Source organism: Leucopleurus acutus (genome assembly GCF_964270905.1).
Source record: "Leucopleurus acutus genome assembly, chromosome: X".
Lineage (NCBI taxonomy): Eukaryota > Metazoa > Chordata > Mammalia > Artiodactyla > Delphinidae > Leucopleurus > Leucopleurus acutus.
The window spans coordinates 55,249,062-55,393,240 of NC_139148.1; the positions used below are offsets into that span (position 1 = coordinate 55,249,062).

Below are 144,179 nucleotides of genomic sequence, written 5' to 3' on the forward strand. Positions count from 1 at the left end.
CTTCTCTAAATGTTTGATAGAATTCACCTGTGAAGCCATCTGGTCCTGGGCTTTTGTTTGTTGGAAGATTTTTAATCACAGTCTCAATTTCAGTGCTTGTGATTTGTCTGTTTATATTTTATCTTTCTTCCTGGTTCAGTCTCGGAAGGTTGTGCTTTTATAAGAATTTGTCCATTTCTTCCAGGTTGTCCATTTTATTGGCATATAGTTGCTTTTACTAATCTCTCATGATCCTTTGTATTTCTTCAGTGTCAGTTTTTACTTCTCCTTTTTCATTTCGAATTCTATTGATTTGAGTCCTCTCCCTTTTTTTCTTGATGAGTCTGGCTAATGGTTTATCAATTTTGTCTTTCTTCTCAAGTAACCAACTTTTAGTTTTATTGCTCTTTGCTATTGCTTCCTTAATTTCATTTTCATTTATTTCTGCTCTGATCATTATGATTTCTTTCCTTCTGTTAACTTTTGCTTTTTTTTTTTGTTCTTTCTCTAACTGCTTTAGTTACAAGGTTAAGTTTTTTATTTGAGATGTTTCTTGTTTATTGAGGTAGGATTGTATTGCTATAAACTTCCTTTTTTGAACTGCTTTTGTTGCATCCCATATGTTTTGGGTCATTGTGTTTACACAATGATTTGATTTCCTCTTTGATTTCTTCAGTGATCTGTTGGTTATTTAGCAGTGTATATTTTAGCCTCCATGTATTTTTAATTTTTATAGATATTTTCCTGTAATTGATATCCACTCTTGTAGTGTTGTGGTCAGAAAAGATACTTGATATGATTTCAATTTTCTTAAATTTACCAAGGCCTGATTTGTGACCCACGATATGACCCCTCCTGGAGAATGTTCCATGAGCACTTGAGAAGAAATTTATTCTGCTTTTTTTGGATGGAATGTCCTATAAATATCAATTGTCTATCTTGTTAAATGTATCATATAAAGCTTGTGTTTCCTTATTTATTTTCATTTTGGATGATCTGCCCTTTGGTTAAAGTGAGGTGTTAAAGTTCCCTACTATGATTGTGTTACTATCGAGTTCCCCTTTTATGGCTGTTATCATTTGCCTTTGTATTGTGGTGGTCCTATGTTGGGTGTATAAATATTTACAATTGTTCTATCTTCTTCTTGGTTTGATCCCTTGATCATTATGTAGTGTCCTTCTTTGTCTCTTTTAATAGTCTTTATTTTGAAGTCTATTTTGTCTGGTATGAGAATTGCTACTCCAGCTTTCTTTTGATTTCCATTTGCATGGAATATCTTTTTCCATCCCCTGACTTTCAGTCTGTATGTGTCCCTAGGTCTGATGTGGGTCTATTGTAAGCTGCATATATATACGGGTTTAGTTGTTGTATCCATTCAGCCAGTCTATGTCTTTTGGTTGGAGCAGTTAATCCATTTACATTTAAGGTAATTATCAATATGTATTTTCCTATTACCAGTCTTAGTTGTTTGGGGTTTGTTATTGTAGGTCTTTTCCTTCTCTTCTGTTTCCTGCCTAGAGAAGTTCCTTTAGCTTTTGTTGTAAAGCTTGTTTGGTGGTGCTGAATTCTCTTAGCTTTTCCTTGTCTGTATAGGTTTTAATTTCTCTGATGAATCTGAATGAGATCCTTGCTGGTTAGAGTAATCTTGTAGGGTTTTCCTTTTCATCACTTTAAATATGTCCTGCCACTCCCTTCTGGCTTTCAGAATTTCTGCTGAAAGATCAGCTGTTAACTTTATGGGGATTCCCTTGTATGCTATTTCTTGCTTTCCCCTTGCTGCTTTTAAATTTTTTTCTTTGTATTTAATGTTTGATAGTTTGATTAATATGTGTCTTTGTTTGTTTCTCCTTGTTTCTATCTTGTATGGGACTCTCTTCCTGCTTCCTGGACTTGACTGACTATTGTCTTGCCCATATTAAGGAAGTTTTCATCTTTAATCTTCAAATATTTTCTCAGACCCTTTCTTTTCTCTTCTCTTCTGGGACCTCTATAATTCGAATATTGGTTTGTTTAATTTTGTCCTAGAAGTCTCTGATACTGTCCTCAATTCTTTTCATTCTTTTTTTCTTTATTCTGCTCTGCAGTAGTTATTTCCTCTATTTTATCTTCCAGGTTACTTATCCGTTCTTCTACCTCAGTTATTCTGCTATTGATTCCTTCTAGAGAATTTTAAATTTCGTTTATTGTATTCTTCATCATTTTTTGTTTGCTCTTATTTCTTCTAGGTCCTTGTTGAACCTTTTTGTATTTTCTCCATTCTATTTCCAAGAGTTTGGATCATCTTTACTATCATTATTATGATTTTTTTTTCAGGTAGACTGCCTATTTCCTCTTCATTTGTTTGGTCTGGTGAGTTTTAGCCTTTCTCCTTAATCTGCTGTGTGTTTGTCTGTATTCTCATTTTGCTTAAGTTACTGTGTTTGGGTTCTCCATTTTTCAGTCTGCAGGTTCATAGTTCCAATTATTTTTGGTGTCTGCTCCCAGTGGCTATAGTTGGTTCAGTGGGTTGTCTAGCCTTCCTGGTGGCGGGCACTGCTGCCTCCTTTCTGGAGGATGAGGCTGGATCTTTTCTTTCTGGTGGTCAGGACCATGTCTGGTGGTGTGTTTTGGGGTGTCTGTGACCTTATAATGATTTTAGGCAGCCTCTCTGCTAATGGGTGTGTTTGCGTTCCTGTCTTGCTAGTTGTTTGGCATAGGGTTTCCAGCAGTGTAGCTTGATGGTTGTTGAATGGAGCTTTGTCCTAGCATTGAGATGCAGATCTCTGTGAGAGCTTTTGCCGTTTGATATTACTTGGAGCTGGGATTTCTCTGGTGGACCAATTTCCTGAACTTCACTCTCCCTCTTCAGAGGCACATGCCTGACACACAGCTGGAGCACCAGGACCCTGTCAGCCACATAGCTCAGAAGAAAAGGGAGAAAAAAAGAAAGAAAGGAAGAAGAAAAATAAAACTATTAAAATAAAAAATTTAAAAAAATTAAAAGTAATAAAAAAAGAAAGAAAGAAGAGAGCAATGAAACCTAAAAACAAATCCACCAATGATAACAAGCACTAAAACCTATACTAAAACCAACAAAACAAACAAAAAGAACGGATGGAGGGAACCGTAGGACAAATGGTAAAAGCAATACTATACAGACAAACTCACACAAAGAAGCATACACATATACACAAAAAGAGAAAAAGGAAAAATATATATGCATATCTATGTGTAAAAAAAAAGGAAGAGAGCAATGAAATCAATAAACAAATCTACCAATGACAATGAGCTCTAAATACTAAACTAAGATAAACTAAAACCAGAAAAAAATTAGAGGCAGAAAGCTAAGCCTACAGTAGCTCCCAAAATTGACCAAATCAATTTTGGGATGATTCATTTTCTTTCCAGGTATTCCAGAGATGCAGGATACATCAAGTTGACTGTGGAGACTTAATCCATTGCTCCTGAGGCTGCTGGGAGATATTTCCCTTTCTCTGTTTTGTTTGCACAGCTCCTGTGGTTCAGCTTTGGATTTGGCCCCACCTCTGCATGTAGGTTGCCTGAGACCATCTGTTCTTTGCTCAGACAGGACGGTGTTAAAGTAGCAGCTGATTAGGGGGCTCTGGCTCACTCAGGACGGGGGGAGGGAGGGGTACAGAAGGTAGGGCGAGCCTGCGGCGGCAGAGCCCATCAAGATGTTGCAACAACCTGAAGCGTGCCATGTGTTCTCCCAGGGAAATTGTCCTTGCATCCCAGGACCCTGGCAGTGGCTGACTGCACAGGCTCCTGGGCAGGGAAGTGTGGTTAGAGACCTGTGCTTGCACACAGGCTTCTTGGTGGCTGCAGCAGCAGCCTTAACATTTAATGTCTGTCTCTGTGTTCCTCACTGATAGCCGCAGCTCAAGCCAGTCTCTGGAGCTCGTTTAGGCGGTTCTCTGAATCCCCTCTCTTCATACACCCCCAAAACAATGATCTCTTGCCTCTTAGGAATCTCCAGGCATTTTCCTGGACAACCTCCTGGCTAGCTGTGGCACACTAGCCCCCTTCAGGCTGTGTTCATGCAGCCAACCCCAGTCCTCTCCTTGGGATCTGACCTCTGAAGCCTGAGCCTCAGCTTCCAGTCCCACCCGCCCTGGTGGGTGAGAGACAAGCGTCTCAGGCTGGTGAGTGCTGGTCGGCACAGATCCTCTGTGCGGGAATGTCTCCGCTTTTCCCTATGTACCCCTGCTCTTGTGCTCTCCTCTGTGGCTCTGAAGCTTCCCCACCCCCATCTCTGCCAGTGAAGGAGCTTCCTAGTGTGTGGAAACTTTTCCTCTTTCACAGCTCCCTCCATGAGGTGCAGGTCCTGTCCCTATTCTTATGTCTCTGTTTTTCCTTTTTTCTTCTTCCCTACCCAGGTATGTGGGGAGTTTTTTGCCTTTTGGGAAGTCTGAGGTTTTCTGCCAGCTTTCAGTATGTGTTCTGTAGGAGTTGTTCCACATGTAGATGTATTTCTGATATATTTGTCAGGAGGAAGATGATCTCCATGTCTTACTACTTCGCCATCTTGAAGGTCTCCTGAATGTGGCATTTCCTACCATAATTCTCTGGGAATGAAGAAAATATTGACATGAGAACAAAGAAAAGATGAGACCTGGGAGTCAGCACTGCATTGTACATGCCCAAGAGAGGAAATATTGTCCACAAGACAGCTAGTTTTTTGCTGTTAAAAAGAGGTCAGATGACATTGACTAGAATTTTTGCTCAGGAGTCCTAAATTCAGTAGAAAAATGAACCAATAAACAGAAGGTAGAGGAAGGCAAATATTTAGCTATTTAATATAAGGAAAATAACTGGGAAGTTGAATGAGTTGTCTTGGGAGATCGTGAGCTCTCAATTATTGGAGGCATCCAAACAGAGTTTGTATAGTCATAAGGAAAGATTGTTGTATTGGGAGTTTTCTGATTTATTTTGCTAAGAACAGTTTCTTTGAATGAAGGTCTACATGGCTGCTTAACCCAGAATATAAAACAGGTAAATGCAGCTCCTTTAAGAGCCCTGGGAAGCAACCTAATATGGAAGTAAACACCATCCATGCCTTCTGAGGCCTTTTTTGCTCACTATTCTTCTAACCCGAGGTACCCCAGGTGGATTTGGGGGTTAGGTGCTTAGAGGAACTGGGCCAGGCTCATTACAATGGGTCAATTCGAAAAGCATAGGGACTGGCAGTGACAGACACACAGGACGTTTTGGTAACAGACTTGTTGGTCAAATAGTGAAACTATCAAGTACAACTAAGCCAACCTTAAAACTGGAAAAGTCCCACCTAAGTCATCTTCCCAAATGAAGGTTATGAATGCAGCTGTTTTCTCTTAAGATTTTGCTGACCATGCCCAAAGAGTGTCTTATTGATTACTTTGTTCATCATTCATTCATCTAGCAAATGTTTATTGAGCACCAAGTCTATATGAAGTGTTGTGCTAGGCTCTGAGGCTACAATGGGAAGCAAGAAAGATGTGATCCCTGAACTCAGAGGGTTTCTATTATAAGCTGTGAAGACAGGCAGTTAAACAAGGAATTTCAATAAACTCTGGTTAAATACACATTGTGTTTTGGGAGCACATGGAAGGGCCACCTAACTGAGAAACACAGGAAGTCAGGGAAAACCACTTGGAGGAAGGGAATTCTAAACTGAGACCCAAAAGATGAGTGGTAAGAATAATAGAGTGAAGAGTGTTTGAGCCAGATAGAACAACATATAAAGTCTGGAGGTAAGAGAAAGCATGTAGTACCTTGGAAAACGGACAAACTGATAGAACTCCAGTATGGGTGGAACACAGAGTATGAGGTGAGGAACGACAAACAGTGAGCTAGAAAGATTAGGTAGGAGGAGCTAAATTACAAAGGGCCATATAAGCCATGCTAAAGAGTTTGATCTTTATCCCAGAGAAAATGAGAAGTCATTAATTTTCTCAATATAACAGTTATAATTTTCTTATACATAGGAATACAAAGAAAGAAACAAAAGTCAGTATATATTCACTTTCTAGATAATCTTTAAAAAAACAATTAATGTATGAGGTTTGAAAATTCAAACAGTTCAAAGTAAAAACTGAAATTCATGCTCCTCCCCAACTAGGTCACTCTCCCTGAAGGAAAACCACTGTTAAAAATATTTTTGTGATGATTTCCAGAAGAAAAATTCCTTATTCTCCTATATAAGTATATACATAGAAGTATGTGTGTGTGTGAATGAAGGAAACACAAAATGCTCATTGTTCTGTACCTTATCTTTTACCTAATGATATATCTTGGAGATATTTCCATATGTGCGCATACACACACACACACACACACGCGCGCGCGCGCGCGAGGAACATTTCACCAGTTTAAATGTTATCCTTACCCGAGAGCCCTGTTAATCTCCATATTACTCTAACTTCAATCAATAAGGCAAGCACTTTGGAGGATTTTAAGTAAGGGGAAAATACACATTTGTGTTTTGGACAAAATAGCTTTGGTTGTTATTTGAAGAGCAGATTTTGGGAGGCAAGAATGAAGACAAAAAGAACAATGAGGAGGTCATTACAGTGATTCAAGTAAGAGATGAGCATGGCTCAGATCACGGCTATGGCAGTGGAGATGGAGAAAAGTGGGTGGATTCAAAAGATATTTAAAATATAAATATGTCAAGATTTGTCAATGAAATGGGTGTGGATAGTGATGGAGAAGGCAGGAATCTTGGATGACATTCAGATTTCTGGCTTGAGAAATGGGAGTGGGAGGGAAAATGATATCATTCAGTCATTTATGAAGCTTATCCTGACACACACCTATTGAAAATGACTTCTTCCTGAGATTCCCTGGTGGCGCAGTGGTTGAGAGTCCACCTGCCGATGCAGGGGACACGGGTTTGTGTCCCGGTCCAGGAAGATCCCACATGCCGCTGAGTGGCTGGACCCATGAGCCATGGCCACTGAGCCTGCGTGTCCGGGGCCTGTGCTCCGCAACGGGAGAGGCCGCAACAGTGAGAGGTTCGTGTACCACAAAAAAAAAAAAGAAAAAAAAATGACTTCTTCCTTCTCTTAATTGTTGTAACACTTTGTATAGGCCCCCCTTCTCTCACTTACTATGTTATTTTATACTAATTAAAGGCTTTTTATTCCTTCATTGTTTTATCCTTCTTACTTGTTGCCAGCTCCTTAGTAGCAGAGGTGGGGGTAGGCTGGAGTGAGAAAAGTAGAGAAAGTAAGGAAAAAGAGACTAACATTTACTGATATCTTACTATGTGACAGGTGTTGCACTAGGCCTTTTTATAGACATTTTTACATTTTATTTTCACAGCCTGATTTTACAGATGACAAACTGAGGCTTGTGGAACTCAGGTACCTTCCCACGATCACATACTTCAGGGAGAGGCAGAGCCAAGATTCACAGATTCACTGTCTGTGCCCATAGCCCACAATCAGGAAGCCACATGAGAATATAGAGGAGAGGTGGAAGGAGAAGCTGAGGCCATTTATAGAGCTGTTCAAAGATGGCAGCCAGAAAACAAGACATATTAACTGAGTGTGGAGGAGAAAGGGAAGTTTACTCAGGCAGGCAAGAAGGGTCTGAGGTAAAGGGAGTGGGCAAATAGGTGTTGGAAGGACACTCAGGGAGACTGCAGATGAATGAGGTACCAGAAAGCTAAAGGAAATATACTTTTTGACCTAGAGCCAAATATTGGATACCTGAGTACCAAGGCTGTTGAGAGCTGTCGAAATCAGTCTACAAGTGCAAGTTAGCTGGCAGGGGGGTAAGCTTCAGAGCCAGAGTCCCTTAGCCCTGAGCAGTGGTTCTTAAAGTGTGGTCTTCAGATGAACAGCATCAGAATCACCTGGGAACTTGTTAGAAATGCAAATTATTGGTCCTCACCCCAGATTTACTGAAGCAGAAATTCAGTTTCTTAACAAACACTCCAAGGGATTCTGGTGCATGCCCAAGTGTGAGATTCACTGCCTTAGAAGACTTAAGAAAGCAACAAGTCGAATTCAAGAACCACAGCTCAAGAACTAGACAGTGTGCCCTGAGGGAGCCAAGGAAACACATCACAGCAGTGTAGATCAATCCTTTCAAAGCATGATAGAGCCTGCTGGTGAGAAGTGGTGGTGGGTAATGAAAAGGGAGAATGGTGTCTTCAGAGGTGTGGTCTCTAGAGGAAAACCCCTTCCTCTCTTCCTCCCTGCATCCCTCAGTCTTTTCCCAGAGTCCCTCTTTTTAAAAACTGCTAAGGGCAAGTTCATCAGAGTCCTGAGATAAAATGGTAGACTGGCTATGCCAGGGCACTGCTCAGGGCTTTTTATTTTCACAAGGCAACTAATGCTGCCACTAAATTTCACTGTGGGGAAGATGGGAAGAAAAGGAATATCTATTGACAGTCCCTAAGTTATTGAGCACTGTTCCAAGGGTTCATGCAAATTGCAGCTTATTTAATCCTCACAATGTTTCAGTCATGGAAGTGTTATTGTTCCAGTTTTACAGATGAGGTACCAGAGAGCCGGAAAGGTTAAGTGACTTGCCCAATGTCACACAACTCAGAAGGAGCCAGCCAGGATACCAATCCTGGTGTTTTTGACTCCAAACCCCATGCTTCTCACACTGGATAGCCTTTCCCTAGCATGAAGTTCCCTGTGATCTTCTCATCTTTGTAGACATCCCAGGGCCATGCCCTTGTGATTGTCCATACACAGATAACATGGAAATATTGACTGAGTAAATGAAAAAATGAAGGGATGGGTTAGTGACAGAATTTAAGAATTGAAGAATGCTTAAGCACATTCTGGTCTTGTGCTACTCAAACATGCTTTTAGTGTTAATGAAGGTCCTTACTTGTGCTCCAGGGTTAACCACATTGTCTGCATGGGCAGGCATACAAATGAGTAGGTCCCTGGGTATCCTCATCCCTGCCCATTTCCTTTCTCCCTCCTAACTTGCCTGTAGTGCTCCACAGGAAAGATGAGACTTCCATAGATAGTGGAGGTTTACTATAAGATTCTCTTTGGGGAAATAGTTTTGCCACCAAAAATAATTTTGAAAAATGACAAGTCAAGACTATCTTCTCCATTTTACAGGTGATGGAACTGAGTCCCATAAAGACAAAGTGACTTATCCAAGATCACTGTGTTTTCTTTTGTAGCATAACTAAAACTTAAAACTAGGATTCTTGAAACACTCTTCCTTTTCTCCCTGAATTAATACAACTTATTTTCTAAGAATCAGGACAGAAGAATTTAGATTTCTTTATTAAACATTTTAAAATGATAACTCATTTTTGAGCATTTACTATGTACCACTCACTCTGTTAAATAGTTCACATGTAAACTTTTATTTCAGTCCTTATAACAGCCCTATAAAATAGGTACTATTATCCCTATTTTACAGATGTAAAACTGAAGTTTAGAAGAATTAGATGACTTTTCCAAGGTCACAGAATCAGGAAGTGTCAGAATTGGGATTTCAATCTAGGATGTCTGATTCTAGTTTCCACACTCTTAATAATGTTGTCTTATTGTAAATGTCTATATTACAGTGGTTTTCAAACTACAACTCATGGGCCAAATCTGGTCTGCTGCTTGTTTTTGTAAATTAGCTTTTATTGGAATATAGATATACCCCGCATGCTACAATGGCCTATTTTAATAGTTATGACAGACAGAGACTGTATGTTCTGCACATAAGATATTTACTAACTGGCCTTTGACAGAAATAGTTTGCCATCCTAGTCTATAGTTATCAACTTAAACCATTTTTAGGTGATCCTTGAGGAAAGGCACTAGAAATATGCCCAGGATTTGCAGAAGTAGGTACTCTGTGCCCTTTCAGTGAATTGCTGAATGAATAATACAGGCTCAGAAACCTAGCCTAGCTGGCCTCCTGCAGTCTTCACTATGTTGACTCAAGTGTGTCCATAAGACCTGTTTATTGTTGTCTTTTGTGAGTCAGAACACAGGCCTTATCCCTACCCCTCCCTGTCATAAATGCCTTTAAGCCTGGACTTGGATCCCAGCTTAATGGGTTTGGTCTCCACATTCCCACTCTAGCTTCAAGGTCTACATCTGTGCTAAGTTGGGGGAGAGACAGATCGTCCCAGGGCTGCTGTGGCCTGATCCAGCTTCCCTTGATCACTGATAACTTCTGAAGGAGCTGAAGAAATGTGCTTCCTGCCTTCTTCCTATTGGTGCTTCTACTTGGGTTAGCCTGGGGTGCAGTCTGTGGGGGCAGCTCCTAAATGTCTAGGCACCTTTAAGCACCTTCATTGGTTTATGACCCAGACTTTGCCCCACTGGCTCAGTCTTTGAAACTCCTCCTCCCTGGACCCTGCTCCAGACACTTTAAATCCAGGAGAGAAAAATGTGTTGAGACTGCCTGGGGAACAACATCTGCTCCTAGCCAAGATTACCCCATCACAAAGTAAGGATACTAGGTGGTGGAACTGCCATCATACCTTTCTCCTTCCTATACCTGGTTCTGGTGGGTAGATGCAGTCCTTTCTAAAGAGGCATGGAGTTCTCTACCTTTTCTCCACGAATTACTCTGCACCCATTCTTTTCTTACACTTTGCATCTTTAAAATCTCTTTTTCTTCTACTCTTAATATCAAGAATGTGCCTTCTGGGCTTCCCTGGTGGCGCAGTGGCTGAGAGTCCGCCTGCCGATGCAGGGGACACGGGTTCATGCCCCGGTCCGGGAAGATCCCACGTGCCGCGGAGCGGCTGGGCCCGTGAGCCATGGCCGCTGAGCCTGCGCGTCCGGAGCCTGTGCTCCACAACGGGAGAGGCCACAACAGTGAGAGGCCCGCGTACCGCAAAAAAAAAAAAAAAAAAAATGTGCCTTCTTCATGGAATCCTAGATATGTAAATTTATAGAGCTGAGAGGGTCCTTACCTAGTTTAAGGTCCTCATTGTACAAATGGAAAGACTGAGGCCCAAAGAAGAGAACGGCCTGAGCCAATGCCACATATCTGATTACTGCAAGAGCAAGCGGGGGTTGGAACCTAGGTCACTTGACTCAGACCAGTGATTTTTCATTACTGTCTCTTTCTAACAGGAACAAAGATGGACTCTGGTTTTAAACAAATCCAGACTCCAGCTTCACCCAGAAATTTTGGGCCCCATTTTGCTATTTTTATTAGTTCCTTTTTTATTAAATTTAATATTTCCAATTCTTCTGGGTCTTCTTAGTTTTTAGGATGTTGACTTATGTTAATCCAGGCTATCTTGTAGCTACATCCGGTCTCCTCGATGGAAAATGTGAGTAATACAGCCCTGGGGTTTCACCCTAGCAGCTGATAAAAACGGCAGAGGCAGAGTTAATGTACATTTTAAAAAATCTAGCAGTGACTGGTGGACTGCAGGCACTCAATAACTGTGAAGTCACTTCCTTCCTTGCAAAAGGGCTCTCTGTGATTCTCCCTGAAGTAGCACAGTGTGGTCGTGTGGTGGCTAAGAGTCTAGACAGACCCAGTAAAATTCACCCCCCACCCCCCCACCCCCCATCCCCCACCCCACCCCACCCCGCCTTTTACTTCTTAATTGTTTGACTTTGAACTGTTACTTTCTCTCTCGGAGCCTGCTTTCCTTCAGCTGTAAAATAAGGAGAATTAGCATATTCATTTCACAGAATAATTGTGAAACTTAAATGAGAGAATGCATGAAAAGTGGTTAACATAGGGACTGGCATGTAGAAAGCTCTTTGTTTTATTACCAGTTTTATTTTTCTCTATTACCAAGCAACCATGGCCTCAGAATATTAGGAGGGCTGATAACTGTACTTCACAACAAGGGAAAATGTTGATGGGGATGGGGGCTCTTTTCACATCTTGTAACCCTTGCAGAGGGCCCTATTCCTTAAATGAGGCTGTTGGAATCCTGTGAGTTTTGACTGGCTACAGTGACAGTGCATTTCCTTCCCCCTCTCAGCAAATACCAACTAGCAAGCTGAGATAAGAGAAGTGCAGCCCACCCTCTTGTAATTCCTCTGGAGATCCTAACCGGGATTTGGAAAACACCGGATATGGTCAAAGAACCGTCCCGGGTTTTGTACCAAACCAGGCCCAGAACAAGACATTCCAGCAGTTTAGTTTCTGGAAAAGAGGTCACCTAGAACTGCCCCAGCCTCCATTCACCCCTCTCCAGTAATACCAGCCAAATTGGAGCCCCGGACTTTATTTATGAGAAAGGCTCTGTAACCCAGGATACAGACTGAGCAGGGCTGGCAGACTCATGCTGGGGTCTGCAGCTTAGCATCACTAGGCCACTGACATGAATATGGAAGTGTTTTCTGCAGCAAAGGTAAGCTTTTTTCCCCTCTCTTTCCAAACCCTACCTTACCTCCCTTTCTTTGAAGAAAACCTTTATTCAGCTTGGTTTAGGGGAATCCTGGGCCACTAGAAGAGAAAGTCAGTGGCTGAGAAGTTGGAGGAAGCATGGCTTGGTGTGCAGGAAAGTTAAAGTGGACAATACGCTCTCTTTGTTCCTCTCACCAAAATGGCCAGGACCACACTGGCTCAGCTGTTTCAGAGACGATCCTGGAGTTGTAGAGAGTAGTTAATTTTCCTGTTGAAATAGTGTGCTCATTTTCTGTCTCACAGTTTGTGGGGTTTATTGAAGTAATGGATCTGAGGACTACATAAATGGGAAGCTCAAGCACTTAAAAATGATCATTTAGTTTCATACTTTGAGATCCAGATTGGCACAAAGTAAGGCAGTAAATTATAGCTGAACTAAGCTATCAGCTTAAAATCTGAATTATTTCTCACACTTAGTGCCTAAGTAGAAGAAATATTTTAGAAAATATGGGTTCAAATTCTGGCTTTGCCAGTAACTGGCTGCTTGACTTTGAGCAAGCCCCTTCATCTCTCTGGTCTCAGTTTTCTATATGTCACATCAGGGATTGAAAAAATATAGTTTCTAAAGGTCTTTGTGGATGCATGTATCTAAAATACATTCAGTTTTTTACTGAGCATCTACTGTATTCTAAGCCCTTTGCTAGGGGCTCATATATCCATTATTTTGTTTGAGCCTCAAAACAATCTTGTGAAATAAATATTACCCCCAACTGGATGAGAAAACTGAGGCTCAAATAGGTGAAAGTGACTTGTTGAAAGGTCACATAGCTATTACAGGCAAGAAAGAGAATTTGAATCCAGCCTTTCTAGTTTCAAATCAGTATACTTTCTATTATACCACAACTGGGGTGTGAGGAAATAAAGAAACCTCCTTAATACAAATGCAAATATGTAGTGAAATCATATTGTCCCAGGAACAGTATGGTGATAATATACTGGACATGATTGCCAGGCTAGAGGATCTTAGGTTCTAGTACTAGCTCTCAGGATTTCAGGTGAGTCTCTTCCTCTGTGGGCCTCCATTTTCCCATCTCTGACATACTAAGATACAGTGACAATGATTAAAAAATAATATAAATTGTACTTGTACTACTCTTTTGAGACTTTAAACACTCTCCCCATTTTCCCTTCCAGTAAAGTCCCATACCCTCTGAAGGTGAGAAAATCCCCTATTTTGAGTCACAAGGTAAATAAAAAACCACACAGCATTAAGAAAGTGGAGGACCAAAGGTCAATCTTGATGGAGGGTTCTATTAGTAAGACTTCTGAAATTAGAGATGAAACCTCAAGGATAGCTCAGCATTTCTGTGTCCAGCTGAGTGATCCTTTGTCTAGGATGAGAGTGTCCAGACCAGTCTATTCAAACTCAGAGTGAAGAGCATTGTCTCATTAAAGGATCAACTTGCAAATTCTAGGGAAAACAGTGATGAAAACTATCATGGATGATGGAGACCAGGCCCAGGTAACATTGGGATGCCAGGAAAGGAAGTTTTGACTAGTCTCAGTGTACACTGACTAAACTATGTCTAATTAGAAGTATCCCAGAAATCCCTTCTCTCTCTCTCTCTCTCTCTTTCTCTCTCCTCCTTTGAGCACCTCCTTCTTTTGCCCTCTTTTTTCACTTTCCTCCAGGATTCTTGCTCACCTTATTTCATTTATCCTTTTACCTTTCCCTTTTATTTTTCCTCCTCAGTCTGGCCTTTCTATAAGACCTCCTCCTCTGGGCTCAGCTGAAAAAAAATAGCCCTGTCCAAGTGAAAAGTTTATATAGGGCTTTCAAATCCTTCATCTCATTTTATCTTCATAGCAAACTAATAGGGAGTCTGAAGCAGAGATTATTTCCATTTAAGAGATGACGAAATCAAGGCTCAAGAAACTAGGTGACTTTTTCCATGTCATACAACTAATAAATGATGAATTCATAACTAGAATCTATTTTCCTAGAGTCTAAAGACTTTCAATTTTACCATGAAATATCCAAGTGATTCTAAAAGAATGTTATGGGCTTTCCCTTTCTTCTGTTTTATAATGATAAACCAAGTTTAAAAAAACAACAATAAAAGTAGCAACAACAAATGCAGCTTTGGGAATAAAAAGGGAAGTTAGTGACTAGAAGAAGTGAAAACTTATACTTATCAGATACCTACTAAGTCCTTGGTGCTATTTCTTTCAAACGCAGCTGAAAACAGCACTCAAACCTAAGTTTATCTGACTCAAAAGTTCTGGTTCTTTTCATATATCATTTTCCTTCCAAAGAAATTAATCTCAGCCATATACATGTGCCTATATGCTTACAATGTGCTATTGTATATAGGAACTTATGAGTGTGTATGTGCTATGGCTATCCATAAAATGTTAAAGCTTTGTGAATCTGGCAATTTTCATTTCTAAAGCTATTTCCTTGTCTGTAATAATCATAGCCACTAATACTTTTTGATCTCTTGTGCACTTGAGTACTTATTTGTGTTCTATTCATTTACAGATCTTAATTCATTTAATCTTCACAACTACTCTGAGATGTAGCAAATAATATAAATTCTATTTCAAAGATCAAGACACTATGGCTTGAGAAGTGAAGCAGTTTATCAAGTCACAGAGCTAGGAAAAGCGAAGCCAGGATTTGTTTAGGCAATCTGATTCCAAAGCCTGTGTCCTCAATGCAAAATGGGGAAGAAAATCCTTATCTCACAAGAATGTGAGAATTAAATAATATGGAAGATATGAAAAACATACTGTACAGTGGAAAGTGCTAGGGAAATGCTAAGTTGCATTTTTTCCCAGGTTCTATTATCTAGTCCTTTTGGTCATTAGTCACCCTTTGAATGATTTTTCATTTATTGCTGAAGTTCTATACCAGTCTTTTCTGGGAATATTTCCAAGTTAACAATGTGCTTCTTCAATTGTGGAACTCTTACCTGGGACAGTTTTCTCTCTACGTTAGTTTAAGGCACAACAGCCTTGCTGACACCTCTTTGATAAGGAAGCTTGAAAGAGGTGCATGTTGCATTCAGATTCTCATTGAATCAAGGACACTCCCTCCTTGCTGAGGACATGATATTTGTGTATCCATATGTGGTACTATATGTTGGTGCATGTGAATGCACCTGTATTTCATCAGTGAATGTGAGAGCTAGAAAGACTCTTTGAGAGCTCTTTATATAAAACATTTTTGTAGTTCTGTGTTTTTGCATTTCATTATATTCCCGAAGATCCATGACCCCCCAAAAGTAAGTTATAGTCCAGCTCTATTATATTATAGATGAGAAAACTGGGGCTCACTAAGGTTACTCTTTGAACCAGTGGCGAACTTGACTAAAGTCAACTGGTGGGAAAATGTATGTCTATGTTGTTTTATGTCACTTTAGCAGTAGCTGTTTATGTTACACCTACAGGGCCCCCATCACCATATCTGCCAGTAGTTACACAAAGACCTCTAAGATGTGACATCCACGCTCAAGGAGTTTATAGTCCAATCTGGTAAATAAAGACAGTTCATGAGGCAGCTTATGAGACAAAGAAAATAATAATACAAAGTTTCACTTCATGTATTTGGGTGTTATAGAGAGTAAATAGTTCTTCAGAGAACAGTGATATGGAGAGGCTAGAGTGGGTCTTCTGGAGCAGTTAGGATTTAAGTTAGCCCTTAGAGTTGAAATATAGAACATAAGATGTGTGGGAGACAGTAAGGATAAATTAACAAACTGTCACCAGGATGGAGAAGGAAGAGGAAGAAAACCAACATTTACTGTCTGTTATGTTCTAAGCACTAATTGTACTGGGGAATTTACATGTAATTTTCTAATTTACTTCTCCAAGGCTTATATTATTAGATATATTTTATAGATAAGAAAACAGGTCCAGAGTGGCTAAATATCATCCAAGGCTACACAATTGGTCAGTAGGAAAGCCAGGTTTTAGGAAGAGGAATCCAAAAACAGGTCCTCCCACATATCAAGGGCTTTCTTCCAAATGTCATATGAAGACTGGGGATTACACACTTGGGCCACTACTTTGTGTGGAGGGGTCTGAGAATATGTAGGGAAATCTGTAGTTCTGTTTATCAATCAGGGTAAATATCTGGGGATTTCCTATCCACGTGTGAGTCTGTGCATATTTTTGATTTTCTATTTTTGATTAATTGTCCCTAATATCATGTGCTTAGGTTGAGGATTTAGTGAAATAATTTATATATAAAAAAGTGAGCATCACATTTAGTGTGTAGTAATTTCTGCATGAATGATAGTTACCATCATTATTATCATCATCATGAATTATATTGATTAGATGTATCTCTGCCCATATGAATATATGTGTCTGTTTCTGGAAGTGATCACAACTACATATGATTGCATGTTTCAGAATGTATGGGGTTTTCTCAGATATAACTATAGCTATAGGCATATACAAGCATATCTTGGAGATATTGTGGGTTTGGTTCCAAACTACAGCAATAAAGTTAATATCATAATAAATCTTCACACAATTATTTGGTTTCCTAGTGCATGTAAAAGTTATCTTTATATTATAATGTAGCCTATTAAGTGTGTAATAGTATTACATCTTTAAAAATGTACATACCTGAATTTTAAAATATTTTACTGCTAAAACATGCTAAACATCATCTGACAATACAGAATTGCCACAAACCTTCAATTTGTAAAAAACACAATGTCTGTGAAGTGAAATAAAGTGAAGCACAATAAAGCAAGATATGTCTGTACATGTTTTCTGTGTGTGCAAGTATATTTTGTGAAAAGTAGTATAGTATGGTAATTACGAACATGTATACCTGAAACTAACATAATATAGTAAGTCACCTATACTTCAATTAAAAAAAAAAGCATAGACACTGGACCTATACTTCCCTGAGCTCACAACCCAACTCTACTGATTGTTAACTAGGTAAACTTGGACAAATTATCTTATACTGCTGTTCTGCGGTTTCTCCTTCTATAATATGGGGATAATAATGGCATCTGCTTCATAGTGTTGCTGTGAAGATTGAATGATTTAATCTGTAAAGCACTTAGAACAATGTCTGACATGTCATGCACACACTATAAATATTTATTTTTATTATTTTTTAATTGAAGCATAGTTGATTTACAATGTTGTGTTTCTGGTGTACAGTAAAGAGATTCAGTTATATATATATATATATATATATATACGTTTTCAGATTCTTTTCCATTGTAGGTTATTATTATTTTGAAAGTGACTAAGGTTCTGTGTGACACTGTGGTTCTAGTGTGGATGAAAGTGTCTGCATCTCTGCTTTTAGATAAGACTGCATGTGTCTATGTATATGCATGCAAGTGTATGTATATTTGTGTTTATGTTATGTCGCCTGTGTTTCTGGGATTGACTGTGGCTGTGTATAGTATGACTGAGTGCTTCATATCAGCCCCCAAAAGTCTAACTGCCTGGCTGATGTATCAGAATGAAAGGTTAGAAGCTTAGTTCTAACTCTGATTCAAGATTGGACACATTAAATGGATTTGTGCATGGCAGAGAACCAGCAGAGAACATTTCTTCTGATAAATGTGCTAAGTTCACAGCTCAGTGTATTTTCACAAACTGAACGTACCCATGTAACCAGTAAGTAAATCAAGAAACAGAACATTTCCTAGAAGCCTTCCTCCTCTGCCTTACTAGTCACTGATCCCTACCTTAAGAGAAAACATTATCCTGGCTTCTAACAGCATAGATTAGTTTTGCCTGATTTTGTACTTTATATAAATGAAATCATACAATATGTACCCTTTGTGTCTCGTTTCTTTCTGCACCATTGTATTTGTGAGAGGCATCCATATTTTCATGTATAGTGTTAGTTTGCTCATTACCATTTATATAGAATTCCATTATATGAATAAAATATCATCTACTCATCCATTATTGTGTTCATGGACATATTGACTGTTTCCAGTTTGGGTCTATGAACATCCTAATAAATGTATTTTGGTGAATTCTCATTTGTTTTTAAACACAGTTCATAGAGGATGGAAAGTGACAATGGTGAAAACAGAGACACAGGGAGAATTAGTGACCTGATTTGGGTACCGAGTGAGTCAGTGGCTCATTCGGGCTACTGATGCCTGTTTCCTAATTTTTGGGCTAGAGTATATTCTTCTTTCTACATTGCTGAAGAAAATGGATCCAGATTTCTCTTCTGAAGAAAGTGATACACAATTGTCAGTACAAGTGATTTTTAACTTTGCCCTCCAAAGTCCAATGTGTAGAGATCCTTGAACACTTGTTGAAAGGAAAAAGGTAAGGCAGAGATTCTAGGCTAATCGGTTTTTGTTTTCTCAGTCACTCAGTCTGGCTCTTGCCTCTTTACTTTTCGAGACACATGCAAAGCCCCTTTGTTCTCTTTCTTCTATACCGACAGCTATTCATTTGCCTGTTTCCCAGAGTAATGTGGGCCATGGAGCCAGGCCATCTTCTATGGGCTCTGCTGTTCGTGCAACCCTTGTGGCCCCGACTGACTGATGGGGCCACTAGAGTCTACTATCTGGGCATCCAGGACGTGCAGTGGAACTATGCTCCTAAGGGAAGGAATGTCATCACGAACCAGCCTCTGGACAGTGACACGTAGGTTTAATCTCTTGTGGAATTAAAGATGGAGTTAGGGAGGGGCACTCTTGAGGTCAATAGGTAGCTCTTGAAGACCTTTCCCCAGGGTGTGGTTGCAGCCAGCTCCTGATCTCTCTGGGCCATAAGCCCAGTGATACATTTCCTGAGAAGACAACTAGTTGACTCAGGAGCCAGTATCCCATATGGAGTTCGCTTTTCCACAGTGAGATGCCTAAGTATTTTTAGGGTCCTAAAGGTCATTCCACATTGCCTTGATTCTAAGGTGATATCCACAATGCTCTTTTAATAATAGGTATTTAGCTTTTAAGCAAGAAAAAACATGATATATATACAGTGTTTGTAAGATGTGTGTAGTATATGTATGCTGCCATAGTTCAGTGGAACTATACTGATTTAAGATATGTAAAAATGAGAAAAAATAAGATCAGCCTTACAATCAAGGAAATAACAGCAATAGCTATCACTTATGTAACACTTTGTGACAGGTACTGTACTAGAAATTTATATACTTTGTCCCACCTAATTCTTACAGAAACTTTAGGAGGTGAGTATGAATATTCTCATCTTATAGATGAAAAAACTGAGGCTCAGGGAGATCAAATGACTTGCTCAAGTCCAAGAGCTAGTAAACGGACAGCTAGGATTTGAACCTGAGTAATGTGGATGCAAAGCTGGTACTCTTCTCACCATTCTGCCTCTCACAGATCCTACAGGATTACCCTTTCTTTTTTTTTTTTTTTTTTTTTTGCGGTACGCGGGCCTCTCACTGTTGTGGCCTCTCCCGTTGCAGAGCACAGGCTCTGGACGCGCAGGCTCAGCGGCCATGGCTCACGGGCCCAGCCGCTCCACAGCATGTGGGATCTTCCCGGACTGGGGCACGAACCGGTATCCCCTGCATCGGCAGGCAGACTCTCAACCACTGAGCCACCAGGGAAGCCCAGGATTAACCTTTCTTGATTTTAGAGCTTTGCAGGTGTTCCACAAATGCCCATTGAAAAAAATCGAATTTATGTATTAAAAAATCTTTTGTGATCATGAATTGATTTGTCTCTCCAAAGCCTCAAAGTTTTCCAAAGTTGACTGTAACATCTCAGAGCTCTCTAGGAAGAATTAGAGTAAGAAAAACAGCTCTCTTTTTTAACAAACCATTTTTCTACTCATCTAGTTTTGGCGTCACAGAGTCTGTATTAAAAGTATCTTTGAGGGATAACTTTGTTATCCCCTTCTCCAATACCTTGAAGTAATAGTTAACATTTATTAAGATTTTACTATTTTCCAGGTACTTTTCTAAATTCTTTATGTATTTTAATTATTTTAGTCACCAGTAATAAGTGGTACCATGGTTATCTCCTTTTACAGATGGAGAAAATATGCATAGAGAAGTTAAGTAACCTGCTCAAAGTCCTACAGATTTGGAAATGGCAATATTGGCATTTAATTGAAACTCCCTGGCTCCAGAGTTTGTGAACTTAACCACTATGTTATAAGACTTCCCATATACAGAAGGGCAGCACTAAGTTAGGCCACCTGGATAGGGAGTTGATCACTTAAAAAGAGTCTGTCCATAGTTGGTTGCCTCCACATTATTATATATTAGGATTTACTGAGTGAAATTGTCTATTTTGTAGGTTAAAATTGCTCAGATATCAGCAAATTCATATGGTTTAACTTAATACTTCTCATTGTCTAACAATTAGATTCTAACGTAAAGATTTCATGTTTTGATCAGTACAATCCCATTTCCTCTTGTTTTGCCCTAAACAAAGATGGACACATTTTGGTCAGCCACCTCTGGAAAAAGGCAAAATTGTGACTTTCCCTTTCCTTCCTTCCCAGAGTAGCTTCCAACTTCCTGAAGTCTGACAAGAACCGAATAGGGAGCAGCTACAAGAAGACCATCTACAAGGAATACAGGGATGGTTCATACATGGATGAAATGGTTCAGCCAGCCTGGCTGGGCTTCCTGGGGCCAGTGTTGAAGGCTGAGGTGGGAGATATTATTCTTATCCACCTGAAGAATTTTGCCACTCGTCCCTACACAATCCACCCTCATGGTGTTTTCTATGAGAAAGACTCAGAAGGTAAATCAGCCCATCCTTTTTCTCCTACCTACAACAAATATCGCTTTTTCTTTACTGCCATGGGAGAGGAGCTGGGAATGAAGATAGTGTTCCTTTTTGATCTGAAGTGGCAGGGACTCTCCTCAGAGAAAATATGGCTGGGTACTGTTATCAGTTCTGCTATTCACACACTGTCACTTTGGGCAAGTCACTGTCCCTCTCTGAACCTCAAATTCTTCATTAAGAATGTAGAGATTCAATTTACCTTTTATCACAAAGAATTACTTGAATGGCATTTCCGTAAAATATTTGACTGTGTTTTGAAAAGAGAGGGGTGTTCTGTGAATGTAAGGGAGCATTATTCTTGTGCCACAGTCTTCCAAAAGGCCCATTGTTTTTCTTAAGAGGGAGATCAGTTTACTCATCTGTATCTCCTACTATCCCAGGCCCAATGGCCTATAGTACTGACACAACGGTGAGTGAGGGGAATAGAGAGCAAACTCAGAAGGTCTTGACTTGACCATTAACTCCCTGTGGACAAGTTATTTTTCCTCTGTTTTCTCTTTCATAACATGGGAATAGATCAATTGATCACTAAGTTGCTTTTAAATGGAAATTCTGTGATTGTCTGCTTTCTGTTTTTCAAAGTGAGTGCTTGAAGGAAGGGAATATTTTCTTCTCTCTTGCCTCCATTGGCTTTGCACTAGAGCCTTACTAGGTTAGGCTGTATAACACTTTCTATGGTCATAGCTCCTTCCCCAAGGGCTGCTAGCATTCTACCCACTGTTGATTTGAGGTCTAGGTTTCTTGGCTAGATATTACCTGAATCTGTGCCTTCCTTAGGTTGTGAGGAACACTGTGCTGAACTTTAGAACTCTACCTTCCACAAGACTGGAACTAGGTATTCCATACATCCCTCTCCTGGCTTCTACATCTGCCAGGCTCCTTCTCACTCACCCTGGGACTAAACATATGCAATTTCATTTTCTAGGATCCTTATATCCAGATGGTTCCTCTGGTTGGCTGAAAGCTGATGACTCTGTTCCCCCGGGAGGCAGCCACATCTACAACTGGACCATTCCAGAAGGCCATGCACCCACTGATGCTGACCCAGCGTGCCTCACCTGGATCTATCATTCTCACGTAGATGCTCCACGAGACATTGCTACTGGCCTTATTGGACCCCTTATAACCTGTAAAAGAGGTATAAGCCCCAAATGTGAGCTGTGAGATACAGTTTGGGATATCTAGGGGAAGCAGTGATATTGTTGACTCACCTACATATTAAGCAGCAGGCTGGGGAGTGTTAATTTAGCACCCTAGTTTATTAACAGGAATAAATCCTGCCAAACTTCCTTTTTCACTGTTTTTTCTATTTCACTACTTTTTTTCTAAAAACAAACAAAAAACAGAAACAAAATACTTAAAAACACTTTGCTACTTTCTTTTTTTCTTATTTTACTTAAAAAACTCGAATTAGTAATGATGGATGTCAAGTTACATAAGACCAAGGTATGTGTTAATAGCCTGTTGGATAGGATTGAAAGTGTAGTCATCAGAATTTGGGGAGGATTGTGGGTTTCGTTTGAAATATGGTATGTTTAAGGTGTAGTCAGGCCTGAAGACCTGTGTGTTACAGGAGTGTGGTTAGATCAAGGCCCTGAGTTGAAGACATAGGCAGGGATGGTGGGAAGGAATTATTCTAGATCCTATGTACCTCATCTTCAAGTCACAGGCTCAACTGAATTGGTGGTTTCATGTGGAGAATTCAGAAATACAAATTAGCAGCAGAAGTCTCTACCTACTTTTCTGTTGCTGATAGACTCTTAAGGCCCCTCTCTTTCTATCCTTTACTTATGAGTACCCCTTACAGCTAACTGTTGCTAAATAAAGGTTTTTTTAACATCTTTATTCTAGTATAACTGCTTTACAGTGGTGTGTTAGTTTCTGCTTCATAACAAAGTTAATCAGTTATACATATATATATGTTCACATATCTCTTCCCTCTTGCAACTCCCTCCCTCCCACCCTCCCTATCCTACCCCTCTAGGTTGTCACAAACGACCGAGCTGATCTCCCTGAGCTATGTGGCGGCTTCCCACTAGCTATCTATTTTACGTCTGGTAGTGTATATATGTCCATGCCATTCTCTTACTTTGTCACAGCTTCCCCTTCCCCTTCCCCATATCCTCAAGTCCATTCTCTAGTAGGTCTGGGTCTTTATTCCCAACTTACACCTAGGTTCTTCATGACTTTTTTTTTCTTAGATTCCATATATATGTGTTAGCATATGATATTTGTTTTTCTCTTTCTGACTTACTTCACTTTGTATGAGAGACTCCAGGTCCATCCACCTCACTACAAATAACTCAATTTCGTTTCTTTTTATGGCAGAGTAATATTCCATTGTATATATGTGCCACATCTTCTTTTTTTTTTAACATATTTACTGGGGTATAATTGCTTTACAATGGTGTGTTACTTTCTGCTTTATAACAAAGTGAATCAGTTATACATATATATATGTTCACATATCTCTTCCCTCTTGCAACTCCCTCCCTCCCACCCTCCCTATCCTACCCCTCTAGGTTGTCACAAACGACCGAGCTGATCTCCCTGAGCTATGTGGCGGCTTCCCACTAGCTATCTATTTTATGTCCTGTAGTGTATATATGTCCATGCCATTCTCTTACTTTGTCACAGCTTACACTTCCCCTTCCCCATATCCTCAAGTCCATTCTCTAGTAGGTCTGGGTCTTTATTCCCAACTTACATCTAGGTTCTTCATGACTTTTTTTTTTCTTAGATTCCATATATATGTGTTAGCATACAGTATTTGTATTTCTCTTTCTGACTTACTTCACTCTGTATGACAGACTCTAGGTCTATCCACCTCATTACAAATAGCTCAATTTCATTTCTTTTTATGGCTGAGTAATATTCCATTGTATATATGTGACACATCTTCTTTATCCATTCATCTGTTGATGAGCACTTACGTTGTTTCCATCTCTGGGCTGTTGTAAATAGAGCTGCAATGAACATTTTGGTACATCACTCTTTTTGAATTTTGGTTTTCTCAAGGTATATGCCCAGTAGTGGGATTGCTGGGTCATATGGTAGTGCTATTTGTAGTTTTATAAGGAACCTCCATACTGTTCTCCATAGTGGCTAAACCAATTCACATTCCCACAAGCAGTGCAAGAGTGTTCCCTTTTCTCCACACCCTCTCCAGCATTTATTGTTTCTAGATTTTTTGATGATGGCCATTCTGACTGGTGTGAGATGATATCTCATTGTAGTTTTGATTTGCATTTCTCTAATGATTAATGATGTTGAGCATTCTTTCATGTGTTTGTTGGCAATCTGTATATCTTCTTTGAAGAAATGTCTATTTAGGTCTTCTGCCCATTTTTGTATTGGGTTTTTTTTTGTTGTTGTTATTGAGCTGCATGAGCTGCTTGTAAATTGTGGAGATTAGTCCTTTGTCAGTTGCTTCATTAGCAAATATTTTCTCCCATTCTGAGGGTTGTCTTTTGGTCTTGTTTACCGTTTCCTTTGCTGTGCAAAAGCTTGTAAGTTTCATTATATCCCATTTTTTTATTTTTGTTTTTATTTCCATTTCTCTAGGAGGTGGGTCAAAAAGGATCTTGCTGTGATTTATGTCATAGAGTGTTCTGTCTATGTTTTCCTCTAAGAGTTTGATAGTTTCTGGCCTTACATTTAGGTCTTGAATCCATTTTTAGTTAATTTTTGTGTATGGTGTTAGGGAGTGTTCTAATTTCATACTTTTACATGTACCTGTCCAGTTTTCCCAGCACCACTTATTGAAGAGGCTGTCTTTTTTTTTTTTTTTTTTTTTTGCTGTATGCGGGCCTCTCACCATTGTGGCCTCTCCTGCTGTGGAGCACAGGCTCTGGACGCGCAGGCTCAGCAGCCATGGCTCACGGGAAGAGGCTGTCTATTATCCACTGTATATTCTTGCTTCCTTTATCAAAGATAAGGTGACCATATGTGCATGGGTTTATCTCTGGGTTTTCTATCCTGTTCCATTGATCTGTATTTCTGTTTATGTGACAGTACCATACTGTCTTGATTACTGTAGCTTTGTAGTATAGTATGAAGTCAGGGAGCCTGATTCCAGCATTTTTCATTCTCAAGATTGCTTTGGCTATATGGGGTCTTTTCTGTTTCCCTACAAATTGTGAAATTTTTTGTTCTAGTTCTGTGACAAATGCCAGTGGTAGTTTGATACGGATTGCATTGAATCTGTAGATTGCTTTGGGTAGTAGAGTCATTTTCACAATGTTGATTCTTCCAATCCAAGAACATGGTATATCTCTCCATATCTTTGTATCATCTTTAATTTCTTTTATCAGTGTCTTATAATTTTCTGCATAAAGGTCTTTTGTCTCCTGACGTAGGTTTATTCCTAGATATTTTATTCTATTTGTTGCAGTGGAAAATAGGAGTGTTTTCTTAATTTCACTTTCAGATATATCATCATTAGTGTATAGGAATGCAAGAGATTTCTGTGCATTAATTTTTTATCCTGCTACTTTACCAAATTCATTGATTAGCTCTAGTAGTTTTCTGGTAGCATCTTTAGGATTCTCTATGTAGAGTATCATGTCAGCTGCAAACAGTGACAGCTTTACTTCTTCTATCCTGATTTGGATTCATTGTATTTCTTTTTCTTCTCTGATTGCTGTGGCTAAAATTTCCAAAACTATGTTGAATAAGAGTGGTGAGAGTGAGCAGTCTTGTCTTGTTCCTGATCTTAGTGGAAATGGTTTCAGTTTTTCAACATTGAGGACGAAGTTGGCTGTGGGTTTGTCATATTTGGCCTTTATTATGTTGAGGAAAGTTCTCTCTGTTCCTACTTTTGCAGGGTTTTTATCATAAATTGGTGTTGAATTTTCTCAAAAGCTTTCTCTGCATCTATTGAGATGATCATATGGTTGTTTTCCTTCACTTGTTAATATGGTGTATCACGTTGATTGTTATGTGTATGTTGAAAACTCCTTGCATTCCTGGAATAAATCCCACTTGATCATGGTGTATGATCATTTTAATGTGCTGTTGGATTCTGTTTGCTAGTATTTTGTTGAGGATTTTTGCATCTATGTTCATCAGTGATACTGGCCTGTAGATTTTTTTGTTTGTGACATCTTTGTCTGGTTTTGGTATCAGTGTGATGGTGGCCTCATAGAATGGGTTTGGGACTGTTCCTCCATCTGCAATATTTTAGAAGAATTTGAGAAGGATAGGTGTTAGCTCTTCTATAAATGTTTGATAGAATTCGTCTATGAAGCCATCTGGTACTGGGCTTTTGTTTGTTGGAAGATTTTTAATCACAGTTTCAATTTCAGTGCTTGTGATTGATATGTTCATATTGTATATTTCTTCCTGGTTCACTCTCAGTAGGTTGTGCGTTTCTAAGAATTTGTCCATTTCTTCCAGGTCGTCCAGTTCATTGGCATACAGTTGCTTGTAGTAATCTCTCATGATCCTTTGTATTTCTGCAGTGTCAGTTGTTACTACTCCTTTTTCATTTCTATTTCTCTGTGTCTTCTCCCTGTTTTTCTTGATGAGTCTGCTAATGGTTTATCAATTTTGTTTATCTTCTCAAAGACCCAGCTTTTAGTTTTATTGATCTTTGCTATCATTTCCTTCATTTCTTTTTCATTTATTTCTGATCTGATCTTTATGATTTCTTTCCCTCTGCTAATTTTTTTGTTGTTGTTGTTCTTCTTCTTTCTCTAATTTCTTTAGGTGTAAGGTTAGGTTGTTTCTTTGAGATGCTTCCTGTTTCTTAAGGTAGGAATGTATTGCTATAAACTTCCCTCTTAGAGCTGCTTTTGCTGCATCACATAGGTTTTGGGTCGTTGTGTCTGCATTGTCAATTGTTTTTGATTTCCTCTTTGATTTATTCAGTGATCTCTTGGTTATTAAGTAGTGTTTCATTTAGCCTCCATGTACTTGTATTTTTTACAGATCTTTTCCAGTAATTTATATCTAGTCTCATAGCATTGGGATCAGAAAAGATTCTTCATACGATTTCAAATTTCTTAAATTTACCAAGGCTTGATTTGTGACCCAAGATATGATCTCTCCTGGAGAATGTTCCATGAGCACTTGAGAAAAGTGTGTATTCGGTTGCTTTTTGAATGAATGTCCTATAAATATCGCTTAAGTCCATCTTTTTAATATATCATTTAAAGCTTGTGTTTCCTTATTTATTTTCAGTTTGGATGATCTATCCATTGGCGACAGTGGGGTGTTAAAGTCCCCTACTATGATTGTTAACTGTCGATTTCCTCTTTTATGGCTGTTAGTATTTGCATTATGTATTGAGGTCCACCCATGTTGGGTGCATAAATATTTACAATTGTTATATCTTCTTCTTGGATCAATCCCTTGATCATTATGTACTGTCTTTCTTTGTCTCTTATAATAGTCTTTATTTTAAACTCTAATTTGTCTGATATGAGAATTGCTACTCCAGCTTTCTTTTGATTTCCATTTGCATGGAATATCTTTTTCCATCCCCTCACTTTCAGTATGTATGTGTCCCTAGGTCTGAAGTGGGTCTCTTGTAGACAGCATATATATGGGTCATGTTTCTGTATCCATTCAGCCAGTCTGTGTCTTTTAGTGGGAGCATTTAGTCCATTTACTTAAGGTAATTATCAATATGTATGTTCCTATTCCCATTTTATTAATTGTTTTGGGTTTGTTATTGTATGTCTTTTTCTTGTCTTGTGTTTCTTGCCTAGAGAAGTTCCTTTAGCATTTGTTCTAAAGCTGGTTTGTTGGTGCTGCACTCTCTCAGCTTTTGCTTGCTTATAAAGCTTTTAATTTCTCCATCAAATCTGAATGAGATCCTTTCTTGGTAGAGTAATCTTGGTTGCAGGTTTTCTCCTTCATCACTGTAAATATGTCCTGCCATTCCCTTCTGGCTTGCAGTGTTTCTGCTGAAAGATCAGCTGTTAACCTTATGGGGATTCCCTTGTGTGTTATTTGTTGTTTTTCCCTTGCTGATTTTAGTATGTTTTCTGTGTATTTAATTTTTGATAGTTTGATTAATATGTGTGTTGGCGGGTTTCTCCTTGGATTTTTCCTGTATGGGACTCTCTGTGCTTCCTGGACTTGATTAACTATTTCCTTTCCCATGTTATGGAAATTTTCAACTATAATCTCTTCAAATATTTTCTCAGTCCCTTTCTTTTTCTCTTCTTCTTCTGAAACCCCTATAATTTGAATGTTGGTGCGTTTAGTGTTGTTCCAGCGGTCTCTGAGACTGTCCTCAGTTCTTTTCATTCTTTTTTCTTTATTCTGCTCTGCAGTAGTCATTTCCACTATTTTATCTTCCAGGTCACTTATCCGTTCTTCTGCCTCAGTTATTCTGCTATTGATCCCTTGTAGAGTATTTTTAATTTCATTTATTCCATTGTTCATCGTTGCTTTTTTCCTCTTTAGTTCTTCTAGGTCCTGTTAAATGTTTCTTGCATTTTGTCTATTCTATTTCCAAGATTTTGGATCATCTTTACTATCAATATTCTGAATTTTTTTCAGGTAGACTGCTTATTTCCTCTTCAATTTTTATGTCTGGTGGGCTTTTACCTTGCTCCTTCATCTGCTGTGTGTTTTTCTGTCTGCTCATTTTGCTTATCTTACTGTGTTTGGGGTCTCCTTTTCACAGGCTGAAGGTTCGTAGTTCCTGTTGTTTTTGGTGTCTGTCCCCCATGGCTAAGGTTGGTTCAGTGGGTTGTGTAGGCTTCCTGATGGAGGGGAATAGTGCCTGTGTTCTGGTGGATGAGGCTGGATCTTTTCTTTCTGTTGGGCATGTCCATGTCTGGTAGTGTGTTTGGGGATGTCTGTGGCCTTATTATGATTTTAGGCAGCCTCTCCGCTAATGGATGGGGTAGCGTTCCTGTCTTTCTAGTTGTTTGGCATAGGATGTCTAGCTCTGTAATTCGCTGGTCCTTGAGGGAAGCTTGGTCTTGGTGTTGAGATGGAGATCTCTGGGAGATTTTCGCCATTTGAGATTACATGGAGATGGGAGGTGTCTTGTGGACCAGTGTCCTGAAGCTGGCTCTCCCACCTCAGAGGCACAGCACTGACTCCTGGCTGGAGCACCAAGAGCCCTTCATCCACATGGCTCAGAATAAAAGTGAGAAAAAGTAGAAAGAAAGAAGGAGGATAAAATAAAATAAGATAAAATAAAGTAAATTTATTTAAAAAACTAATTATTAAGGGAAATATTTTTTTTAAAAAGTAAAAAAAATATCATATGGAAGGACGGAATCCTAGGATAAATGGTGAAAGCAAAACTATACAGACAAAATCTCACACTGAAGCATACGCATACACACTCACAAAAAGAGGAAAAGGGGAAAACATAATGTAACTTGCTCTGAAAGTCCACTTTCTCGATATGGGATGATTCGTTGTCTATTCACATATTCCTCAGATGCAGGGTACATGAAGTTGATTGTGGCAGTTTAATCCGCTGCTCCTGAGGCTGCTGGGAGGGATTTCCCTTTCTCTTCTTTGTTCGCACAGCTCCTGGGGTTCAGCTTTGGATTTGGTCCCGCCTCTGCGTGTAGGTCGCCTGAGGGCATCTGTTCTGTGCTTAGACAGGATGGGGTTAAGGGAGCAGCTGATACGGGGGCTCTGGCTCACTCAGGCCGGGACAAGGGAGGGGTACAGCTGTGGCGTGAGCCTGCGGCGGCAGAGGCCAGCATGACGTTGCAGCAGCCTGAGGCGCTCCGTGCATTCTCCTGGGGAACTTGTCCCTGGATCACCGGACCCTGGCAGTGACGGGCTTCACAGGCTCCCAGGAGGGGAGGTGTAGTTAGTGACCTGTGCTTGCACACAGGCTTCTCGGTGGTCGTAGCAGCAGCCCTAGCGTCTCATGCCCGTCTCTGGGGTCAGCGTTGATAGCCGCGGCTCACGCCTGTCTCTGGAGCTCCTTTAAGCAGCGTTCTTAATCCCCTCTCCTCGCGTACCAGGAAACAAAGAGGGAAGAGAAAGTCTCTTGCCTCTTCGGCAGATCCAGACTTTTTCCCGGACTCCCTCCCGGCTAGCCATTGTGCACTAACCCCTCCAGGCTGTGTTCACGCCGCCAACCCCAGTCCTGTCCCTGTGATCTGACCGAAGTCCGATCCTCAGCTCCCAGCCTCCGCCCTCCCCGGCGTGTGAGCAGACAAACCTCTGGGGCTGGTGAGTGCCGGTTGGCAATGATTCTCTCTGCGTGAATCTCTCCACTTTGCCCTTCACACCACTGTTGCTGTGCTCTCCTCCGTGGCTCCAAAGCTTTCCCCCTCAGCCACCCACAGTCTCTGCCCACGAAGGGGCTTCCTAGTGTGTGGAAACCTTTCCTCCTTCACAGCTCCCTCACACTGGTGCAGGTCCCGTCCCTATTCTTTTGTTTCTGTTTTTTCTTTTTTTTAAACCCACCTAGGTACATGGGGAGTTTCTTGCCATTTGGTAGGTCTGAGGTCTTCTGCCAGCGTTCAGTGGGTGGTCTATAGGAGCAGTTCCACGTGTAGATGTATTTCTGACTTATCTGTGGGGAGGAAGGTGATCTCCGCGTTTTACTCTTCTGCCATCTTCCTCTGCTTCCAAGAAAGAAGGTTCTTAAAGGCTCTTTTCTTACTTTCCCTAGGAACCCTGGATGGGAATTTCCCTCCTCAGCGGCAGGACGTGGACAATGATTTCTTCCTCCTCTTTAGTGTGATAGATGAGAACCTTAGCTGGCATATCAATGAGAACATTGCCACTTATTGCTCAGACCCTGCCTCAGTTGACATAGAAGATGAGACCTTTCAGGAGAGCAATAGGATGCATGGTAAGGTGGGAGTATGTGGCCACACTATGACAGTGAACATTGATGGAGGGTCTCCACTGGGCCTAGCATTTGGTGGATGTTTTCACATACCTTGTTCCTTTTAATTCTCACAAAGACCATGAGTAGTAGATGGTTTTCCCGTTTCACTCATGAGGAAACCGAGGCTCTAGGATTACACAGAAAATAAATGGCACAGCTAAAATTCCAACCCTGATATGTCTGACTGCGTAGGCTATGCTCTTGCCATTAGGTACCCTGCTTTCTAAAGTGGAATAGCCCAGGTTGTGGACTCCAAAGTCATATACTATATGCTCAGGTCACTTTGGTGAGGATTGCCTGCTGATATAATTAGTGAACATTTCTTTGTTCTAAAAAGGATGCAAACTGTTAAAATTACACATTTTGTAGAGAAAATAAATGATTTCCCATAAGGGAGTTGACCATCTTAATTAAATTTAAAACAAACTAAAGGCACGAAAGCCTGGGGCATGGACAGAGAACTGAGTTTAGAAATGAAAGTAAGTGATTTTGCTTTCATTTATTTTTGGGAGTGATTTACTTGGTGACAGAGGTGGGCGCAAAATGAGAGAGTCCCAAGGGGAGGTGAAAACTCAGAGGGAAGATGCAAAGTATGGCCTGGACAGCTCAAATTTCCCTTAGTTTTAAACCAATTGCTTGTAATAACTATGATAATTAGTTAGCTAACTTGACAGCTGTCCTGTGGAAATTTCAGAAGGAAATTGGTTTAGATGGACAGAAAGTTTGTAAAATAAACTCCATTTCTTAGAAAGCTTCCTCAGATTTCTGGGTTGGAATCCTGGCTCTACCACATAATAGATTTGTGGTCTTGGGAGAGAAGTAACTTTAGCTCTCTGAGCTTTGATTTTCACATTTTTTTACATAATAACAGTGAATTCTGCCTCTTTCCCAGGGATGTTTGTGAGATTTATATAAGATAATACATATGGTCAGCACAGTGTGCTCTTTGAATCCTCATCTAAATGTTATCTATTATTATTGTCTGATGGTAAGGCCTCTCTCATTGGGCTGTCCTTTCCTAACTCTGATATTTTCTTTTGCAGCAATCAATGGCTTTGTCTTTGGAAACTTACCAGATCTGAGCATGTGTGCACAGAAGCGTGTGGCCTGGCACTTGTTTGGCATGGGCAACGAGGTAGATGTCCACACAGCTTTCTTCCATGGACAGATGCTGACCATCCGAGGCCACCGTACTGATGTGGCTCATATCTTTCCAGCCACTTTTGTGACTGCTGAGATGGTACCCCGGGAACCTGGCACCTGGTTAATTAGCTGTCAAGTGAATAGTCACTTGCAAGGTGAGATCCAACATCTCTGATCTTTCAGATACAGGACATAGGTGGCAGTGATGATTATCAGGAGGCTGGGTTTCTGACCTGGAGACATAAAATTGGTCTTTCAGGTGAGATAGTTGGATATAAATGATGAAACATTAGACTAGAATTCTGGGATTCCAGGTTCTTTCCTGGCTCAGCCATTAAATTGCAAGTTGACCTGGGGCATTACTCTCTGAGTTTCATCTTCCCCATCTCTAACATAAGGTGGTATAAGAATGGATGAGTGAACTTTTAAGCTGCCTTTTTTTTGCTCAGAATTCTAAGGAATTAAGACCTGATAGTATTTGCTGCTGATTGAACAGGGAGTGAAGGAGTAATTAGTTAAAGAAGAGTAAGGCTTTTTCAGGAGATCATGGAGTATTGTGGGCAAGTAGTGACACTCTAGTTAGAATCCAACAGCAATAGGTTTAGAAGGTTTGGTTTTTAGAAGAAGAATGGTTGAGGTAATGGCCCTGTGCAGTGAGAAACATCAGAGGACCAGAGGAACCTATGAGACAATGGAAAGGGCATTAGGTAGGTGATTAGAAGGTCCAAGTTGTCTCAGCTCTGTGGAAAACTGAAGAAATCTCTATGTGATTTTGGAAAAATCCCTTCCCACTTCTATGCTTCATTTGCTATATATATATAAAATACGGGATTGGGTTTAAATAGTTTCTAAGATCTTCAGCTCTCACTTTCTAGAATTATTTGAAGTATGGTAAATCAAGTGAAAGTCATGAAAATGATATGTGAGTATGTGAAAGTTGATTTGAGTAGGTGAGGAATTATAGACTGGTGGGATATTGATTCTGAAATGGTAAGTTTGACCCAATAGGAGCCAGGTATTCATGTTCCATTGTCCAGGGTCTGCCCTCAGTACCAGATGTACCTGGATAAGAGAGTATGAATGTGGATGGAGGTTAGGGATGCAGTGCAATAGTGAAACAAACATAAGCCTTAGAGCCAGACAAGCCTGGATTCAAAACCTGGTTCCACCAGTTAGTTACCTTTGATAAGACATATCACTTTTTTGAGTCTATGTTTCCTCATGAGGATTGCAATAATGATTCCTACCATATAAAGTTGTAATGAGGTTTCAGAGAGATAATGGGATTTTGAATCTTAGAGATGGGGGAATGATGAGACCAAGATCCTGGATACAAGAGAAGAAAATGAGTACTCAAATTTGCAGTTAAAAGATAGGCACTTAAATCTCAACTGTACCTCTGACTAGCTATGTAATCTTGGGCAATTTACTTAACCTCTCTGATCCTTAATTTTCTTAATCTTCAAAAAGGGACATTAAAAGTCTGTTTCATAGGCTAGTTATGAGGACTGAAGGAGATAACATATGTAAATCACCTGACACAGGGCCTGGCATATAGTACACATTCAACAAAAATGAATATCCTTACCTCCTCCTTCTTCATACCTCTGATTTCTGATTTCAAATTTCAAATCTCCTTGGGATGTTGTGAGACTCAGATGAGATAATGTACCTGAATGACCTCTATAATTAGCCAAGCAAATATAACACAGCATCATCCATTACCATTATGCCTCAATGTAACATCTTCCACATTTGGAAACACTACTTAGAATCTGAATTTTCCTGACAGTCCCAAGTGTGAAGCTTCATCTTCATGTGTAGATGATGTTCCATTACTTTGGGAGCTTCCCACTTTACAAATAACTTACTCCTCTTTTAAAATTTGATGCTCCCATGGGCCTAGTGTGGTAGATTTCCCTATTCTCCCCATTTACAAATCAGGGGTTAAGCTCAGGTCTAGGAAGTGACTTGCCTAAGGTCCTATAGATAAGGATAAGTCTTGGACTTGAACTCAGGTATTTTGACTTCAAGCTCTGTGATGTTGCTACAATGTAAGCATTTTGCAGAGGCAAGAGCAAGGGTCTGGTAAATGAGTCAATGGTGGTGAGCAGGTGGAGATATTTGAATTCCCACATAGGCTTTCTCTCTCCCAGCTAGGCTCTTTAGGAGTGAGAGAAAGTAGCCCATTTGGAGGCAGGGGTAAAGAGCCTAGTGGAAGGTGGAAGGGGGAAACATTAGGAGAAGGAGAAAGCTGAGTCACCTGGGTAGAAGATGTTTTGGGTGGAATGGAGCTAGCCATGATGTTCTTCCTGCAGATGGCATGCAAGCACTCTACAAGATCAAGTCTTGCTCCATGGCACCTCCCATGAACCTACTCACAGGCAAAGTCCGGCAGTACTTCATTGAGGCCCATGAGATTCAATGGGACTACGGCCCAATGGGGCATGATGGGAGTACGGGGAAGAATTTGAGGGAGCCAGGCAGGTAAGAGGTAGTGTATTCCCTCTCCCTACTCCTGGGCCCAACAACACACACCTATTATTCCCTCTCAGAAATCTCTCACTTCACTTGGGGATCACAATCATTGTTTGTCTGAAGTTACATGGCACAACTGATAGCCAAATTCTTGTAGCCCCCAGAAGTGCTTGCTCTTGGGGAGCTATAAAACTTTTTGTATGGTTATGTCATATTCCCAGCAAAGAGTCCAAGCAAAGAGTCATATTCCCAGCAAAGAGTCCAAGCAGAAAAGAAGGTCCAGGTGGGACCGGATCATTTAAAATAATTTACTAATTATTTACGTCTTTGCTCCTTCCTTTCTTTACCATAGTCTGAAGGAGACATTTAAGCTGAAGTGTAAAATGCACTCTGAGAAGTGTAGGAAGAGGGGAAGCAACCTGCCTGTGGCCATTCCATGCTCATCCTTTTGAAGGAATTTCTCCAAATTCTCATGCCTCATCCATGACTCAGATGTGGGCAAGATAGAGTAGAAGGTTAGTGCCCTAATCAGTTGCTAAGCCTTAAGTTATACTTACTCACTGGTCTATCAGTGATTCAAGGTTTTTCAAAAGAGGCACTTGATAGATGACTAAGAGAGTTTATGGAGAAATATCCTAGGACACCCAATCATGTTTATTCTTCCAGTAGGACATAATGGAATGAATCTGCAGAAAACATAGGAAAGTAGGCACTTGGGTGTCAGCATGGCTTCTAAGAATCTGCAGCTCGTCTTGTTAAGTTAGTGGGTTTTCATTTTTGAAAGAAAGATATTATTGATTAAGGGAAGAAAGGATCTTGAGTACCTGAGGATGATTAAGGACAGATGTAAGACTACTTAACTCTGGAGAACAAAACTGATCCCAGTGTCTAGAACTTACAAGCAAGAAGATTTCAGCCTATTTCTATACAACAGTAAAAGGAATTGCTTTCTCTGAAAATAAGTTCCCTGATCTTGGAAAGGCTCTAGCAGAAGCTGTGTATTGTTAATTTGTGTTGTCACCAGAGGAAATACTTTCAGTGGGTAGAAGTTAACCTGGATGATCTCTGAGGTCCTTCCTAATCACAAAGATCCATAAGTTGATGAGAAAAAGGGTGAGATGGAAACCTATTTGACACATGGCTAAATAATTTGAAATTTGCCTCCTTATATGCCAGTGGCTCAGATAAATTCTTCCAGAAGAGCTCCAGCCGAATCGGGGGTACTTACTGGAAAGTTCGATATGAAGCCTTCCAAGATGAGACATTCCAGGAAAAGGTGCAGCTGGAGGAAGATAAGCATCTTGGAATCCTGGGTGAGGAATCCTTAACTTGTGAATTTAATTGACTAGAGCCAGAGAATTGGGAAGGGCTTAGAAACTGGAGGCTGATGACAGCTCAGAAACACACTCTAGACCAACATTTCCCAAAGTGAGTCCCAAGAGATGAGTGTTTTGTGAGAAAGTGTTATAGGTCTGAATTTGTCTGCAAAACACTAAGTTAAACAGTCAAATAGTGTTCTTTGATGCAGGGCTTCCCAGAGCCTTGGATTTATTTTTGTTCATCATGAATCTCCAAAATGGGAGTAGAGTATATAGCATTTCTATATTTGCTTTGCTACTGAAACCTTTTTTCATTGAACATCTTCTGATAGCAGTGTTGTACATATCACACTTTTTTATTTTTATTTTTTTTTATTTTGCGGTACGCGGGCCTCTCACTACTGTGGCCCCTCCCGTTGCGGAGCACAGGCTCCGGACGCGCAGGCTCAGCGGCCATGGCTCACGGGCCCAGCCACTCCGCGGCATGTGGGATCTTCCTGGACGGGGGCACGAACACGTGTCCCCTGCATTGGCAGGCAGACTCTCAACCACTGCGCCACCAGGGAAGCCCCATATCACACTTTTAAACGTTATTCTCTAGGTGTATTTCTGAAGGGCTATATAAGGCAGTAAGACTGTTCATGTTCTTGGCAATACGGGACCAGGAGCAGATTGGCATGACATGCAGACATGCTTGCTATGGTGAGGGATGTGGAACAAAGCTTAGGGCCTGACCTTAGAGAAGGTATCTAGAAGGCCTAAATCACAGTATAGCACTGAATTACTATAGGAAGGTTTGGTGTGGCTTAGTCACTTGGTAGAGCAGGAAATAAGATAGATCAGATGGGAAAAAACTTTGAAAATGAAATAAAGTAATGGACCATATTCTGGGGATAGGTTTGTGCCGGTTGATTTTAGGAGACCTGAACATGGACAATTGCTGTTTCATTAGCTGGATAGGGAGATATAAGGAGAAGAAACCCACCTGGGTTTGGGAAAGAGGGTGGGTGGCGAGTAGTAAGGAGCTATCATTAGCTGGTATTCAGTGTTGGTCCCCAGTCCTTGTTTTTCTTCAATATTTTATTGTGGTAAAATATGCATAACATAAAATTTACCATCTTAACCATTTTAAAGTACACTGTTCAATGGTAGTAAATGCATTCATAGCGTTGCACAGCCATCACCACCATCCATCTCCATAACTCTTTTCATCTTGTAAAACTGAATCACTATACTCATTAAAAAATAACTACCCATTCTTCCCTCCCCCCAGCGCTTGGCAACCACCATTCTACTTTCTGTCTCTATGATTTTGACTACCTTAAGCACCTCATATAAGTGGAATTTTACAATATTTGTCTTTTTGTGACTAACATTTCACTTAGAATAATGTCCTCAAGGTCCATCCATGTTGTAGTATATTGCAGAATTTCCATTGTAGTTTTGCTTATCCACTCATCTATTAATGGACACTTGGTTTGCTTCCACGTTTTAGCTGTTTAGAATAATGTTGCTATGAATATGGGTGTACAAATGTCTCTTTGAGACATGCTTTCAATTACTTTGGGTATATACACAGAAGTGGAATTTCTGGGTCTTATGGTAATTCTAGTTTTAATTTTTTGAGGAACCACCATGCTGTTTTCCACAGTGACTGCACCATTTTACAATCCCACCAACAGTGCATAAGTGTTCCAATTTCTACACATCCTTGGCAACACTTATTTTCTGAGTTTTTTCATAGTATCCATCCTAATGGGTGTGAGGAGTTGGCTTATTGTAGTTTTGATTTGCATTTCCCTGATGATTAGTGACGTTGAGCATCTTTCCATGTGCCCATTTGTATATCTGCTTTGGAAAAATGTCTATTCAAGTCATTTGCGCAACTTTAGTTGGATTATTTTTTTGTTGTTGAGTTTTAGGAGTTCTCTATATATTCTGGATATTAATCTCCTGTCAGATGTATGATTTGCAAATATTTTCTCCCATTCTGTGGGCTGCCTTTTCACTCTGCTGGTAGTGTCTTTTGATGCACACTTAAAATTTTTTTTCATGAAATACAATATGTTTATTTTTTTAGTTACCTGTGTCTTTGGTGTCATAGCCAAGAAATCATTGCCCAATCCAGTATCCTGAATATTTTGCCCTATGTTTACTGCCAAGAGTTTTATTGTTTTAGGTACATTTAGATCTTTGATCTACTTTTATTTAATTTTTGCATATGGTGTTAGGTAAGGGTTCAACTTCATTCTTTTGCATATCGAAATCCAGTTTTCCCAGCACCATTTGTTTAAAAGACTATCCTCATATGTGCAAGGGTTTATTTCTGGGCTCTCTATACTATTCCTTTGGTCTCTATGTCTGTCTTTATGCCAATATCACACTGTTTTGACTACCATAGCTCTGTAGTAAGTTTTAAAATCAGGAAATGTGATGTCTTCTAGTTTGTTCTTTTTTCCCCAAGATTATTTTGCTATTTGGAGTCCCTTGAGATTACATATGAATTTTAGAAAGGGTTTTTCCACTTCTTCAAAATCATCATTGAGATTTTGATAGAAATTTCACTGAATCTATAGGTAGTATTGACATTTTAACAATATTAAGTCTTTTGATCTATGAACATGCAATGTGTTTCCTTTTTTTGTGTGTGTGGTATGCGGGCCTCTCACTGTTGTGGCCTCTCCCGTTGCGGAGCACAGGCTCTGGATGCGCAGGCTTAGTGGCCATGGCTCACGGGCCTAGCCACTCCACGGCACGTGGGATCTTCCCAAACCAGTGCACGAACCCGCGTCCCCTGCATCGGCAGGCGGACTCTCAACCACTGTGCCACCAGGGAAGCCCTGTTTCCATTTTTTATATCTATTTTATTTCAGCAATGTTTTGTAGTTTTCATTCTACAAGTTTTTCACAACCTTGGTTAAATAAATTCTAAGTATTTTATTCTTTTCATGTTATTATAAATGGAATTCCTTTTGTAATTTCTTTTTCAGATTTTTCAATGTTAGTGCAACTGACTTTTGTGTGTTGATTTTGTATCTCACTACTTTGCCTAATTCATTGATTCTAACAGTTTTTTGTGGGCACTTTAGGATTTTCTAAATAAGTATGATAAAGATCTTATCATCTGCAAACAGATAATTTTACTTCTTCATTTCCAATTTAGATATCTTTTATTTCTTTTTCTTGACTAATTGATCTGGCTAGAGGCCCCAGTAATATGTTGAATACAAGTGGTAAAAGCAGGCATCCTTTTTCTTTCCTGATCTCAGAGGAAAACTTTTCAGTCTTTCAACATTGAGTATGATGTTTGCTGTGGGTTTTTCATATATGGCTTTTATTATATAGAAGTAGACTCCTTCTATTCCTAGTTTCTGGATTTTTTTTTAATTATTAAAAGGTGTTGAATTTTGTCAAGTGTTTTTTCTGCATCAATTAACATGATCATTATTTCCCTTCATTTTTAACATAATATATTACATTGATTAATTTTTGTAAGTTGAAACATTCCTGCATTCCAGGAATAAAACCGACTTAGTCATGGTGTGTAATGTTTTTGTTTTTTTTTTTTTTGCTTTTTTTAGAATTGAATGTATTTTTATTTTTTTAACATCTTTACTGCAGTATAATTGCTTTACAGTGTAATATTTTTAATATGTGGCTGAGTTTGTTTTGCTAGTATTTCATTGACGATTTTTGCATCAGTGTTCATAAGTAATATTGGTGCGTGGTGTTCTTGTAATATCTTTGCCTGGCTTTGATATCAGTGTAATGCTGACCTCATAGAATGATTTAGGAAGTATTCCCTCCTCTACAATTTTTTTGGGAATATTTGAGAATTGGTATTACTTCTTTAAATGTTTAGTAGAATTCACGAGTAAAGCCATCAGGTCCAGGGCTTTTCTTAATTCCCAGATTTTTGATGGCAGATTCAATCTCTTTATAGGTCTTTCAGATTTTCTATTACATTATGATTAATTCTTGGTTGGTTTTCTGTTTTAGGAATTGTCTATTTTATCTAGGTTTTCCAATTTGTTGGTTTACAAACAAATTATAATCTTTTTATAATCTTTTAAATAATATTTCTTATAATCTGTTTATATAATCTCTTATAAACATTTTTTTCTTTACTTCTGTAGAATCAGTAGTAATGTCCCCAATTTCATTTCTGATTTTAGTAATTTGAATCTCCTATACTTTTTTCTTACTCCATCTAACTAAAGATTTTTCAATTTTGTTGACCATTTTGAAGAACCACTTGTGGTTTCATTGATTTTTTTAAATATGTTTATTGGAGTATAATTGCTTTACAATGTTGTGTTAGTTGCTGCTGTATAACAAATTGAATCAGCTATATGTATACATACATCCCCATATCCATTCGCTATTGCATCTCCCTCCCACCCTCCCTATCCAACCGCTCTACAGTGACACAAAGCACAGAGCTGATATCCCTGTGCTCTGCAGCTGCTTCCCACTAGCTATATATTTTACATTTGATAGTGTATAGATGTCCATGCTACTCTCTCACTTCACCCAGCTTACCCATCCACCTCCCCATGTCTTCAAGCCAATTATCTAGGTCTGTGTCTTTATTCCTCTCCTGCCCCTAAGTTGTTCAGAACCATTTTCGTTAATTACATATATATTTGTTAGCATACGGTATTTGTTTTTCTCTTTCTGACTTATTTCACACTGTATGACAGTCTCTATGTCCATCCACCTCACTGCAAATATCTCAATTTCAATTATTTTTATGGCTGAGCATTATTCTATTGTATATATGTGCCACATCGTCTTTATCTATTTATCTATCAATGGATATTTAGGTTGATACCATGTCCTGGCTTTTGTAAATAGTGCTGCAATGAACATTGTGGTATATGACAATTTTTGAATTATGGTTTTCTCAGGGTATATGTTCAGTAGTGGGATGGCTGGGTCATATGATAGTTCTAGTTTTAGTTTCTTTAAGGAACCTCCATACTGTTCACCATAGTGGCTGTATCAACTTACATTCCCCCCAACAGTGCAAGAGGGTTCCCTTTTCTCCACACCCTCTTCAGCATTTATTGTTTGTAGATTTTTGATGATGGCCTTTCTGACTGTTGTGAGGTGATATCTCACTGTAGTTTTGATTTGCATTTCTCTAATGATTAGTGATGTTGAGCATCCTTTCATGTGTTTGTTGGCAATCTGTATCTCTTCTTTGGAGAAATGTCTATTTAGGTCTTCTACACATTTTTATATTGGATTGCTTTTTTTTTTTGCTGTTGAGCTGCATGAGTTGCTTGTATATTTTGGAGATTCATCCTTTGTCAGTTGCTTCATTTGCAAATATTTTCTCCCATTCTGAGGGTTGTCTTTTCATCTTGTTTATAGTTTCCTTTGCTGTGCAAAAGCTTTTAAGTTTCATTAGGTCCCATTTGTTTATATTTATTTTTATTTCCATTTCTCTAGGAAGTGGATCAAAAAGGATCTGCTGCAATGTATGTCACAGAGTGTTATGCCTGTGTTTTCCTCTGAGGCTTTTATAGTGTCTGGCCTTACATTGAGGTCTTTAATCCATTTTGAGTTTATTTTTGTGTATGGTGATAAGGAGTGTTCTAATTTGATTCTTTTACATGTAGCTGTCCAGTTTTCCCAGCACCACTTATTGAAGAGGCTGTCTTTTCTCCATTGTATATTCTTGCCTCCTTTGTCAAAGATAAGGTGACCATAGTCCATTGGTTTATCTCTGGGCTTTCTATCCTCTTCCATTTATCTATATTTCTGCTTTTATGCCCATACCATACTGTCTTGATTACTGTAGCTTTGTAATATAGTCTGAAGTCAGGGAGTCAGATTCCTCCAGCTTGGTTTTTCTTTCTCAATATTGCTTTGGCTATTCGTGGTCTTGTGTGTTTCCATACAAATTGTGAAAAAAAAGTTCTACTTCTGTGAAAAATGCCATTGGTAGTTTGATAGGGATTACATTGAATCTGTAGATTGCTTTGGGCAGTAGAGTCATTTTCACAGTGTTGATTCTTCCAATCCAAGAATGTGGTATATCTCTCCATTTTACATCCTACTACTTTACCAAATCATTGATCAGCTCTAGTAGTTTTCTGGCGGCATTTTTAGGATACTCTATGTACAGTATTATGTCATCTGCAAACAGTGACAGTTTTACCTCTTCTTTTCCGATTTGGATTCGTTTTATTTCTTTTTCCTCTCTGATTGCTGTAGCTAAAACTTTGAAAACTATGTTAAATAATAGTGGTGAGAGTGGGCAAACTTGTCTCGTTCCTGATCTTAGTCAAAATTGTTTCAGTTTTTCACCATTGTGAATAATGTTGGCTGTGCGTATGTCATATATGGCCTTTATTTTGGTGAGGTAAGTTCCCTGTATGCCTACTTTCCAGAGGGTTTTTATCATAAATGCATGTTGATCTTAGTCAAAGATTTTTCTGCATCTATGGTGATGATCATATGATTTTTATCCTTCAGTTTGTTAATATGGTGTATCTCATTGATTGATTTGCATATATTGAAGAATCCTGCATTTCCAGGATAAACCCCACTTGATCATGGTGTGTGATCCCTTTAATGTGCTGTTGGATTCTGTTTGCTAGTATTTTGTTGAGGATTTTTGCATCTATGTTCATCAGCAATATTGGCCTGTAGTTTTTGTTTGTGTGTGTGTGTGTGTGGCATCTTTGTCAGGTTTTGTATCAGGGTGATGGTGGCTTTGTAGAATTAGTTTGGGAGTGTTCCTCCCTCTGCTATATCTTGGAAGAATTTGAGAAGGATAGGTTAGTTCTTCTCTAAATATTTGATAGAATTCACCTTTGAAGCTATCTGGTCTTGGACTTTGTTGGAAGATTTTAAATCATGGTTTCAATTTCAGTGCTTGTGATTGGTCTGTTTATATTTTCTATTTCTTTCTGGTTTAGTCTCAGAAGGTTGTGCTTTTCTCAGAATTTCTCCATTTCTTCCAGATTGTCCATTTTATTGGCATATAGTTGCTTTTCGTAATATCTCATGATCCTTTGTATTTCTGCAGTGTCAGTTTTTTCTTGTCCTTTTTCTTTTCTACTTCTATTGATTTGAGTCCTCTCCCTTTTTTTCTTGATGAATCTGGCTAATGGTTTATCAATTTTGTTTATCTTCCCAAAGAACCAGCTTTTAGTTTTATTGATCTTTGCTATCGTTTCCTTCATTTATTTTTCATTTATTTCTGATCTGATCTTTATGATTTCTTTCCTTCTGCTAATTTTGGGGGTTTTTTTTTGTTCTCCTTTCTCTAATTGCTTTAGGTGTAAGGTTAGGTTGTTTATTTTTCTTGTTTCTTAAGGTAGCATTGTATTGCTATAAACTTCCCTCTTAGAACTGCTTGTGCTGCATACCATAGGTTTTGGGTCGGTTTGTTTTCATTGTCATTTGCTTCTAGGTATTTTTTGATTTCCTCTTTGATTTTTTCAGTGATCTCTTTGTTATTAAGTAGTGTATTGTTTAACCTCCATGTGTTTTTAATTTTTAGCCATTTTTCCTGTAATTTATATCTAGCCTCATAGAGTTGTGGTCATAAAAGATACTTAATATGTGTTCAGTTTTCTGAAATTTGACAAAGCTTGATTTGTGTCCCAAGATATGATCCATCCTGGAGAACGTTCAATGAGCAGTTGAGAAGAAAGTGTATTCTGTTGTTTTTGGATGAAATGTCCTATAAATATCAATGAAGTCCATCTTGTTAAATGTATCATTTAAAGCTTGTGATTCCTTATTTATTTTCATTTTGGTTGATCTGTCCATTGGTGAAAGTGGGGTGTTAAAGTCCCCTACTATTATTGGGTTACTGTCAATTTCCCCTTTTATGGTTATTAGCATTTCCCTTATGTATTGAGCTGTTCCTATGTTGGGTGTATAAATATTTCCAATTGTTATATCTTCTTCTTGGATTGATCCCTTGATCATTATATAGTGTCCTTCCTTGTCTCTTGTAGTAGTCTTTATTTTAGAGTGTATTTTGTCTGATATGACTATCAGTACTCCAACTTCCTTTTGATTTCCATTTTCATGTAATATATTTTTCCATCCCCTCGCTTTTAGTCTGTATGTGTGCCTAGGTCTGAAGTGGGTTTCTTGTAAACAGCATGTATATGGGTCTTGTTTTTGTATTCATGTAGCCAGTCTTTTGGTTGGAGCATTTAATCCATCTACATTTAATGTAATTATTGATATGTATGTCCCTATTATGATTTTCTTAATTGTGTTGGGTTTGTTTTTGCAAGTTTCTTCCTTTTCCTGTGTTTCCAGCCTAGAGAAGTTTCTTTAGCATTTGTTGTAAAGCTGGTAGGTTGTGCTGGATTCTCTTAACTTTTTATTGTCTGTAAAGCTTTTAATTTCTCCATCGAACCTGAATGAGATCCTTTCTGGGTAGGGGAATCTTGGTTGTAGTATTTTCCCTTTCATCACTTTTAATATATCCTGTCACTCCCTTCAGGCCTGCAGAGTTGTTGCTGAAAGATCAGTTGTTAACCTTATGGGGATTTTATTGTATGTTTTTTGTTGCTTTTCCCTTGCTGCTTTTAATATTTTTTCTGTGTATTTAATTTTCGATAGTTTGATTAATATATGTTTTGGCGTGTTTCTCCTTGGATTTATCCTGTATGGGACTCTCTGTACTTCCTGGAATTTATTGACTCTTTTCTTTTCCATATTAGGAAAGTTTTCAACTATAATTCTTCAAATATTTTCTCAGTGCCTTTCTTTTTCTCTTGTTCTTCTGGGACCCCTATCATTTGAATGTTGATGTGTTTAATATTGTCCCAGAAGTCTCTGAGACTGTCCTTAATTCTTTTTGTTCTTTTTTCTTTATTCTGCTCTATGGTAGTTATTTCCACTATTTTATCTTGCAGGCCACTTATCTATTCTTCTGTCTCAGTTATTCTGCTATTGATTCCTTCTACAGAACTTTTAATTTCATTTATTGTGCTGTTAATCATTGTTTGTTTGCTCTTTAGTATTCTAGGTCCTTGTTAAACGTTTGTTGTATTTTCTCCATTGTATTTCCAAGATTTTGGATCATCTACTGTCATTACTGTGAGTTATTTTTCAGGCTGAGTGCTTATTTCCTCTTCATTTGTTTGGTCTGATGATTGGTTTCTATCTTGCTCTTTCATGTGCTGTGTATTTCTCTGTCTTCTCATTTTGCTTAACTTACTGTGTTTGGGGTCTCCATTTCACTGGCTGCAGGTTCGTAGTTCCCATTGTTTTTGGTGTCTGCCTTCAGTGGGTAAGGTTGTTTCAGTGGGTTGTGTAGGATTCCTGGTGGAGGGCACTGGTGCCTATGTTCTGGTGGATGAGACAGGATCTTGTCTTTCTGCTGGGCAAGACCACGTCCAGTGGTGTGTTTTGGGGTGTCTGTGAACTTATTATGATTTTAGGTGACCTCTCTGCTAATGGGTGGGGTTGTGTTTCTGTCCTGTTAATTATTTGGCCTATGGTTTCCAGCACTGCAGCTTGTTTTTTTGAGTGGAGCTGGGTCTTAACATTGAGGTGGAGATCTATGTGAGAGCTTTCGCCTTTTGATATTAGGTGCGGCCGGGAAGTCTCTGGTAGACTCATATCCTGAACTCAGCTCTTCTGCCTCAGAGGCTCACGCTGGAACTCCAAGACCCTCTCAGCCAGTCAGCTCAAAAAAAGGGAGAAAAAAATAAAATAAAAAAAAATATTTAAAAGAAAAAAATATTAAAAATAAAAAGTAAAAAATATTTTTAAATAAGAGGGAAAGAAGAGAGCAACCAAACCCAAAAACTAATCCACCAATGATAACAACCGCTAAAAACTATACAAAAAGAAAAAGAGAAACGGACAGAGAGAAGAACCTTAGGACACATGGTAAAAGTAAAGCTATACAGACAAACACACACAAAAAAGCATACACATACACACTCACAGAAAGAGAAAAAGGAAAAAATATATATGTTAAAAAAAGGAAGAGAGCAACCAAATCAATAAACAAATCTACCAATGATAATAAGCTCTAAATACTAAACTAAAATAAGCATAAAACCAGAAAAAAAATTAGATGCAGAAAGCAAACCCCAAGTCTACAGTTGCTCCCAAAGTCCACTACCTCAGTTTTGGCATGATTAATTGTCTATTCAGGTATTCTGCAGATGCAGGGTACATTAAGGTGATTATGGAGATTTAATCCACTGCTCATGAAGCTGCTGGGAAAGATTTCCCTTTCTCTTATTTGTTCGCACAGCTCCAGCTTTCGTTTTGGCCTTGTCTCTGTATGTAGGTCTCCTGTGGCCATCTGTTCCCCACCCAGACAGAATGGGGTTAAAGGAGTGGCTGATTAGGGGGCTCTGGCTCACTCAGGCCAGGGGGAGGGAGGGGTCTGGAATGCAGGGTGAGCCTGAGGCGGCAGAGGTTGGTGTGATGTTGCAACAGCCTGAGACACACTGTTTGTTCTCCCAGGGAAGTTGTCCCTGGATCTCGGGACCCTGGAAGTGGCGGGCTGCACAGGCTCCTGGGGGGAGAGGTGTGTGTGTGTGGATAGTGACCTGTGCTTGCACACATGCTTCTTTTTTTTAACATTTTTATTGGGGTATAATTGCTTTACAATGGTGTGTTAGTTTCTGTTTTATAACAAAGTGAATCAGTTATACATATACATATGTTCCCATATCTCTTCCCTCTTGTGTCTCCCTCCCTCCCACCCTCCCTATCCCACCCCTCCAGGTGGTCACAAAGCACCGAGCTGATCTCCTGTAGCAGCAACCTTAGTGTTTCATACCCGCCTCTGCTGTCCACACTGATAGCTGCAGCTCGCGCCCATCTCTGGAGTTCGTCTAGGCAGTGCTCTGAATCTCCTATCCTCGCACACCCCGAATCAATGGTCTCTTGCCTCTTAGGCAGTTCCAGACTTTTTCCCAACTCCTTTCTGGCTATCTGTGGTGCACTAGCCTCCTTCAGGCTGTGTTCATGCAGCCAACCTCAGTCCTCTCCCTGGGATCTGATCTCCAAAGCCAGAGCCTCAGCTCCCAGCCCCCTCCTGCTCCAGTGGGTGAGCAGACAAGCCTCTCTGGCTGGTGAGTGCTGGTCAGCACTGATCCTTGTGTGGGAATTTCTCTGCTTTGCCCTCTGTGCCCCTGTTGTTGTGCTCTCCTCCATGGATCCAAATCTTCCCCACTGTCCACCCACCATCTCTGCCAGTGAAGGGGCTTCCTAGTGTGTGGAAGCTTTCCCTCCTTCACAGCTCCCTCCCAGAAGTGCAGGTCCCATCCCTATTCTTTTGTCTTTTTTTCCACTTTTCTCTTTTGCCCTACCCAGGCACATGGGTAGTTTCTTGCCTTTTGGGAGGTCTGAGGTCTTCTGCCAGCATTCAGTAGGTGTTCTGTAGGAGTTGTTCTACATGTAGATGTATTTTTGATGTTTTGTGGGAAGGAAGGTGATCTCCACGTCTTACTCCTTCACCATCTTGAATGTTCTCGATATTCATTTTCATTGACTTTTAAAATTGTTTTTCTATTCTCTATTTTATTTATTTCTGCTCTAATCTTTATAATTTCCTTTCTTCTGCTAGCTTTGGGTTTTGTTAGCTTTTATTTTCCTAGTTCCTTAAGTTGTAAAGTTGGGTTGTTGGTTTGTGAACTTTCTTGTTTCTTAAATGTGTTTATAGGTATAAGTTTCCAGCTTAGCACTGCTTTTACTACCTCTCATCTTTTGGTATGTTGTGTGGTCATTTTCATTTTCATTTTCCTCTACATATTTTGTAATTTCCCTTATGATCTCTTTTCTGATATAATGGTTGTTTAAAAGTGTGTTGCTTAATTTCCACAACTTTGTGAATTTTCCAGTTTTCCTTCTGTTATTGTTTTCTTACTTTATCCCATTGTGGATGGAGACAATACTTTGTATGATGTATTTTTAAGTCTATTGAGATTAATCTGTGGCCTAACTTATGGTTTATCTTGGAATGTGTCCTCTGTGCACTTGAGAAGAATGTGTATTCTGTTCTTGTTGGGTAGAGTGTTCTGTATATATTATATCTAGTTGGTCTATCGTGTGTTTTGTCTTCATTTCATTGCTTATCTTTTGTATAGTTGTTTTTTCCATTATTGTAAGTGGGGTATAGGTTCCTAGTCTTTGAACAGAAGTGCAACATTAGGAGTAGCAATTGAGTAAAAACTAAGCCAGAAACCCTGAACTAGGGTTAGAGCCACCATAAGTACTCAAGGTATTGTCTTGGTATTTCTTGTTGATCTCAAAGTTGTTCCAGGCTAGGTTAGATGTGGTAGGTAATGGAAGAAAGGTAAGTGTAGAAGTGATGGCTAGACTACCTAGTCCAGGACCTGACTAGAAGTTATAATAATTTCATCTGTTTCAATTCAGTTTAGGATTGAGGCAAGCTCAGATTTTTAGTTGAGTTCTACCAGGAAATGCAGTTGTGGGAACTGGGGAAATGGGATTGGACCTGATAGTGGAGTAGGAGAAAACCCTGACTTCAGGACCTGGTTCTCTTCCTAATCAGTCATTTGAATTTGGGCAGATCAGTTCCAACTCTCTGAGCTGCAGTTTCCTCATCTGAAAAATGATGATATCATCTGCCTTTTATACCTTTGAATGGTGATTGAAGATCAAAATGAGGTGGTGGACTTTAAAGTGCTTTTTATAACTGTAAATTGCAATATACTTGAAAAAGATTATTCTTCTTATTGCAGAGGAAAATCTTCTCTATCTTTTTCACTTCTTTTTTACTTTTCTTCCCTCTCCTACTTCCATCCTACCTGATCATCCTGTTTACATTACCATTGTCTCTCCTTCCCATTTTCCAGGGCCAGTGATCCGGGCTGAGGTGGGTGACACCATCCAGGTGATCTTCTACAACCGTGCCTCCCAGCCATTCAGCATACAGCCTCATGGGGTCTTTTATGAGAAAGACTCCGAGGGAACTGTGTACAATGATGGTGAGCAGGCAGGGTTTCAAGTAATGTGGGCTACAGATAATAACAGGTACCTATAGAGTACAAATAAATAAAGGAGTGAAAGAGAGAAAAGAAGGCAGAATTAACTGCCATGGACGGATGTTGTTGAATGAATGTATGATATTTTAGTGAGACAGAGCTGGGATCAATAAGAGACAACTACTTTTAAATATATTTAAATATATTCTGATTATGAAAGTACATGTATTATGGAATTTTGATAAACATGGAAAATTATAAAATAAATAAAGTTCATTCATAAGTAAATTGCCAATATATTTTATATACCTTTTAACATTTTTCTGTGTTTATACAAATTTATATATTTAAAAATTTGTGATGATATATTTTGTATAGTTTGGTGTCTTACTATTTTCACTTACCATTATATTGTGTCCATTTTCTATGTCATTATAATCTTACAAACATTTTAATGACTATATAATACTCTAACACATAGATTTTACCTTATCTTCTATTATTTGGACATGTAGGTTGCTTTCATTATTTTTTAATATTGTAAATCATGTTGCAATGAATGAATATATATATTTGGTTTGGACTACTAGCTTAGGAAAAAATCCAAGAAGTGGGATTATTGGGTAGTTAATTTCTTGTTTTCCCTGAGAATAATATTAACACCTGCTAACCTCAAGCCAAAAATACCAAAAAATACTGAAAGCATAAAGGGCAAACTTACAGACAAATCTGGAATAAAAGAACATTCTACAATGCATCTGGTCTAGTATCTTCAAGAAATCAATGCCATAGGGAAAAGAATTAAAGAGACAACACCAAGGGCAATGTGCAAACCTTGTCTGGATGTTAGATGATATTAGGGTATTTTCTTAGGTCTGGTAATGTTATTATGGTAATATAGCAGATACTTACTGATGTATTTAGAAGTAAAATGTCATTATGTTTGCATTTCACTTCCAAATGATTTAGAAAAAGTAAGCATACACATAGATTTAGATAAATTAAAGATGGCCAAGTCTGTGATAAAATAGATAACCAACAAGGACCTACTGTAAAAATAAATAAATAAATAAATAAATTTTAAAAAATACAAAGAGAAAAAAGGTGGCCAAATGTTAACAATCAACTCCAAGTGGTAGGGTAATTATCGCACTATCTTTTAAGGTTTTTTGTATGTTTAAAAATTTAAAGAGTTAGGAACAATGAATGAATAAGAAAAAATAAGTTAAAGCTATCCTAAATTATACCACCATATGATAAATTATACTACAAATATCCTTATGTATGCTTCTTTGCCTACTTTTATGATTATTTCATCAGAATATATATTTAAGATGTGGAATAATATCAGAGGGTGCACACATGAAAATTTCTGATACCTATGTCCAAATTGCTCTCTGGAAAAATTTGCAGTCACATCAATTTGGAATTCCATCAACAGTTACCAAGAGGGAGGACACATTTTCTTACAACCTCACCAGCAGAGGGCAGCCATTTTAATCATTGTCAAAATGTCAGTCTTGTAAGCAAACAACAAAACTCACTGTTATTTCTATTTGCATTAGGTTGAACATTCTTTTCAGTATTTATTTTGTATCTTACTTTTTTTGTGGACATAAACTTTTTAAGGCTTTTGATACATTCTGTCAACATTTTTTCTAAAATGGTTATTTTTATTTACACTTACCCTTTTAATAGGTGAGTGAGAGGAGTAAGTGCCATTTGAACCACTTATCACCAGAACTGATTATTATAATTTGTAAAATTTTGTTAATTTGACAGGCAAAAAAATTATATTTTCACTTGTACTAATTTGATTACTAATAGGTTTGAACATATAAAATAAAATTTCTGTGAATTGCCTGACCATGACTTGTGTCTATTTAAGGAATTACAGCCTTAGTATCATATATACACACACACGCACACACATACATACAAAACATATACACATCCATACATACATGAATACACATAGAGAGGAAAATATGTTCAACAGTTAGAACCATTCAAAGATTAAACAGGCTATGATGGTAGGTAGTGAGTCTTCTATCTCTGGATACTTTTAAGCAGAGGTAGGACTACAAGAGGAGATGAATGTATGTTTTTAAGTGAGGGATATTCCAAATAAGTTTTAAAAGTTCTTTCAATCCTTGGGTCCTATGAGTTTGGAAAACTGAAACCTAGGGAAATTTAAATTTCCCCAGTTCATATCACAAGTAGTGGCAGAACCAGAAACCAAACTCTAGTCTCTTGACTCCTACTCAGAACCTTTTTTAATATTCTATATTTTATGTTGCTGCTTCTCCTACTGCTACTCCAAAATGCATTTGTAGATTATGATCTTTACTTCACTGTTTGGAGATGATGATACTCACTCTAGCCAATGTGAGTAATGAATTCTATGTCTTTTCCTATAGGCTCATCCCACCCTGGCTTGGTGGCTAAGCCCTTTGAGAAAGTAACATACCGCTGGACAGTCCCTCCCAATGCTGGCCCCACTGCTCAGGATCCTGCCTGTCTCACCTGGATGTACTTCTCTGCTGCTGATCCCATAAGAGATACAAATTCTGGTCTGGTGGGCCCCCTGCTTGTGTGCAAGGCTGGTGCCTTGGGTGCAGATGGCAAGCAGGTATTGCCATGGTTTCTGGCTGGAAAGCCTGCTGGGAAGATGATGAGGTTGAGTTGCTGAATAGGAGTTAAGCATGGAACTGGGTTCTAGTAGTGAAGGAATAAAAACAAAAGTTATTGAATCAGAAATTAATAGTTGGTGACTTCATGCTATCTTGCATGCTATTCTTTTATTCACAAACACATATCTTCCTTAGTCTCTATTCCTTTCTATTTTATATTCTCCCAACATCTCCTCATTGTTTTAACCTCAGTGGCCCTTAAACCTTGCTCCTAATTCCTAACTCTGCCCTACTATTTTCTTGCCTTCTTTCATAACCAGCCCATAAATCTTAGCTGTTTAACCTTGAGCAAATTACTTAACCTCTCTTTGTCTCAGTTTCCTCATCTACAGTAAAGGGTTAACAATAGAAGAAGGTATCTTGAGTTTCTGTGAACACTAATTAAAATAATCCATATAAAGTGCTTGGCACAGTGTCTGATACCTAGTAAAAACTCAGTAAATGTTAGCAGTAAAAATAATAATATTACTAAAATTAATAATAAAATAATAGTAAGTTAGTAATTAGTATAATTATTTTTTCTTTTATTTTCTAGCTTCTCCATTCCCATAGAATCCTCTGCCACCCCCTCCCCGATCTCCCAGCCATCTTTCCCCACTCCTTCCCTTAATTGATTCCAGGCTCTTTTCTATCACACTCTGTACCTCTTCATCAATCTTGTGCACAATCTTGTGCCTCTTCCCTGCCCTCTTTCATACATCCCTCCCCTCCAGTCTTATCACTTTATTCTAACCCCCTTCACCCACCTGCAATTTGAAGTTACCTGAGGAAAAACTTTACAGCAAGCAACTGCAGCTCTAGGCAGGAGATATGGGCTTGGATCTGTGTTTGGAAAAGGAAATGGAAAATAATCAGGGATCATTGGGTTCTGGAGCTGCACAGTCCACAACTGCTGAAACTGTGGTTATTCCCACTCTGTTTTCTTCCACTGGGACTACAGAAAGGAGTGGATAAAGAATTCTTTCTCCTTTTCACTGTGTTGGATGAGAACAAGAGCTGGTACAGCAATGCCAATCAAGCAGCTGCTATGTTGGATTCCCGACTGATCTCAGAGGATTTCAAGGGTTTCCAAGACTCTAATCGGATGCATGGTATGGGGAGTGCTTTTACCCTAATCTACAACTGAGAGATTATAAGTAAAATCTAGCCTAGATTTAATCATGATCCATTCCTGAAAACATTGATCCTATCGGTCATCTCTTCCCAAGAGACAAGCTACATCAAGGTATTAAACCTAAGACAACATATCTTATACTTAGTCCTTTCTTGTGCTTTGTTCTGTGTTACACAGTATGGGAGACACTAGAAAAAGATACTGTAAAATGAGGACTGCACACAAAGAATCCGCTAGAGAATGAGGAGAGTAAGCTGGGATGATACCTTTCCAGTCTTATCTTCTTCTTTCTTATCACCCGCTATTCTTGCTTCCCAACCCCATACTCCAGCCAAATAGGGATATTTTCTCTATATAGACATACCTTGTACTCTTCTGAGTCCATGGTTTTGTAATGATTTGTCCTCCACTTGAAATACCCCTCCTTACATTTTTGCTCTTAGCCAGTGGAAATTCTTCTCATTTTCTAAGGCCCTACTCAAAAGCTACCTCCTCCTCATTTCTTATTACCAAGTCCCAGGATGATGATACCCTCTTACTAACTACTATTGTATTTTTATCAGACTCTTTCAATAGCAAGTTCCATACACTCCAAAATATTGTAGTTATTTGTTACGTGCCTTTTGACTTCTGCTAGAGTGTAGTCTCCTTAAAGGTGAGTATTGTTTGTTGTTTATCTGTGTATCTTTTACATGGTCTAATATATAGTAAGTAGTTATTGAACTAGTGAACTACTAAATTAATGAATAGGTGGGTGGGTGAGTGAATTAATGGGGAGTCATGGTCCAAGTTTGTAAAGAACTCTCAGCATTTTGCAATGAAATGAAACTAACACCCATGAAACAATTATAGAATATTCAAGACAGACTATAATTAAGTGCTAAATTGTGTGGACCAGCTTTTAAGTGACATAGCATTCAGAAAAGGAGAACATTAATGAGGAACAATCCAGTTAAAGGATTCCTGGAAGAAGGAAGTGCTTGACTGAGCCTTGAAGTCTGAATAACTTTGCAATCAAACATTATAGGTAGGGGAAGCAGAATCAAGCAGTTAGCGATGGTTCCATCAGCATCCCAGGGGATTATCAAATAAAGTTACTCATTAAAGCTGGTTCCAGTGGATGTAGGAACATTGAAAAGGATCAGCTTCAAGCAGGTCTCCCTGTATTTTTGAGCGGAGTATGCAGGGTGGGAGAGGGTCAAGAACGAGTGTGTTGTCTTTTGGCTCTATCTCTTGCTTCTCATTACCAGTCAGTTACATCAGTTGGAAAAAGTAATACAGTCTACAAACCAAGTTTATTCCAGTATGAATTTATTTGACAACTGATAAGTACTAGGTAACATGCGAGGTGCTTGGAAAAAATGATGTGCTTCATGCTAGGTCAATCTAGTGTGGGAGATAAATTTGTACTTAAATCACTGGACTCTGTGGTAAGTGACATTTCAGAATTTTGTGGGGAGAAAAGTTTCAAGGAAGCCAGAAAGAGTGCAAAAACTGCTTTACAGGGTAGATGATATTTGAGCTAGTGCATGATGGATATGTAGTAATTTGCTGTAGAGAGAAACCAGAGGGAAAGTTTATTCCAGGCAAAGGGAACAGCCTGTGAAAAATCAACAAGTATTTTCTACGTGCCTACCATGTTTAAGGTCCTGGGAATACAGAGGCAAATAGAGCTCACAGGATAAAGGTGTGTATGTGTGTGTGAAAGAGAGTGAGAGGATAGGATATAGGTAGGAGTACCAGGGAGGAGGCTTTCGTGTGGGAGTTCAGACCAGAGATGTTGAGAGCCAGAAATAAGGCAGTGGGAGTGAAGATGAAAAGGAGGAAACAGATTGAAAGCTGAGGAAGGAACCTTGGGGAACTCCAACACTTTACAGAGGCATGGAGAATGAGTATAAGATGGAGGAGGAACATTCAGAAAAGTTATAAGAGAACCAGGGACATTTGGTGCTATAGAATCCAAGGGAGAAGAGTTTCAAGAAAGTGGGAATAGGAAAGATTAATACGTGTGTGTGTGTGTGTGTGTGTGAGTGTGTGTGTGTGTGTGTGTGTGTGTGTGTGTGTAAGTGTGTGAAAGAGTTGTGGGAGTGGAGAGTAGTTCAGTTTTACCAGGATGTGAAGTATGGTGGAGGAGGGGCAGCAGGTAAAGCCAGAAAGGACAATAGGGCCCTCGTCCCAAGAGGCAGATCTTCATAAGTAGAACTAAAGTGGCTTAGGGAAGAAGGCAGAGGAGTTGAGAATGACTCAGAAATTTCAAGTTGTGGGAAAACTTAGTACAGAGCTGATGCCATGCTGCTGGCTGGTGCCCAAGTAGTCTGGTCTCACCTCCCCATCCTGTCTTGTGTTTTTGTTTTCCAGCCATTAACGGGTTTCTGTTCTCTAACTTGCCCAGGCTGGACATGTGCAAGGGTGACACAGTGGCCTGGCACCTGGTTGGCCTGGGCACAGAGACTGATGTGCATGGGGTCACGTTCCAGGGCAACACTGTGCAGCTTCAGGGCATGAGAAAGAGTGCAGCCATGCTCTTTCCTCACACTTTTGTTATGGCCATCATGCAGCCTGACAACCCTGGTAAGTGCTTTAGCAGCTGGCCCTAGGCTGAGAAACTTTATTGGGCATTGGACTGGGTGAGGTGGGGGGCTGGTGAAGAGAAAAGGAAAGTCATGTTGAGGGTACTTGTGAACTTTTCAAAACAGTTGTGTCTTCTCCTTCCTCAATGTGTACTCCATGTTTTGGTTATTTGGATTCTCTTCTCAGTTGCAGGCAGAATAAAGAGCTGAGGAAGCTCTTTTCTGAAACAACAGGAGAGAAGTAGGGATGCTGCCCAGTATCAGGGCAATTCTTGTATAGGCAGAGGGTAGACTTGGTTGCATAGACCCTTGGCCATGTAGAGATTCTATAGATTTAACTCTTGCACTGGAAAAGAGGTCCATGAGATGTACCTATAAGTGCTTCCAACTCTGATATTCTGTGAGGAGTTTTGCAAACTTCTGGTGGGAGTGGGGGGCGAAGTGTGCTGTAACATTTGCAGCCTAGGAATCAGAACACAGGAACTTCTAGTCCAGGCTCTTTCATTAACTTGCTGTCCAATTTTTGTCTAATTACTTCCCCTCTCTGTGGCTAGATTTCTTCCTTCTTTTTATTTTTTGTTCATTCTTCCCCCTCTCTCCCTCTCTTCCTTTCTTCTCTTTCTTCCTCTGTCCCTCCTTCCTTCCCTCTCCTCCTCCCTTTCCCTCTCCCTATCCTTCTTTCATGATGAAATTTGACTAGAATGTTTCTCCAGATTCCATCTGTGTCTGATATTTCATAACGTAGCAGTCATTTCTCTTTTTTTGTATATTTTGATTATGTTTTTAGCATCTTTATTGGAGTTTAATTGGGTTACAATATTCTGTTAGTTTCTTCTGTGTAACAAAGTGAGTCAGCTATATGTGTACACATATCCCCAAAATCCCTCCCTCTTGAGACTCTCTCCCACGCCTCTACGTGGTCACAAAACACTGAGCTGATCTCCCTGTACTATGCAGCTGCTTCCCACTAGCTATCTGTTTTACACTCGGTAGTGTAGATATGTCAATGCTACTCTCTCACTTCGTCCCAGCTTAACCTTCCCCCCTCCCCGTGTCCTCAAGTCGATTCTCAACGTCTGTGTCTTTATTCCTGTCCTGTCCCTAGGATAATCAGAACCTTTTTTTTTTCTTTTTAGATTCCATATATATGCGTTAGCATGTGGTAATTTTTTTCTCTTTATGACTTACTTCACTCTGTATGACAAAATCTAGGTCCATGCACCTCACTACAAATAACCCAATTTCGTTTCGTTTTATGGCTGAGTAATATTCCATTGTATATATGTGCCACATCTTCTTTATCCATTCATCTGTCGATGGACACTTAGTTTGCTTCCATGTCCTGGCTATTGTAAATAGTGCTGCAGTGAACATTGTGGTACACGATTATTTTTGAATTACGGTTTTCACACGGTATATACCCAGTAGTGGGATTGCTGGGTCGTATGGTAGTTCTATTTTTAGTTTTTTAAGAAACCTCCATACTGTTATCCATAGTGGTAGTATCAATTTACATTCCCACCAACAGTTCAAGAGTGTTCCCTTTACTCCATACCCTCTCCAGCATTTATTGTTTCTAGATTTTTTGATGATGGCCATCTGACCAGTGTGAGGTGATACCTCATTGTAGTTTTGATTTGCATTTCTCTAATAATTAGTGATGTTGAACATCTTTTCATGTGTTTCTTGGCAATCTATATATCTTTGGAGAAATGTATATTTAGGTCTTCTGCCCATTTTTGGATTGGGTTGTTGTTCTTTTGCTATTGAGCTGCATAAGCTGCTTGTATATTTTGGAGATTAACCCTTGTCAGTTGCTTCATTTGCAAATATTTTCTTCCATTCTGAGGGTTGTCTTTTCATCTTGTTTATGGTTTCCTTTGCTGTGAAAAAGCTTTTAAGTTTATTAGGTCCCATTTTTTTAATTTTGTTTTGTTTTTATTTCCATTTCTCTAGGAGGTTGGTCAAAAAGGATCTTGCTGTGATTTATGTCATAGAGTGTTCTGCCTGTTTTCTTCTAAGAGTTTTATAGTGTCTAGTCTTACATTTAGGTCTTTAACCCATTTTGAGTTTATTTTTGTGTATGGTGTTAGGAAGTGTTCTAATTTCATTCTTTTACATGTGGCTGTCCAGTTTTCCCAGCACCACTTATTGAAGAGGCTGTCTTTTCTCCATTGTATATTCTTGCCTCCTTTATCAAAGATAAGGTGACCATATGTGCATGGGTTTATCTCTGGGGTTTCTATCCTGTCTCATTGATCTATACTAAAAACAGAAATATAGTAATTTCTCTTTGCAGTGCCTGAGGTATATTCTTTTGTCCAGGCAGTAGGTGGCAATAGTGTTGGTAAGAAAAATCTGTCAGTTAAATGCAGTTCCCACGAAAGTTTTATTTTAGTTCTGTAAATTCCATTCATATTTGAGAAAAAAATCCTTAAACAAAGGAAGTTTCCTTGACAAATTAACAATTTCAGCCTGGCACTGGGTTTGACAAAAACTTGACAAAAAACATCACTTGGGTCCTCATTTCTCCCCATCTACCTAGGATACTTTCTTGGTCAAGAAGAGTTGTTGTTAGCAAATTAGAAATAACCATTAATGGGGCTGAAAGGGACAATAGAATTAAGTGCTTGTAGTGAGTGCTAGGGTGGGGAACTTCTGAGAAAGAAAGACCCATCTCTCTAGCCTTGGTCCCAAAGTCAAATCCTAGGTTTAATATCCTTCCTATGAAATTAGCCAGGCTACCCAGCCAGGTTTATATGCCTCTGTGGGGCTCATTCTTACTCTGGATGAGTGAAATTATTTTTGTGCCACACTAAGGCCCAAGGAGAGTGACTGTAGATGGCTTAAAAACATGGGAAGAGAGGCAGTGAATGGGTTTATAACAGTAAAGGCTTAAAAGGTTAATCTTGGTCAAGATTTCTGAGTTTTCTTATTAGAAAAAGCCCAGGCTCTTTTTACCTTTGCATTTTCCAGTCCTTTCAAACTCTCCTCTTTCTGAACAATCCTCGAGTCATAGAATGTTTGAACTGGTACAGCCCCTTCGAGATCATCTTTCACTTATTTTGCTAATGGGTGGAAGAGACAGAGATCTGGAGGGGGGAAAATGATTTTCTCATGTTAGGAACGTCAGCTCTAAATTTTTTTCCTCTTGCCCCTTCTTCATCAACCCCTGTTGATTCTTACTCCTAGGTAATCTCTTTAATCTGAAGTCTCCTTCATTCTACCTTGAGAGTTTAGTCTCTGATTAAGACTGAGAGAGGCCATTGTAAGTAGTTCCCCAAAGACAGGACAAAATTTCCAAGTTAATGGAAAAGCCAGAACCAGAATCTGGCTTTGGAATTCTAGAAAAAGGGGTAGCAATGAAGATTGGTAAATATAAATATGCAATTAAGCAGCTTTGCAGATGACTTAAAGCATTACCATGGAGATTCAACATGTTGTTTGCTGGATGCTTACAATTATGTTTAACAAAACAGAAGAATAAATTCCCAGAAAAAAATGCAGCAAAATGCTAGGAGTGTGAGTGTTATGGGTTTATCGGTGACATTTTTAATCCTGTTTTTGCTTTGCTTTAAATTCTAATAATATTTTAATTTCAAATATTAATTACCTTTAATAGAAATGATGATTTTGCACTTAAAAATGTCCCGAATAATACACCTCAGCTTTTCCGAAAGAACCACTGTTACTAGAGCTTTGATATCCAGGGAAAGTGGCAGAAAAAGAGGCTAGAGCTTGTAATGTGCTATTTTCCACCAACTTCATGTTAGATTTCTCAGCAGCAAAGAGAACATTTATTACTTCACATTATTACTTCACATTTCTTGTGAAGTCCAAGTGGTGTGGACTTTACAGCAGATAGCTGTGGGTAGAAATATAAACATTGGAGGAAAAGTCCAGGCTAGAGAGAGAGATTTGAGTATTTTCATAGTTGAAGTCCTTTAGCATGTAAAGTTATAGGAAATAAAACTTAAAGCAAAAATCAACATTTAAGTGGTAGAAGGGAGAAGACAAACCAGGTTAAGGAGACAGAAAAAAATTGGTCACAGAGGTAGGAGGAGACTCATATGCCAAAGGCAGAAAAGCGTTGAAAAAGAAGCAACTTGGGGACTTCCCTCACGGTCCAGTGACTAAGACTCAACACTCTCAATGCAGGGGGCCCGGGTTCAATCCCTGGTCAGGGAACTAGAACCCACATGGTGCAACTAAAGATCCCATGTGCTACAACTAAGACCTGGTGAAGCCAAATTAATAAATAAATTTTTTTAAAAAAAAGAATCACCTTGGACAACAATGTCCATATGAGATGATGTGATAGTCCTAGGTCATATGATTCTCCCAAAAAGACTTCTATCTTTTCCCATTCCCTCCAGTGATCATCAGACTTTCTTCTCCATACCAACCCCTAAGCTATGATGTTTGGACAGTGTATGCAGTCATTCATTTGCACAGAAATTCATTCACTCAACACATATTTATTGCACACATTCCATGTGCTAAGACTGGGATAGAGAGGTGAAAAGATAGACATGATACTTACTCCCAGGGGAGATCTACAACAAACACACACACATAAAATAATAAGATAATTTCAGATCATGATATATGTCATGAAGGAAATAAAATACAATGGTGTGATGAACTGATTGGAGCTTTAGAGAAGTTATTTAGGGAAGACCACTCTGAGATTGTGACATTTAAGATCTAAGTAATGGGGAGGAAGGAGCTATATGAAGATCTCTGAGCAGAATATTCCAAGCAGAGAGACAAGCAAGTGTAAATGTCTCAAGGTGGGAATAAACGTGGTTTGTTCAAGGGTCAGAAAGAAGGCCAGTATGGTTGGAGTGTAGTGAGCAAGGAGAAGCCTGACATCATATGAAATCATAGAGGTTGGCAAGAGTCATATTATATAGGGCCTTATAGACCACAGTCAGGAACTTGAATTGTATTCTGAGTATGAATGGAGCATTTAAACAAGGCAGCAATGTGCTCTGGATCATATTTGTTAAAGAGGACCCTGTATCTTGTTTGGAGAATGTTTGAGGTGGGAGGGAGAAACAGAGAAGACAGTTGTGAGACCATTGAAGTTTTCCAGGTGAGAGACGATAGTGGCTTTGACTAAGGAAGTGAGAGTGGAAACAGAAGGATGACTGTGAGGGAAGAGATGATAGGATTTATTGATGGAATAGATTTGGGGTATAAGGGAAATTGAAAAGTCAGAAAGTAGATATGGAAAGAAAATATTAGATTTTTTCAAGAAGTCTATAAACTAGTGGAAAGGACTGTTTTTTAAAGAGAGGAGCACTTAGTCCTTAACCATGTGATTTATATGTAAAGTGTTTTAAGAGTAGAGAGGTCAAGAACATAAAGTCCAATGTGGGCCAGAGTAGTCAGCGAGGACTTTCTGGAAGAGATGAAGCATGAATTGGGTCTTGGAGAATGAGTGAACACTTATAGATATTTATGGGGAAGGGGATGGGCAGGTCTATTCCAGAAAAGTAAAAATAACATGAGTGAAAATTCCAAGATAAGAATGAGATATGTGAGAGGGGCAATCAGGGACAGATTTAGTTAAAGCACTGATGAGTTTGGGACAGAGTGGTAAGTGGGATTGCATCAATAGTTTTCAGCTAGCTCATAGAGGCCTTTAAAAGCTAGGAGGAATTTGTAGTGGTGGTATAGGCAGTCAGCAGTAAAGGAAGTAATACTGGGGAAAATGTAAAAAAGTTAGTTTCTCCTGATCAATAGTCTATGAGCCTATGTGTCCTTGACATAGAAATCTGGATCTTGAGATTAGATCCAGGCAGCTCTACAATTCAGACATTTAAGACTGATATCCAAATATTTCATTGTAAAAAACCTAGGGGAAGCCATTCCAAAGCTCTCTGATGTAAGAATTCTTGTGATCAAGAAATTCATATATATATATAAGCCCACATTTATTTCTTTGAGACTTGGTAGGAAGGGAGAAAATTGGTCAATTTCTTCCTTTAAATAATAATTACAGCTTTATTTACTTACTTATAGTTTCACTTATTGAACATTTACTCTATAATGTGCCAAGCAATATCTACATATTATTGTGTTTAATTCTAAAAAAATCCTATTAAGTAAAATGCTCCCCACTTTACCATGAGGAAATTGAAACATACAGAGGCTTAAAATTTTCCTGAAGGTTATATAGAAAACAAGTGTCAAATAGGGTGACTGACCATCCCGGTTTGCTCAGAACTGAGGAGTTTCCAGGGACATGGGACTTTCAGTGCTAAAACTAGAGAAGCCCTTGGTAAACAGGGAGGAGCTGGTCATCCTAGTGGCAGGTTTAGTTTTAAACCCAGACAATGTAGCTTTGGCACCAGAGCTCTTAAACTCTGTGCTCATTGCTCTCAATAAACTTGTAATAATCTTTTATCTAATGCATGGAAAAACCTTATCTAAAACAACCCACTCTCTGCAATATGCCTAGAGAGAAGTAGGAACTCCCTCAGACACTATACAGGGGTGTTTTGATTCAGGTTTTTCTCTCTGTTCCTACCTCAGGGACATTTGAAATTTACTGCCAGGCAGGCAGCCATAGAGAAGCAGGAATGAGGGCAATCTATAATGTCTCCCAGTGTCCTGGCCACCAAGCCAACTCTCGTCAACATTACCAAGCTGCAAGGATCTACTACATCATGGCAGAAGAGATGGAGTGGGACTATTGCCCTGACAGGAGCTGGGAACTAGAATGGCACAACCAGTCTGAGAAGGACAGGTAAGGCTTCAGAAAAGAAGTGATCACACTTTCAAAGACTCTGGACCATTTTACTGAAATGGAGGAGGATACTGAAATTCTGAGCTGTGGAGGCACTTATCTGAAGTCAACTAATAAGATACCAACAAATCTAGAGGAAGGACTAGAACACAGGTAAGCTGGTACTCAGTGCTTTGTCTATGTTGTTATACTGTAGAGCTGAAGTAAAACCTTGCCCACATCCTCATGCTCTCAGTCTTGGCATCCTTTCCTCTGGTTAGCCAGAAGCACTGATATTGGGACTTAAACTTTATAGGGAATTTACTCAAGGGACTGAATGTCCCCAAGCTCAGATGTCCCTTGACAAAATGTCATTAAGATAGAGGCTAAGCTGTATAGAAGAAAAAGGCCAAAATAGAGTGGCTTAAATATGTTAGAATTTTATTTCTTGCTTAAGTACAAATATGAGCAGTTCAGGACCAATAAGTTAACTAGTTACCCATAACACTTGCTTTCATCTCTGGAACTAAGACATCTCTTCCAGTTGTAGTCACTCCCAGCTATCAAGAAATGGACACTAAATCCATGGCAAGCAGCATTGTCTGTGAGGCAATGACCTGAAGTTGTAATACATTACTTTCTCTGAAACCCCATTATCCTGAACTTATTCATATGGCCATACCTAGCTGCAAGAAAGTCCAGGAAGTGTAATCTCTGGTTAGGCAGCCATGTGCTCAGCTAAAACCTAGGTGATTCTATTACTAAAAAGGAAGGAGTGGAGAATGGAAATTATGGTACAGTTTAGCAATTTCAACTATAGTTTATTTTTGGTGTTCTCACTACCCTTTGCCAATCTTTCTGTTGGTTTTTGAAGGTTGAAGCCTTCTTGCTAACTTGTACTGCAAGCTAGAAAAAATTAAGTCCCTTTTCTGGACTCTGGCTTACTCATCTTTAAAGTGATGTGGTATGGTTGAAAGAACTTGAGCAGCCTTTAATCCAAGCCCTGGCTCCCTTTCTGGCTGATAGTATCAATGAAGATAAGCCCTGTCACCTCTAGATCACTGGATTCCACCTCTAGGACATACATACCTCATCAGCCTATTGGGACGATCAAATGATAAAATGAATAGTAAAGTTCTCTGTAAACAGGAAAACATCCCATAATGAGAAATCTGTAAGATTTCATTTTCTTCCTACCTCTCCCTACCCCTTATCCACCAACAACAGAAGCAGTTAGTATTCTCCATTCTCCTACCACCTGTACCTTGTTCTTTGTCAGACTAATTCCATCTAATACATCATTAAGGCTTGAGCTAGAGTTCAGGGCTCTGATTCTTACCAGATTAATTTTACTATAAATTCATAACTGGATGATGGCAAACAAGGAAATATAAATAAATATTGAAATATGCCATCTTTAACTGCAGATATGCATCCAAAGTGTGTAATCTGATATTAGAATGAATAGGCCTCACCTTCTTATACCTGTGACATGAGGTTGGGTCTGACATAGATTTCCCATACTTGAAAATGAGGGGTTAAGGGCAAGGTGCTGATGCCACTCTTTGGATTCCTCTAGTTATGGTCACATCTTCCTGAGCAACAAAGATGGACTCCTGGGTTCCAGATACAAGAAAGCTGTATTCAGGGAATACACTGATGGTACATTCAGGGTCCGACGGCCAAGGACTGGATCAGAGGAACACTTGGGAATCTTAGGTAAGGGAATTCCACTTCCCTCCTAGTGTCTAGAAACCTGTTATGCTCTTAGGGAGGTCATGTCATATCAGGAAGGCCTCTCCATTCCTCATTATCAGTTTTCCTTATAGTGGAACTATGGTCATATTTTATAAATCATCCATGAAAATAAGCAATCATATGGGGGTAATTCATGAATTCTGCTACAACCTAAACCAGGTATTTCCAGGCCTCTATATCTAGGGATCTGTAAGGGTGATGATTTTTTTTTTCAATGCTAAAAGCAAGGGAACTTAGGAACATCGAAGAGTAGGAAAAATGGTACAGGGAACTAGTATGACACTTACACCCTTGCAATTATTGCTGTAGTTTTTTCACTTTCATAGGAGCCAATGAGTTTCATCATTCTTATCTTCACACAGAAGGGACCCACTGGTCCTTGAAGGGAACCCAGCAATTCTGTACTCTGTGTCAAACTCTCACTCCTTACCAACAATGATTCCACAGAGCCCTGAATATCTAGAAACTTGGGCTGTTATACAGAGTTGGAGTGGGAAAAGTAGGGATAATTGGAGGCATAATCTTGTTGAAGTACCTTTATCCTGTGGGTAGCAGTATCAACTCAAGGACTTCTGAATTTAAAAATGGAGTCAGTCATGACTTTCAGTTTTGGGACCCTTTCTCCGGGCAAACTCCTAAATCTAGGGAGCTCCTATGTATATCCCTTTTTTAATGTCTTTAATGTCCCTGTTCCACTATTCTACTAATGAGACTTTTTCTTCTTTTGTGTATACTAGGTCCACTTATCAGAGGAGAGGTTGGTGATATTCTAACTGTGGTATTCAAGAACAATGCCAGCCGGCCCTACTCTGTGCATGCCCATGGAGTGCTAGAATCTAGCACCGGCTGGCCACTGGCTGCTGAGCCTGGTGAGTGGGAACACTTAGTGAAGGAACACGTGAAGCATCTCTGTTTCAGCTCTCTGGCTTGTTCCTTTAAAAACTATATATATATATATATATATATATATATATATATATATATATATATGTCCTTAGCGAACAGAAACAGGAATATTAACCAGAACTAAGCCCCAGTCTGAATCTGTCCCTATGAAACACTCATTTTTTCAATCTCAGAACAGACTGTTCACCTAAGGTCTTGTGTGTGTGTGTGTGTGGCTTAAAATAATACAAATTTATTATCTTCTGGTTCTGTAGGTCAGAGGTCTGACATGGGTCTTCCTGGACTAGGATCAAGGTTTTGGCAGGGCCTGTGTTTTTTCTAAAGGATCTAGGGGAGAATCCATTTCCTTGTCCTTTCCAGCTTCTAGAGGTCACCCACATTCCTTGGCTCACACCCGATTCCCCCAGGTTCAAGCCAGCAGCAGTGGGATGAATCTTTTTCACATTGTGTCACTATAACACTGATTTTCTGCCTGCTTTTTCCATTTAAAATATTTGTGGCAAAACAAACATAAAATTTGCTATCATAACCATTTTAAGTGTACAGTTCAGTGGCATTAAGTACATTCACATTGTTGTGCAGCCATCACTGTCATCCAGCCATAGAACTGTTTTCATCTTGCAAAACTGAAACTCTATACCCATTAAATAGTAACTTGCCATTCCTCCTTCCCCAGCTCATGGCAACCAACATTCTACTTTCTTGTCTTTATGGATTTGACCTAGGTAGCTCATGTAAGTAAAATCATACAGTACTTGACCTTTTCTGACTAGATAACTTCACTTGGCATAATGTTCTCATGGTTCATCCATGTTGTATTTTGTGACAGGGTTTCCTTCCTTTTTAAGGCTGAATAATATTACACTATATATATACCCCACATATATATGTGTGTGTATATATATATATATATATATATATATATATATATACACAAAACATTGTTTTTTAAGGTATGTAAATTTTATTTTATTTTTTTATTCTTTTTTTAAACATCTTTATTGGAGTATAATTGCTTTACAATGGTGTGTTAGTTTCTGCTTTAAAACAAAGTGAATCAGTTATACATATACATATGTTCCCATACCTCTTCCTCTTGTGTCTCGCTCCCCCCACACTCCCTATCCCACCCCTCTAGGTGGTCACAAACCACCGAGCTGATCTCCCTGGACTATACAGCTGCTTCCCACTAGCTATCTATTTTACGTTTGGTAGTGTATATATGTCCATGCCACGCTCTCACTTTGTCACAGCTTACCATCCCCCTCCCCATATCCTCAACTACATGCTGTAGTAGGTCTGTGTCTTTATTCCCAGCTTACCCATAGGTACTTCATGGCCTTTTTATTTATTTTTTTTCTTAGATTGCATATATATGTGTTAGCATACGGTATTTTTTTTCTCTTTCTAACGTACTTCACTCTGTATGACAGATTGGAGGTCCATCCACCTCACTACAAAAAGCTCAATTTCATTTCTTTTTATGGCTGAGTATTATTCCATTGTATATATGTGCCACAACTTCTTTATCCATTCATCTGATGATGGACACAGGTTGCTTCCATGTCTTGGCTATTGTAAATAGAGCTGCAATGAACATTTTGGTACATGAATCTTTTTTTTTTTTTTTGGTACGCGGGCCTCTCACCGCTGCGGCCCCTCCCGCTGTGGAGCACAGGCTCCGGACGCGCAGGGCCAGCGGCCATGGCTCACAGGCCCAGCCGCTCCGCGACATGCGGGATCCTCCCGGACCGAGGCACGAACCCGTGGACCCTGCATCGGCAGGCGGACTCTCAACCACTGCGCCACCAGGGAAGCCCCATGAATCTTTTTGAATTACGGTTTTCTAAGGGTATATGCCCAGTAGTGGGATTGCTGGGTCGTATGGTAATTCTATTTTTAGTTTTTTTTTTTTACATCTTTATTGGAGTATAATTGCTTTACAATGGTGTGTTAGTTTCTGCTTTATAATAAAGTGAATCAGTTATACATATACATATGTTCCCATACCTCTTCCCTCTTGCGTCTCCCTCCCTCCCACCCCCCCTATCCCACCCCTCCATGCGGTGACAAAGCGCCGACCTGATCTCCCTGTGCTATGCGGCTGCTTCCCACTAGCTATATACCTTACGTTTGGTAGTGTATATATGTCCATGCCTCTCTCTCGCTTTGTCACAGCTTACACTTCCCCCTCCCTATATCCTCAAGTCCATTCTCTAGTAGGTCTGTGTCTTTATTCCTGTCTTACCCATAGATTCTTCATGACATATTTTTTCTTAAATTCCATATATATATATATGTTAGCATACAGTATTTGTCTTTCTCTTTCTGACTTACTTCACTCTGTATGACAGACTCTAGGTCTATCCACCTCATTACAAATAGCTCAATTTCGTTTCTTTTCATGGCTGACTAATATTCCATTGTATATATGTGCCACATCTTCTTTATCCATTCATCTGATGATGGACACTTAGGTTGTTTCCATCTCTGGGCTATTGTAAATAGAGCTGCAATGAACATTTTGGTACATGACTCTTTTAGAATTATGGTTTTCTCAGGGTATATGCCCAGTAGTGGGATTGCTGGGTCATATGGTAGTTCTATTTGTAGTTTTTTAAGGAACTTCCATACTGTTCTCCATAGTGGCTGAACCAATTCACATTCCCACCAGCAGTGCAAGAGTGTTCCCATTTCTCCACACCCTCTCCAGAATTAATTGTTTCTAGATTTTTTGTTGATGGCCATTCTGACCAGTGTGAGATGATATCTCATTGTAGTTTTGATTTGCATTTCTCTAATGATTAAAGATGGTGAGGATTCTTTCATGTGTTTGTTGGCAATCTGTATATCTTCTTTGGAGAAATGTCTATTTAGGTCTTTTGCCCATTTGTGGATTGGGTTGTTTGTATTTTTGATATTGAGCTGCATGAGTGGCTTGTACATTTTGGAGATGAATCCTTTGTCAGGGACTGCATTTGCAAATATTTATCCCATTCTGAGGGTTGTCTTTTGGTCTTGTTTATGGTTTCCTTTGCTGTGTAAAAGTTTTAAGTTGCATTAGGTCTCATTTGTTTATATTTGTTTTTATTTTCTTTTCTCTAGGAGGTGGGTCAAAAGGATCTTGCTGTGATTTATGTCATAGAGTATTCTGCCTATGTTTTCCTCTAAGATTATGATAGTGCCTGGTCTTACATTTAGGTCTTTAATCCATTTTGAGTATATTTTTGTGTAAGGTGTTAGGGAGTGTTCTAATTTCATACTTTTACATGTACCTGTCCAGTTTTCCCAGCACCACTTATTGAAGAGGCTGTCTTTTCTCCACTATATATTCTTGCATCCTTTATCAAAGATAAAGAGGCTATATGTGCGTGGGTTTATCTCTGGGCTTTCTACCCTGTTCCATTTGTCTATATTTCTGTTTTTGTGCCAGTAGCATACTGTCTTGATGAATGTAGATTTGTAGTATAGTCTGAAGACAGGGAGGCTGATTCCTCCAGCTCCATTTTTTTTTTCTTTCTCAAGATTGCTTTGGTATTCAGGTTCTTTGTGTTCCCATGTAAATTGTGAAATTTTTTGTTCTAGTTCTGTGAAAAATGCCAGTGGTAGTTTGATAGGGATGGCATTAAATCTGTAGATTGCTTTGGGTAGTAGAGTCATTTCCACAATATTGATTCTTCTAATCCAAGAACATTGTATATCTCTCCATCTGTTTGTATCATCTTTAATTTCTTTATTCAGTGTGTTATAATTTTCTGTGTACAGGTATTTTGACTCCTTACGTAGGTTTAATCCTAGATATTTTATTCTTTTTGTTGCAATGGTAAATGGGATTGATTTCTTAATTTCACTTTCAGATTTTTCATCATTATTGTATAGGAATGCAAGAGATTTCTGTGCATTAATTTTGTATCCTGCTACTTTACCAAATTCATTGATTAGCTCTACTAGTTTTCTGCTAGCATCTTTAGGATTCTCTATGTATACTATCATGTGATATTCAAACAGTGACAGCTTTACTTCTTCTTTTCCGTTTTGAATTCCTTTTATTTCTTTTTCTCCTCTGAGAGCTGTGGCTAAAACTTCCAAAACTATGTTGAATAATAGTGGTGAGAGTGGGCAACCTTGTCTTGTTCCTGAACTTAGTGAAAATGGTTTCAGTTTTTCACCATTGAGGACGAAGTTGGCTGTGGGTTTGTCATATAAGGCCTTTATTATGTTGAGGAAATTTTCCCTGCTTTCCCTGAGGAAAGCAGGGCTTTTATCATAAATGGGGGTTGAATTTTGTCAAAAGCTTTCTCTGCGTCTATTGAGATGATCATATGGTTTTTCTCCTCTTTTTGTTAATATGGTGTATCACATTGATTGATTTGTGTATATTGAAGAATCCTTGCATTCCTGGAATAAACCCCACTTGATCATGGTGTATGGTCCTTTTAATGTGCTGCTGGATTCTGTTTGCTAGTATTTTGTTGAGGATTTTTGCATCCATATTCATCAGTGATATTGACCTGTAGTTTTCTTTCTTTGTGACATCCTTGTGTGGTTTTGGTATCAGGGTGATGGTGGTCTCGTAGAATGTGTTTGGGAGTGTTCCTCCCTCTGCTATATTTTGGAAGAGTTTGAGTAGGATAGGTGTTAGCTCTTCTCTAAATGTTTGTTAGTATTCGCCTGTGAAGCCCTCTGATCCTGGGCTTTTGTTTGTTGGAAGATTTTTAATCACAGTTTCAATTTCAGGGCTTATGATTGGTCTGTTCATATTTTCTATTTCTTCCGGGTTCAGTCTCAGCAGGTTGTGCATATCTAAGAATTTGTCCATTTCTTCCAGGTTGTCCATTTTATTGTCATAGAGTTGCTAGTAGTAATCTCTCATGATCCTTTGTATTTCTGCAGCGTCAGTTGTTCCTTCTCCTTTTTCATTTCTAATTCTATTGATTTGAGTCTTCTCCCTGTTTTTCTTGATGAGTCTGGCTAATGGTTTATCAATTTTGTTTATCTTTACAAAGAACCAGTTTTTAGTTTTATTGATTTTTGATATCGTTTCCTTCATTTCTTTCTCATTTATTTCTGATCTGATCTTTATGATTTCTTTCCTTCTGCTAACTTTTGGTTTTTTTTGTTCTTCTTTCTCTAATTGCTTTAGGTGCAAGGTTAGGTTGTTTATTTGAGATGTTTCCTGTTTCTTAAGGTAGGACTGTATTGCTATAATCTTTACTCTTAGAACTACTTTTGCTGCATCCCATAGGTTTTGGGTCGTTGGGTCTCCATTGTTATTTGCTTCTAGGTATTTTCTGATTGCCTCTTTGATTTCTTCAGTGATCACTTTGTTATTAAGTAGTGTATTTTTTAGCCTCCTTGTGTTTGTACTTTTTACAGATCTTTTCCTGTAATTGATATCTAATCTCATAGTGTTGTAGTCAGAAAAGATAATTGATACAATTTCAATTTTCTTAAATTTACCAAGGCTTGATTTGTGACCCAAGATATGATCTATCCTGGAGAATGTTCCATGAGCACTTGAGAAAAATATGTATTCTGTTGTTTTTGGATGGAATGTACTGTAAATATCAATTAAGTCCATCTTGTTTAATGTATCATTTAAAGCTTTTGTTTACTTATTTATTTTCATTTTGGATGATCTGTCCATTGGTGAAAGTGGTGTGTTAATGTCCCCTACTATGATTATGCTAATGTCTTTTATGGCTGTTAGTATTTGCCTTATGTATTGAGGTGCTCCTATGTTGGGTGCATTAATATTTACAATTGTTATATCTTCTCCTTGGATCGATCCCGTAATCATTATATAGTGTCCTTCTTTATCTCTTTTAATAGTCTTTTTTAAAAGTCTATTTTGTCTGATATGAGAATTGCTATTCCAGCTTTCTTTTGATTTCCATTTGCATGGAATATCATTTTCCATCCCCTCACTTTCTGTCTCTATGTGTCCCTAAGTCTGAAGTCGGTCTCTTGTAGACAGCATATATGTGGGTCTTGATTTTGTATCCTTTCACCCAGTCTCTGTCTTTTGGTGTGAGTATTTAATCCATTTACCTTTAAGGTAATAATTGATATATATGTTCCTATTCCCATTTTATAATTGTTTTGTGTTTGTAATTGTAGGCCTTTCCCTTCTCTTGTGTTTCTTGCCTAGAGAAGTTCCTTTAGCGTTTGTTGTAAAGCTGATTTGTTGGTGCTGAACTCTCTCAGCTTTTGCTTGTCTGTAAGTGTTTTAATTTCTCCATCAAATCTGAATGAGATCATTGCTGGGTAGAGTATTCTTGGTTGTAGGTTTTTCTCCTTCATCACTTTAAGTATGTTCTGCCACTCCCTTCTGGCTTGCAGAGTTTCTGCTGAAAGATCAGCTGTTACCCTTATGGGGATTCCCTTGTGTGTTATTTGTTGTTTTTGCTTTGCTGCTTTTAATATGTTTTCTTTGTATTTAATTTTTGTTAATTTGCTTAGTATGTGTCTTGGCGTGTTTCTCCTTGGATTTATCCTGTATGGGTCTCTCTGTGCTTTCTGGACTTGATTATTTCCTTTCCCATATTAGGGAAGTTTTCAACTATAATCTCTTCAAATATTTTCTCAGTCCCTTTCTTTTTCTCTTCTTTTTCTGGCAACCCTATAATTTGAATGTTGGTGTGTTTAATGTTGTCCTAGTGGTCTCTGAGTCTGTCCTCAGTTCTTTACAGTCTTTTTCATTTATTCTCCTCTGCAGTAATTATTTCTACTATTTTATCTTCCAGGTTACTTATCTGTTCTTCTGCCTCAGTTATTCTGCTATTGATCCCTTCTAGAGTATTTTTAATTTCATTTATTGTGTTGTTCATCATTGCTTGTTTCCTCTTTAGTTCTTCTAGGTCCTTGTTAAATGTTTCTTGCATTTTCTCACTTCTGTTTGCAAGATTTTGGATCATCTTTACTATCATTATTCTGAATTCTTTTTCAGGTAGACTGCCTATTTCCTCTTCATTTGTTACATCTGGTGGGTTTTTACCTTACTCCTTCATCTGCTGTGTATTTTTCTGTCCTCTCATTTTGCTTATCCCACTGTGTTTGGGGTCTCCTGTTTTCATTCTGCAGGTTCATAGTTCCCATTGTTTTTGGTGTCTGTCCCCAGTGGCTAAGGTTTGTTCAATGTGTTGTGTAGACTTTCTGTTGGAGGGGACTAGTGCCTGTGTTCTCTTGGCTGAGGTAAGATCTTGTCTTTCTGGTGGGCAGGTCCACGTCTGGTGGTGTATTTTGTGGTATCTGTGGCCTTATTATCATTTTAGGCAGCCTCTCTGCTATGGGTGGGGTTGTGTTCCTTTCTTTCTAGTTGTTTTGCATAGGGTGTCCAGCACTGTAGCTTGCTGGTCGTTGAGTGAAGCTGCGTCTTGGTCTTGAGATGGAGATCTCTGGGAGATTTTCACCATTTGATATTATGTGGAACTGGGAGGTCTCTTGTGGATCAGTGTCCTAAAGTTGGCTCTCCCACCTCAGAGGCACAGCACTGACTCCTGGCTGGAGCACCAAGATCCTTTCATCCACATGGCTCAGAAGAAAAGGGAGAAAAAATAGAAAGAAAGAAGAAAGAAAGAAAGAAAGAAAGAAAGAAAGAAAGAAAGAAAGAAAGAAAGAAAGAAAGAAAGAAAGAAAGAAAGAAAGAAAGAAAGAAAGAAAGAAGGAAAGAAAGAAAGAAAGAAAGAAAGGAAGAAAGAAAGAAAGAGGATAAAATAGAATAAAATAAAGTTATTAAAATAAAAAGTAATTATTAAGAAATTTTTTTAAAAAATAAAAAATGAATAAATAAAATGGATGGACAGAACCCTCAGACAAATGGTGAAAGCAAAGTTTTGCAGACAAAATCTCACAGAGAAGCATACATGTACACCCTTACAAAAAGTGGAAAAAGGGAAAAAATAATATATCTTGCTCTCAAAGTCCATCTCCTCAATTTGGGATGATTCGTTGTCTAATCAGGTTTTCCACAGTTGCAGGGTACATCAAGTTGATTGTGGAGATTTAATCTGCTGCTCCTGAGGCTGCTCGGATAATTTTCCCTTTCTCTTCTTTTTTCGTACAGCTCTCGGGTTTCAGCTTTGGATTTGGCCCTGCCTCTCCATGTAGGTCACCTGAGGGCGTCTGTTCTTCCCTCAGACAGGAAGGGGTTAAAGGAGCAACTGATTTGTGGGCTCTGGCTCACTGAGGTCGGTGGAAAGGAGGGGTACAGATGCGGGGCGAACCTGTGGCCGCAGAGGCTGGCATGATGTTGCAACAGCCTGAGGCGTGCTGTGTGTTCTCCTGGGGAAGTTGTCCCTGGATCACGGGACCCTGGCAGTAGCGTGCTACACAGGCTCCCGGGAGGAGTGGTGTGGATAGTGACCTGTGCTCGCTCACAGGCTTCTTGATGGTGACAGCAGCAGCCTTAGCATCTCATCTCCGTCTCTGTGGTCCGCACTGTTAGCCGCGGATTGCGCCCGTCTCTGGAGCTCCTTTAAGTAGTGCTCTTAATCCCCTCTCCTCATGCACCAGGAAACAAAGAGGGAAGAAAAAGTCTCTTGCCTCTTTGGCAGGTCCAGACATTTTCCTGGACTCCCTCCTGGCTAGCTGTGGTGCACTAACCTCTTCAGGCTGTGTTCACACCACCAACCCTCATCCTCTCCCTGCGATCCGACCAAAGCCCGAGCCTCAGCTCCCAGCCCCCACCTGCCCTGGCAGGTGAGCAGACAAGCCTCTCGGGCTGGTGCTGGTTGGCACCAATCCTCTGTGCAGGAATCTCTCCACTTTGCCCTCTGCACCGCTGTTGCTGTGCTCTCCTGCATGTATCTGAAGCTTCCCCCCTCCGCCACCCACAGTCTCTGGCCACGATGGGGCTTCCTAGTGTGTGGAAACATTTCCTGCTTCACAGCTCCCTCCCACTGGTGCAGGTACCATCCTTATTCTTTTGTCTCTGTTTTTTCTTTTTTCTTTTGTCCTACCCAGGTACGTGGGGAGTTTCTTGCCTTTTGGGAGGTCTGAAGTCTTTTGATAGCATTCAGTGGGTGTTCTATAGGAGCAGTTCCACGTGTAGATGTTTTTCTGATATATCTGTGGGGAGGAATGTGATCTCCGCATCTTACTCTTCTGCCATCTTCCACCACCTTAGGTCTTTTGTTTAATCAAAGACATGCTCAACACTTGCCACACATGGAGCCTTATACTGTCATTAGCACTGAGTACAGATTGAGCTTCTAACCCTCTCTAGATCTGAAGTTGAACTTGGCTATAGTCTGAGCTCCTAATCATGACTAGAGAGTGACCTGTACCAGACCACAAACTGATCCTTAAACCCAGCCATAGATAAAGTTGTTGTCCTCTTAGTACAGACTAAATCCTAACTTCAGTCATATACTAAACTTCTAATACTAAATGTAGTGTTACCATATTCCTGACCACATTATCTTCCATGCATTCATTCATTGAATTAACACTTACTGGAGCCTTACTGGGTGCAGGAGAAATTTTAGAAATTATAGAAAGAGTGGGGAATAATACTTTTTCATACCCTAAAAAAAAAACTTGGGCTAATAGGATAGATAAGTAAACCAGTAATTATAATCCCAGTTTTAACTGTTAAATCGGGGCTTTAAAAATGTGCCATGGAAGTGTAGAATAGGGTACCTAATCTAAAGTTTGGATGGTCAAGGATTGTTTCCCAGAGTAGGTGATAGCTGAGATCTAAATCAGTAGTTCTCAAACTTTAGCATGCATCAGAATCACCTGGAAAGTCTGTTAAATCATAGACTTCTGGGAATATCCCCAGATCCTCTGATTCAGTAGGTCTGGGATAGGGTTCAAGAATTTTCTTATTCAAACAATTTCCTAGGTGATTCTGATGTTGCTGGATCAGGATCTACACCTTAAGAACCACTAATCTAAAAAATGAGAAGTAAGTATACAGGTAAATTGGTAAATTGATAGTGTGGAAGAAAAGAAGAAATTTGATGTTGAGGAATGGGTTCTAAAAAGATCAAGTAAGTAGAATCAACAGGATTTGATTAATTGGATATGGAAGGTGAGAAGGAGGATTCTTGAATGACAGCCAGATATTTGGAGGAAAATCCTGGAATGATTCCCACATTTTTGGCCTGGACAACCAGATATATGGTAATGTCATTCACCACTATAGGGAACATGGGCAGAAACTGATTTGGGATGGGGAAGAATGGATGATGGTGAGTTCACATTGGAATTTCTTGAATTTGTGATGTCTGTAAGACAACGAAATAGAGATATCTAATAGACATAAAGGTCCAAAGCTCAAAAGAAATGTAGGATCTGAAGGAATAGGTGTGAAAGACATCAACATTTAAGTAGTAATTGAAGGCAAAGAAATAAGCACAGTCACCCTGGAAGAGTATATTCATTGGGACAGTAGGAATCCTAGAATGATACCCTGAGGAAAACCAACTTTTAAGGGAGGTACTAATTGAAAGGTAAGCGTGAGAAAAAGTGAGCAAGATGTTAGAAGAAAAACCATGATAAGATTGTATCGAAAATGTTTAAAAGATCATTTCAAAAATGAAGAGGTCAACAGTTTCAGCTTCCTCAGAGGGATTAAATGAGATAACATAAAATTTCCCATTGGATATAGCAACAGAGGAATGGCTGGTGCTTTTCATAAATTGGTGGGAAAAGAAGCCAGATTATAATGGAATAAAGAGTAATTGGGAGAGTTGGGAGTAGAAACAGTGAGTGTGGATTGATTTTAAGACTTAAGAAGAGCAATTTCAGGTGACGAGATGGTCTGGGGTTTGACCAGGGGCTAAAGTAAAGTGGAAGTGAAAGTTAATGGAATTGAGATCAAGGGACTGAAAGGCTAGAGTGTTGGATGAGTCATACATATAGACTTCAAAGTTACTCAGAAGAGTGGTAGAGATTGGGGTGGAAAGGAAGATGGTGATCCAGGTACTAAAATCATCAATAAATGAGTAAAAGGAGAAAGGAGATACATTGGAAGCAGGGAAAACATTTAGAAGGTTGTTGTACATACAAGTGATGATGATGACTTTAACAAAAATGGTAGGAAATGAGGATTGAGAGAATTAGTTGGGTTTGAGGGATGTTAATGGATAATTAATAGGACACGATGATTGTACAGGTGTTAGGGGATAAGAGAGTTAAGGATTACAAACTGATTTTTTGGATTAAGCACCTAGATGGTGGTACCACTCACAAAAGAAGATAAAAAAGCACGAAGTATGGGGTGTTTTTGTTTGTTTATTTAGAGGGGGGAGATATTAAGTTTATTTATTTATTTTATTATTATTTTTTTGCAGTACACAGACCTCTCACTGTTGTGGCCTCTCCTGTTGTGGAGCACAGGCTCTGGATGCGTAGATTCAGCGGCCATGGCTCACGGGCCCAGCCGCTCAACAGCATGTGGGATCTTCCTGGACTGGGGCACGAACGTGTGTCCCCTGCATCAGCAGGCGGACTCTCAACTACTGTGTCACCAGAGAAGCCCATTAAGTTTTTTTTTGATTGTCTTGAATATAAGGTACCTGTAAGACATCCAGGTGGAAAAGAGAGCACTGAAAAGAATAGGAGGTTGGGCTTCCCTGGTGGTGCAGTGGTTGAGAGTCCGCCTGCCGATGCAGGGGATGCAGGTTTGTGCCCTGGTCCGGGAAGATCCCACATGCCGCGGAGCAGCTGGGCCCGTGAGCCATGGCTGCTGAGCCTGTGCGTCCGGAGCTTGTGCTCCACAATGGGAGAGGCCACAACAGTGAGAGGCCTGCATACCGCAAAAAAAAAAAAAAAAAAAAAAATAGGAGGCTGTACTCAATTTGAGTATGGGTTTGTAATTTGGAAGAAATATCTGTAAAAATGTGGAGCTTTAACAGTCACCAGTAACTACAATAAATGATAGTTGAAATCATGGTCATATGTGAGATCACCTAGTGAGATAGTGTGTAAAGCGACAATAACATTGAGCTGAGAATGGAACTTTGCAAATACCATTATTTAATAGGAGGTGATATACCTTAAATAATTTATAGATTTGAAGCAGTTCTAATCAAAAGCACAATTGGACATTTTTATACTTAAATGAAATGATTGTATATAAAGTTCATTTGGAAGAATAAGGAATGCCTGGACAAGAAGATCCAAGAAGTATTTTAAAAGATGAATGAGATGAATGGACCTAGAGAATATAATACATAGTGAAGTCAGTCAGACAGAGAAAGACAAATACTATATGATAACACTTATATGTGGAAATTAAAAAAATAATACAATAATATAAAATGAGTCTATATACAAAGCAGAATCAGACTCACAGACATAGAAAACAAATTTATGGTTACCAAAGGGGAGAGGAAAGGAAGAAGGGACAAATTAGGAGTATGGAATTAACAGATACAAACTACTATACATAAAATAGATAAACAACAAAGATATACTGCATAACACAGGGATTTATATTCAATATCTGTGATAACCTATAATGGAATATAATCAGAAAAAAACCTGAATCATTATGCTGTACACCTTAAACTAACACAATATTGTAAATCAACTACTCTTTAATAAAAAAGATTAATGAGAGAAGACTAGCACAACCCAATATTACAGCATATTATAAAGGTACAATAATTAAAGCAGCATGGTACTGTTAAAAAATAATTAATAGGACAAAAAAATCCCTGAAACAGACTCAAAGTTCTACCTTTGTCAACAGCTGTGGGAATACAATTATTCCAATACTAGCCCACATTTCTTCTTTCTACCTCCCTCCTTAGGTCTCCTCACTAAGGAAATGTTATTAACCTGATTAGTCAGAACCCAGGATATTTGTTGGACAATGCCTTACTAGTGGGCAGGGTTACTCTTTCTCTCATCTCAGCACTCTCTATTTCACTCTTCCATGTGGTAAGTTGATCTGTGCCTGCAAATGGGTAAACTGGTTATATGAGTTAAGACTCATATAACTGGTTTTCTGTGTTATGCCTGCACTGCAGATCAAGCTATCTGTTTCAAGGGGCTGGAATGAGGAAGCTTTGTTTAGGACTTTAAGTCAAAGTTTTTCAGAAGCCTCAAGGAGAGGAGTAATTAATAAAAGTCAGACATTCTTGTGGTCCTGTATTAATATTATCACAAGCGCATAGAAATCTTGCCTCTTGCCTCTAATGCTGAGTGTATATAAAAGTTTAATATTAGAAAAATCTAACATTTCAGTGGCAGAAAGGAAAAATTGATCAATACAGTCAGCCCTCCATATCCACTGGTTCAACCAACTACATCCATGGATTCAACCAACTACAGACTGAAAATATAGTTGATCCTTGAACAACATGGATTTGAACTGCACTGGTCCTCTTATATACAGATTTTTTCAATAAATATGTACTAAAGTACTACCCAGTCTGTGGTTGGTTGAATCCACAGATGAGGAACCATGAATATGGAGAGCCAACCATAAAGTTATACGTGGATTTTCATTTTTTATATAATTTTTAAAACATTTATTTATTTATTTGGTTGCACCAGGTCTTAGTTGCAGCAAGCGGGCTCCTTAGTTGTGGATTGCAGGCTCCTTAGTTGTGGCATGCATACTCTTATTTGCAGCATGCATGTGGGATCTAGTTCCTTGATGACGGATCAAACCTGGGCCCCCTGCATTGAGAGCACAGAGTCTTAACCATTGCACCACCAAGGAAGTCCTTATATGTGGATTTTCAGTTGTGTGGAAGGTTGGCATCCTTAACCCTGTGTTGTTCATGGGTCAACTGTATTCAGAAAAAAATTCCAGAAAGTTTCAAAAACCAAAACTTTAATTTGCCATGGGCCAGGAACTATTTACATAGCATTTACATTGTATTTACAACTATTTACATAGTATTTACATTGTATTAGATATTAAAAGTAATCTAGAGATGATTTAATGTATATGAGAGGATGTGTGTAGATTATATGCAAATAGTGTACCATTTATATAAGAGACTTAAGCATGGATTTTTGTATCTATGGTGGTTCCTGGAACCAGTCCCCCATGGATACCGAGAGAGGACTATATGGCTTTAGGACAAGTTGTCTCTTGCCAAAAACAAAATTAGATCTCTGTTTATTACCATATGCTAAAATAAATTACAAACAGATTAAAGGTAAAATAGTTTAAAAATAAAAGAATTAAAAGAAAATATATCTGAATTCTGGGTGGAGATAGATTTTTCTAAGTTTGAGACCCTAAAAAGATGTTTAACACATAAGATATTGTTACTACAGGTAGGAAACTTATTTTTTTTAAAGAGTAGCAAAAGAAAAATGAGTATATAGACAGGAAATTTATGAAGGAAGAAATACAAATGTCTAATGAAAAAAAATTGGGGGGTCACTAATAAATATTGCAGAGCAAATTGGTTAGTAAAACCAATGTGACCTCTGCCTTCATAAATTTTACAGTCTAGGGGAGAAAGCAGGTAGTAAGTGAGAAACCAATAGATACATACATATTTACAAAATTTGGTAAGTTCTATGAAGGAAGCAGAAGAAGATAATGTGACAGGGTGGAGGGAGAAGTGTATAAATCTTCCTGAGGCCATGACGTTTGATTTGAGACCTGATGGATATAAGGAGGTAGGGAGACAACTATGAAAAGAGTATTTGAGGAAGGGGAGAAAATTCCAAGAAAAAGGAACAGCAAGGGTAAGGACCCTGAAGCAAGAGTGTATTCGTTCTGATCAAGAAGAGCAAGACTGCTAGTATTCTGGAATTGAGTAGGCCACAGGGAGAAGGGTAGGCGAAAAGGTCAGAAAGTTAAAAGTGGAAGAAGAGCAGGAAGCAGATTATGTTGGGTCTTACAGGCCATAATAGGAACTTTGAGTGGATTGGGAAACCATTGGAAGATTTTAAGCAGAGGAGCGACATGATCTGACTTACATTTTAACAGGATCAATCCGATTGCTGTGTTGAGGAGAGATTATAAGTAGGCAAGGGAGGAATTAGGGAGATGATCTAGGAAGCAATGCAGTAATTCTGTTTAGAGATGATGAGATGATGGTAGCTTGGAAGTGATGAGCAGTGGTCATATTTAGGATGGGTTTTTAAGGTAGATCCAATGAGATATTTTGATGGTCTAGATGTGAGATGGGAGGGGGAAAGCAGAAAAAGATGATTTCAAGGTTTTTGGTCTGGACCAATGGAAATAGTTGTCATTCAATGAAATGGAGAAGTTTGAAATAAAGTTTAAGATGTGGAAATATCAAGTAGGTCTTTGGCTACACGTGTAGCCAAATTAGAGAAGAGGTGTGAACTCGAGATAGAAATTTAAGAGTCATCAGCATGTAGATGATATTTAAAGATATAATATGCATGAGATCACTTAGGGAGTGAGTGAGACAATAGTGACCGAGATAATTAGATTAATCCAGGTATGAAATGATGGCAGCTCAGGCCAGCCAAATACAGTGAAAGGAGTAAGAAGTGTTCTGATTCTGGGGTTTCTAGATAGATTGGGGTTTCTAGATAGATTTTTCTTTTTGATTTTCAAGAGTTTCTATATTTTACTTATTAGTTCCTTGTCTGTTTTATACATTGCAGGTATCTTTTCCCAATTTGTCATTCATCTGTTCATTTTGTTCATGGTGTTGTTTGTTGAACAGAACATCATTTGTAATCAAATTTTGGCCTCATGATTTGTGCTTTTTAAGTTTTGTTTATAAAGTCCTTTCCACCTCTGGTCACAAGGATATTGGGCTATATTATCTTCTATTTATAATTTTGTCACATTCAGATATTTAATAATGCCAGAATCTACCTTTCTATGTGCCATTAGCTAGGGATCCATTTAATTTTTTTCTCCATATAGTGAGCAAGTTTTCTCAATACCATGTCTTAAACAACTCAGCTCTTCCCCATTTTACTTGTTTTTGCCACCTTTATAGTTTACTTTCTTTTTTTATGAATTTTTATTGGAGTATGGTTGCTTTACAACGTTGTGTTAGGCTCCACTGCACAACAAAATGAATCAGCCATACACATACAGATATCCCCTCCCTTTTAGCCTTCCCTCCCATTTAGGTTACTACAGTGCATTAGATAGAGTTCCCTGTGCTATATTGTATGTTCCCATCAGTTGTCTTTTTTATACATAATATCAATAACGTATATGTGTCAGTCCCAGTCTTCCAATTCCTCCCACCCCACCCCTTTCCCCCTTGGTATCCATACATTTGTTCTCTATGTCTGTGTCTCTATTTCTGCTTTGCAAATAATATCATCTATACCATTTTTCTAGATTCCACATATATGCAAGCATATATCACATATTATTATATGATATTTGCTTTCCTCTTTCTGACTTACTTCACTCTGTATGGCACTCTCTAGGTCCATCCACATCTCTACAAATGACCCAATTTCATTCCTTTCTATGGCTGAGTAATATTCCATTGTATATAGGTACCACATCTTCTTTATCCATTCCTCTGTTGATGGACATTCATTGTTTACTTTCTTTAAGTAAATAGATCTGACTCCAAGTTTTTATTCTGCTGATATGTTATTATGTTATTGCAAAAATATCATACTATTTTTATTATTATAAGTTTGAAATTTGTCTTAATATTTGGAGGATAGGCCTCCTTTGTTTAAGATTGACTGAAGTGTGTGTTATTTTTTCATATAAATTTTAGAGTAAGTTTATCAAGTTCAACAACAAAATCCAACTATGATTTTGATTTGTATTGTGTTGAATTTATAGATTATTTTAGAGAAAATTGGCATTTTTATATTATTCACTTGTTGGAATAACTTTCCGTTTATTCAGATAGTCTTCTCTGTGAAGACACATAACACTTTTTTCATAGTGTTATGAAATTTTCCCCATTAAGGTTTTACATATGCCTAATTAAGTTAATCTGTAGATGTTTTATTGCTTTTGTTGCTAATTTTAAATTATATTTCTAATTGATTATTGCTAATGTAGTTAAATGCTATTGATTTTTATAATTTAATCTTTTATCTGGTAGGCTTCCTGAATTTCCTTATTAATTCTGTAGTTTGTTGATTCTGCAAAAAATGAGTATTTTATCCTTCTACTCATTATTTCCTTTTTGACATATGTGTTTGCCAGGATCTCTAATATTAGTGATAGTGGTGGTAACCTTTAGCTTTTTCCTAATCTCAAGGGGGATACAACTAACTTTTCTCACCCTTTGCTATGGATCTTTTTTGGAGGAAGATGATAAATTTATTTAAATTTTAGTCAATGTAAATGACTAAAACCTTTAATTGAAGGATCATTTTAAAACCACTTTCCAAGATGGTTATACCAGACATGCCCTAATCCCCAAACCATATTAAATGATATAGGTTCTGATAAGCTTGGAATTTGTACACCTCCCCCTCTTCCCCAAATAAATTTAAAGGTTTTATAATACATACTCCCACATGGCGTACAAATTTTCCTGTATTCAGTAAATTTCTTCTTAGTAGAGAGGAAAAACCTAACCCAATTATGAGACCAATCACACCACTGTTGAAAAACTGTACTTACTACTTCAGAATACTGGCATGAACAACTTGTATTTTAACCTAAAATCTTTATTAAATCCTAGTTTAGTGTCTGTATTATAAGTTAGAGTGTTGGTTAACTTGTGGTGAAATGAGGATTATGCAAGTAATAATGCAGCATAATATTTTACTACTATAAAAACAAGTATCATGTAGTTAGAGTTGTAAATGTACACACACCTTAAAAATGTTTTCCCACATATCTATGTAAAACATGTAATTTAAAAATACTTACACCATAATATATAAATAGTTGTTATAAATACACATAGCACATTCTACAGACACCATATATATTTTTTAAAGAGACTGTAAATTATACATGGAAAAATTACACCCTTGGAAAAGCTTATATTCTAATAGTGTTAAACATCTAGATTAAATAATAAATTGTATTTCAGAAGCATGCTATATTACATGTATATCAATTCTATTACCTTGAGTGCTCACCAACAAATCATTAACATATAGAGACATTCATCACAAGAATCAAGAACTATCATCTATCTCTTCCGCATATTAACAGGTGGTCAACTCCAAATCAACAATGCTCACATACTTATGTCTGTAAACAACTATCTTAAGTGAAAGATGGGCTGAGTTAAGTACAGCTACAACATATTATGAACAATTCATTACAAAAAGATCGCAAGTTAAAACCGGAACACTTTACAAAGTTGATCACAAAACATCATAAAAACTGTCTTCAGTAAAACTCTGTAACAGATTGGTCAACTGGATATATCTGGATATGATAGAGACTTCTTATTGAATATGCATACAAGTTAGGATTTTGAGAAAAAAACAACCATCCGGTCTGCTTCACCAGGCTCCTGAAAGGTACCCATCACTGCATTACAGAACCTCAAGTCTGTTTTGAAGCCCCAGACAACAGATTTCCCAGAGACACTGTTCATCTACGGTAATGACAACAGCAATCTTGGATTTGCATGATGAGGCTTCTTTTTTATTGAAGTATAATTGCCATTTGACATTATATTCATTTCAGATGTACAATATAATAATTCAATAATTGTATACATTATGAAATGATCACCGTAATAAGTGTAGTTAATATCCGTCACCATGCATAGTTACAATTTTTTTCTTGTGATGAGAACTTTGAACGTCTACTCTCATAACAACTTTCAAATATGCAATACAGTATTATAAACTATAGTCACCATGTTTTACATTGGATCCCCATGACATTTATTTTACAACTGGAAGTTTGTACCTTTTGACTGCCTTTACCCATTTTGCCCAACTCCTAACCCATGCCTCTGGCAACCACCAATCTGCTCTCTGTATCTATGACCTTGGGTTTTTTGTTGTTTATTTTTTGCTTGTTTTTTTCTAATTTAAGATATAAGTGAGAACATATGGTATTGAACTTTTTCTGACTTATTTCACTTAGCATAATGCCCTAACGGTCCATTCATTTGTCACAAATGGAAGGATTTTATTTTTTTATGGCTGAATAGAATTCCATTTTGTGTGTGTGTGTGTGTGTGTGTGTGTGTGTGTGTGTGTATACACACACATGTATATATCACATCAACTTTATCCACTGAAGGACACTCAGGTTGTTCCCATGTCTTGGATATTGTAAATAATGCTGAAATAAATGTGGGAGTGCATATATCTTTTTGAATTAGGGGTTTTGTTTTCTCTGGATAAACACCCAGAATTGGAATTGCTTGATCATATGGTAGTTCTATTTTTAATTTTTTGAGGAACTGCCATACTATTTTCCATATGGCTGCACCAATTTACATTTCCATCAACAATGCACAAGGGTTCCCTTTTTCCCACATCCTTGCCAACACTTATTTCTTGCCTTTTTGATAATAGCCATTCTAATGGATATGAGTTGCTAACATGGTTTTGATTTGCATTTCCCTAATAATTAATGATGTTGAGCATCTTTTCAGGTACCTGTTGACCATTTTGATGTCTTCTTTGGAAAAATGACTATTCAGATCCTCTGCCCATTTTTTAGTCAGGTTGTTCATTTTTCTGAATGTTGAGTTGTATGAGTTCTTTGTATATGTTGTATATTAATCCCTTATTGGATCTACCGTTTGCAAATATATTCTCCTATTCAGTAGGTGGCCTTTTCGAAAAATGGGTTTTTTATTCAAAAGCTTTTTAGTTTTATGTAGTCCCATTTGCTTATTTTTTTGTTGTTGCTTTTGCCTGATGAAACAGATCCAAAAAATGTTAAGACCAACATCAAAGAGTGTAGTACCTATGTTTTCTTCTAGGATTTTTATGGTTTCAGGTCTTACATTTAAGTCTATATCCATTTTGAGTTTATTTTTGTATATGGTGTGAAAAGTAGTTTAGTTAGATTCTTTTACATGTAGCTGTCCAGTTCTCCCAACACCGTTTATTGAAGAGGCTGTCTTTTCACCATTGTATATTCTTGTCTCCTTTGTTGTAGATCAATTGCCCATATAAGTGTGGATTTATTTCTGGGCTGTCTATTCTATTTCATTGATCTATGTATCTGTTTTTATGCCAGTATCATAATGTTTTGATTACTGTAGTTGTGTAATATAATTTGAAACCAGGGAGCATGATGCCTCCAGCTTTGTTTTTCTTTCTTAAGATTGCTTTGGCTATTCAGATTCTTTTGTGATTCTGAACAAATTTTAGAATTGTTCTATTTCTGTGAAAAATGCCATTGAAATTTTGATAGCAATTGCATTAAATCTGCATATTGCTTTGGGTAGTATGAGCATTATAACAATATTAATTCTTCCCAATCTGTGAAGATCTTTCCATTTATTTGTGTATTCTTCAATTTTTTTCCTCACTGTCTTATGGTTTTTATTTTTCAGGTCGTTCATCTCCTTGGTTAATTTTATTCCTAAGTATTTTATTCTTATTGATGGAATTATAACTGGGAATTATTTTATTAATTTTTCTTTCTGACAGTTTGTTATTAGTGTATGGAAACACAACAGATTTCTGTATGTTGATTTTGTGTCCTGCAACTTTGCTGAGTTTGTTTATTAGTTCTAAAAGTTTTTTGGTGGCATCTTTAGAGTATTCTATATATAAGATCATGTCATCCTCAAATAGTGGCCATTTTACTTTTTCCTTTATAGTTTGAGTACCTTTTATTTTTTCTTCTTGCCTAATTGCCCTGGGTAGGACTCAATGCTATGTTGAATAAAAATTGTGAGAGTGGGCATCCTTGTTTTGTTCCTGATCATAAAGGAAAAACTTTCAGCTTTTCATCGTTGAATATGATGTTATATGTGGGCTTGTCATATATGGCCTTTATTATGTTGACTTATATTCCATCTCTTCTCAGTTTGTTGAGCTTTTTTTATCAGGAATGGATGTTGAATTTTGCAAACGCTTTTTCTGCATTTATTGAGATGATTATATGATTTTTATCTTTCATTGTGTTAATGTGGTGTATAATTATGTTGACTGATTTGTGGATACTGAACCATTCTTGCATCCCTGGAATAAATCTCACTTTATCATGGTGTATGATCCTTTTAATGTATTGTTGATGTTGGTTTGCTAATATTTTGTTGAGGATTTTTGCATCTATGTTCATGATAAACCTATGTTTATCATGTACTTATTGCCATTTTGTTTATTTTCTGGCTGTTTTGTAGTTCCTCTGTTTCTTCTTCTCATGCTCACTTTTGTGGTTTGGTGACTTTCTTTAGTGATATGCTTGGATTCCTTTCTCATTATCTTTTGTGTGTTTACTATAGGTCTTCCTTTGTAGTTACTACGACACATATAACAACCTCTATTTATAACCATCTATTTTAAGTTGATAACAACTTATGTTTGAATGCATTCTCAAACTCTACATTTTTACTCTTCCCCCCCAAATTATATGTTTTTGATGTCACATTTTATATCTTTTTATTTTGCATATCCCTTAACTAATTATTGTAGTTATTGTTATTTTAACTACTTTTGTCTTTTATCCACCATACTAGTTTTCTTGTTTAGTACTGATGAACTTGTTAAGATTTTTGCTTGTCTGGAAAACTCTTTATCTTACCTGAAGACAGCCCTCCCCTCCACACACAAAGCTAAAACTCCAGGACAAACAAAGAGGCCTCTTTCAAGGAAAGACTGGGGGTTTGTTTCAGTCTGCTCTGTGTGCAGTACCCCAGGGATGGTAGCCTTCCAGGAACTGTCTCTCCAATTGTGACAATCCCATGTGACCCAGGAACACAAGCCCCCCCTAGTCACCAGAGCCAGGCATTTAAGGGGAAACTCCTGGGCTGCAGCCACATAAACCACGGCACCAGATATAAAAACTGGGGCACCAGACATGTATAAAAGCTTCCCTCTGGGAGATACTGGCATTCTGGACAGTAGCAGAGGGCAACAGTGAAGGTGGCACTTACTGAGGGAAAAAAGACTTAGTGCCTGCCAGCTTTATCAAGGCAGAGAGAGAGAGAGAGAGAGGGAGCACAGAGATGGTGCCCACCAATTGGTGGGTAAAGGTGGCGCCCATTGAGAAAAAATAGCTCTTGTCAGCTTTAGCATTTTAGAGCGAGAGTGTGAAAATGGTGTCCACCAGCATCTTCATCCATGGAGATTATCCAAACATGCCCCTGCTCCTCAGGTCAGTGCTTTAAGATTAGCAATGAATTGCTTTGACATAAAGTCTGAGTGCTTTTCGAATGGTTACCTCTGTGCTGGGCCCTGGGGCGAGTGAGTCTGCATATGAGCCATTTAGAAGGTATTTCTTAGTTCACTACATCGCTTTGGATCTCATGAACATGAGCCCCATTGGTTTAAAAAGCCAGATATTTTACAGCTTCATATTTCAGGTTCAGGTATTAAAGGGGGAGGGTGCTGATATGAGGTATGAACACTTTGCTCCTCAGGGAGAAGCTTCGGTTGTGTGAGTTCCCTCCTAATTCTGGATTGTTGAGCTGGGGCGGGATTTATGGTAAGACCATGTCTCAGCCCCTCCTACTGCCTCGATGTGATCCTTTTCTCATTTGCCAATATGAAGGAACCACTCAGCCAGTTTTCAGGTCTCTTTTCAGAGGAAATTTTCCCATAAGTAGATTTAGATTTGGTGTTTTCCTGAAAGGAACTGTGTTCGGAATATTCCTACATTGTGTCTTAGACTGCCTCCTGAGAACCCTGTGATGATGAGGCTTCTTTACCCTCTGGTAAAGAGGGTCGCTTTTTGTGTCTGCTTTAATAGCCAGATGTTTGCAAGCAGTTTTCCAACAGCAGATATAAGCGATCTAGTTGTTGAGAATTCTTTTTGGGCAATCCATTTTCTTTTGGCCAATGTTCAACTCTTAGGCTACTTCTGTATCCTTCACTGTCACTCCCATCAGCATTAAAAAGCTTCAGTAGCTCAGGGAAAAAATTGCTTCTTCAACAGTGACTGAAGTGATCTGTTTTCCATGCTATAAGAATTTTTTTAGCTTTTTAAAGAAAGTATATATTATACATTAATGAATATATTTTACAGTGAAATTAAATTGAAATCATACTCTTTTAAAAAGCCTAAAATGGAAATCAAGGCATTTATCAAATTTCCATGATGCACCAAAATCCTGACTTTCAGAATTCAGCAATCATGATTGTAGATGAGGTCCATTAATCCATGTTTTTAAATAACTAAGGATCTTGTCCATACTTGGAGCAGAATTCTGTGTATAAGTGACAATCATTTCAAATATAAATATTTTAGGGGCCCCAGATATTTTAATTGTTCAGCCATACATGTGTTGTACTTCATCATCTGATAACTTGCATGACTCTCAGCCAAAGAAAAATATGTTACCCATCAGAGTTTAAGGCCTGACCACACAGATCATGGCCTAATCAAGACCCATGGTTCTAACAGAGGGAAGGACTAATACTTCTGTTTTAGAATTTTTTTAATTAAAAATAACTTTATATTTAGTAAAATTCACTCATACTGTAGAATTTCATGGATTTTGAAAATGCATACAGTTGTGTATTCACCACCATAACCGAGATACAGAACAGTTCCATTACCCCAAAACAACTTCTTCAGGCTGCCTCTTTGTAGTCAAGCCTTTCCCCCAATCCCACCACTTTTGTCAACCACTTTCCTTATGTTCTACATTCCTATGGTTTTCCGTTGTACAATGTCATAAAAGTTGAATCATACAGTTTAGCTTTTGACTTCTAGATTCTTTTCACTTAAAAAAAGAATTTGGAGGATAGCAAAATTTGCAGATTAGGGAACACCAGCTTCCTGTTCCTTGACAGCCCATACTTCTAAGAAACAAAGAAAACAACAAACCAAATTCAAATATAACATAGATGTTGGAACTGCCTGACAGGAATTTTTAAATATCTACAATTAATACGTTAAAGGCCCTAATAGAAAAGGTGACAAACATGCAAAATGGGATGATAATTTCAGTGGAGAAATTAAAAACTATAAGAGAGAATCAGATGAAAATGCTAGAAATGAAAAATAGAGAGAGAGAGAGGCTTCTCTGGTCTCTTCAGTAGACTTCACACAACTGAGAAAATGACTACTGACCTTGAAGATAGGTCAGTAAAAATTACCAAAACTGAAACACTAGGAGACAAAAAAGAGGAAAAAGAAACAGAATGAAGCATGTAAGATCTGCGTGATAATATCAGACACTCTAACATAAATGAAATTGAAATCATAAGAGAAGAAAGAGAGATAGGACAAGCAAAAGATTTAAAGAAATAATAGCTGAAACTTTTCCAAAATCAACCATAGACATAGAACTACAGAATCAAGAAGCTCTGAGAAGACCAACGGGGATAATTACCAAAAGCAAACAAATAAATACACACACATACACACACATGCACACACACACACTTGCAAACACCCTTAGTCATGCCATGTAAAGTCTACTAAAACCAAAGACAATCAGAAAAATCTTGAAAACAGCCAGAAAAATAGAACAAAAGCACATTACATACAAAGGAACAAAGATAAAACTTATGGCAGATTTCTCATCAGAAACTATAAAAGCAAGAAAGAGTAATGAAACATTTTTAAAGTGCTGAAATAAAAATGCTGTCAATGAAGAATTATATATTCTGTGAAACTAATAAGGAAAAATAAAAACATTCTCAGAAAAAAAGGCTGTAAGAATTCATTGCTAGTATATCTATATTACAAGAAATTTTAAAGAAAGCACTTCAGGAAGAACTGACATGACACCAGAAAGCAAGTGGTAACTATACAGTGAAATAAAGAGTGCTGGAAATAGAATAAATAAAGATAATTTTTTTTCATTTTTAGTGCTCAAAAGACTGTCTAAAAGAAAACTTTATCAATGTAGTGTATTTTTGTATATGCAAATATAAAATATATGACAAAAAATGCCACAATGATTGGAAATGATGTATTGGGAATATACAGTTGCAAAGATCTCTTTCTAGATAGTAACCAATATAATATTATTTGAAGATAGATTCTAATATATATTATAAATTCTAGAGCAATAAGTAAAATCATTTTTAAAGGGGTAGAGTGAATTAATAATAGAGAAAAAATGGAATCACATAAAATGCTCAATTAATGCAAAAGAAAGCAAGAAAGAAGGAAAAAACAAAAAGAAATAGAAAAAAAATCTACCAATATGATAGATTTTATTTCAACAATAGCAATAATAATTTTAAATTTAAACAAATATAAATACACCAATAAAAACAGATGTATATTGTGATACTGGATTTTAGAAGATTACCCAACTATATGTTATATAAAATAAATTCACTGTAAACGTAAAGGCAAAAATAGGATAAAAGTGAAAGAATGGACAAAGATGTACCATGTAAACTCTAACATGGCTAATACTACTGTCAGGGAAAGTACACTTTAGACTAAGGAATCTACCAAGGATAAGAAAGATATTACAATATAATAAAGAGATCAATTCTCAAAAATAAAATAAAAACTGTCCTAAATATGCACACATTGAACAACAGAACTCCAACATACATGAAATCAAAAACTGATAGTATTGAAAGGTAGTTTGTATATTTCTAGGAATTTGTGTATTTCATCTAGGTTATATAATTGGTAGATATATAATTGTTTTGGTGTTTTCTTATAATCCTTTTTATTTCTGTGAGGTTGGTAAAATATCCCTACATTCACTTGTGATTTTAGTTTTTTTATTTCTGATTTTTTTATTGAAGTATAATTGATTTACAATATTGTACAGAAAAGTGATTCAGTTATATATAGATAGATAGCTATAGATATATTTCCCTGTGCTATACAGTAAACCCTTGTTCATAATCTATTTTATGTACAGTAGCTTGCATCTGTTAATACCATACTCCAAATTTATCACTTCCCCTCTCCCTTTCCCCTTTGGTAACCATAAGTTTGTTTTCTATATCTGTGAGTCTATTTCTGTTTTGTATATAGATTCATTTGTATTATATTTTAGATTCCACATATAAATGACATCATATAGTACTTGTCTTTCTCTGTCTGACTTACTTCACTGAGTGTAATATTCTCTAGTCCATCCATGTTTTTCCAAATGACAATATTTCATTCTTTTTTATGGCTGAGTAATATTCCATTGTATATCTATACCACATCTTCTTAAACCAATCATCTGTGATGGGCAATTTGGTGTTTTCTATGTCTTGGCTACTATAAATAATGCTACTATGAACGTTGGGGTGAACATATCTTTTGAAGTAGAATTTTCACCTTTTCTGAATATATGCCCAGCATCATGTTGTAGCTCCATTTTTAGTTTTCTAAGGAAACTACTGTTTTCCATAGAGAGAGAACCAATTTACATTGCCACCAACAGTGTACAAGGGTTCCCTTTTCTCTGCACCCTCTCCAGCATTGGTTGTTTGTAGACTTTTTGATGGTAGCCATTCTGACCAGTGTGTGGTGATACCTCATTGTGATTTTGATTTGCACTTCAGTAATGATTAACGATGTTGAGCATCTTTTCATGTGACTGTTGGCCATCTGTATGTCTACTTTGGAGAAATGTCTATTTGGGTCTTCTGCCCATTTTTTGATTGTGTTCTTTCTTTTTTCAATATTGCATTGTATGAACTGTTTATATATTTTGGATATTAATCTCTTGTTTGTTCCATTGTTTGCAAATATTTCCTCCCATTCCACAGGTTGTCTTATTGTTTTATTGATGGTTTCCTTTGCTGTGCAAAAGCTTTTAGATTTTATTAGGTACCATTTGTTTATTTTTGCTTTTATTACTTTTGCCTTGGGAGACCGAACTAAGAAAATATTGCTATGATTTATGTCAGAGAATGTTTTGTCTCTGTTCTCTTCTAGGAGTTTTATGCTTTCATGTCTTAGATCTAAGTCTTTAAACCAGTTTGAGTAATTTTTGAATATGGTATGAGGAAGTGTTCGAGTGTTCTATTTTCATTGATTTACATGTGGCCATCTGGCTTTCCCAACACCACTAGTTGAAGAGACTTCTTTCTTTCCATTGTACAGTCTTGATTCCTTTGTTAAAGATTAATTGACTGTAGGTGTGTGGGTTTATTTCTTGACTCTCTATTCTGTTCCATCGATCCATATGTCTGTTTTTGTGCCAATACCATGCTGTTTTGATAACTGTAGCTTTGTAGTATTGTCTGAAGTCTGGAAGTATAGCTTTGTTCTTTTTTATTAGGATTGTTTTGAAATTTTTGGGTCTTTTTTCGTTCCATATAAATTTTAAGATTATTTGTTCTAGTTCTGTGAAAAATATCATGGGTGTTTTGATAGGGATTGCATTAAATCTGTAGATTGCTTTGGGTAGTATGGCCATTTTAACAATATTAATTCTTCCAATCTAAAAGCATGGGATATCTTTCAATTTCCTTGAATTATCTCCAATTACCGTTTTCAATGTTTTATAACTTTTAGTGTATAGGTCTTTCGCTTCCTTGGTTAAGTTTATTCCTAGGTATTTTTTGACACCATTTTAAACAGGATTACTTTTTACTTTCTCTTTCTGATATTTCATTGTTAGTGTAAAGAAATGCAACAAATTTCTGTATATTAACCTTGTACCATGCAACCTTGCTGAATTTCTTTATTAGTTCTAATAGTTTTTGTGTGGCGACTATAGAATTCTCTATATAGAGTATTATGTCAACTAGAAATAGTGAGAATTTTACCTCTTCTCTTCTAACTTGGATACATTTTGTTTCTTTTTCTTACCTGATTTCTGTGGCTAGGATTTCCAATACTGTGCTGAACAGAAATGGTGAGAGTGGGTATCCTTGTCTTGTTCTGTGTCTCCATTCTATTTCCGAGATTTTGGATCATATTTACTATCATTACTCTGAATTCTTTTTCAGGTAGGTTGCCTATTTCCTCTTCATTTATTTGGTCTTGTAGGTTTTTACCTTGCTCCTTCATCTGTAACATATTTCTCTGTCATCTCATTTTTGTTGATGTGTGGAGCTGTTTTCCTCTCTTGCTGGTTGTTTGGCCTGAGGCGTCCAGCACTGGAGCTTGCAGGCAGTTAGGTGGAGCCAGGTCTTGGTGCTGAGATGAGGACTTCTTCGAGACCTCACAGTGACGAATATTTCCTGGGACCTGTAGTTCTCTGATAGCCCAGCAGTTTGAATTTGGTGCTCCCACCACAGGGGCTCAGGCCTAACCCCTGGCCTGGGAAACAAGATCCTGCAAGTTGCACAATGTGACAAAAACAAATAAACAAACAAAAAGCAGACAAACAAAGCCCAAGGCAAATAATAAAAACAAAACCGAACCAACAAAAATAAGAAGTAACAATCACACAAACAAAAGAAAACAAACAGACAAATAAAACCAAAGACAACAAAAAAAATCAAAATAAACAAAAGACAAAACAACAAACAAACAACAACAATGAAAAAAAACCCAAGGAAAGCAAAAAAACAAGAAGACACCAAAATGAACAAGAGAGCCCCCAAACCAAAACCAATAATAAAAACAAAACTAACCCAAACAGAAAACTGAAAACAAAAGAAAATCAAAAAACAAACTAAAAGAAAAGCTGAGTGAACAAAAGACAAACACACAAAAATGACACACACACAAAAAATCAAAACTAGAAAAAAAAGGATAAAAACAAAAGAAAATAATAAACAAAGCAAAACAAAACTAAACAAAAATATCAAAATAACAAACCAACAGGAAGAAAGGGGCAACAAATAACAAAGAGCAGGACAGTAACAAAGAATAAAAAGAAAAATAAAATTAGAAAAATAAAAAATATTTTAGAAAAAATAAAAATGAAATAACAAAGCAAAATAGAACAACAGCAAAAAGATAAAATAATTTTAAAAGTTTAAAAAATAAAGTTAAAGATAAAAATATAAAAAATTTAAAAATGGAAACTTCTGTGATGCCTCCACTATCAATGTCCCTGCACCCACGGTGAGCTACAGCCAACCCCCACCTCCCCAGGAGTTCCTCCAAGACCTCTTGGTAGGTCTCTGGACCAGCTGTGTCATCCCCACCTCTGCTTGTGTTCCTCTCACCAGCATCTGCTCCTGAAGCTGGCCTGGAGCACACATGCTTGCATAGGCCAGCCAGGGTGCAGACTTCCATGGGCATGGCTTCAGTGGCTGGCACAGATGGAGGAGGCTTTGGAGAAAGGTGGCGCTCAGCCTGCCAGGACCTCCGTGGACAAAGGAAGATTTGTCAGGGGTGGTGGCAGGCTGCCAAGACCCACACAGCCCATGGATGCTTTGGGGGAGTTGTGCTCAGGTCCACCTGAACCCATGTGGCCAGAGGAGGTTTTGGCAGGGGTAGGGCTCAGGCCTGGGTCCCTAGCAGGCTTGCCAAGGCCTGAGCAGGTGAGGGGAACCCTGGTTTTCAGGGTGGGTGAGCCTGCTCAGGCATGCACAACTTACGTTGCCCAAGGAGGCCAGCCAAACGGGTGGGAAAGGGCATTCCAATGGCAGTCCTGCTCTTTGCACACCACTCAACAATTGCATCTCACCTCCATAGTGGCCTGGGCTTCCTCTGCAAACTTTTCTGGCCATGGAGCCCTTCCCTCCTGCTGCCTCAGGCTGTCTCCTCACAACCAACAGCTACCCCCTCCCTGGGTCCACTCTCCAAACCTCACTCTCCAGCACCCAGCCCTCCTACACACAACTCAGGCTGGGGTGTGCAGGGCTGTGGCACAGACTATGTGAATAGGTATTACTCTGTCCTGCCTTACACATACTGGTTGCTGCATTCCCCTCCAATCTCCCAATCCCCTGAAAGTCCCTCTCTGTCACCACTGTTCCCCTTGCTGTAAGTGAGCTTTTCTGAGTGTAGGAACCTCTGCTCTCCTTTAGCTACCCCTCAGGGGCACTGGTCTCATCCTGTTTCCACTTTTCTTCCCCCTTTCCTTCATCCTACCTGGTTGCTCGGGGATTTTTTTGTCCCCTTAGGTGTCCGAGGTCCTCCACTAGTGTTCAGTAGGTGCTCTCTGAGAATTGTTCCAATGTATTCTTGATGTATTTGTGAGGAGATGCAAACTCCACATCCTCCTATTCTGCCATCTTGACTCTGTCCCCAATGTTCAGTCGTTGATTTACAATATTATGTTAATTTTAGTTATACAGCATCATGATTCAATATTTTTGCAGATTACACTCCATTATAAGATATTTTAAGATAATTGCTATAATTCCCTGTACTATACAGTATATCCTCTTTGCATATCTATTTTATATAAAGTAGTTTGTTTCTGTTAATCCCATCAAACAAACAAACAAACAAACAAATAAATAGTCTGAAGTCAGGGAGTCTGATTCCTCCAGCTCCGTTTTTTTCCCTCAAGACTGCTTTGGCTATTCGGGATCTTTTGTGTCTCAGTACAAATTTTAAGATTGTTTGTTCTAGTTCTGTAAAAAAATGCCATTGGTAATTTGATAGGGATTGCATTGAACCTGTAGATTGCTTTGGGTAATAGAGTCATTTGCACAATATTGACTCTTCCAAAAAAAAAACATGGTATATCTCTCCATCTGTTGTTATCATCTTAAATTTCTTTCATCAGTGTCTTATAGTTTTCTGCATACAATTCTTTTGTGTCCTGAGGTAGGTTTATTCCTAGGTATTTTATTCTTTTTGTTGCAATGGTAAATGGCAGTGTTTCCTTAATTTCTCTTTCAGATTTTTCATCATTAATGTATAGGAATGCAAGAGATTTCTGTGCATTAATTTTGTATCCTGCAACTTTCCCAAATTCATTGATTAGATCTAGTAGTTTTCTGGTAGCATTTTTAGGATTCTCTATGTATAGTATGTCATCTGCAAAGAGTGACAGTTTTACTTCTTCTTTTCCAACTTGTATTCCTTTTATTTCTTTTTATTCTCTGATTGCCATGGCTAGAACTTCCAAAACTATGATGAATAATAGTGGTGAGAGTGGACATCCTTGTCTTGTTCCTGATCTTAGAGGAAATGCTTTAGGTTTTCACCATTGAGTGTGATGCCTACTGTGGATTTGTCATATATAGCCTTTATTATGTTGAGGTACGTTCTCTCTATGCCCATTTTGGATTGGAGCTTAATGACAAGGAAAGTCTGGCTAAGTATTTGAGGCATCAATACACACAGATTAATTGACATCAGAAAGATGGCTTAAATCTTCCATGGAGACAGTATGGAAAAAGAGGAGAAGAGGACTAGAGACAGAGCCTTGAAGAAACAGCTGCATTTAGGAGGCAGCAGCAGGATAGGGAGACCAAAACAGAGCCAAAGAAGGAAGGTCATTATAAGCAGGGAGAATAGTAGCAGAACTGCCTTACTAGAGTATTGGACCTGAATATTTAAAGATAGGGACAGTAGAAGAGATGTTGAGGGTGTCCCAGGAGGGAGAAGAATAAAGTCACAAAAATAAAATGAAGACTGATATGGAAATGATGGAGAAATATCTTAAAGGTCCTGGGACTCACCTGCCACAGCCTCTTAGGGATACCCGGGAACTGGGAGAAATTTCTGATCTGGTCTAACTGGAGACTCCTGTTACCACTTCTAGGTGAGGTTCTCACTTACCAGTGGAACATCCCAGAGAGATCTGGCCCTGGGCCCAATGATTCTACTTGTGTTTCCTGGATCTATTATTCTGCAGTGGATCCCATCAAGGTAAAGACAATATTGGCTTCCTGGAGTTGTCTCAGAATTGGGCAGGCTGCCTAGTAAAAAGAAGTTATTAAACAGATGTAGTAAGAAGCCCAGCACTAAAGTCCAGGGTTCGGGTGAAATTCCTCAAATGCTGGGCTTATTCTAGTAGTTAGGAGGAGGGATGAAAGGAATAGGTAGCATCACATGTTAGTTCTGAGGATTTTCTTCCTTATTTCTTCTTCTTGGATAATATAAGGCAGTATGTTATCATTCAAGAAGCCTAGAATTTGTTGTCAAGAGATTGGGTTTCTAGCCCAAATTTTGTTCTGTCTTGCTTTTGAAGTGACTTTAGGCAAGTCATTCTGCCTCTGTTTCCTGGAAAATGGGCTTATCTATGTAGCCACCCATCCACAGGCAGATGTCAGCTATCATTTATTGAGAGCCTACTACATTTTACCTGGTGCTTTGGATGATACAAATGTAAGATACAGTTCCCATTTTCAAAGAGTATGATCTAGTTGTGGGAGACAGATGAATATAAACATAACGTTGACATTAAATATATAAAATATAACTATATATATATATACACAGAATAAAATTTAAGTATAGCATAGTATTTAATAGAAACTGCTGTGGGGGTCCATGAGAGAGTGATTACTTCTGCTTGGAGGAGAGGATGAATGAGGGGGAAACTGGAGAAGGCAACATAATGATAGGTAGACATACATTGAGCCTTGAAAGCTGAATAGCAGTATGATAAAAGATAGGGATATGGTGGTGGTGGGGCATTACAGGAAGAAGAAACAGCCTGAGAAAAGGCATTGTGTTGTGAAAATGATTGGTGAGTTTGGAGATCAACGAATAGTCCAGCAGAGGTAAATCATAAGTGAGATAGCATATCTTTCCTATGTCCCAAGATTGTTGTGAGGATGAATTCAGATAATATAGATGAGGTACTTATAAATACAAGACATTATGATGAAGTGCTGAGGGCACAATGGGCTTGGATGTTAGCCTGTCTCTCTGTAGAGCACTACCACCCAGAAACAACTCCATCTAGTTCACTCTCTCCCTCTTCCTCCTATCCTTAGGACATGTACAGTGGCCTGGTGGGACCCTTGGCTATCTGCCGAAAGGGCATCCTAGAGCCCAATGGAGGACGGCATGACATGGACCGAGAATTTGCCTTGTTATTCTTGATTTTTGATGAGAACCAGTCTTGGTATCTGGAAGAGAATGTGGAAACTTATGGGCCCCAGGATCCAGGCCATGTTAACCTACAGGATGAGACTTTCTTGGAGAGCAATAAAATGCATGGTCTGTAGAAAAGAACCTAACCCTCTTCCAAAGAAGTCCCTACTGGCTGCATGGGGGTATCTGATAGGCCCATCACAACCCAAGGGAGCATATTTTCTGAAAGGATAGGAAAGTGGAATGGGGACAAATTAGAAGAAATGTCTCCTACTACAGTATTATATATTTCATACATAAAATAGGTAATGTGGTCTACGTTAGTTCAAGTGCCCAGAAAGCAGGAAGCTGACTCTGTAAAGTTGCTGTGGTGACACTAGCACATTTTAACATATTAGAGAAGGCAAGATGGACATTTATGACCCTCTATGTACCTGGTGCACTGGCTGATTAGGGTCTCTCTACTTAAAAATTCTGAGTTTAGTTTCTCAATATTATCTTATTTCCTTACCACTCTGGATCTGAGATCTGTTTTCTCAATATATTCTAATATAGTCAAATGAAGGACAGCTTATCTTTTAATCTATTTTTAAAACAAAGGTTCAATTTACAGATGGAAGGATTGGAGAGAGAGCTTCAGAGAGCAGCATACTGGGTTATATTACATACAAATAAGAGCTTCTTGATGCTCAAATGGATTTTGGAGGTAAATTGTGCACTCAAGCCTTCCTTTGTTCTAGAGATTTGTGTATCTTTAAAAAAAATAGAGAAAATCTCAAAGAAGAGGGAGAATTTAAGTGCAGCAGAATGTATGAAGTGATTTCTCACTATCTCTTCTAGTGTAGTATTTCTTTGATTTGAGGATAAGTTGCAGCTTTTATAGTGACTCTAACTGGAACTCAAAAGTAGTATCTCATAGTCACACAGATTCTAGCTATTTCCCCTTGATGGAAATATGAGTGATTCACATTGAATCCAGTGATTCACAAACTTTATAAAATGAATTTTTTTAGCTCCATTCAAATCAGAGAAATAAATTTCCCAAAACCAAAATGGAAAGAGGACACAGATCTTGCTAGTGCAGGGGTTTAGATAATGCTCATTTCCATCTTTTTGTTTATGTGTTTATTCATCCAAACTCTTCAGGTATCAATCTATCTACCTATCAAATATTTGTTGAAAACTCTCTGAGTGCTGACACTAGAGAAAAAAAATAATGTTGGTATCTGAGGGCAAACAAATAATACCCTTTCTCTCACTTCCAGATTCCTGAACCAATTGAGCAAGAGGCAGAGATGCTTAAGATCAAATGTGAACTTACTGAGAAAGCTAATTTGCAAACTGAATTTAGTTCTGCAACAAAATGGGCTTACTAATACTACCCCAACAATGGATAGATTTTTCATCCTGTCATTGACGTAGAGGGACAACAATACCCTCCTCCTTCACAGGGATAAAATCTTCCCCATGATGGAATAACAAATCCATCTGCACCACTTTCTATGGTCAGACTGAGTTAAGCGTATTTAGTCCCTTCTCTCAAATACAAAATTTGGCCAGAGTAAATAGGCTATAAATGTTCCTTCCATTATTTCCTCTCTTGGGATGTAGAGTATAAATCATCTTCCCTCTGTGAGAACATGAAAAGTGGGGGTGTGTATCCTGGGCATAGTCTTGACAGTGTGAATTAACATGGTGATGAGTGGTTTGTTGTTTTTAAAGCATAGGATGTGGCCTGGGAAGAGGCAGATGATGAGTCCCATGTGTTAATATCATTATAAATTCCAAGAATGTGACAGGTATTTTTTTAAACATTTATTGTAGGCTCAGGTGTCTGCTGGGTGTTCTGAAGAATACAAGGAATATAGTATATACATTTATGTCCTGCCTAATAGAAACCTACAACCTAGTTGGGGATATAAAATTCCACAAATTAAAAGATAGGTAAATGTATAAGGCAGTTTCTAGTGAGTTCCAAAGGGTGGTACAGACAGTACTGGAGGAGTTCAGTTGTGGAAAGGAATGCAGGCAGTGAGAGGTGCTGAGAGGTGCTAGATCAGGGAAGTATTATTAGAAGAGGTGAAGGTATGACTGGGCTTTGAAAAGATGGATAAAAGTAGGGAAAATTTCTGGGAGGGAAGATCAGAAACATAAGCAAGAACACAGAGAACATGAATATGGGACCATATGGGGGGATGGTGAAAAAATCACCTTAATTGAAATAAATATGTTAGATAATGGTAGATGAGTTTGGGAAGGTAGTTTGGGGCTGTATTTTGAAGGACCTTGTTGGCGGAGCTAAGGAGGCATGGACTTGATATTTTTGGCAGGAAGGAGCTATTAAAGTATTTTAAGCAGCAGAATAACATGATCATATTAGTTATTTAGAAAGACCACTCTTGTAACACCAATGTGGAAGATAGACTGGAGAGGGACAAATGGAATAAAAATGAGAGAATTTAGGAGGGTATTGCTATCATCAGAGATGATAGGGATTAGCTCTAGGGTAGTGGCAGTGGTAAGTCAAAATGAGAGATATAAAATAGTTTTCTTCTCTTACAGCCATTAATGGAAAACTCTATGCCAACCTCAGGGGCCTTACCATGTACCAAGGAGAACGAGTGGCTTGGTACATGCTGGCCATGGGACAAGATATTGACCTACACACTGTCCATTTCCATGCAGAAAGCTTTCTCTATCGGGTGAGCTGGAAAAGAGGCTGAGTCCCTCAGAGTGCTTTGATATCCATTAAGAAAGAAGAGAATAAAAAGAAACATGATAATAATCAGTTAAAAGAAGAAAGGTCTTGTACATGGAGTATTGATCAGGGAATTCTAGTTTGGCTTTGTATCCCAAGGTCAGTCATTGCCCTCCAGGCCTTAGCTTTCCCCTATGATATAGAAGAAATGAATGGCTCATTTATGTGATAAGGAGATTGAAGGAATAAATGTAATTGGGTCTCAGTCAGGGACTTGAGGTCCAGTAAGCAGTCATCCTGAGTAAGAAATTTCAGAGTAGTGTCTCACAATCTCTGAAAGTCCTTAATCCATTCCTGAACTTCAATTCAGGACCTACATGGGACTACATGTGGGTTTTGAAGAAGAAATTTTGTCTTAGGAAAAGGGGTCAGAGTTGTAGGCATTAATGTGGACTTAAAGACTTAGAAGTCCTGATAAAGGTGGTGGCATAGAGGAGAAACTAAATTGAGTTTCATTTCTAAAGTAAATATGTGGATCCTTCCTAGGGGTCAAGGCTTAAGCCTGCTAAAATGTATGGATATACTAGTTTTTATCCCCCTAATGAAAGACTAAATGAACTTTACTTTGGGACACTTTAAGAAAAAGTAGGAGGAGAGAGAGTCTCCTCTGTTGAGTCAGTTTGTATGGGTGGGTTCACAGAAGAGATGGATAAGATGGAATCTTTAAGCTGTTCTCTGGTCTGTGAATCTTGAAATTCCATGTCTCTGGTGTGGATACCCAAGCCTTTTAATTCCTATAAGTTCTGAGACTATCTCTACCCTTCAATTTCTCTCTCTCACCCACAATCTCTCTTGCAGAGTGGAGAGAGTTACCGGGCAGACGTGGTGGATCTGTTCCCAGGGACCTTTGAGGTTGTGGAGATGGTGACCAGCAACCCTGGGACATGGCTGCTTCACTGTCATGTTACAGACCATGTCCATGCTGGCATGGAGACTGTCTTTATGGTTTTGTCCCAAAGAGGTAAAGCCTAATTAGGATATCTTCTGGCACTGTATCTAGCCTGTAAGAACCAGATAATCCAAGAAGTGACTTGCATCCATCTTCTGATCCCAAGAAGACAGAACAGACCCCTTCTAGTGTTCTCCCAACCAATATTTCTCATTCCCTGTTGCTCCCCTGCTCATGCCCCCTCCTAATTTCTTTGATACTTGTTGAGCTCACATGAATTGACTCAGCCTGGCTGGGCTGTATGCATTGATGCTTAGTGTAGATTTGCTTCCTTTGAATACATTTAATTTGTATGTAAATTTATTATTTTAGAGTTTATTAGAGGTATTAACTATTTCAAAGGAATCTTATTAATGAGTTCTTTTTTTATAAAAAGGAAAAATATAATTCTAACAGTCACCCCTTAATTAGTTTGTTTTGTGGGGATTGTCTAAGGCTGGAAAGAGATATTAGCCTTCAATTACAACTAATCCCAGACAGATGCTAACAAGGATGGAAAAAACTTTTTCCTTGTATTTGTTATATGGAGACGTAATAGCCAGGGTATTTTCTTTACCAATAAATCTTTGTTCACCACCAATAACATAGAAGAGTAGGCTGTGTTGAATTTTGTGTCCTTGGGTCATCAAAGCATTGAGTCTCACTTCTTAAGTCTCTTAACCTGAATCCAGTACTCATCATTATCCCCCTTGCAAGAGGCTCAATAGAAACTCTAGGGACCCACATGAATCCAGAGAGGTATTTTTTCTCCTGTTCTTTTTTTTTTTTAAGTCATGCTGTTTTGAAAACTGGTTATATTGAGGTAGGTATTCTGGGATTCCCAGCCATTGACATTCTGTCAGCAGGAATAGAAAGTGGGAAAATGTCTTTAGACATTTAAACAGGGCTAGCAAGCCAGGGTAGAAAATACAACTCTGCTATTTACCCCCAGGGAGGAAGACGAATAATTGTACATTATGATTTCCTATATCTTTGGAAAACTTTGTTCTCTGGTAACACATACTGCTAGAATGTGTCTTCCAGTTACTACTGTGGTACTATTCCCTACCACCCAGACAGGCACACATAATTCTTTGTTGTATCCTGTCAGTCCTTAGAATCAAACTCTAGTGGTGAATTGATATATCATCAAGATGCTATAGATCCAAAGCAATAGATTTTCTCCATGTGTAGTAACGGGTCATGTCAAATATGGACCATCTAATAGATAAGAGACTGCATCAATACATATCATCAAGGAACTTCCATGAATAAGAATAACTTACCTCTCTCTATAATAATGAGCCAGTCCATAAATTTTACCTATTTACCTTTTGTTTGTTTGACAGACTATGGTCTAATTTGATATTGTTCCAATCACATATAAGCTAACAGGCCAACCAGAGGGAAGAGTTGAAGACAGATAGGGAATAAAAGACTAATTGTTGGAAAGGGCTTCCCAGGGAAGAAGCAGGGGATGAAAGTCAGAGCTACAAAAAAATATTAGAGTGGGGTAAGGTCATTTTTTTCTACTAAAAGAAGAAAGAAAACAGAAAAGACCAATGTGTAGGTTTGGGTGAGAGGCTTGACAAAAAGGTAGATATTTCTGTCTGATGGTCTGTGTTTCATCTGTGATGGAGGAGACAGAGTCATCTACTAAGAATGAAAGATAGATGGTAGTGTAAGGGGCTTTAGAAGAGTGGGCAAAGTGGTTATGAAATAACCACTCTGGGTGGTGGGGGAAAAGTTACTCTGAGTGATGGGAAATAAATTAATTATTGCCAAGCAGCACTGAGGACTTAGTTGAAGTTGGACCCAAAGAATACTGATCTTTACAATTGTGTGATGTTTCTCCACCAGCATTCATCATAATACCAGAAAAAAATACAATGAAAGTATAGTTACTGGGGTTTCAGCAAATGATTATAATATTCCTGGTAAGTTAGTAGTTGAAGTGATAGACAATGGAGTCCAGCCTGGCCAGGAATGGAAGAAAAAAACAGGATGAAACTGGTGAGGTGAGAAAAATGGAAGTGTCCAGGAGCTAGAGGTCTTCATGAGAGGAGAAAATAACAGGTGAAATAGAATAAATAGCATTAGAACATGGAGAGAATAGGAGGCTGTTGTTAGATTTTAGACTTATGAGATGGAGCAAGTCTGCATAATTAGCCCAATGTAACCATAAGAGTGGTTGATAGAGTTGGAGTATATTTGAAATTTGTTAGAGTTAAGAGGTCTAAAAACTGTGAGGCTTAAGTGTTGGATAGGTCGACACTTATGATGGGAATTGAAGACAAGAAAGACTGAGCCACGTACCAAAGACTTCCATGAATGAAAACTGCTAGGTAACAGTGACAAGAAGTGGTTGTGATTTTTTAGCCAAGTAATATAAGCCTCAAAAGAGATGGATCTTTGCAAAAAGGGGAGGAATAATAAATAATCTCAAAACAGTATTGAGAAGATATAAAGGAAGTATAGTTCTCAGAAAAGAGCTCAGCCTCATTAAAGCAAGAAGAGGAAGAAGTATTCTAAAAAGGTTGAATATGTAGGGATGCAGGTTTGACAAAGAACAGGGGCTTCCTGAAGGAAGGCTGGGAAAAGGTGGCAAAAAGAGCAATAATGAGGATAAAGTGTCAATAAATATGTAAATTTTGGCAGAGGGGTGACTTACCTTTTGGACTCCTAAGACTATGCTCTTGCTTATATTTTGTGTCACTGCTCAAAATCAAATCCACATACCAATACTGACTTTGATCACAAGACAGTTAATTCCAGTCACCTCCATTTTGCTTACTATATCACAGAGAGTCCTCCAACCATTGCTAACCTCCTACAACAAGCCTGTGGATAAGTAGGAAGAATAATAGGACTAACTTCTTTTCTCTTTTTCCTCCAGAACACTTAAGCACTACCACCATCATCTCTGAAGAGACTGGAAAAGGTAGGGAGAAGGATACACAGATTGGGTAGTTATATATGTTGTGCATTTGGGGAAAAGTTCAGTGCCTCTAGAAGATGAGTTTCATATGGCTGAAATGTGGACCTCAATACTAGCAGAAAACATCCTGAGATTTATTTAAGATTTCAGAAGCCAGGAATCTAAGGTTAAGCTTCCAGTTAAGCTTCCCTCAGCAGGTTTATTCTCTCTGACCCCCATGCCCAACCTCCTGAGTTGAGGAAAATTGCCTCATCCTCAGTGAAGGCTGCTATCTTATCCTCTTACTAATGTATGAGGGGAAATAAAATTCAAGGTCTTGCTGAGTTGTGAATGAAGGTGCTATAGTACAGATATGAATTCCCCACAAGGACAGTGTGAAACTAGGACAAATGCCATTCAGTCTGCACCAGGTAATTAATCTTTCATCTATAGAATACTAAATAGTTGACACTTTAGAACCATCCATTTCTGTACTTCCAGAAAATAGAGCTTCTTGTTCTATCCAGGCTGGGTTCAAATAATGTTTTCACTCTCTACCTCATTTGTACCTGAACTGAGAAAGATTCATAAAGTTGTGAGAGGCTAGAATAGATGTTAGAGATTTTCAGTTTAGTCTGGAGGTTTTTCAGCTCTGTTTGGAAAGGTCCTAATGATCTAAGTATCTTATAAACAGTCAACCAGGGGACTAGGGTATGTCCTGGAGGATTAGGGAGAGGTAAGGTGAAGCAGAGAGAGCAGAGTGACATACATATATGTATATGTATTTGTGTATATATATATATATATATATATACACACATATATTTTTATATATACATATTTTGTGCATACATTTGTATATGCATTTGTACATATCAGTGTGTACATACATACATACATCCTCATAAGCTCTTGTTTGTTAAAAACGTTAAACAGTGAGGAAAACCCCTCAAAACTGGTGGTCTACTAAAGCCCAATATTTTCTGAGAGATGGAAAGTGATTTTTCCAAGGTCACAAGGGAAGTAAGTGGTAGAATGTAAACTCAAAACCAGAATGTTTCCCAGCTTCCATTTGAACTCATTATATTTCATCTTCTCTCAGTTCTGTAAGAATATTGATTCATCCAGTTATACATTCATCAAACACATACTAACTGCCAGAGACACCAAAAAAGTAAGACATAGTCACTATTTTCCAAGAGATTCATGTCTAAAAGTGGAATGAGACACAGAGACAATAATTGCAGTGCTGGATACTATGTTATTTTTTTAAAGTGGGGAAACAATAATAACAACGGATCAATTATTGTGCATTTGATGTCTTCCAGGAGCTATGTTAAATATTTTATAAATATCAACTCACTCAAGCCTCACAATAAACCACTGAATTAAGTATGGTTATTATCCCCATTTTATAAAAGAGGAGACTGAAATCCAGAAGTGAGGGTGGATTAGGTCACTTGGCCCAAGGAAGTAAATTGTGGGAGTACAAACAGTACAGGTACTTTGGGCACACAAAAGAAAGACCATTGTTAGTTATACAGCTGAATTGAAGAAAGCTTTGCTGAGACATATAATGTTTAAGCTAGGGATAGAATGGTGAGGAAGAAGAAAGGGTGTTCAGGCAATGGGAGCAGCATGAGAAAGTCTTGGAAGCCTGAAGAGGCTCACCCATTCTGTAGAACAAAGAATGAGTTGCTATCCCTGAAGATAGTAAATAAGAGTAGGCTAAGTTAGAACCTGATCATGAGAGTTGCAATGTCTGACTTGAGTCTGAGCTTTATTCCATAGGCTGATTGGAGATCATCAAAAGTTTGTATGCCAGGAACTAAGAAAATTAGATATTTCACCTAGAAAGATCAATGTGACATCAGTGTTATAATGACGCAAAGATGTGAGAGACCAGACAGCACAGAGACAGGCTCTTGTCATGGTCCAATGGTCAAAGTGAGTATTGATAAGCTAGATAATTGAGTCAAACTGCTTCTCAGGAGTTTCTACTTACTGCTCCCAGTTCTACCCTCTGGAACCATGCAAACCAAATTCAATTCTTTTTTTTTTCTACATCACAGGTTTTTATATATTTAAAGAAATATGTCAAGGCCCTTCTCACTCTGAGTGTTAGCTCTTTCCATGGGGGGACTGGTGCCTCAATGCTTCCTAATAATTTTCTCAGCTATGACATTTTGTTACGCTGGTTCTCTGTAACCTCCGTATCTGTCATCATTGGCTGATCTTTTGAGATAGTTCCTCTGTCCTATTTGGATGACCTTATTTCTCCTCTCCCAGAGTTGACTATAAAATAAGACATTTTAGAATATTCTCCATCGCAGGGTTCCCACTTGCCTCTTGTTCCATTTCAGTAGCAATTCCCAGAGACATTGGAGAAAGCAATGTGAGGATGCTGGGCATGCAGATCCCTGTAAAGGATATCGAGATACTGACTTCTGTCTTGATTGCCATGGGTGTCACTCTCCTGCTCATTGCTCTGGCTCTTGGTGGTGTGATGTGGTACCAGCATCGGCAGAGAAAGCTACGGCGCAACAGGAGGTCCATCCTGGATGACAGCTTCAAGCTTCTGTCTCTCAAGCAATAACAGCTGGATCCTGGAACTGCACATCTGGGACACACTCCCAGCAGGTCATGGACTAGCAGCTGACCTCATTGTCATTGTCAAAGGGGAATGGGTTTTAGAGAGGCAGAGGAGGGAATCAAACTCAAAAGAGTATTTCTTCACTAATTTATTTACATGGAAATGATATGCTTTCTTTTTCTTTAGTTTCTTTACTCCACTTGGGCACCTGGGGCTGAGTCCCCTAGTATCTAATATCACAAATTTCAACAGCTATATTATATCACCCACTGACACTTGGAAGGTCTGGAAATTTCTAAAAACTGACTCCTCTCACAAAGTAGATACCAAGAGTAAGGTTCACTGATTAGGTTTCTACTGCTTTCCAGGACTTAGGCAAGTTCAGTTTGAACTGAGGCTAAGTGAGCTGTGATGATAATCCAAATCTAAACTAGGACTAAGAACATAGTCTTGATGGGGAATGGGTGGGGTGGGATTTTAAGATCCAACTTGTATTTTGATTCTTCTTGGCAGTGGACTGTTTTGGTTAAGTGGGTAGATGGAATATTGTTGTCATGAGCAACTACAACCTTTGGAGGCAAAAGCTCCTCAGGAAGGCAGTACTCCAAGTTCTTGGTGCATTTGCACTGAAGGGAATGTTGAGTGTCCTCTCCATGTTTTAGTCAGAAAATCCTACACATTAAAGTGCTTGTTAGAACACCATAAGAGTGAACTTGGTGAATTTGATTGTCTCTGTGGCCTCTGGGAAGTTGTGACTGTTATTGAAAAAGAGAGCACTCAGCGAGACTGGTGGGGGTGACTAGTGTTGGTCATAGAATGGGTCTGCCTATCCTTTGTGGACCCTGCAGGTTTGTGTTTTGGAAGTGAAGAAGCTACCCAAGAGGAAGCCTCAGAATCAGAGTGGTAGGTACCATCTTTTGACCCATAAGTGCCAAAAGTATTCTGAATGCAAAGAAAAGTTGTCAGAGGGAAATAAAGGGCTGAAACTAAGCTCAAACCTTTACACTGGGCAAGGAGAGGTGGGCACAGATCTAATGGGCTCTTTTGGTAGTTGGGGGTATGAGAGGTCTACTTGCAATTTTGGGGGCCTCTTTATAGGGTAGAGTCCTTCCTCTGGTAATTTAAAGCAATATTCCTTTGTCACTTACAAGTTCAAGCCTCTCTAAAACCTTGGTCAGAGAGCACAGACAAGACACAGATTAGGGATGGGATAAGATGGCCCATTCTTACTATAGTATCCATAATACCATTTTACATGGCAAGTGGAAAATGGAAGAGGCATCAGGGACAGTTAAAATAATAACTGAAATGCATAGTGCTTTACACTTTACAAAGCATCTAATACCTGATTGCATTTTACTTCCCTTAGTTCTATCAGGGTGATACTTTGTTTTACCTTTTAGTAAACAAATTATTATAGAGAGTAAGTGATTTTACCCCAGGTCATTCAGCTAAAAATTGAGTAGGGATTCAAGCCTTCATCTATTCGACTCCAAATACCTGCTTCATCCTTCTATATCATGGAAACTCCACTAATCTCCATCATTTGTTACCCATATTGAATCCAACGTTCCTTTTCCTGTCTTTCCAGCAAAACTGTCTGCCTAGTTAGCAACACTTTGCAGATTAACTGTAGAAACCCACAAAGCTGGTGTTCAGGTGCTAAATAATGTTGAAAGTTGGAGGGTAAAACACAGGCCAGAGCCCATCATTCATCTTGGTTTACTGTGGTCAATGGCTCTGTGGAGAGCTTTACTGGAAGTCTCAGAAACATAACAGGGTGTGGAGTAGGGAGAAGATTTGGATTTTTAGTGATAAAATCAACTGAGAGTATTTAAACCATTGCATAATCAATGCACTTAACAGCAGAACTCTGTTGGTGTATTGTTAACGTGAAGGTTATTGAAAACTCAGTGCACTCTGGGGACTCTACTCAATTATTGTAATCTGTATGCAAATGGAAGGTGGTCTCAGTCACGAATCTGAGACAAGGAGAAGTAGGTGGGATGGGGATACGTTTTTTCTGAATGTGTAACTCTGCTCCTGATTGGGGAATGTAAGCTCAAGCCCATGTATTACAGAAAAGTATGCATTTTTGTAGTGGGTGTTCTCCCTGTGGGGATGTAGGAGATGTTTTTGACAATTAAGTGACACTTCCATCCATTCAGTTGCTCAAGTCAGAAATCGCAAAGTAAGCCTTGTTTGCTTTTCCTCCAAAATATCTTTAATTTATTCATCTGTTTCTATCTTCATTGCTACCACCCCAGACTAAAGCACAACCATCTGTTACCAGGATTTGTGTGGTAGCCTCCTGCTTATAACCTTACATTCACTCCAGCCTCCTACAATTGATTCTCCATGCAGAAAAGTGATGTTTGAAAAACATAAATTGGACTTCCAGTTTAGATGAGATGCCATAGGTTCACCTCTCTCTGGAGATAAATAAACCTTGGAAATAATAAAAAAAAGACAACAATAGAAGGGCTCAAAAAGATAGAGAAGAAGAAGGCAGCCTGAAGAAGAATAGAGAAACATAGCAACAAATCATCTTCCTAACACCTAACCTAGAAGAATGCAGCCCAAAGTCAAAAAGGAGTCCTAGGGACAGCCCAGGTGGGCCTGGGACTCTGGAACGAGGGACTGGGGAGGAGCCTTGCTTACATCAAGTAACCATGGAAGCTGCTCTTCATCTCTGTTGACCAGAGACTCTCCTCCCCCAGTTAGACATTACAAAGCAACTGCAAGGAGAATCCCAACATAGTAAGCTGCAGCCCAAGAAGCACTCTTTGTGCCTGTAAGCTGGAGAATCCCTTTTCCTACCCAGAGACAATAATGGTTCTGGCAGAGGTCAACAGGAACCTCAGTGACACCAGAGAGACCAAGCAAAACTGAAGAGCACAGCAAAGTCTCTGAAAGTTACATTGCCATTGGAACACAAAGTTATGCCAGGACTTATGCTAAACATAAACAGGGTTACTGCCTCCTAAAATAGATTGTTTTAATATGATTCAGAGTTCCATCATACCAAGAATCAGTAAAATCACAACTTGAATGAGAAAAGACAGTATACTTTCTGGGTTCCCTCTATGTGGGCTGTGTGGGTCCTTCTGTTGTGGTGGGCTGATTACTGTGAGGACACTGGTAGGTGGGACTGTACCCCTGTCCAGTTGGTTGCCAGACACTGCCTTGTGCAGAGGCTGTGAGCCACAGTTGATCAAGACCATGTCCTGGTATGGCTGCTTTCACAGTCAGGGGATTCCAGGTCCTGGTGCCAAGCCACAGATGGTTGTGGCCATGTCATAGGTTGACTGGCTACTGAGCCCAGAGGGATCTCAGGGCTAGTGCTGGTCCACCAGTGCGTATAGCCAGGTCCCATGGTGGCTGGCTCTGGTGCCAGGGATCTCAGAGCAAGTGTCGACCTGCTGTTGGGTGGGGCCCCAGGACGTCCTGGGGTGGTGTTGGCCTGCTAGAGGACAGGCTGGTTCTTGCCACAGCTGGATGCAAGGCTGCCGTGGTCCCAGGGCTGGTGCTCACACAGAAGCAGCTGAAGCTCGGTCCTGGGTGTCAACTGACTTGAAGAGTTAGGTCCTGGGGTACCTGGCTGTGGGGCACGGGTTCCCAGAGCTGGTGTTGGCCCACTGGTGTCCAGCTCCAGGGCCAAGGATGACCCAGGGCTAATGCCAACACACTGGTGGGTCTCTGCAGGACCCTGGGTACCCTAGAGTTGGTATAGGTAGGTGGATAGGGCAAGGGACAAGGGAATCCTGGGGCTGGTGCCAGGCTGCTGGTGTTTACACTGTGTGTTGACACAGCTGCCTACAGGGCCTTGATGATCCTGGGGCTGGAGTCTGCCTGCTGGTGGGTGAGGCCTGGTGCCAGAGCTAGTGCCAGCCAACAGGATGGCAAAGCCAGGTCTTAGGGTCTCTGGCTATGGAACCCAGAGTTTCTGGATCTGAAGTTGTCCTACTGGTGGGTGGTGCCAGGGCCCAGGAAGTCCTGGGGCTAATGAGAGCCCACTGGTGGGTGGAGCTGGGTCCCAGCATCTTTGGCTGCATGACCTTGGTGGTCCCAGAGATGTTGTCAGTACAAGGGTGGGTAGGAACTAGGCTCAGGGGATCCTGGGGCTCTTGCCCATGCCCTGGTGGGCGATGCTGGGTTCCAGGGTTAGTAACGATCCACTAGTGGGTGGGGTTGGTTCCTGGGTCCTCTGGTGGGTGGGTCCAATCCCGGGAGGGCTTGGATCTCGGGGTGGGGGGTCCTACAGAAGCTGGCCTGCTGGTGAGTAGGGCTGTGTCCCTGCTCTGCTAGCTGACTGACATGGAGCATCCCAGAACTGGTGCCAAATGGCTGATGGGTGGGGCCAGGTTCCAGCACTAATAAGCAACAATGGTGCTTACCAGCACCAGTGTACTCTTGGTGGGATGAGCTCCCACAAATGGCTACTGCCAGTGTCTGTGTCCCCAGGGTGAGTTTCAATTGCCTCCTGCCTCTCCAGGAGGTTCTCCAAAATCAGTAAGCAGGTCTGACCCAGGTTTCTTTTAAATTACTGATTCTGCTCTGAGTCTCAGAGCATGTTAAATTTTGTGTGTGCCTTTTAAGGGTGGAGTCTCTGTTTCCCACAGTCTTCTGTCTCTCCAAAAAGCCCCATTGGCCTTCAATGTCAAATGTTCTGGAGGCTCATCTTACTGGTGCAGGACCACATGGCTGGAGAGCCCAATGTGGGAAGAACCAGTGCAATTGGGATTATTCTCCCTTTGTGGTCATATACCAGGGAATATGGGTCTCAACTATATGGAAGCTCTGTCTCTCCTACTCATCTTGTGATTCCTTATTTATATCTTTAGCTGTAGCATGTCATTTCTGCTAGTCTTCAGGTTGCTGTCATGGATAGTTGCTCTTTGAATAGTTGCAGTTTCATTGTGCCCATGGGAGGAGGTGAGTTCAGGGTCTACCTAGTCAGCCGTCTTGTCCATACCTACATCCAGTCTCATGTTACAATTAAAAAATAAAATTCAGACATTATGTTAGACACTAAGGATACAGGGATAAACTGTTCAAGCTCATTTTCCAGTACAGAAGACAGTTATAAGTAAAGTGCTCTGAAAGCAGATGGAAGAACCAGATAACTGGGAGGGATCAGGAGGAATAACAAAGAGAGTATACTTCAGCTGAACCTTGAAGGATGAGGAGAAACTTGGTAGATAGGTGAAAAAACATTCTATGCCAGACTAACAGCATATATGACAGCAGGGAGCTTGAGAATGTATTGTGTCTTTAGGATGTAGAAAAGGAAATTCATATTTTAATATGTCTAATGGAGAAATATTGCTTTTTCCCACTAAATGTGCTGCTCCTCCATTCTAGCCCATTTCAGCAAATGGTATCACCATCTGTTAAGCTATTCAAGATGGAAACGTAAGAGTCATCCTTCAGCCCTCCCTTTCCCTCACCCCTAACTTCCAATACAACCATAATTTCTACCAGTAGTATATTCAAAATGTATCCAAAATCAATCTATTTTTAACATTTGTACACCCCCAGCCAAGTACAGGCCACTATCAACTTTCAACTCAACAAAAGCAATAACCTCCTCCCTGTTCATACTTTTACCCTTGCCTTCCCACTACACATCCTTTCCACTGCAAATTGTGAGAACTTTTAAAAACATAGATTGGGAGAGGAGCTTCAAGATGGCAGAATAGTAAGACGTGGAGATCACCTTCCTCCCCAAAAATACATCAGAAATACATCTACATGTGGAACAACTCTTATAGAATACATACTGAACGCTGGCAGAAGACCTCAGACCTCCCAAAAGGCAAGAAACTCCCCCGTACCTGGGTAGGGCAAAAGAGAAAAAAGAAAAAACAGAGACAAAGGAATAGGGATAGGACCTGCACCAGCGGGAGAGAGCTGTGAAGGAGGAAATGTTTCCACACATGAGAAGCCCCTTTGTGGGTGCAGACTGTGGGTGGCAGAGGGGGGAAGCTTCAGAGCCATGGAGGAGAGTGCAGCAACAGGGGTGTGGAGGGCAAAGCGGAGAGATTCCTGCACAGCGGATCGGTGCTGACCATCACTCACCAGCCAGAGAGGCTTCTCTGATCACCCGCCGGGGCAGGCGGGGGCTGGGAGTTGAGGCCGGGGCTTCGGAGGTTGGATCCCAGGGAGAGGACTGGGGTTGGTTACCTGAACACAGCCTGAAGGGGGTTAGTGTGCCACGGCTAGCTGGGAGGGAGTCCGGGAAAAAGTCTGGAGCTGCCACAGTGGCAAGAGACTTTTTCTTTCCTCTTTGTTTCCTGGTGCATGAGGGGAGGGGATTAAGAGTGCCGCTTAAAGGAGGTCCAGGGACGGGTGCGAGCCGCGGCTATCAGTGCGGACCCCAGAGACGGGAATGAGATGCTAAGGCTGCTGCTGCAGCCACCAAGAAACCTGTCTGCAAGCACAGGTCACTCTCCACACCTCCGCTCCCAAGAGCCTGTGTAGCCCGCCAGAGCCAAGGTCCCATTATCCAGGGACAACTTCCCAGGGAGAACACACGGCGTGCTTCAGGCTGGTGCAATTTCACACTGGCCTCTGCCGCCGCAGGCTCGCCCTGCATTGTGTGCAACTCCCTCACCCCCAGCCTGAGTGAGCCAGAGTCCCTGAATCAGCTGATCGTTTAACCCCAACCTGTCTGAGCAAAGAAAAGACGCCCTCAGGGGACATACATGCAGAGGAGGGGCCAAATCCAATGCTGAACCCCAGGAGCTATACAAACAAAGGAGAGAAAGGGAAATCCCACCCAGCAACCACAGGAGCAGCAGATTAAATCGCCACAATCAACTTGATGTACCCTGAATCTGTGGAATACCTGAATAGACAATGAATCATCCCAAATTGAGGAGGTGGACTTTGGGAGCAATGATATATATATATATATATATATATATATATATATATATATATATATATATATATATATATATATATATATAATTTTTCCTTTTCTCTCTTTTTGTGAGTGTGTATGTGTACACTTCTGTGTGTGAATTTGTCTGTATAGCTTTGCTATTACCATTTGTCATAGGGTTCTGTCTCTCCGTTTTTTTTTTGTTTTTTTTTTTTTAACATCTTTATTGGGGTATAATTGCTTTACAATGGTGTGTTAGTTTCTGCTTTATAACAAAGTGAATCAGTCATACATAAACATATGTTCCCATATGTCTTCCCTGTTGCGTCTCCCTCCCTCCCACCCTCCCTATCCCACCCCTCCAGGCTGTCACAAAGCACCGAGCCAATATCCCTGTGCCATGCGGCTGCTTCCCACTAGCTATCTACCTTACTACGTTTGTTAGTGTGTATATGCCCATGACTCTCTCTCGCCCTGTCACAGCTCACCCTTCCCCCTCCCCATAACCTCAAGTCCGTTCTCTAGGAGGTCTGCGTCTTTATTCCTGCTTTACCCCTAGGTTCTTCATGACATTTTTTTTCTTAAATTCCATATATATGTGTTAGCATACGGTATTTGTCTTTTTCTTTCTGACTTACTTCACTCTGTATGACAGACTCTAGGTCTATCCACCTCATTACAAATAGCTCAATTTCGTTTCTTTTTATGGCTGAGTAATATTCCATTGTATATATGTGCCACATCTTCTTTATCCATTCATCCGATGACGGGCACTTAGGTTGTTTCCATCTCCGGGCTATTGTAAATAGAGCTGCAATGAACATTTTGGTACATGACTCTTTTAGAATTATGGTTTTCTCAGGGTATATGCCCAGTAGTGGGATTGCTGGGTCATATGGTAGTTCTATTTGTAGTTTTTTAAGGAACCTCCATACTGTTCTCCATAGTGGCTGAACCAATTCACATTCCCACCAGCAGTGCAAGAGTGTTCCCTTTTCTCCACACCCTCTCCAGCATTTATTGTTTCTAGATTTTTTGATGATGGCCATTCTGACTGGTGTGAGATGATATCTCATTGTAGTTTTGATTTGCATTTCTCTAATGATTAATGATGTTGAGCATTCTTTCATGTGTTTGTTGGCAGTCTGTATATCTTCTTTGGAGAAATGTCTATTTAGGTCTTCTGCCCATTTTTGGATTGGGTTGTTTGTTTTCTTGTTATTGAGCTGCATGAGCTGCTTGTAAATTTTGGAGATTAATCCTTTGTTGGTTGCTTCATTTGCAAATATATTCTCCCATTCTGAGGGTTGTCTTTTGGTCCTGTTTATGGTTTCCTTTGCTGTGCAAAAGCTTTGAAGTTTCATTAGGTCCCATTTGTTTATTTTTGTTCTTATTTCCATTACTCTAGGAGGTGGGTCAGAAAGGATCTTGCTGTGATTTATGTCATAGAGTGTTCTGCCTATGTTTTCCTCTAAGAGTTTGATAGTTTCTGGCCTTACATTTAGGTCTTTAATCCATCGTGAGCTTATTTTTGTGTATGGTGTTAGGGAGTGATCTAATCTCATACTTTTACATGTACCTGTCCAGTTTTCCCAGCACCACTTATTGAAGAGGCTGTCCTTTCTCCATTGTACATTACTGCCACCTTTATCAAAGATAAGGTGTCCATATGTGCATGGGTTTATCTCTGGGCTTTCTATCCTGTTCCATTGATCTATCTTTCTGTTTTTGTGCCAGTACCATACTGTCTTGATAACTGTAGCTTTGTAGTATAGTCTGAAGTCAGGGAGCCTGATTCCTCCAGTTCCTTCTTTCGTTCTCAAGATTGCTTTGGCTATTCGGGGTCTTTTGTGTTTCCATACAAATTGTGAAATTTTTTGTTCTAGTTCTGTGAAAAATGCCAGTGGTAGTTTGATAGGGATTGCATTGAATCTATAGATTGCTTTGGGTAGTAGAGTCATTTTCACAATGTTGATTCTTCCAATCCAAGAACATGGTATATCTCTCCATCTATTTGTATCATCTTTAATTTCTTTCATCAGTGTCTTATAATTTTCTGCATACAGGTCTTTTGTCTCCTTAGGTAGGTTTATTCCTAGATATTTTATTCTTTCTGTTGCAATGGTAAATGGGAGTGTTTTCTTGATTTCACTTTCAGATTTTTCATCATTAGTATATAGGAATGCCAGAGATTTCTGTGCATTAATTTTGTATCCTGCCACTTTACCAAATTCATTGATTATCTCTAGTAGTTTTCTGGTAGCATCTTTAGGGTTCTCTATGTATAGGATCATGTCATCTGCAAACAGTGACAGCTTTACTTCTTCTTTTCCGATTTGGATTCCTTTTATTTCCTTTTCTTCTCTGATTGCTGTGGCTAAAACTTCCAAAACAATGTTGAATAATAGTGGTGAGAGTGGGCAACCTTGTCTTGTTCCTGATCTTAGTGGAAATGCTTTCAGTTTTTCACCATTGAGGATGATGTTTGCTGTGGGCTTGTCATATATGGCCTTTATTATGTTGAGGAAAGTTCCCTCTATGCCTACTTTCTGCAGGGTTTTTATCATAAATGGGTGTTGAATTTTGTCAAAAGCTTTCTCTGCATCTATTGAGATGATCATATGGTTTTTCTCCTTCAATTTGTTAATATGGTTTATCACATTGATAGATTTGCGTATATTGAAGAATCCTTGCATTCCTGGAATAAAGCCCACTTGATCATGGTGTATGATCCTTTTAATGTGCTGTTGGATTCTGTTTGCTAGTATTTTGTTGAGGATTTTTGCATCTATGTTCATCAGTGATATTGGCCTGTAGTTTTCTTTCTTTGTGACATCCTTGTCTGGTTTTGGTATCAAGGTGATGGTGGCCTCGTAGAAGGAGTTTGGGAGTGGTCCTCCCTCTGCTATATTTTGGAAGAGTTTCAGAAGGATAGGTGTTAGCTCTTCTCTAAATGTTTGATAGAATTCGCCTGTAAAGCCATCTGGTCCTGGGCTTTTCTTTGTTGGAAGGTTTTTAATCACAGTTTCAATTTCAGTGCTTGTGATTGGTCTGTTCATATTTTCTATTTCTTCCTGAATCAGTCTTGGCAGGTTGTGCATTTCTAAGAATTTGTCCATTTCTTCCAGATTGTCCATTTTATTGGCATAGAGTTGCTTGTAGTAATGTCTCATGATCTCTTTTATCTCTGCAGTGTCAGTTGTTACCTCTCCTTTTTCATTTCTAATTCTATTGATTTGAGTCTTCTCCCTTTTTTTCTTGATGAGTCTGGCTAGTGGTTTATCTATTTTGTTTATCTTCTCAAAGAACCAGCTTTTAGTTTTATTGATCTTTGCTATTGTTTCCTTCATTTCTTTTTCATTTATTTCTGATCTGATTTTTATGATTTCTTTCCTTCTGCTAGCTTTGGGGTTTTTTTGTTCTTCTTTCTCTAATTGCTTGAGGTGCAAGGTTAGGTTGTTTATTCGAGATGTTTCCTGCTTCTTAAGGTGGGCTTGTATTGCTATAAACTTCCCCCTTAGAACTGCTTTTGCTGCATCCCACAGGTTTTGGGTCGTTGTGTCTCCATTGTCATTTGTTTCTAGGTATTTTTTGATTTCCTCTTTGATTTCTTCAGTGATATCTTCATTATTAAGTAGTGTATTGTTTAGCCTCCATGTGTTTGTATTTTTTACAGATCTTTTCCTGTAATTGATATCTAGTCTCATGGCGTTGTGGTCAGAAAAGATACTTGATACAATTTCAATTTTCTTAAATTTACCAAGGCTTGATTTGTGACCTAAGATATGATCTATCCTGGAGAATGTTCCATGAGCACTTGAGAAAAATGTGTATTCTGTTGTTTTTGGATGGAGTGTCCTATAAATATCAATTAAGTCCATCTTGTTTAATGTATCATTTAAAGCTTGTGTTTCCTTATTTATTTTCATTTTGGATGATCTGTCCATGGGTGAAAGTGGGGTGTTTAAGTCCCCTACTATGAATGTGTTACTGTCGATTTCCCCTTTTATGGCTGTTAGTATTTGCCTTATGTATTGAGGTGCTCCTATGTTGGGTGCATAAATATTTACAATTGTTATATCTTCTTCTTGGATCGATCCCTTGATCATTATGTAGTGTCCTTCTTTGTCTCTTTTAATAGTCCTTATTTTAAAGTCTATTTTGTCTGATATGAGAATTGCTACTCCAGCTTTCTTTTGGCTTCCATTTGCATGGAATATCTTTTTCCATCCCCTTACTTTCAGTCTGTATGTGTCTCTAGGTCTGAAGTGGGTCTCTTGTAGACAGCATATATATGGGTCTTGTTTTTGTATCCATTCAGCTAATCTGTGTCTTTTGGTGGGAGCATTTAGTCCATTTACATTTAAGGTAATTATCGATATGTATGTTCCTATTCCCATTTTCTAAATTGTTTTGGGTTCGTTATTATAGGTCTTTTCCTTCTCTTGTGTTTCTTGCCTAGAAAAGATCCTTTAGCATTTGTTGTAAAGCTGGTTTGGTGGTGCTGAACTCTCTCAGCTTTTGCTTGTCTGTAAAGGTTTTAATTTCTCCATCAAATCTGAATGAGATCCTTGCTGGGTAGAGTAGTCTTGGCTGCATGTTTTTCTCCTTCATCACTTTCAGTATGTCCTGCCACTCCCTTCTGGCTTGTAGGGTTTCTGCTGAGAGATCAGCTGTTAACCTTATGGGGATTCCCTTATGTGTTATTTGTTGTTTTTCCCTTGCTGCTTTTAATATGCTTTCTTTGTATTTAATTTTTGACAGTTTGATTAATATGTGTCTTGGCGTATTTCTCCTTGTATTTATCTTGTATGGGACTCTCTGTGCTTCCTGGACTTGATTAACTATTTCCTTTCCCATGTTAGGGAAGTTTTCAACTATAATCTCTTCAAATATTTTCTCAGTCCCTTTCTTTTTCTCTTCTTCTTCTGGAACCCCTATAATTCGAATGTTGGTGCATTTAATGTTGTCCCAGAGGTCTCTGAGACTGTCCTCAGTTCTTTTCATTCTTTTTTCTTTATTCTGCTCTGCAGTAGTTATTTCCACTATTTTATCTTCCAGGTCACTTATCCGTTCTTCTGCCTCAGTTATTCTGCTATTGATCCCATCTAGAGTACTTTTAATTTCATTTATTGTGTTGTTCATCGTTGCTTGTTTCATCTTTAGTTCTTCTAGGTCCTTGTTAACTGATTCTTGCATTTTGTCCAATCTATCGTCCATTCTATCTCCAAGATTTCGGATCAACCTTACTATCATTATTCTGAATTCTCTTTCAGGTAGACTGCCTATTTCCTCTTCATTTGTTAGGTCTGGTGCATTTTTATCTTGCTCCTTTATCTGCTGTGTGTTTTTCTGTCTTCTCTTTTTGCTTATCTTACTGTGTTTGGGGTCTCCTTTTTGCAGGCTGCAGGTTCGTAGTTCCTCCTGTTTTTGATGTCTGTCTCCAGTGGCTAAGGTTGGTTCAGTGGGTTGTGTAGGCTTCCTGGTGGAGGGGACTAGTGCCTGTGTTGTGGTGGATGAGGCTGGATCTTGTCTCTCTAGTGGGCAGGTTCACGTCTGGTGGTGTGTTTGGGGGTGTCTGTGGCCTTATTATGATTTTAGGCAGCCTCTCTGCTAATGGGTGAGGTTGTGTTCCTGTTTTGCTAGTTGTTTGGCATAGGTTTTCCAGCACTGTGGCTTGCTGGTCATTGAGTGAAGCTGGGTGCTGGTGTTAAGATGGAGGTCTCTGGGAGATTTTCACCGTTTGATATTATGTGGAGCTGGGAGGTCTCTTGTTGACCAGTGTCCTGAAGTTGGCTCTCCTACCTCAGAGGCAGAGCCCTGCCTCCTGGCTGGAGCACCAAAAGCTTTTCATCCACATGGCTCAGGATAAAAGGGAGAAAAAGTAGAGGGAATTAGTAGAAGTATGAGGAAAGAAAGAAGGAAAGGAGGGTAGGAAGGAAGGAAGAAAGAAAGAAAGAAGCAAAGAAGGAAAGAAGGCAAGAAGGAAAGAAAGGAGGGAGGGAGGGAGGGAGGAAGGAAGGAAGGAGGGAAAGAAGGAAAAAAGACAGAAAGAAAGAAGATACAGTAAAAATAAAATAAAGTATAATAAAGTTATTGAATTAAAAAATTCTTATTTAGAAAAAAAAAAGGGACGGAAAGAACCTTAGGACAAATGTTGGCAGCAAAGCTATACAGACAAAATCTTACACAGAAGCGTACACATACACCCTCACTAAAAGAGGTAAATGGGGAAAAATCCTAAATCTTGCTGTCAGAGACCACCTCCTCAATTTGGGATGATTCGTTGTCTAAAGGAGGGAAGGAAGGACGGAAAGAAAGAAAGAAAGAACGAAGGTAAAGTATAATATTGTTATTAAAATTAATTATTAAGAAAAAAAATTTAAAAAAACATGGACGGATAGAACTCTAGGACAAATGGTGGAAGCAAGACTATACAGACAAGATCTCACACAGAAGCATACACATACACATTCACAAAAAGAGGAAAGGGGAAAAAATCATAGATCTTGCTCCTAAAGTCCACTTCCTTAATTTGGGATGATTGGTTGTCTATTCAGGTATTCCATAGATGCAGGGTATATCAAGTTGATTGTGGAGCTTTAATCCGTTGCTTCTGAGGCTGCTGGGAGAGATTTCCCTTTCTCTTCTTTGTTCTCACAGCTCCCAGGGCTCAGCTTTGGATTTGGCCCTGCCACTGCGTGTAGATCGCTGGAGGGCGTCTGTTTTTTGCTCAGACAGGATGGGGTTAAAAGAGCCGCTGTTTGTGGGCTCTGGCGCACTCAGGCCGGCGGGGACGGAGGGGCACAGAGTGCGGGGCGGGCCTGCGGTGGCAAAGGCCGGCGTGACTTTGCACCAGCCTGAGGCGCGCTGTGCGCTGTCCCGGGGAAGTTGTCCCTGGATCCCGGGAACCTGGCAGTGGCGGGCTGCACAGGCTCCGCGGAAGAGGGGTGTGGAGAGTGACCTGTGCTCGCACACAGGCCCCTCGGTGGCGGCAGCAGCAGCCTTAACGTCTCCCGCCCGCCTCTGGGGTCCGCGCTTTTAGCCGCGGCTTGCGCCCGTCTCTGGATTCCGCGCTTTCAGCCGCGGCTCGCGCCCGTCTCTGGATTCCGCGCTTTCAGCCGCGGCTCGCGCCCGTCTCTGGGGTTCCTTTAAGCAGCGTTCTTAAACCCCTCTCCTCACGCCCCAGGAAACAAAGAGGGAAGGAAAAGTCTCCTGCCTCTTCGGCAGGTGCAGGCTTTTTCCCCGGACTCCCTCCCAGCTAGCTGTGGTGCACTAACCCCTTCAGGCTATGTTCAAGCCGCCAACCCCAGTCCTCTCCCTGCGCTCCGGCCTCAGCTCGCAGCCCCGCCCGCCCCGGCGGGTGAGCAGACAAGCCTCTCGGGCTGGTGAGTGCCGGTCGGCACCGATCCTCTGTGCGGGAATCTCCCCGCTTTGCCCTCCGCACCCGTTGCTGTGCACTCCTCCGCGGCTCCGAAGCTCCCCCCTCCACCTCCCGCAGTCTCCGCCCGCGAAGGGGCTTCCTAGTGTATGGTAACTTTTCCTCCTTCACAGCTCCCTCCCACTGGTGCAGGTGCCGTCCCTATTCTTTTGTCTCTGTTTTTTCTTTTGCCCTACCCATGTACGTGGGGAGTTTCTTGCCTTTTGGGAGGTCTGAGGTCTTCTGCCAGCCTTCAGTAGGTGTTCTGTAGGAGTTGTTCCACGTGTATATGTATTTCTGGTGTATCTGTGGGGAGGAAGGTGATCTCCGCGTCTTACTCTTCCGCCATCTTCCGCCTTCAGGCTCTCCATTTTTTTTAGTATAGTTTTTTGCACTTGTTATCATCGGTGAATTTGTCTTTTGGTTTCGTTGCTCTCTTCTTTCTTTCTCTTTTTATTACTTAAACATTTTTTAATTATTAATTTTTATTTTAATAACATTCTTTTATTTTATTTTATTGTCTTATTCCTTTCTTTATTGTTCTTGTCCCTTTTATTGTGAGCTGTGTGGATGACAGGCTCTTGGTGCTCCAACCAGGCATCAGGGCTGTGCCTCTGAGGTGGGAGAGCCAAGTTCAGAACACTGGTCCACAACAGACATCCCAGCTGCATGGATTTTCAAATGGCAAAAATCTCCCAGAGATCTCAATCTCAACATCAAGACCCAGTTCCACTCAACGACCAGCAAGCTACAGTGCTGGACACCCTAGGCCAAACAACTAGCAAGACAGGAACACAACACCATCAATTAGAAGTGAGGCTGCCTAAAATTATAATAAGGCAACAGACACCACAAAACACAACACCAGAAGTGGACCTGCCCACAAAAAAGACAAGATCCAGCCTCCACCACCAGAAAACAGGCACTAGTCCCCTCCAACAGAAAGTCTACACAACACATTGAACAAACCTTAGCCACTGGGGACAGACACCAAAAACAATGGGAACTATGAACCTGCAGAATGAAAACAGGAGACCCCAAACACAGTGGGATAAGCAAAATGAGAAGACAGAGAAACACACAACAGATGAAGGAGCAAGGCAAAAACCATCCAGACCTAACAAATGAAGAGGAAGTAGGCAGTCTACCTGAAAAACAATTCAGAATAATGATAGTAAAGATGATCAAAAATCTTGGAAATAGAATAGAGAAAATACAAGAAACGTTTAACACGGACCTAGAAGAACTAAAGAGCAAACAAACAGTGTTGAAAAACACAACAACTGAAATTAAAAATTCTCTAGAAAGGGTAAATAGCAGAATAAATAAGGCAGCAGAACGGATGAGTGACCTGGAAGATAAAATAGTGGAAATAACTACTGCAGAGCAGAATAAAGAAAAAAGAAAGAACAGAATTGAGGACAGTCTCAGAGACCTCCAGGGACAACATTAAATGCACCAACATTTGAACTATAGGGCTCCCAGAAGAAGAAGATAAAAAGAAAGGAACTGAGAAATATTTGAAGAGATTATAGTTAAAAATTTGCCTAATATGGGAAAGGAAATAAGTAATAAAGTCCAGGAAGTACAGAGTCCCATAGAGGATAAATAAAATGAGAAAAATGCCAGTGGTAATTTGATAGGGATCGCACTGAATCTGTAGATTGTAGACCATATATATATATATATATATATATATATATATATATATATATATATATATAAAATATATGGTCATGAAGAGCCTAGGGGCAAGACGGGAAAAAAGACTCAGAACTTCTAGAGAATGGACTTGAGGATACGGGGAAGGCTAAGGGTAAGCTGGGACAAAGTCAGAGAGTGGCATGGACATATATACACTACCAAACATAAAATAGCTAGTGAGGAGCAGCCGCATAGCACAGGGTGATCAGCTCGGTGATTTGTGGCCGCCTAGAGGGGTGGGAAAGGGAGGGTGGGAAGGAGGGAGACGCAAGTGGGAAGAGATATAGGGACATATGTATATGTATAACTGATTCACTTTGTTATAAAGCAGAAACTAACACACCATTTTAAAGCAATTATACTCCAATAATGATGTTAAAATACATATACAGATAGATAGATGATAGATAGATAGATAGATAGATAGATAGATAGATAGATAGAAAGATAGATAGAGTGGGTAATATCACTCCCATTCTTAAAACTCCTCATCATAGTTATAATAAAATTGAAACTTCTTACACTGCCCTCTAAAACTGTATATCAACTGGCTCCTGCCTATCACATTGACTTATTTCCCAACAGTCTTACAACCCCACTGACCTTCTTTCTATTCTTCACACTTGGTAAGCTTATTTTCTTCTCAAGGTCTTTGTAGGTGATGTTTGCTCTGCCTGAAACACCCTTATTCCAGATATTGGCATAGCTGGCATAGCTTCCTGTTACTCAAACCCAAACTAAAATGTTATATTCTCATAGAAGTCTTGTCTAGCATGGCCACATATGCATTCACACATCCCCAATGAAATTACTATCCCTATACCTTCTCTTAATTTATTCATAGCACATAAAACTATTTGAAATACTATTTTTAATGTATTTGTTTATGTATTTATTGTCTTTCTCTTCCCCATTAAGATGTTTTATTCATGAGAGCAGAAACGATACCAGTCCCCAGTATCTAACAGTTTGTGTAGTAGATAGTAAATAATAATTTTTTTTTTGTGGTATGCAGGCCTCTCACTGTTGTGGCCTCTCCTGTTGTGGAGCACAGGCTCCGGACGTGCAGGCCCAGCAGCCATGGCTCACAGGCCCAGCCGCTCTGTGGCATGTGGGATCTTCCCGGACCGGGGCACAAACCTGTGTCCCCTGCATCGGCAGATGGACTCTCAACCACTGCGCCACCAGGGAAGCCCAATAAATGTTTTTGAATTAGTAAATGAATACCTGAATTAAAAATAACTGCAGAGATTTACAGTTCTGCCAAGATGCAAGAGCCTCATTCCCCTCAGGTTTACCCCTTACAACTAAAATACCCTGGATATAATCCAAAAATCAAGCATAGAAAATCTCTTAAAGGTGGAAAGATAAAGCCTGGCTGCCTAGAGAATTTGAGATTTGAAGAACAACATGTTAGTGAGTTCCCTTGTTGTCTCTTATATATACCAGACATGGTGCTGCAGAAAAATCCAACCTGGAACTGCTAACAGTCACAGACAGAAAACTCCAGGAAGAGATTATTTCTCCTAGAAAGGACAGGGGAAAATGTGGCCTAACAACAGAAACTGTTTTGAGCAATACTCATCCTACTCCAGCCAAACACCTATGGAAAATTACATGCCCACCACCTCCACAGTTTCAGTAGAGACAGGCGAGAAATTGATCTTCTAAACCCCTCACGTGCAGAAGTTAGTAGTACACTGAGTCCCTCATTGGGTGGTTTTGGGGATGGAGCAGGCAATTGATTTTATATCTCCCTCCCACCAGAATTAGACAGTGCTCCAATTCTTGAACCAGGGTAGTGTCAGTGAAGCTGAGTGGGGAGCTGATCTACCGTCACCCAGAAAAATCAGGTGATGTTCTGTTTCCCTTGCCAAGGTAGAGTCAGTTGGATCCAGCAGAAAGCTGGATCTGTATCCCCATCCAACAGTAATATGAATTAATGAGGTAATATGAGTCAAAGCTAATTACCGCTAGACTTCATGTCCATCTCCATGTCAGTGGGGCCCAGTGGGGAGCTGAGGATGGAGCTCAGCTGGAAGCAATATGAATAAACCTGGAGGTGCATGGTGAGGCATTCTTGCCTATTCTTATATCATCAGAGTCCAGTAAGGAGCTGAGTTTCCACATCTGTCCTGTAGCAACAAAGCAGTATGAATCAGTCCTCAACTTCCCCTTTCCCTGCTGGCAGTGTTGCCTAACAAGAAGCTGATCTTACACCTCCACATGGAGGCAATGAGAAACTGTTAGATGGGGCCCCACTTTCAGCAAGAAAATGTCATCAGGGTTACAGGAGTAACTGAGCATCCACTCTACCCATCTGCAAAGACATAGTGTAAATCAGCACCCCACGTTTTCTGGGTTGGTGTCAGTAAGGTCAAGCAGGAAGCTAACCATACAAACCAACCCAGATCTCATACTACCTCAAAAAAAGGATGTCTTACTAAAAAACAGAATGAAATAGGTTTCTAAGTGTAATAATACAATATCCAAAATATGCAGGATACAACAGAAAATCACTCATCATACCAGGAACCAGGAAAATCACAACATGAATGAGAAAAGACAACAGATGCTAACACTGAGAAGAATCAGAACTGGGACTGTCTGACACATATTTTACAGCAGCCATCACAACAGTGCTTCAACAAACCACTTCAAAATATCTGAATCAAATTTTCAAACTAGAAAATATGGCAAAGAAATAATCATTATTAAAAAGGTCCACATGGCAAATAAAGAACTGAAAAATAAAATAACAAATAATAATAACAATAAAACCCTTACTGGGGTGCTGGGAAGATGGCGGAAGAGTAAGACGTGGAGATCACCTTCCTCCCCAAGATACAACAGAAATACATCTACACGTGGAACAACTCCTACAGAACACCTATTGAATGCCGGCAGAAGACCTCAGACCTCCCAAAAGGCAAGAAACTCCCCACATACCTGGGTAGGGCAAAAGAAAACAAAGAAAAAACAGAGACAAAAGAATAGGGATGGCACCTGCACCAGTGGGAGAGAGCTGTGAAGCAGGAAAGGTTTCCACACACTAGGAAGCCCCTTCGCGGGCAGAGACTGCGGGAGGTGGAGGGGGGAGCTTCGGAGCCACGGAGGAGAGCACAGCAACAGGGATGCAGAGGGCAAAGCGGGGAGATTCCTGCACAGAGGATCGGTGCCGACCGGCACTCACCAGGCCGAGATGCTTGTCTGCTCACCCACCGAGGCGGGCAGGGCTGGGAGCTGAGGCTTGGGCTTCGGTCGGAGCACAGGGAGAGGACTGGGGTTGGCAGCTTGAACACAGCCTGAAGGGGTTAGTGCACCACAGCTAGCCGGGAGGGAGTTCGGGGAAAAGTCTGCACCTGCCAAAGAGGCAAGAGACTTTTTCTTCCCTCTTTTTTTCCTGGTGCGCAAGGAGAGGGGTTTAAGAGTGGTGCTAAAAGGAACTCCAGAGACGGGCGCGAGCCGCGGCTAAAAGCGCGAACCGCAGAGACGGGCACGAGCCGCGGCTAAAAGCGCGGACCCCAGAGACGGGCGGGAGATGCTAAGGCTGCTGCTGCCGCCACCAAGGGGCCTGTGTGCGAGCACAGGTCACTATCCACACCACTCTTCTGGGGAGCCTGTGCAGCCCGCCACTGCCAGGTTCCCGGGATCCAGGGACAACTTCCCTGGGACAACGCACGGCAGGCCTCAGGCTGGTGCAACGTCACGCCAGCCTCTGCCCCCGAGGCCCGCCCCGCACATCATGCCCCTCCCTCCCCCCCGGGCTGAGTGCGCCAGAGCCCCTGAATCAGCGGTTTCTTTAACCCCATCCTGTCTGAGCAAAAAACAGACGCCCTCCAGCGACCTACATGCAGAGGCAGGGCCAAATCCAAAGCTGAGCCCCTGTGAGCTGTGAGAACAAGGAAGAGAAAGGGAAATCTCTCCCAGAAGCCTCAGAAACAGCGGATTAAAGCTCCATAGTCAACTTGATGTACCCTGAATCTGTGGAATACATGAATAGACAACGAATCATCCCAAATTGAGGAGGTGGACTTTGAGAGCAAGATCTATGATTTTTTCCCCTTTTCCTCTTTTTGGGAATGTATATGTGTATGCTTCTGTGTACGATCTTGTCTGTATAGCTTTGCTTCCACCATTTGTCCTAAGGTTCTATCTGTCCATTGTTGTTTTTTTTTAAATTTTTTTCTTAATAATTAATTTTAATTTTATTAACTTTATTATACTTTCTTTCTTTCTTTGTTTCTTTGTTTCCTTCTTTCTTTTTTTCTTTCTTTCCTTCCTTCCTTCCCTCCTTTAGACAATGAATCATCCCAAATTGAGGAGGTGGAATTTGAGAGCAAGATTTATGATTTTTACCCCTTTACCTCTTTTTGTGAGGGTGTATGAGTATGATTCTGTGTAAGATTTTGTCTGTATCGCTTTACTTCCACCATTTGTCCTAAGGTTCTATAAGTCCCTTTTTTTCCTAAATAATTATTTTTTAATTCAATAAATTTATTATACTTTATTTTATTTTACTGTATCTTCTTTCTTTGTCTTTTTTCCTTCCTTCCCTCCTTCCATTCTTCCTTCCTTCCTTCCTCCCTCCCTCCCTCCCTCCTTTCTTTCCTTCTTGCCTTCTTTCCTTCTTTTCTTCTTTCTTTCTTTCTTTCTTTCTTTCTTTCTCTCCTCTTCCTTCCTTCCTTCCCTCCTTCCTTTCTTTCTTTCTTTCTTCCTACTTCTAGTAATTCTCTCTACTATTTCTCCCTTTTATTCTGAGCTGTGAGGATGAAATACTCTGGGTGTTCCAGCCAGGAGTCAGTGCTCTGCCTCTGAGGTCGGAGAGCCAACTTCAGGACACTGGTCAACAAGAGACCTCCCAGCTCCACATAATATCAAATGGCGAAAATCTCCCAGAGACCTCCATCTTAACACCAGCACCCAGCTTCACTCAATGACCAGCAAGCTACAGTGCAGGACAACATTTTCCAAACAACTAGCGAAACAAGAACACAACCACACCCATTAACAGAGAGGCTGCCTAAAATCATAACAAGTCCACAGACACCCCAAAACACACCACCAGACGTGGACCTGCCCACCAGAAAGACAAGATCCAGCCTCATCCACCAGAACACAGGCACTAGTCCCCTCAACGAGGAAGCCTACACAACCCACTGAACCAACCTTAGCCACTAGAGACAGACATCAAAAACAACGGGAACTATGAACCTGCAGCCTGCAAAAAGGAGACCCCAAACACAGTAAGAAAAGCAAAATGCGAAGACAGAAAAACACACAGCAGATGAAGGAGCAAGATAAAAATGCACCAGACCTAACAAAGGAAGAGGAAATAGGCAGTCTAGCTGAAAAAGAATTCAGACTAATGATAGTACAGACGATCCAAAATCTTGGAAATAGAATGGATAAAATGCAAGAAACATTTAACAAGGACCTAGAAGAAATAAAGATGAAACAAGCAACAATGAACAACACAATAAATGAAATTAACAATACTCTAGATGGGATCAATAGCAGAATAACTGAGGCAGAAGAACGGATAAGTGACCTGGAATATAAAATAGTGGAAATAACTAGTGCAGAGCAGAATAAAGAAAAAAGAATGAAAAGAACTGAGGACAGTCTCAGAGACCACTGGAACAACACTAAACGCACCAACATTCAAATTATAGGGGTTTCAGAAGAAGAGAAAAAGAAAGGGACTGAGAAAATATTTGAAGAAATTATAGTTGAAAACTTCCCTAATATGGGAAAGGAAATAGTTAATCAAGTACAGCAAGCACAGAGAGTCCCATACAGGATAAATCAAAGTAGAAATATGCCAAGACACATTTTAATCAAACTGTCAAAAATTAAATACAAAAAAAGCATATTAAAAGCAGCAAGGGAAAAATAACACACAAGGGAATCCCCATAAGGTTAACAGCTGATCTCTCAGCAGAAACACTGCAAGCCAGAAGGGAGTGGCAGGACATACTGAAAGTGATGAAGGAGAAAAACATGCAGCCAAGACTACTCTACCCAGCAAGGATATCATTCAGATTTGATGGAGAAATTAAAACCTTTACAGGCAAGCAAAAGCTGAGAGAGTTCAGCACCACAAAACCAGCTTTACAACAAATGCTAAAGGAACTTCTCTAGACAAGAAACACAAGAGAAGGAAACAACCTATAATAACGAACCCAAAACAATTTAGAAAATAGGAATAGGAACATACATATCGATAATTACCTTAAATGTAAATGGACTAAATGCTCCCACCAAAAGACACAGATTGGCTGAATGGATACAAAAACAAGACCCATATATATGCTGTCTACAAGAGACCCACTTCAGACCTAGAGACACATACAGACTGAAAGTAAGGGGATGGAAAATGATATTCCATGCAAATGGAAATCAAAAGAAAGCTGGAGTAGCAATTCTCATATCAGACAAAATAGACTTTAAAATAAACACTATTACAAGAAGAAGGACACTACATAATGATCAAGGGATTGATCCAAGAAGAAGATATAACAATTGTAAATATTTATGCACCCACCATAGGAACACCTCAATACATATGGCAAAAACTATCAGCCATAAAAGGGGAAATCAACAGTAACACATTCATAGTAGGGGACTTTAACACCCCACTTTCACCAATGGACAGATCATCCAAAATGAAAATAAATAAGGAAACACACCTTTTATTGATACATTAAACAAGATGGACTTAATTGATATTTATAGGAAACTCCATCCAAAAACAACAGAATACACATTTTTCTCAAGGGCTCATGGAACATTCTCCAGGATAGATCATATCTTGGGTCACAAATCAAGCCTTGGTAAATATAAGAAAATTGAAATTGTATCAAGTATCTTTTCCGACCACAATGCCATGAGACTAGATATCAATTACAGGAAAAGATCTGTAAAAAATACAAACACATGGAGGCTAAAAAATACACTACTTAATAATAAAGTGATCACTGAAGAAATCAAAGAGGAAATAAAAAACTACCTAGAAACAAATGACAATGGAGACACAACGACCCAAAACCTATGGGATGAAGCAAAAGCAGTTCTAAAGGGAAAGTTTATAGCAATACAGGCCCACCTTAAGAAGAAGGAAACATCTTGAATAAACAACCTAACCTTGCAACTTAAGCAATTAGAGGAAGAAGAACAAAACCCCCCCCAAACTTAGCAGAAGGAAAGAAATCATAAAAATCAAAAGAGAAATAAATGAAAAAGAAATGAAGGAAACAATAGCAAAGATCAATAAAACTAAAAGCTGTTTCTTTGAGAAGATAAACAAAATAGATAAACCACTAGCCAGACTCATCAAGAAAAAAAGGGAGAAGACTCAAATCAATACAATTAGACATGAAAAAGGAGAAGTAACAACTGACACTGCAGAAATAAAAAAGATCATGAGAGATTACTACAAGCAACTGTATGCCAAAAAACTGGACAATCTGGAAGAAATGGACAAATTCTTAGAAATGCACAACCTGCCAAGACTGAATCAGGAAGAAACAGAAAATATGAACAGACGAATCACAAGCACTGAAATTGAAACTGTGATTAAAATTCTTCCAACAAACAAAAGCTCAGGACCAGATGGTTTCACAGGCGAATTCTTTCAAACATTTAGAGAAGAGCTAACACCTATCCTTCTCAAACTCTTCCAAAATATAGCAGAGGGAGGAACACTCCCAAATTCCTTCTACGAGGCCACCATCACCTTGATACCAAAACCAGACAAGGATGTCGCAAAGAAAGAAAACTACAGGCCAATATCACTGATGAACATAGATGCAAAAATCCTCAACAAAATACTAGCAAACAGAATCCAACAGCACATTAAAAGGACCATACACCATGATCAAGGGGGTTTATTCCAGGAATGCAAGGATTCTTCACTATACGCAAATCTATCAATGTGATAAACCATATTAACAAATTGAAGGAGAAAAACCATATGATCATCTCAATAGATGCAGAGAAAGCTTTTGACAAAATTCAACACCCATTTATGATAAAAACCCTGCAGAAAGTAGGCACAGAGGGAACTTTCCTCAACATAATAAAGGCCATATATGACAAGCCGACAGCCAACATCATCCTCAATGGTGAAAAACTGAAAGCATTTCCACTAAGATCAGGAACAAGACAAGGTTGCCCACTCTCACCACTCTTATTCAACATAGTTTTGGAAGTTTTAGCCACAGCAATCAGAGAAGAAAAGGAAATAAAATGAATCCAAATCGGAAAAGAAGAAGTAAAGCTGTCACTGTTTGCAGATGACATGATAATATACATAGAGAATCCTAAAGATACTACCAGAAAACTACTAGAGCTAATCAATGAATTTGGTAAAGTAACAGGATACAAAATTAATGCACAGAAATCTTTGGCATTCCTATATACTAATGATGAAAAATCTGAAAGTGAAATCAAGAAAACACTCCCATTTACCATTGCAACAAAAAGAATAAAATATCTAGGAATAAACCCACCTAAGGAGACAAAAGACCTGTATGCAGAAAATTATAAGACACTGATGAAAGAAATTAAAGATGATACAAATAGATGGAGAGATATACCATGTTCTTGGATTGGAAGAATCAACATTGTGAAAATGACACTACTACCCAAAGCAATCTATAGATTCAATGCAATCCCTATCAAACTACCACTGGCATTTTTCACAGAACTAGAACAAAAAATTTCACAATTTGTATGGAAACACAAAAGACCCTGAATAGCCAAAGCAATCTTGAGAACGAAAGAAGGAACTGGAGGAATCAGGCTCCCTGACTTCAGACTATATTACAAAGCTACAGTTATCAAGACAGTATGGTACTGGCACAAAAACAGAAAGATAGATCAATGGAACAGGATAGAAAGCCCAGAGATAAACCCATGCACATATGGACACCTTATCTTTGATAAAGGTGGCAGTAATGTACAATGGAGAAAGGACAGCCTCTTCAATAAGTGGTGCTGGGAAAACTGGACAGGTACATGTAAAAGTATGAGATTAGATCACTCCCTAACACCATACACAAAAATAAGCTCAAAATGGATTAAAGACCTAAATGTAAGGCCAGAAACTATCAAACTCTTAGAGGAAAACATAGGCAGGACACTCTATGACATAAATCACAGCAAGATCCTTTCTGACCCACCTCCTAGAGGAATGGAAATAAAAACAAAAATAAACAAATGGGACCCAATGAAACTTCAAAGCTTTTGCACAGCAAAGGAAACCATAAACACGACCAAAAGGCAACCCTCAGAATGGGAGAAAATATTTGCAAATGAAGCAACCGACAAAGGATTAATCTCCAAAATTTACAAGCAGCTCATGCAGCTCAATAACAAGAAAACAAACAACCCAATCCAAAAATGGGCAGAAGACCTAAATAGACATTTCTCCAAAGAAGATATACAGACTGCCAACAAACACATGAAAGAATGCTCAACATCATTAATCATTAGAGAAATGCAAATCAAAACTACAATGAGATATCATCTCACACCAGTCAGAATGGCCATCATCAAAAAATCTAGAAACAATAAATGCTGGAGAGGGTGTGGAGAAAAGGGAACACTCTTGCACTGCTGGTGGGAATGTGAATTGGTTCAGCCACTATGGAGAACAGTATGGAGGTTCCTTAAAAAACTACAAATAGAACTACCATATGACCCAGCAATCCCACTACTGGGCATATACCCTGAGAAAACCAAAATTCAAAAAGAGTCATGTACCAAAATGTTCATTGCAGCTCTATTTACAATAGCCCGGAGATGGAAACAACCTAAGTGCCCGTCATCGGATGAATGGATAAAGAAGATGTGGCACATATATACAATGGAATATTACTCAGCCATAAAAAGAAACGAAATTGAGCTATTTGTAATGAGGTGGATAGACCTAGAGTCTGTCATACAGAGTGAAGTAAGTCAGAAAGAAAAAGACAAATACCGTATGCTAACACATATATATGGAATTTAAGAAAAAAAAATGTCATGAAGAACCTAGGGGTAAAGCAGGAATAAAGACGCAGACCTCCTAGAGAACGGACTTGAGGTTATGGGGAGGGGGAAGGGTGAGCTGTGACAGGGCGAGAGAGAGTCATGGGCATATACACACTAACAAACGTAGTAAGGTAGATAGCTAGTGGGAAGCAGCCGCATGGCACAGGGATATTGGCTTGGTGCTTTGTGACAGCCTGGAGGGGTGGGATAGGGAGGGTGGGAGGGAGGGAGACGCAACAGGGAAGACATATGGGAACATATGTTTATGTATGACTGATTCACTTTGTTATAAAGCAGAAACTAACACACCATTGTAAAGCAATTATACCCCAATAAAGATGTTAAAAAAAATATCTAGGAATAAACCTACTTAAGGAGACAAAAGACCTGTATGGAGTAAACTATAAGACACTGATGAAAGAAGTTAAAGATGATACAAATAGATGGAGATATATACCATGTTCTTGGATTGGAATAATCAACATTCTGAAAATGACTGTACTACCCAAAGCAATCTATAGATTCAATGCAATCTCTATCAAAATACCACTGGCATTTTTCACAGAACTAGAACAAAAAATTTCACAATTTGTATGGAAACACAAAAGACCCCGAATAGCCAATGCAATCTTGAGAACGAAAAATGGAGCTGGAGGAATCAGGCTCCCTGACTTCAGACTATACTACAAAGCTACAGTAATCAAGGCAGTATGGCACTGGCACAAAAACAGAAAGATAGATCAATGGAACAGGATAGAAAGCCCAGAGGTAAACCCACGCACATATGGACTCCTTATCTTTGATAAAGGTGGCAGGAATGTACAGTGAAGAAAGGACAGCCTCTTCAATAAGTGGTGCTGGGAAAACTGGACAGGTACATGTAAAAGTATGAGATTAGATCACTCCCTAACACCATACACAAAAATAAGCTCAATATGGATTAATGACGTAAATGTAAGGCTAGAAACTATCAAACTCTTAGAGGGAAACATAGGCAGAACACTCTATTACATAAATCACAGGAAGATCCTTTTTGCCCCACCTCCTAGAGAAATGGAAATAAAAACAAAAATAAACAAATGGGACCTAATGAAACTTCAAAGCTTTTGCACAGCAAAGGAAACCATAAACAAGACCAAAAGACAACCCTCAGAATGGGAGAAAATATTTGCAAATGAAGCAACTGACAAAGTATTAATCTCCAAAATTTACAAGCAGCTCATGCAGCTCAATAACAAAAAACTAACAGCCCAATCCAAAAATGTGCAGAAGACCTAAGTAGACCTTTCTCCAAAGAAGATATACAGACTGGCAACAAACACATGAAAGAATGCTCAACATCATTAATCAGTAGAGAAATGCAAATCAAAACTACAATGAGATATCATCTCACACAAGTCAGAATGGCCATCATCAAAAAATCTAGAAACAATAAATGCTGGAGAGCATGTGGAGAAAAGGAACACTCTTTCACTGCTTGTGGGAATGTGAATTGGTTTAGCCACTATGGAGAACAGTATGGAGGTTCCTTAGAAAACTACAAATAGAACTACCATATGACCCAGCAATTCCACTACTGGGCATATACCCTGAGAAAACCAAAATTCAAAAAGAGTCATGTACCAAAATGTTCATTGTAGCTCTATTTACAAGAGCCCCGAGATGGAAACAACCTAAGTGCCCATCATCGGATGAATGGATAAAGATGTGGCACATATATACAGTGGAATATTACTGAGCCATAAAAAGAAATGAAATTTAGCTATTTGTAATGAGGTGGATAGACCTAGAGTCTGTCATAGAGTGCAGTCAGAAAGAGAAAGACAAATACCGTATACTAACACATATATGTGGAATTTAAGGAAAAAAATGTTATGAAGAACCTAGGGGTAAGACAGGAATAGACACAGACCTACTGGAGAATGGACTTGAGGATATGGGGAGGGGGAAAGGTGAGCTGTGAAAGGGTGAGAGAGAGGCATGGACATATATACACTAACAAACGTAAGGTAGATAGCTAGTGGGAAGCAGCTGCATGGCACAGGGATATCGGCTCGGTGCTTTGTGACCGCCTGGAGTGGTGGGATAGGGAGGGTGGGAGGGAGGGAGACACAAGAGGGAAGAGATATGGGAACATATGTATATGTATAACTGATTCACTTTGCTGTAAAGCAGAAACTAACACACAATTGTAAAGCAATTACACCCCAATAAAGATGTTAAAAAAAAGGAAATAAATTTACAACCTGAAAAATAAATTTAAAAAAATAAAATCATACTAAGTTCATAGACACCCAAAAACACACAACTGGATATGGCCCTGCCCAGCAGAAAGACAAGATACAGCCCCACCCACCAAAACACAGGCACCAGTCCCCTCCACCAGGAAGCCTAAAGAAGCCAGTCACCAGCACTGAAATTGAAACTGTGATTAAAAATCTTACTAACGAAAAAAAAGCCCAGGACCAGATGGCTTCACAGGTGAATCCTATCAAACATTTAGAGAGGAGCTAACACCTATCCTTCTCAAACTCTTCCAAAATATAGCAGAGGGAGGAACACTCCCAAACTCATTCTGTGAGACCACCATCACCCTGATACCAAAACCAGGCAAAGATGTCACAAGGAAAGAAAAGTACAGGCCAATATCACTGATGAACATAGATGCAAAAATCCTCAACAAAATAATAGCAAACAGAATCCAACAGCACATTAACAGTTGTAGATTTTAATGATGGCCATTCTGACAGGTGTGAGGTGATACCTCATTGTAGTTTTGATTTGCATTTCTCTAATGGTTAGTGATGTTGAGCATCCTTTCATGTGTTTTTTGGCCATCTGTATATCTTCTTTGGAGAAATGTGTATTTAGGTCTTCTGTCCATTTTTGGATTGGGTTGTCTGTTTTTTTGATATTGAGTTGCATGAACTGTTTCTATAATTGGAGATTAATCCTTTGTAAGTATTTTCTCCCATTCTGTCTGAGGGTTGTCTTTTCCACTTGTTTATGCTTTTCCTTGCTGTGAAAAACATTTAAGTTTACTTAGGTTCCAGTTGTTTATTTTTGTTTTTATTTTCATTACTCTAGGAGGTAGGTCAAAAAGGATCCTGCTGCAATTTATGACAAAGAGTGTTCTGCCTATGTTTTTCTCTAAGTGTTTATAGAGTCTGGCTGTACATCCAGGTCCTTAATCCATTTTGAGTTTAGTTTTGTGTATGGTGTTAACAAGTGTTCTAATTTCATTCTTTTACGTGTAGCAGTCCAGTTTTCTCAGCACCATTAATTGAAGTTACTGTCTTTTCTCCATTGTATACTCCTTCTTCCTTTGCCATAGATTAGGTGATCATATGAGCGTGGGTTTATCTCTGGGGTTTTTATCCTGATCCATTGGTCTATATTTCTGTTTCTTTGTGCCAGTACTGTACTGTCTTGATTACAGTAGCTTTGTAGTATAATCTTAAACCAGGGAGCTTGATTCCATCAGCTCCATTTTTCTTTCTCAAAATTGCTTTGTCTCTTTGTGGTCTTTAGTGTTTCCATACAAATTGTAAAATTTCCTTTTCTAGTTCTGTGAAAAATGTCATTGATATTTTGATAGGGATTTCATTGAATCTGTAGATTGCTTTGGGTAGTATAGTTATTTTCACAATATTGATTCTTCCAATCCAAGAACATGGTGTATCTCTCCATCTCTTTGTATCATCTTTAATTTATTTCATCAGCCTCTTATAGTTTTCTGCATACAGGTCTTTTGCCTCCTTAGGTAGTTTTATTCCTAAGTATTTTATTCTTTTGTTGCAATGGTGAATGGGATTGTTTCCTTATTTTCTCTTTCTGATCTTTCGTTGTTAGTGTATAGGAATGCAAGTGATTTTGGTGTATTAATTTTGTATCCTGTAACTTTACCAAATTCCTTGATTAGCTCTAGTAGTTTTCTGGTGGCAACTTTAGGATTTGCTATGTATAGTATCATGTCATCTGCAAACAGTGGCAGTTGTAATTTTCTTTTCCAATTTGGATTCCTTTTATTTCTTTTTATTCTCTGATTTCTGTGGGTAGGACTTACAATACTATGTTGAATAATAGTGGTGAGAGTGAACACCGTTGCTTCTTTCTGATCTTAGAGGAAATGCTTTCATTTTTTCACCACTGAGAATGTTTGTTGTGGGTTTGTTTTATATTACCTTTATTATGATGAGTTAGGTTCCCTCTATGCTCACTATCTGGAGAGTTTTTATCATAAATGGGTTTTGAATTTTGTCAAAAGCTTCTTCTGCATCTATTGAGATGATCATGTGTTTTTTTTCTTCAATTTATTAATATGGTGTATCACAATGATTGATTTGCATTTATTGAAGGATGCTTTCATGCCTGGGATAAATCCCACTTGATCATGGTGTATGATGCTTTTAATGTGTTGTTGGATTCGGATTGCTAGTGTCTTGTTGAGGATTTTTGTGTCTGTGTTCATCAGTGATATTGGACTGCAATTTTCTTTTTTTGTGATATTTTTGTCTGGTTTTGGTATCAGCCTGATGATGGACTCATAGAACGAGTTTGGAAGTGTTCCTTCCTCTGCAGTTTTTTGGAAGAGTTTGAGAAGGATAGGTGTTAGCTCTTCTCTAATGTTTGACAGAATTCGCCTGTAAAGCCATCTGTTCCTCTACTTTTTATTTTTTTGGAAGATTTTTAATCATAGTTTGAATTTCATTACTTGTGATTGGTCTATTTATATTTTCTACTTCTTTCTGGCTCAGTCTTGGCAGGTTGTACTTTTCTAAGAATTTGCCCATTTCCTCCGGTTTGTCCATTTTATTGGTATAGAGCTGCTTGTAGTAGTCTATTATAACCTATTGTATTTCTGCAATGTCAGTTTTAATATCTCCTTTTTCATTTCTAATTTTATTGATTTGAATCCTCTCCTTTTTTATCTTGATGAGTCTGGCTAAAGTTTTATCAGTTCTGTTTATCTTCTCAAAGAACTAGCTTTTAGTTTTTTTGATCTTTGCTGAATTGATCTTTTTGTTTGTTTATGTATATATAATTTATTTGAAATATAAATGAATTATTATTTTATTTATTTCTGCTCTGATCTTTACGATTTCTCTCCTTTTACTAACGTTTTTTGTTATTGTTTTTGTTGTTCTTTCTCTATTTGCTTTAGTGGTAAAATTAGGTTGCTATTTGAGACTTCTTTTGTTTCTTGAGGTAGGATTATATTGCTGTAAACTTCCCTCTTAGAATTGTTTTGCTGAATCCAATAGATTTTGGGTAGTCGTGTTATCATTGACATTTGTTTCTAGGTATTTTTTGATTTCCTCTTTGATTTTTTCAGTGATCTGTTGGTTGTTAAGTATCATATTGTTTAGCCTCCATGTGCTTTTGTTTTTTTAGCTTTTTTCCTGTAACTAATTTCTCATCTGATTGCATTGTGGTCAGAAAAGATGCTTGGTACTCTTTCAATTTTCTTCAATTTACGGAGGCTTGATTTGTGACCCACTATATGATATATCCAGGAGAATGTTCTGTGTGCATTTGAAAAGAAAATTTATTATGCTGTTTTCGCATGGAATGTCCTATAAATATCAATTAAATCTATCTGGTCTAATGTTCCACTAAAGTCTTGTGTTTCCTTGATAATTTTCTGTCTGGATGATCTGTCCATTGTTGTAAATGGGGTGTTAAAGTTCCCCACTATTATTGTGTTATTGTCAATTTCCATTTTTTATGGGTGTCAGAAGTTTCCTCATATATTCAGGTACTCCTACGTTGGGTGCATAAATATTTACAAGTGTCATATCTTCGTGAATTGATCCCTTGATCATTATGCAGTGTCCTTCCTGTCTTGTAACAGTCTTTATTTATTTATTTTTTAACATCTTTATTGGGGTATAATTGCTTTACAATGGTGTGTTAGTTTCTGATTTATAACAAAGTGAGTCAGTTATACATACACATATGTTCCCATATCTCCTCCCTCTTGCATCTCCCTCCCTCCCACCCTCCCTATCCCACCTCTCCAGGCGGTCACAAAGCATTGAGCCGATATCCCTGTGCCTTGGGGCTGCTTCCCACTAGCTATCTACCTTACGTTTGTTAGTGTATATATGTCCATGCCTCTCTCTGGCCCTGTCAAAGCTCACCCTTGCCCCTCCCCATACCCTCAAGTCCGTTCTCCACTAGGTCTGTGTCTTTATTCCTGTCTTACCCATAGGTTCTTCATGACATTTTTTCTCTTACATTCCATATATATGTGTTAGTATATGGTATTTGTCTTTCTCTTTCTGACTTACTTCACTCTGTATGACAGACTCGAGGTCTATCCACCTCATTACAAATAGCTCAATGTCATTATTTTATATGGCTGAGTAATATTCCATTGTATATACGTGCCACATCTTCTTTATCCATTCATATGATGATGGGCACTTAGGTTCTTTCCGTCTCTGGGCTATTGTAAATAGAGCTGCAATGAACATTTTGGTACATGACTCTTTTTGAATTTTGGTTTTCTCAGGGTATATGCCCAGTAGTGGGATTGCTGGGTCATATGGTAGTTCTATTTGTAGTTTTTTAAGGAACCTCCATACTGTTCTCCACAGCGGCTGAACCATTTCACATTCCCACAAGCAGTGAAAGAGTGTTCCCTTTTCTACACACCCTCTCCAGCATTTATTGTTTCTAGATTTTCGGATGACGGCCATTCTGACTGGTGTGAGATGATATCTCATTGTAGTTTTGATTTGAATTTCTCTACTGATTAATGATGTCGAGCATTCTTTCATGTGTTTGTTGGCAGTCTGTATATCTTCTTTGGAGGAAAGTCTATTTAGGTCTTCCGCCCATTTTTGGATTGGGTTTTTGTTTTTTGTTATTGAGCTGCATGAGCTGCTTGTAAATTTTGGAGATTAATACTTTGTCAGTTGCTTCATTTGCAAATATTTTCTCCCATTCTGAGGGTTGTCTTTTGGTCTTGTTTATGGTTTCCTTTGCTGTGCAAAAGCTTTGAAGTTTCATTAGGTCCCATTTGTTTATTTTTGTTTTTATTTCCATATCCCTAGGAGGTGGGTCAAAAAGGATCTTGCTGTGATTTATGTCATAGCGTGTTCTGCCTATGTTTTCCTCTAAGAGTTTGATAGTTTCTGGCCTTACATTTAGGTCATTAATCCATTTTGAGTTTATTTTTGTGTATGGTGTTAGGGACTGATCTAATCTCATACTTTTACATGTATCTGTCCAGTTTTCCCAGCACCACTTATTGAAGAGGCTGTCCTTTCTCCACTGTACATTCCTGCCACCTTTATCAAAGATAAGGTGTCCATATGTGCGTGGGTTTATCTCTGGGCTTTCTATCCTGTTCCATTCATCTGTCTTTCTCTTTATGTGCCAGTACCATACTGTCTTAATTACTGTACCTTTGTAGTATAGTCTGAAGTCAGGGAGCCTGATTCCTCCAGCTCCGTTTTTCGTTCTCAAGATTGCTTTGGCTATTCGGGGTCTTTTGTGTTTCCATACAAATTGTGAAATTTTTTGTTCTAGTTCTGTGAAAAACGCCAGTGATAGTTTGATAGGGATTGCATTGATTCTATAGATTGCTTTGGGTAGTACAGTCATTTTGACATGTTGATTGTTCCAATACAAGAACATTCTATATCTCTCCATCTATTTGTATCATCTTTAATTTCTTTCATCAGTGTCTTATAATTTTCTGCGTACAGGTCTTTTGTCTCCTTAGGTAGGTTTATTCGTAGATATTTTATTCTTTTAGTTGCAATGGTTAATGGGAGTGTTTTCCTGATTTCATTTTCAGATTTTTCAGCATTATTGTATAGAAATGCCAGAGATTTCTGTGCATTAATTTTGTATCCTGCTACTTTACCAAATTCGTTGATTAGCTCTAGTAGTTTTCTGGTAGCATCTTTAGGATTCTCTGTGTATAGTATCATGTCATCTGCAAACAGTGACAGCTTTACTTCTTCTTTGCCGATTTGGGTTTCTTCTCAGATTGCTGTGGCTAAAACTTCCAAAACTATGTTGAATAAGAGTAGTGAGAGTGGGCAACCTTGTCTTTTTCCTGATCTTAGTGGAAATGCGTTCAGTTTTTCACCATTGAGGATGATGTTGGCTGTGGGCTTGTCATATATGGTCTTTATTATGTTGAGGAAAGTTCCCTCTATGCTTACCCTCTGCAGGGTTTTTATCATAAATGGGTGTTGAATTTTGTCAAAAGCTTTCTCTGCATCTATTGAGATTATCATATGGTTTTTCTCCTTCAATTTGTTAATATGGTTTATCACATTGATAGATTTGCGTATATTGAAGAATCCTTGCATTCCAGGAATAAATCCCACTTGTTCATGGTGTACGATTCTTTTAATGTGCTGTTGGATTCTGTTTGCTAGTATTTTCTTGAAGATTTTTTCATCTATGTTCATCAGTGATATTGGCCTGTAGTTTTCTTTGTTTGTGACATCCTTGTTTGGTTTTGGTATCAAGGTGATGGGTGCTTCGTAGAAGGAATTTGGGAGTGTTCCTCCCTCTGCTGTATTTTGGAAGAGTTTGAGAAGGATAGGTATTAGCTCTTCTCTAAATGTTTGATAGATTTCGCCTGTGAAGCCATCTGGTCCTGGGCTTTTGTTTGTTAGAAGATTTTTAATCTCAATTTCAGTGCTTGTGATTGGTCTGTTCATATTTTCCATTTCTTCCTGATTCAGTCCTGGCAGTTGTGCATTTCTAAGAATTTGTCCATTTCTTCCAGTTTGTCCAGTTTTTTGGCATACAGTTGCTTGTAGTAATCTCTCATGATCTTTTTTATTTCTGCAGTGTCAATTGTTACTTCTTTTTCATTTCTAATTGTATTGATTTGAGTCTTCTCCCTTTTTTTCTTGATGAGTCTGGCTAATGGTTTATCTATTTTGTTTATCTTCTCAAAGAACCAGCTTTTAGTGTTATTAATCTTTGCTATTCTTTCCTTCTTTCTTTTATTTCTGATCGTATTTTTATGATTTCTTTCCTTCTGTTAACTTTGGGGTTTTTTTGTTCTTCTTTCTCTAATTGCTTTAGGTGCAAGCTTAGGTTGTTTATTCGAGATGTTTCCTACTTCTTAAGGTGGGCTTGTATTGCTATAAACTTCCCTCTTGGAACTGCTTTTCTGCATCCCATAGGTTTTGGGTCGTTGTGTCTCCATTGTCATTTGTTTCTAGGTATTTTTTGATTTCCTCTTTGATTTCTTCAGTGATCACTTTGTTATTAAGTAGTGTATTTTTTAGCCTCCATGTGTTTGTATTTTTTACAAATCTTTTCCTGTAATTGATATCTAGTCTCATGGCATTGTGGTCGGAAAAGATACTTGCTACAATTTCAATTTTCTTAAATTTACCAAGGCTTGATTTGTGACCCAAGATATGATTTATCCTGGAGAATGTTCCATAAGCCCTTGAGAAAAATGTGTATTCTCTTGTTTTTGGATGGAGTGTCCTATAAATATCAATTAAGTCCATCTTGTTTAATGTATCATTTAAAGCTTGTGTTTCCTTATTTATTTTCAATTTGGATGATCTGTCCATTGGTGAAAGAGGGGTGTTAAAGTCCCCTACTATGAATGTGTTACTGCCGATTTCCCCTTCTTTGGCTGTTACTTTTTGCCATATGTATTGAGGTGCTCCTATGGTGGGTGCATAAATATTTACAATTGTTATATCTTCTTCTTGGATCGATCCCTTGATCATTATGTAGTGTCCTTCTTTGTCTCTTGTAATAGTGTTTATTTTAAAGTCTATTTTGTCTGATATGAGAATTGCTACTCCAGCTTTCTTTTGGATTCCATTTGCATGGAATATCTTTCTCCATCCCCTTACTTTCAGTCTGTATGTGTCTCTAGGTCTGAAGTGGGTCTCTTGTAGACAGCAAATATATGGGTCTTGTTTTTGTATCCATTCAGCCAATCTGTGTCTTTTGGTGGGAGCATTTAGTCCATTTACATTTAAGGTAATTATCGATATGTATGTTCCTATTCCCATTTTCTAAATTATTTTGGGTTCATTATTATAGGTCTTTTCTTCCTCTTGTGTTTCTTGTCTAGAGAAGTTCCTTTAGCATTTGTTGTAAAGCTGGTTTTGTGGTGCTGAACTCTCTCAGCTTTTGCTTGTCTGTAAAGATTTTAATTTCTCCATCAAATCTGAATGATATCCTTGCTGGGTAGAGTAATCTTGGTTGCAGGTTTTTCTCCTTCATCACTTTCAGTATGTCCTGCCACTCCCTTCTGGCTTGCAGAGTTTCTGCTGAGAGATCGGTTGTTAACCTTATGGGGATTCATTTGTGTGTTATTTGTTGTTTTTCCCTTTCTGCTTTTAATATGCTTTCTTTGTATTTAATTTTTGACAGTTTGATTAAAATGTGTCTTGGCATATTTCTACTTTGATTTATCCTGTATGGGACTCTCTGTGCTTGCTGTACTTGATTAACTATTTCCTTTTCCATATTAGGGAAGTTTTCCACTATAATCTCTTCAATTATTTTCTCAGTCCCTTTCTTTTTCTCTACTTCATCTGGAACCCCTATAATTCGAATGTTGGTGTGTTTAATGTTGTCCCAGAGGTCTCTGAGACTGTCCTCAGTTCTTTTCATTCTTTTTTCTTTATTCTGTTCTGCAGTATTTATTTCCACACTATTTTATCTTCCAGGTCACTTATCCGTTCTTCTGCTTCAGTTATTCTGCTATTGATCCCATCTAGGGTATTTTTCATTTCATTTATGTTGTTGTTCATCATTGTTTGTTTCATCTTTAGTTCTTCTAGTTCCCTGTTAAATGTTTCTTGCATTTTATCCATTCTATTTCCAAGTTTTTGGATCATCTTTACTATCATTATTCTGAATTCTTTTTCAGGTAGACTGCCTATTTCCTCTTCATTTGTTAGGTCTGGTGCATTTTTATCTTGCTCCTTCATCTGCTGTGTGTTTTTCTGTCTTCTCATTTTGCTTATCTTACTGTGTTTGGGGTCTCCTTTTTGCAGGCTGCAGGTCCGTAGTTCCCGTTGTTTTTGATGTCTGTCCCCAGTGGCTAAGGTTGGTTCAGTGGGTTGTGTAGGCTTCCTGGTGGAGGGGACCAGTGCCTGTGTTCTGCTGGATTAGGCAGGATTTTGTCTCTCTAGTGGGCAGGTCCACGTCTGGTGGTGTGTTTTGGGGTGTCTGTGGACTTATTATGATTTTAGGCAGCCTCTCTGCTAATGGGTGGGGTTGTGTTCCTGTTTTGCTAGTTGTTTGGCATAGGTTGTCCTGCACTGTAGCTTGCTGGTCGTTGAGTGAAGCTGGGTTCTGGTGTTGAGATGGAGATCTCTGGGAGTTTTTTGCCTTTTGATATTATGTGGAGCTGGGATGTCTCTTCTTGATTAGTGTCCTGAATTTGGCTCTCCCACCTCAGAGGCACAGCACTGAGTCCTGGCTGCAGCACCAAGAGCCTTTCATCCACATGGCTCAGAATAAAAGGGAGAAAAAGTAGCGAGATAGAAGTAGTAGAAGTAGGAAGAAAGAAAGAAAGGAAGGAGGGAAGGAAGGAAGGAAGAAAGCAAG

General features: G+C 39.0%; 1 protein-coding gene across 2 annotated transcripts; it reads left to right on the plus strand.

Moving 5' to 3' along the window:
• Positions 1-18,721: 18,721 nt before the first annotated feature.
• HEPH (hephaestin) lies at positions 18,722-106,563 on the plus strand (the record flags this gene model as incomplete). 2 transcript variants are annotated; one of them, XM_082864783.1, is made up of 20 exons in its annotated part: positions 18,722-18,918; positions 20,758-21,002; positions 21,973-22,185; positions 30,655-30,837; positions 31,920-32,174; positions 34,338-34,506; positions 35,674-35,810; positions 48,644-48,775; positions 51,193-51,404; positions 52,406-52,556; positions 54,938-55,150; positions 61,693-61,906; positions 63,465-63,604; positions 64,381-64,512; positions 96,085-96,191; positions 97,265-97,490; positions 99,927-100,066; positions 100,921-101,083; positions 103,947-103,991; positions 106,334-106,563. In XM_082864783.1, the coding sequence occupies 20 exons, from the start codon at positions 18,743-18,745 to the stop codon at positions 106,561-106,563; spliced, it is 3,483 nt and encodes a 1,160-aa protein (XP_082720909.1). The 2 variants fall into 2 exon arrangements, with proteins under 2 accessions (XP_082720909.1, XP_082720908.1); XM_082864782.1 differs by having other exon boundaries at positions 18,743-18,918; positions 106,331-106,563.
• Between the last annotated feature and the right edge of the window lie 37,616 nt (positions 106,564-144,179).